General features: G+C 43.9%; 2 protein-coding genes across 4 annotated transcripts; one reads left to right on the forward strand and one right to left on the reverse strand.

Moving 5' to 3' along the window:
• Nucleotides 1-7,497: 7,497 nt before the first annotated feature.
• On the reverse strand, nucleotides 7,498-52,380 carry TTI1 (TELO2 interacting protein 1). Of its 3 annotated transcripts, none has more exons than XM_027621567.2 (8): nucleotides 52,259-52,380; nucleotides 33,926-36,258; nucleotides 29,044-29,253; nucleotides 25,978-26,126; nucleotides 23,187-23,327; nucleotides 21,038-21,242; nucleotides 20,655-20,742; nucleotides 7,498-8,693 (listed from the first exon to the last, which is right to left on the reverse strand). In XM_027621567.2, exons 2-8 carry the CDS (start codon nucleotides 36,225-36,227, stop codon nucleotides 8,510-8,512), a joined length of 3,279 nt encoding a protein of 1,092 aa, XP_027477368.1. In that variant the 5' UTR covers nucleotides 36,228-36,258; nucleotides 52,259-52,380; the 3' UTR covers nucleotides 7,498-8,509. The 3 variants fall into 3 exon arrangements, with proteins under 3 accessions (XP_027477368.1, XP_027477367.1, XP_027477370.1); XM_027621566.2 differs by having other exon boundaries at nucleotides 33,926-36,322; nucleotides 52,259-52,300; XM_027621569.2 differs by lacking the exon at nucleotides 7,498-8,693 and adding an exon at nucleotides 19,069-19,316 and having other exon boundaries at nucleotides 33,926-36,322; nucleotides 52,259-52,300.
• A 54-nt stretch (nucleotides 52,381-52,434) lies between these two features.
• Nucleotides 52,435-102,643, forward strand: RPRD1B (regulation of nuclear pre-mRNA domain containing 1B). The gene is made up of 7 exons (XM_027621570.2): nucleotides 52,435-52,947; nucleotides 57,611-57,740; nucleotides 64,999-65,132; nucleotides 73,023-73,135; nucleotides 74,937-75,063; nucleotides 80,469-80,644; nucleotides 99,957-102,643. The coding sequence occupies exons 1-7, from the start codon at nucleotides 52,797-52,799 to the stop codon at nucleotides 100,104-100,106; spliced, it is 981 nt and encodes a 326-aa protein (XP_027477371.1). The 5' UTR covers nucleotides 52,435-52,796; the 3' UTR covers nucleotides 100,107-102,643.
• The last annotated feature ends 27,772 nt before the right edge of the window (nucleotides 102,644-130,415 follow it).

The following is a 130,415-nucleotide window of genomic DNA, read 5'->3' on the forward strand; positions in this document are numbered from 1 at the left end:
TTTTAAGGAGAAAAGGGGTAAGCTGGGAAAGCTGTTATGAACTAAAAATCCACTGGAGTAAACTGGAAGTTTGAAGTGTAGTGGCTTCTCATTGGCTGAGCTGTTGCTGGGGGGATAAGAAAAACATCTCTTCCTCCACTGGCGTAGTGGAGTAGTATCCACGTGCAAGGTCAAGTCTGTCTCTTCCTGCTGGGTCTGCAATTGACTATGAGTGGTAGGGCATGAGAGCTCCCCCTGTGAAAACCTCCCCACTCCATTATAGTGACGTTTCCCATTACTAATTTTCACAGGGGTATTGAACATCAGACCAGCCTCCCTTCCCAAAGCTTCGTCCTTTTCTTCAGTCTCACTGTGTATAGTTCCCACCTCCCATTGACATGAGCAACACCCTGAATGTGCTGTGTGAGCCTCCGTATGTGCTGCTTCCTCTACCCAGAGGGGTCCTTCCCTTTGTTCTGACAGGCAAATACTGCAAGCTAGCTTGGCTGGCCTCTCCTCCACGCAGCCTCCCAGTTTCCTGTCAGTTCAACCTCTGCGATGCCATTTATACCTTTAAGGTACCAACACCTGCATCATGATGACCAGTTCCTAGAGCACATGGCCCAGGGGCCAGGCCCTGAGCCCTGAGTCCAGCACTTTACCAATTGATTTCTCATCATGCTCTCAGGAAGGTATTTTATATATATATATATATATGTCTTAATAAAGATTTTATTTACTTATTTATTTATTTGAGGGGGGTACATGAGCAGGGGAGGGGCAGAGGGAAAGGAAGAGGGAGAAGCAGACACCTCACTGAGTGCAGAGCCTGACGCGGGGCTCGATCCCAGGACCCTGATATCATGACCTGAGCTGAAGTCAGATGCTTAAGTGACTGAGCCACCCAGGGGCCCTGGGAGGTATTATTTTTATTCCTATTTCATCAAGGCTCAGAGTGATGAAGAGACTTGCCCAAAGCAGCAGGGTGAGGATTCAAAGCCGGGCTGTCCATCTCCAGAGACCATGCTCTTAACAGCTGCTCCTGACCTCCTCCTAACACAGATGATAGCTGCCTCCTCCTGACATGTCTTGTTTGGCTCTCCTTTGAGCCTAGTCCCTAGGAGGCAGCATTTATGTCTTTTTGTCTCTGGGCCTGGCCCATAGAAAGCCTTAAAAAAATGCTTGTTGAATTTAATTGGTTTCCAACCTGCAGATTTTGGATCCTGTTGCATAAATCTGATATAACTGATCATGTGATGTTAGCAGTCTCAGGTTCGAATCCTATCTTTGCCATTTACTTGATGCTTTGGGGCCCAGCACTGGAGAGCTCAGTCATCCTAATGTTGAGAGGACGGCAGCGCAAGCCCCAGCCCTGTCCAAGGTGCTGAAGATGCGGTAAGGAAGGTGACCCCTCCGTGGGGAAAAGGCAGCAAGCCCCAGACAGAGCTGTGGCAGGACAGAGGGCATCAGGCAATGCCTTGAGAGCACTGAGCATGAGCCCTAAATTCTGTCTGGGCAGTCACAAAAGGCTCTGAGTCTCGACCTGCTTCTCTTGGGGTTCTAAGGGACTCAAATGAGCTAGGGCTTAGAGGGGGAATGATTTTCCTACAGGCACACAGGAGCCATGGGGGTGGGGAGGGGGGCTGCCTGCACAGTGCCCAGCCATCCCCTCAAGAGATCCTCTCCAATATCCCTTTGCATTTTTGGATTAAACAATGCCTCCTCCCCCTCCAGCCCTGGTTCTACTTGAGAAATGCAAAGCACAGGAGAGGAAATCCTGATGATATTAGGCTCCTGTCACCAAAATGTGAGTTTATCATAGCATTATGGACTCACAAATGTCTTATATTTTAATAATAAAAAAATTTTGTAAGTTACACGTGTATGTCGTTTAAAGATGTGAAGAGTATAAAGGGTATCTTGTGAAAAGACTTCTTACCGCTGATCCTGTTACCCTTCCTAGAGGCTGCCACCTGGGTGTTCTTTAAGAGAAATTCCACACATAAAGTATCCTCATCCCCCATAAATAGTTGCATTGTTCTGCTTGCTTTTTTCTTTAATAATGTATCTCAGAGATAAACACAGAGAACTAGCTCTTTCTTTTTAAAGACCACATGGCAAACTACATGTTAGTAACAGACTTATTAAGCCCAGCCTCTCTGGATGGACCTTTAAGTTGTTTTGAACCTTTTGTTAATGCAAACAATGTTTCAACCAACACTTTGTTCGTTTTTGCACATGGACAAGGAAATTCCTAATAGCAGGATTGCTGAGTCAAAGGGTTTGTGCATTTTAGATTCTGATAGCTATTTATTCATTTTGTTACTGGGTTGAACCTAGGTTATTTAACCAGTCCATCCCTCCCTCCCTAAGCTCTTCTCCTGCTTTCTTTTCAATTTCCATATTTACTTTAACGAAATGTTGACAGTAACATTTCATGACTTTTGATGAATCATCCTTCAGTATATATAGTTCACTAGAATTTGTGTTGTTAGGAGGTGTGGAACGGGGGTGTTTTGGCCTCTTTTGGATGGATGTTTATATCCTATGATTAGGTTATTTCCTATCTTTTGCACCCAGTCTCTCGAGATATTTATGCAAAACATTAGGCATAATGCCTGGCACATACCGGGCATCCGGTATTTGCGAGTTTCTGTAAATCACAATGTTGCAGTGAATTGCCTATGCACGTACATCTTTGTGCACATGTGTGAGCATTAAATTCTTAGAAGCAGAATTGCTGGTCAAAAGGTGCATGCATTCAAATTTGGTAATACTGCTAAATTGACCTCCAAAGAGCTTGTATCACCTTACACGCCCCTTTCCCCACATACTTGCCAACACTTTATTATTAAGTCACAGATGTTTTAGAGGGTGGAACAATGATTGGAGACCAACTGGTTCAAACCTTTTATGGAGCAGACAGGGACACTGAGGCCCAGGGATGGGGAGGGAGTGCCCAAGGTCACCTGTGAGCTATAGCACAGTTCAATTCGCATTTGGTGTCTCTCTGTCCCCTTCTAGGGAACTGGGGCGAAGGGGAGGTGGGTGTGCCGTCTATGTCTACTCCCCACCTCCGCCCTGGGGAATGCCACAGTTTTATCTCATTAAGAAACTTCGGACTCTTCTCCACTACTTCTCTCCGCCTCTCCCCCCACCAATGTCTTCTCCCTTGGAAACGGCCTCAGAGATTCTGAAAGGTGCTTTCCTTACTTCTGAGCCCGTCTGTGTGGGAGGAAGCTGAGGACGTGAGGGTACTGATTGAGAGAGCAGGTTGAGACCCGGGAGCTGTTGTGCAAAAAGAATGGTAAATTATATAAGGAAGGAAAGCGGAAGGGTGGGGGGGTGGGTGGAGGCAGCCATTCATCAGTGCTTTTTAACTCTTTCCTGCTGCAAAAGCAGGCAGCCCTGGACGGACGCTGGGAGATGGCTGCAGTGAGAGACATTTTCATAAATGGTTTGTGCTGAAGGCTTTGAAGGGAGGACAGCATCGCTCCCACCTCGCCCTTCGCAGATAGGCTTTGTACTCTGGGTAAAACTGTCAGAAAAGGTAGAACAGCTCCTAATCTAGGAGATGATTCCTGTGGGAAATCAGGCTGCTTTTCAAGCGTAATTTGAAAAGCCGCTGCCTACAAAACTTCAGTGGTGGGGGGGGCGGGGGGTGCAGAGAGAAGAATGCCATTTATAAAGCAATCAGCGCTTCGACAGAGTCAGCCATCATTCAGAATTATTTTCCGAAATTTGGCTTCTATTCCATACTCTGGAGGAAAGGCAGTATGGGCACTTTGCTTCCAATCAAGCCCAACACAGAGGCTGGGGTAAGTCACACAAAGGGAGAGGGGCCCCCGCGCTGTTCATCACGGCTGGAGCTGAGGAAAATCATTTCTAGGGCTTCTCAACTCTCCGGCACGAGCTGGAGGAAGCCTCATCAGAGGTTCCATTCATCTCACTTCTTACTTTTAAACTTTAAAGCGCATATTTATGTGCCTCAAGTTGCCCATGAACCACGGCATGTCAAACAGTTTGGGGTTGATGGAAGAGGTACATTTTCTCGTCCTGGGACTTTCAAAAACACAATTTCATCGCCAGTCTCTCCCCCTTCCGATGGCTCCTGGATGCTGCCACGGGATGAATATTCATAAAATGCTGCTTTCAATGCATTACTCACCTGTTCAAGAACCTTCCAAGGCCTCTTGATCTGTTAAGTCTGGAATGCCTAGGTTGGCATTCAACGCCCCTCATAAATGTGGCCTCAGCAAGCACAACCTGCTCACACATACCCTCCTGGGCTGCCGGGCCGCACTGGTCACCTGCCACAGACACGGGGTGGTGGTTGTCTGTCACTGTTGCCCACTGCCCACTCCGCATCTCTTTTCCTGGTAACCAAAAGCAGTGCTTCCTTTTGGGGGAAACCACTCCACCCCAGCTCTGTCTCCTGCTTGGATGCACAATGCTTGGTTTGGGGTGGGGTGAAGGACTGGCTGAGCCGAGAAGAGCTAATCCTAGGACTTGAGTTTGGAGCTGCCAGAAGGAGGTGCACACTCTCCTAGGCTTGTTCAACTCATACTCAGCCTGGAACTCCTGGCCTTCCTTGACACTTTATAGAGAGAGGCTGCTAAAACACGGGGCTTGGCTGTGGGATCTGGAGCCAGGGGGCCCTGCTGGTTACGTGAGCCCAGACATTTCTTCCTGCTCAAGCCAGTTTGAGTCAGGTTTCTGTCAGTTGCAACTGAAGGAGTTCTGATGAGTGCAGATATTGGCAGGGATGCCCGGCTGCCTCTGTCATTTCATTTTCCTTGTCTGGAATGCCCTTCATCCTCTATCTGCCAGTAGCCTGCCGGTCCTACCAGGATCTTACCCTCTTCCATAGGGGTCCTCTTTAGTTCCCAGGGTGGGGTGGGGTGTTATTCTGAGATTTAGCCATCTCCTTCCTCAGCGATAGCTGTCCAGAGGAGTATGTGTTGCATCCTGCCAAAGCCGTGAGCAGTGGGGTTGGATGGAGAGAAGGGATGCACAGCGTCGAAGCCCTGTGCACCGTAAACACAACAGCACTTACTCCTCCTGCTGTAGCCATTCAAAGAGGCAGAGGCAGCAGCAACTCCATTTTAGAGACGGGAAAATGAAGGAAAGTGACTCGCCCAAGGGTCACACAGGTACTAAGGGGTAGAGTCAGAAACCAAGCCCAGTGCTGATGAGCTCCAGATCATCCACGTTCTTTCCACAATCTGAACCTCCTGAGGACCACGCCCAACCCTTTGCAGGATCCCTGGTTCCATCTCTGTGCTTTCCTGAATCCTCCCAGGAGGCATCCACTGCCTGCAGATCAGAGCTTAATGTCTGAACCTGAAATTCGAGGCCTTCCAGTACCTACCTTAACTCTAGCCGAACCAACACACGGAAACCCTGAATGGAAGGAGAAATCCTCACTGCACCAGCCGGGTTTAACAGGGGAAAAGGATCACTTTGAGAAGCCCACGTAAAACAAGGACTAGAATGAGTCAGCTGGATGCGTTCAAATTAAAGTTGCCTGGATATAATGACTGGAGAGGCACTCGGTTTTTTTGTTTGTTTGTTTTTTTAAAATCAAGTGCAACAGTCTGCCTGCAGGAATCCAAAAGCAACTCAGGGTGTCTTTACTCTTTGAGGACGAGATGGGTTTTTGGAACACTGGGGCGAATCCTCCCACACGGATTATCTCCTGGAGAACCTCCCAAGGGCCCACGTTGCATCACAGCGCAGGATTTGTGTGCATGTTCCCCTGCCTCTTGGCACACCATTACAGCCTGCCATGCCCAGGCGCCCTGGGAAGGCAGACTACTTTAATCGCCCTGGAAGCTAGGTAATACTCGGTAAGTCCCACCACCTCTCTGACCTGTTTTCTCATTTGCCAGGACGTAGAGATTGAATTAGCCTCGCACTTTGTGTCCCCAGTGGAATTAGGAACAGTGCTGTGAATCTTTTTACAGTCCTCTCAACTAGAGGGCATTTTCCCCCTTTCCCAAAGGAAATCATCCAAGAATTTTAAAACTAGAAGAGAGTTAAGTGATTGTTTCTCTTTCAGGGGTTCATAACTTGGGGTCCCGGCAGGCTCATAGATGAAGTCTCTGGAATTGTACATAGAATTTGTGAGGTCAGCTAAGTAGACCCACCCAGCAGGAGATGAGATGGTGCATGACTGCAGTCTTGGAGGAGGTGGTGCTCTCCTGGGAAGGAGGGGGTAAGAGGAGGGACATTTCTGGGGGAGCGGGTCCTGAGATGTCGTCAGATTCCTGGAAGGACCCAGGATCCCCCCAATTAAGCTCTCTGGCCCATTCTCTCCACTTTACAGGGAGGAGAGCTGAGGCCCAAGGAGAGGGAGGGCCTCTGATGACTCACTGGCAGAGCCAGACCAGAAGCCAGGCTGCTGCCACCTAGACCCAAGCTGGACATCCTATGCCCTTGCAGAGAAGACCCTAACAGGAGATGAGTGGGCCTCTCTGGAACTGGCTGGGGGCCCTTACTCCAGTATGTCCCCACGCCAGCCGCCTTCTCGGTTTTATAGAGCTTGGGGATTATCTACATCACTGCAGGAGTTATCCGGATGGTGTCTCACCATGCATATGGTGAGGAAGCATTCATCATTCCTAAGATCCTTTAGCTCATTTGTGTGTGTGTGTGTGTGTGTGTGTGTGTCTGTGGCGGTGGACCCAAATTTACATTAGCTGTGTTTTAAATCCCTCAGCTGAAAAAAAAAATCAAGTATTTATCCTGCCTTTTCTACACAAACTCCCTCAAGGTTACTGCATGGTTGATGTAGGGAATGTTCCCTTTACACGAGTACTCTAGCTAAAGGCAAGCTGGCAGGTGGGACTGAACAGCACTACTCCGCATTCCCTGATGAGGGAGTGGATCCAGGTGAGGATCGCCAATGACTGCCGGTCTCGTAAGAGATCGGGTATTAGACACCTCCTGATGGAAGTAAATAATACCACTTATGGAGGAGTGTTGCCAAAAACAACAAAAAACCCCAAACCAGGTCACGCCTCCCCATTTACGGGAAATACAGGTGACCGGAGAAGCCCGTGAAATGACCCTCACAGGGATGTAATCAGTAGGTCCAGACTGTGGGAAATGCTGTAGCATAAATGACCTTGTTTCCTCAACAAAAATGTACAGGGAGAGGAAAAGAGAGGTGGAGAGGGAATCTATAAATTAAAAGAGATTTATTAAGGGACATACAGATAACAGCAATGTATATACCTTATTTGGATCCTGATTCAACGCGCTGGGGAAATTTAAACACTCACTGCATACAACATGAAAGGACAGCTGCTAATTTGTTTAGGTGTGATAATGCTATTGCGGTTGCACGTTTTATTGTTTAAAAAGATTTATTTGAGAGAGCGAGCGTGTGCATGAGCAGGGGGAGGAGGGGCAGAGAGAGAGAGAGAGAGAGAGAATTTCAAGCAGACGCCCCGCAGGGCATGGAGCCCAACACGGGGCTGGATCCAGGACCCTGAGATCATGACCCAAGCCGAAGGCAGACACTCAACAGCCTTGAGCCACCCAGGCGCCCTGTAGTTGTACATTTTTAAAAAAGATTTGGATAGGACATCTGGGATGTGCTTCAAAATACTCTGGGGACTGGGTGAGCTGGGGAGGTAACTGCATGAGGGTAGCTATGAAGCAAAGCTTGCCATGTGCTAATAACTGGTGCACTGGGTTACGGGTACATGTGGCCTGCTGTTTATTATTGTCCGAAATAAAAAGTAAAAAATAATCAATCTCCTACTTAACAGGTCTGCAAAAAATTGTCATGAGTGCTGTCTTTGGGGAGGGAAACCAGATGTCTGGGGAACAAGGTGGGGAGACTGACTTTTCACTGTTTCTGTTTTGTAGTGCTTGGATTTTATGCCATGGCTCGGTATTACCCATTCAAGAACATAAACTCGTTTCTTAAAAAGCACCCAATTTAAGTAACAAACTTTAAAGTGAGCTCTTGATCATAGTTTTTATCCAAGAAGTGCCTTTATTTCATTTTCTTCCAAATACGAGATTAGGTACGATGAGTTCGCTCCAGCTCATTGTTCCAGGAGAGGAGGTGTGCGTGTCTGTGACGCAGGGCTGCGCTCTGAAGACTCCTGGGTGCCTGGTACTTCCACATGGTCCTCAGGTGCTCAGGGGACACACTTGGTGCATAGTAGAGGCCCCTGTCCATGTGTCCGTAGGCTCTTCGGTGTGTGGGGGTGTGTGTGTGTGGTGGGGACGGCCTGTGGGGCAGCTGGGGCCGAGGAGATGGTAAGCAAAGGAGTTAAGCCCTTAGAGCTGCCAGACAATGTCATTTGAAAACACCAGGTATGAAATATAACAGTCAGCTACTTTCCTTCAATCCAATTTCTAAGCAGTTGTGTGATCGATCAATTTATAAAGCGAATGGCTGTCTAATCCGCCTTCTCCCGTCTTCTCAGCCACCACCTGGGGCCAGGGTGGGGTCAGCCCTGCCTGTTGGGGCGGGATACTGCGCTGCAGCATCCAGGTGTGTGTATGGGGGTCACTGCAGCTCCTGGAGCAGGCGGAGCACGTTGGCCGCGTAGGGGTTCTCCTGCCCAGTGGTTCCCCCAAGCTGCACAGGGTGGAGGCTGGGGTGGGGAGGTGTGAGCTGTTTGGGGCAGTGAAGTTCGTTCAGAAAAAACCAGGTGGAGTCCGGGTCCACCTTCATCAGGTGGAGGAAAACCCTGTGGAGAGACGGAAGGGAGGGTGGGCTGGGCTCTCAAGGGAGCAGAGAGAAGGGGGAACGGCTGCTGTCCTCCCGAAGAGGCTGCTTACTGGGTTATTTGGGGGGAGAACCTGATGATAACACCAAATCCCTTCAAAGAGCAGAGCAGACCCACTGCAGTTCGTAAGACAGAGCCATGAAGATGGTCCCACAGTGTATAGAGTTTCATGTCCACGGACACTGAGAAGAAAATTAGTCTGAGCAGAACAATACTGACATCAAACACGCTCTTTGCAAAGAAACCCGTTAAGTTCTGGGGTGTCAAGCAGGAGTTTTCAAAGAAAACTGACAGGGCCCACCCCTCATTCCAGGCTCACAGAGTAAGCTCACACTCCCAAGTCTCCAGGTCCTCATCCCTGGCCCGTCAGCTTACTGCTGAACTCTGTAGCTCAGCCCCTTCTGGCCACAAGAGCCCTGGGTTCCTGGTGGTCTGGACATGCTCACACAAGGATCAGACCCAGTTACTCTCCTGCAGCAGAAACCAACTGAGCCAGAGCACTGGTGTCCTACACACGACAGGGACAGAGCTGAAGGGCCCAGGCCACCCAACACCGTATGCCCCCTAAGGGTGAGGTTCTTTAACTTGGCCTGAACTTTGGGGTTGCCACCCTTGCCTCTCATCTGCTCGTATCCCATTTCTGAATGACCAACCATATGCCCAGGGCCACTGCACTGGGCAGTCCAAGTGTAAACTTCATACACCTGGCCGACTCAGTGATTCAGAGACTGGCTTTTCAGTCCCAGGAAGGATGAGGCCCTCCCCTAGATGGGCTGCTCCCTGTTGGCATGTATCACCTGCTCAGAGAGGCTGGCCTTCCTGGATCATTTTGCTTAGGTGGTTGCCCCCTATTTTTCTCTTTTAGGATACCCCTCCCAGCACTTACTGTCTATTGACCATCTGCCTTTCTCACAATACAGCTCCTGAGGGCTGCAACCACACCTTTTTGCTTCACTGCTGCACCCGGGATGGCACATGGTAAGCTTTCATCGAATACCTGACCCAACAGGTTCTTATATTTAATAAGTTATTTATGACACTGCATGATAATGGCTTAAGATGACATAACTGTGTGGAAAATTACATCCTATAAAAAGATCTAAAGGAGAGGTCAACCGTTCATCACCAAGGAAGGTCTAGGGAAGGCTACCAATAGGATTCATGTTCCTGTGGACATCGCTGCTCTGTGGCTGTGAGAGATTATTCAACTGGGCTTGGTCTCCATCTCCTCGTTCTAAAAATGGGGGATGTACTTCATTTGGGGTTTTGCTGAGGCTTAAATGAGGAAACACAGATCCAGCCCTACACAGCGTCTAGCCCATGCAATCCCTATCTACCAATAGGGTGGATAGTATTTATCTGGTGAATCACATTTTATTCTTGATGACCTAGGAGCCTCTCCTATATTGTTGGACAGCAAACAGGAATTTAAATGCTTGCTGAATGAAGCTAAATTCTGTTTTTAATCTTGTTAATCTGAAAACCCCATGCCCTCAGGGTATTTGGGTCTTGGGGGAGGGCAGTTTTGCTTTCTTCCTTGGGTTTAATAGACATCTGCTAAGGAGGCAAGAGAGGCAGGTGGGAAGGGGGCCCTTTGAAAATTTTTCTGGCCTGGTTTGCGCCTAAACAATTTAAGTTTTCTTTACTTAGGATAATCTTGTGCTTATAATCTCAGCGGTGGCTGCTGGAGAAGTGATTAGAATATTCTAATTCATCGTTTCCACTTCACCGCAGAAAGGAGATGGGGCCTGCGTGGGAGACAATTTTTGTTTAAAAACAAAAATATCTTTGATAATTAGAGTGGCAAGGGAAATTATGAAAAAACACACCAAAAATGGGAAGCTGATTTCTATTTACATGTGACACAGTTGACAGTTTTCCCTGGTGCCAAAGACGGTTAGAATGCAAATGGTTTCATTTGATTTTTTTTCCCTTTCCAGAACTGGAACAGTTTCTCAGGCTACAGCCTGGCGCACTAAAGAATATTTTGATCTGGGCGACACCCAGCAAAGTGAGGCCGTGGCCCACCTCAGTCACGGCTCTGCTCCGACTTAACACGGCACAAACACATTGCAATGTTCGCTCTGAGTCCTTTTTAACATGCTAAATGCAGATGTACTCGTTGGCAGGAAAGGGAAAGGAAAGAAGCCACTCTCCTTGCCCTGTGAGAACTCTAAATACAATGCTCACAGGGAGGCAAAGGAGGAACGTGTGTACAAAGTTCACCTTCTTTTATTAAGTGAGAGTTAAACTCTTTCAAGAATTATTTTGGGTCTAATTTCTTAGCTCTGAAAGGGGTAGACTCCCCAGAATGGCAGGCAGCCATACAAGTCCCCTCTCCTGCCTCTGGGGCTTGGAGCAAATTATCCTGCCTCTGCAAACCTGTTTCCTCTTTCTCCAAAGGAAGATGATCACACCAGCCCCACCCACCTCCCAAGTTCGTGGGGAGGCTCTAAGGAGATGAGGTGCAGGAAAACACTTTGAAGTGTATAATGAAAACACCGTTCCTTCCAGAAAGTATGTGTGTGTCTAAGGAATAATTATCACTACCAATCTCTGCAGCACCGCCACACCGCAGAAACTTCTCACTCTGAAAAGGGCAAAACATTTGTCTTTTGTTTCCCTCGCAATTTCCTTCATACTGACTTGGTGGGGGTCCCAGGGCTCAGCTGATGGCGCTGTCCTTTCACCTGTTATTTTTAGGAAGAAACAAATGCAATACTCTTCGCCCTCTGCGTGCCCGAGGCTGGGAGCGAATGCCGTGCTGGGCAACCAGGTGCTGGCAGGTGTAACTGTGTTCTTGCTCGGCGAAAAGCACGCAACCTGCTGAACTCCAAGCATGGACACACTCTGAACCTGAACCGTTGTTCACACTAAGCCCCTGGGAGCTGAATGGAGGCCCAGGACGTCTTGTCTGAGAGCTCAGGAGCCCAGCTTCGCTCCAAACTCTGCTACCACTTTGTCCTACGGCCGGTTCTTGCCCATCCTGAGCTGGGGAGAGGGGTTCCCAGAAAGTGAAGAGCCCAAAGCTGAAAACCTTAAAAGCCCTTTCACATAATCAAAAGCCAGAATACAAAGAGAGGACCTCTGCTTTGAAGTGACTGGGGTAACTGCTTGGAAAATGTTTCTAATACATTGTGAGACGTGGCAGAGATGGCTGTTGAACATGCCAAATGGCCAGCTCCATGTTTTTTCAAACCCAAAAGGAAACACTTAAAAAAAAAATATGTACACCATTTAAGTCCTGAACAAAAATTTCTTTCTCTTTCCCCCAGGCCCAAATCAGTGGCTCCGGGGAGCACAGTTATCAAGAGATTATCTGGTCCCCAGAGTTTCGGGAGGCACTCAGCTGTGCCTCATGCCTCCGAGTGTCCTGAGGCGAGTGATTATCTCTCAATAACCTGTAGGGCCGTGTAGCTTAAATGATAACTTGACTTTAAAAAATTTAGAACTCGCCGTTAGGCAGTTTCTAAGCAACCTCTGTTTCCATGGCAAAGAAGCCTGGTGTTTATACTGATTTTTCACTTAAAATGCGGTTTTATTGAATTTCGCTTCATGCAGGCAGCCATTTCCCTGCACTCCAGCCCTATCTACAATTGACGGGCATTGGCAAGTACCTAATAAACTCCAGACACCAAACCAACAGAAGCAGCTCATTCCTTTATGATCAACAGTGGCCTGCTCCGAGTGACAAAGCTGGGGGGGGGGGGGCGGGGGGGATGTGCTACTAGAATCCGGTCAGCAGGGCTTGGGTCCCACCTCTTTGTGGTTCGCCTGCTCCAGCCCAGCCCAGGCACTGAGCTGGGTGTGCGGGATACAAAGATGGAGGGACGAGGGCTCCGGCCTCGGGGCTCCGCCTCTGGTAGGGAGAACGGACGAAGCAGAGAGGCCCATGGTGCACTGTGGAGAGGGCCGCACATGTGTGGTGGAGCTGGGGAAGGACTCCTGAGGAGGGAACACGGCAAGCTCTTCTCTGTAAAGATCAGTTCTAAGGCCCCTTCCAGCATCAACAGTCCACAGTGGTTTTCAAGCACGGGCACTGGATTACAGCCCCTGAGTGCCCCAAAATGTGGCAACACCCCAAAGAAACCTCTCTGCTGCAGATGCAAATATCACAGAGTGTGTCCTCACCATCTCGATCTAGACAGCATCTGCTCAAAGGCAGCTCTAGAAAACCACCAGCCAATCCAGGCCTAGTGAAGCTAAATAAACTTTAAGTGAAATGCAGAGCTTCCAGCTCTCCTGGGTGACAGGCTATTCTTTCTCTGTCAATTACTTGCTTGAGGGATCTGCTGCTCCTTGGCTCTTTCTGGATTTATAAAACGCTCTCATGAGCTGTCTGCATAAGTGCCAGTGGTAAAGAACTTGTGGCTTTGTGATCTGTTTATTTATTTTGGGCTTCTAAAGAAGTTATGCAGGGATGTTTCCTTAGGAACATGATACAGGCTGGCTCTACATGGCCATGACTAAATGCAATCAGAAAATAAACTCACTTGTTGGAAAGAAGGCACACCCACAAAGTTATTCCAGTTTCCCTGCTATTCCCTTTCTGGCAGAACTTGTACACTCTCTTCTTCTCTGGCCATTTGTTTCTTTGTGACTCGGCGCACGCCAGTGCTACAAATGAGGCTGTGTGTTTCCTTTTAAACAAATGGATGCTTGGGGTGTCCACGTGTCCTAGCCAGCGAGCAGTGGGGTGATGTTTCTATCTTGGTAATTTACTCTAATGGGTCTCGGTTCATTGGTTAACCAGTATTTCAAGCCTGTCCTTTCTTGCTATTCAATTTAGCTATCTTCTCCTGCGAGGAGGTCGTTTTTTTGTTTCTAAATGTTGGAAATGGAGGATTATGACTTGGAGCAACGATTTACTCTCCAAATAAATACTACCAATTACCTCTGCGGCTATACATACTCGTTAGACTTAACTATATTTACCTGTTCAAAACCATTCATCTATCGATCTAACTCCCATCTCGCATACTCACACAGAGACCGATAATAAAAATATTTAAATGCACCAGGAACAGGATTTAAAACCATAAACACCAGTAGAAGCTTACGATGCTAATCGCACCCCTAAAGTACCACAAGACAAAGTATCATAAATGCAGTGGAATGACTCCATTGCTTTGTGCATATTTAAAAAGATATGGCACTGAGAGGACCAATCTGTTACAGACAATTCAAAAATAAGCCAGAACCTAGAAGGGTTTAAATCCCACTGGGGCAGGATTTAAAAGCAGCCCCTTCCATCTGGCAGCCTCTCCTGCCTCCAGGCCTCCCACAGGCCTAGAACCCACCCACCCCCAACCTCCCCAGCCAGGATGCTGCTAGGCGCAGATTTCAAAGCAGCCCTGTGCCAGAGCACCCGGGGAGGGGGGGCTGACTCAGGCCACATGCAGCGTTTCCTGCTCCACACCCACCCTCTAGCCAAAAAGGTGCATACCCTTGAAGATAAAGACATCTTTGTAGCAACCTACCTATTTGGTCCCCCTCCCCCCAGTCTGTTTTCCTGGAACCCACACTTTGGCACTAAGCCAGCAGCCTCTGCTGATGGATGCGGGGAAGCAGCAGCTCTAGAAAGCGTACTTGTGTATTCACTGCAAGGACATTAGAGACATTAGTCACAACAGTACCCAGTGTTCTTCTAAGATGACCCATGGAGAAATTTTCTTAGGGTTCGGAACCAAGGAAAGCTGTGCCCCTTTCTGCAAAGCTCTCTTTTCTTATTTCGGGGATGCTGGGAAGCTGCACCATAGATGCCTTTCTCTCTTTGCTCTGTCTGTGAGGAAGATGAGGGCCACACTGAAGGCTCATCTCCAGCAAGGGTGCAGAGCTCTAGGTGTGCACTTCATATGTTAACCTCAACCCTGGCTTCACCTTTTTTTCCCCTTATTATTTTGTTGTTGTTGTTGCATACACTTAATTGATAAGATGACCCAGGTCTTTTTTGGAAACAGGAGGAAGTTAATGATGCTAACAACCACTACTGACTTTTTCCTCTGTACTGACATTTTGTGCTGAAAAATAATATGCATGAGTTTACTGAATCCTGGCAATAATTTGATTAGGTGGAAGATAACAGATATGCTCACTCTAGTCTTGCAGATGAGGGAGCCAAGACTTGGAGAAGTAAACTGACTGGCCCAGGGTTATGCCGCCACCAAGCAGCCACACGAGGCCCACTCTAACTTGGTATTCATTTTTGCAATCTTTCAACTCTCAACACAGTACTTGGCTTCTTAATAAAAAAAAAAAAAAATCTTGTGAATAAACACACATATAATAAGATAATAAAGGCCATTTTCCTGGCTACCTTACTCGGTCCTGGGACCATGACATTCACACCGGTGAATGTCTCAGGTGCTCAGGACAGACCATTGACCCCGCAAAGTGATGAAACAGGTACCCTGTGGTCTGCCAAGGCTTTTGACATGTGAAATCTACTTTGTGCAGGTGGTCCTGCTCCCTGGAGCATCAAGCGCATCCTGGATCCCAACCCAGTGCGGAGTGCAGATGCGCAGGCACGCCCCACACTTGCCTTTCCTCTGGGTGGTAATATGGTTGACCCCGGTAGATTATCAATCACAGGACAGCACCAAGGAAGCAGGGGAAGGACAGGTAGCATTTGGCTTAAGTAGCACAGAGGTCCCTGCCTTCAGATCTGAAACCCAGCAACCCACTTTGTTTATAATCTGCATGGCAGATGTCTTATCTTTGACACCAGGAAATCATGCCTGTATATGCACAGTGAACAGCTTCAGATCTGAGTGTATTTTTAGAACAATGAGCCTGGAAAAGAAAAGCAGCAATGCCTGTCAAAAGATGGATAATAGGAAAGCTAACTACTTGGGTCTGGATTTGTCAACTATTAATCAAATGTCAAAAGGAAAAATATTAGGAGTGCCCTCATTTCCATGCTGGGTGTGATCCAAGGGGAAAACAGCTTTGCAGCCCAAGCTAAACAAAGTGCCCACAACATTTGAGGGGATGAGCTACCAATTTCAAGCTCCTCTGAACTAACAGATCACCTCTGTGGCTCCTGATCTGTTCAAATATAAAAGGCCCATGTATGGGTAAAGAGAGGAGCCGGGCTCTGACGGGGATGAAATGAATGAGCCCGTGCCACTCCGTGTTCGTCCAGGGTTTGAAGGCACCGGCTGGTTCTTTGATGGGCTGGGATCCTACTGCTATAAAGAAAGTGGGGAAGTCAGCCAGTAAATGAACCTCGAAACCTGGTCCCGACTTCTCATGCAGAGGGTGGTAGGGGGAGGTGGCACAATTAACATGAAAAGATCATTCCGGGGTGAAAAACTCTCTTCAGAGTTCAGTGAAAATGAAGCAGACTTCCAGTAAGACACACCATGCCCAAGTGCACAGATGTTCGTATGATATGTACATACTGCATCTCATATTTTACATACATCCCTCATAGGGGTGTGCACACACACAAATACCCCTCCAGAGCACAAGTCCTGTGAGGGCAGAGGACTCCTCTCATTTCAGTGCCTAGAACAGTGCCTGGTACATCGCAGCTCCTTGGCTGGTCAGGAGAACGATTGGACTCGCTGAGTGGCCTCCCTCAAAGAGAAATGCAATTCATTTACCACCACCCTTAGCTTACAGAGGAGGGACACAAGACACAAGGAAACGAAGTCATTTGCTCAAAGTCACAGAGCCAGTAAGGTCTGAACCTAGGTTTGTCCAAGGCTGGGTCCTCTGCCCTTGTATACAATGGCTAGGCAGAGGAAGCTGGGAGGGAGCCCCCGGCCATAGCACGCCCTCCCCAGCCACCACCACACTGAGGAGGACTGTAGCATTCAGTACCCGCACAACCAAAAGGGGCACCGGCCAGTCACTATCTGCTGGCACCCTGCGTCCCCACCTGGGTCATGGGGTTGGCAGGTGGAGGCAGGCCTAGGGGCGGAGACCAAGGGGCCTAAAAGCATTGTTCTTCCATCATGAGACCTGTGGAGCATGGACTTCTTTTTCAGAACAGGTATTGCCTCGTTTGTTCCCTTTAGCCCCAGGGTGAAAGGCTTATTGGATGATTTAAGACCTCCCTGCAAAAGACAGGGAGCCTCAGAGGCTGCTCAGAGATAGGCCCAAGGAGTGTGGTTTCAACGGAGTTGAGTTGAATCAAGCTGACAGCATTTACTGGCTTTAAGGAAAAACACAGAAACTTGGGGTATGTGCTCTCATCTCAGATTCCTTTCATGTGTGAGAAGGAAGAGCTCCATGGTCAGAAATGCACAGAACTGTGGAGGCCCACTGCATGCTGGGAGAGATCTCAGAGGCGTCCAGGGCTACTCGGGAATTTCAATCAGTTGAGTGGGCCTCTGCCATGGTTGAGGTGGGGGCATGGCTGACCTGTTCTTTGTAATCTAATGCTTACCCTCAGGGACCCTGCCTGGTTTACAACCTTGTGGTATGTTGACCCCTCCTCCCACACCCCAAATAGGATTTTCTTGTTTGTTATCCATTGAAGTTATTTAACTAGATGGACTTTGGGGGAGCTGGTATTTTTCTTGCATAGCCAGTTAACAGTGACACCTAGTGGTAACATACAGCGAGGTTCTATCCTACCCCTACCCCCCGCCCCTCCCCCAAGTTGCAAGATTTATGCCCCTCCTAACAAGGCACATTCGCTAGATAAAAGCATTAAACTGGAATGGCATTTCTCTTCTTAGCATTTACAGCCTTGGTTATATCAACCACCCCCTGATCAATTTCCATTTCTAGAGTTTACAGCCTGAATGTAAAAGCCTGCCACAAAGGCTCTATTTAATATGACAAATTAAAAAAGCAAACACAGGCTTGGTCATTCTTTGGAGCCAGGAGAAGCAAACAGGAAGGAGGTAATGCACACAAAGAGGAACTTTCATGGAGCTGCTGAGTTTGTCTCCCTGCCAACGCCAGGGAGGCCGCCCCTCAGAGGTTCCAGCCCCCACCTGCCAGACCCACAGACACGTGAAGGGGAGCAGAGTAGACTGCCCCCAAAAATGCCATTTTGGCGTGTGGACTGACTTGAGCTGGAGGCAATCAAGACTCAGCAGATTCAAGAAAAACTCTTACTCCTCCATTAACTACCTGGAAGAATTTGAATAGGGGGCCTGCTCCAAAAAGAGAGCTATTACCAGAGATAACTTTTCATCTGAATAACCTATGCGTATGGCAGGGCAAACATCGAATTACCAAACACCTGCTTTTTGTAGGTCCTGTGAATCACCCTCCTCCCCCTGTGAAGCCCCAGGCCCCTATGCCATTCCTTTGCCATTCCAGGATGGCAAAGAAGCCTCAACTGCCCCACCTGACCTTGGGTCTCATGTTTTTATAAGGTGCCCTTAGGTATGAAATAAAAAAAAAACGCGGTTTTCTCCCGCTAATCTATCTTACGTCAATTATTAGACCAGCCAAAGAACCTAGAAGGGTACAGTAGAAGGAAACTTCGTCCACCCCTCACACGGCTGCTCACCCATCTCCTTTCAGAGCAGACACCGGCCCTCACTGCTCCCTCACCAGCCCTGTCAGACGGAGGGCCCTGTCAGACAGAGGGCCCTGTCAGATGGAGGGGGCGTCCACCTCGCATCGGCAACTCACTAGCTCTGAGGAAGTTGGGGCATCTGTGGACAGCTCTGGCTCTCACTGGTTCTTCGGAACGCTTAGCTACAGGGCTCCCTCTTGGGCCCTGGCAACAAACACAACAGGCTTCCCTTCTCCCATGTGTGTGTGGCGGGTGTCAGTGCCTGCTGAGTGGAGAATACACAGGGACAGGAGTGGGGGAAGGGGGCCGGCGAGGAGATGCGGATAGTCTGAAGAAATTCTGTAAGTCAGGTAGACCGGCTTCCCTTCTGGAATGGATGTGGGGCATGAGGGAAAGAGGAAAGTGAAGGACAAACAACTGCTGGAAGGTGCAGCCACTCCCTGAGCCAGGGGACCTGGTGATGAGGGAGCAGAAGGCGACATCACCCGTAGGCTTTCAGTACGCACCCCCCTCCCTCTCTTCCTTCAGTAATGAGGCTCACAAAGAGACCAGGTTTCCTATTGTCTCAGGCTTCTTTTCCCATTTACGGAGCTTATTAATTTCTGAATCAAGATGCCAAATCGGCTCCTGATCAAGGACAACGCTGGTTTTTTTCCCTTGACTTCAAAATAAGTTTGCAGATGATGTGCTTGTGAACCAATCAACCTTGCACTTCCTCCCCTCCCAGCCTGGCGAGAGGGAGGTCATCTGACTCAACCCCGAATGGAATGCGCAAGAGCAAACAAAGGCGCTGCAGTCAAGTGGTCTGGCTGCATTTTCCTCCTCCAGAGGCACCCTGAATACCAACTCAAGACTCAGCAAGGTCCAATTCCAGGTTTAATTGCTTTTAGCGGCACAAAAGAAAATTAGAAATGAAAAGATAATGAATGGCGAATATTAGCTTGTTCGATGGGTCTAAACCTGAAGGACGGGTATGTGGTGGCTGCAGGAAAAGTAGAATAGGACAGAAAATGCGAAAGTCAGATCTTTGTGACTCTTGGTTGTAACAGGCACACAGAGAATTTACTTCAAGATGAATTCATTACCTTCTCGAGTTGTACCTGAAATCAGCATGAGAGCAGCTTCAGGAACGCTGCCCGGGGGAGGACTATTTTCACCCTAAGTTGGTTCTTTAAGGAACAAGAATGTCTGAGGATAAGAAGCTGGTTGGGATGCGCCCCTGTGCTCGAGAAACCATGACTGATTCTAGGCCTAGGGGAAGTGACGGGAAAGTGACAGAAAGAAAAAAGGGAACTGGGGAAATCAAGAGCAAAAAAATTGCAAAGGACAATAAATCAATTCAAAAGGATATTTCCATCACTCCCAGAGAGTGCAAGGTTTATAAGGGAGCAAGTAGCTTCCTCATCTCATAGTCTGAGCGGCCTTGCGGGCCTCCAGGGAATGAGAGGACTCCTACCCCACCAAGGAAGATCAGGGACTCATTTCTAGAAGACTAAGAAGTGGGAGGGATTGCTGATTTGCTCTGGGCCATGGAGCCGCAGCGCCCAGGGCAGTACAAAGTGCCAGGCCAGGGAAGCTAACTTTTGTTCCAGGAGTAGACCCCTGGGGGGATGGCAGGTCCACTCTGGCCCCCTTGCCCCAGCTCTCCATCCAGCTGGGGCAAGGGGGCCACAGTGCATTTTTGGTCTCAAGTCTGGGGAATGCTGGTGTGCTCAGAGTTTTAGCTTTTGAGAAAAATCCTTTGGAGCTCAAGGAACCAGACATAGCTTCTTCCATGAGCGGTGGCACAGCTATTTGAGAATAAGCAAAACTCTTGGAAGTTACAATCACCTAACTTCCAAGTTGGAAAAGGCCCTTTAGGCCATTAGTCCAGCGATTCTATATGTTTCTCGATTCACCGACGCCTACTATAATCAGATGAATGCTGTGGACTCTATCTAGAAAAAGGAATTTAAGTGTCCGCTTGTACACACCCAATTTTGTGTACAATGTGTGAGGGTTTAGAACACCTGATGTCCATTGAGATGCTCTGTGGAGTCAAGGTGTGCCAGATCAGCAACCCAATGCTTATGCTTTGCAGACGAAGGAGCTGCAGTCCAGACAGGTGCCAGAGTCACCTGGTCACTAGAGTAGGGCCTAGAAGCAGATCTCCCTTCTCCCAGGAGGGTGCTTTGTCCCCTTCGGCACGCCATCTTTCTGCTTTTTGCCCCTCTGGAATTGCTGCTGACACTGCAGCAGAGGAAAAGGTTACTTGCAAAGAGAAATGCCTCTAGTAAAAATACCATCTCTAGAGTTGGCTCAGTTAAAGAAACCATCTTAACCCGCCAAGAAGAGCAAAGAGAGAAAAGAACAGAGATGCCTTGACTCTGCTCGCCATTAGCAAATCATCTATAATTTAGAGCAAACGTAAAGAGATGCGGGTGATCAAGCAGACGTACCTCCTGGCAGCCTCTTGTAATTTCACGGGCTGTTTGGCGCTGAGGTAAATCAAGCAGGCATCAGCCACTTTATTCAGGTCACCCTCACCTGCGGAGAGGAAAAACAAAACAAGCATCGGCCCTCAGACTTCATTTGGGACAAGCAGGAAGCAACTGCTGTCTGGTGAGCCTAGAACAGCTAGGCGAGAGGCCCTGGGCTCTTGACTCCACCCCGCAAGTCAGAAAAACACATCAAGATGGGTGGGAAAATGAGGCCAAAGTAAGACTGAAGGACGTACACACGAAGGGAGAGGAGGGAGCATGACTGGGGGCGCCAGGCGTCACGGTGGTGGCGAGACCGCGCGCAGGGTGCATGTCACCAGGGGAGGGTGGCCGGTACCTACCGAGGTCCAGTCTCTCACAGAGGGGGCCCAGGCCCTGCAGAATGGCCAGCTGCAGCTTGCAGGCCAGCGTGTGCGAGTACACTGGTCCAGCCCGGGCACTGACGGGAGCCTGGGTGACTAAGGAGCCAGCCAGCTTGGGCAGGATGTCTTTGCAGAAGCGGCTCCTCAGAAAGTCACCACACTTGCTGCCCAGGGTACGCAAGACCTGCAGAAACAGCCCCGGGTCTGGTGACTGCACATCACCAAGGCAGCACAGAGCTAAGGAATGTCTGGTAATTCAATTTCTTCTTAGGAGAAAAAAAAACCAGAATTACTGCTGTTAATTCCTTGCCCATGGTTTGTGATTCTGACAGTTATGAATTCGGAGGTCTCTGCTCCCAAGGCATGGCTGCTTCTATCCATAAATACAGATTACACGGGGAATAATTCAAAGGAATCTTGGGTTGGATGAATAATATGATTAATACCTTGATTTTCCTCCCTTTTTTGGTTAAAAAAAAAGAGAGAGAGAGCTTAAAGCAGTTCACATAGATCATCTCTTGACTCTTCCTAACATCCCTTGAGAAAAGACTTGTGCTTTGAACTCTAGCAAGCTGAACAAACACAAACAGTGAGGCCCAGCTGCTGCTGCGTGAAGGCCCTGGGAGGGCAGTGGCTGCCCCTGGCCCCTCGACCGAGGACCCGGTGGTCAGGGCCCTGGCAGAGCCCTTCCTGTCCCATGGCACCATCCCCACATACGCCACCCTTGTCCCATCTTCCACTACAGGCAGTTTCTTGGCATGTCTCGTTTTTAAACTTTCTCTAGCAGAACATATTGAAATGTTTTGCCCCGCTGCACGAGACTGAATATACAGGATAATAGGAATTTCTTTAAAAATTGGTAAGCAAGGCATAACCAGCACGGGGAGTTTGCCGGCTTTGTAGAGAATGAGGCCCTTACTGCAGAGCCCTCAGCTGGCTTGCACAAGGCCTTCCAGGCCTCGGATGTCACCAGGGTGTCTGGGGGTGGAAAAGCAGCCTCAGTTACAGTGCACACGTCTTTCTATTTTTTCCTTTTTCTAAGCCTGCTGTCATTTCAGATTACCTGTTAATTTCCATAAAGGAAGGCAGCACATCTGAGTAAGATTTAGCAAGAGCCCCTTCCTTCTCCCCTTCCCCCAGCCTCCCTCCTCCCCTTGGTGTAGGTGTGTGTGATTTTGTATATTTTGCTTTGGAAAAAAATATTAACAATTTTATATTTTAAATGTAGGCTCCTATTTTGGTCCAGTATATGCTGAAGAATCTTATAGAAAACCAAAATAGTGTTGCCAAGTATACCAGCTGCATTCCTGGCTTCATTTTATGTCCCTACACATCTTTTTTCTTTGCTTCATCGTGCTTGCCTACTCCTAATTTATGTTAGCTTGCCCTGGGAAACATATCTCCATAAGTTGCCATAAGTGCTTTTCAGAAAAAGGAAGAATATAAATAAATAAGCCAAAATGCATGTGCCGATATAAGCCAAACTAAGTCGGGGAGAATACCTGACATATATATATATATATATATGGTTTTTAACTTTTCAAAGCATTTCACCAAACAGTCCCATTTTATCCTTGTCAGCAATACTATGAGGAAGGTGGAACACATGTTCCTAAGGCCAACTTGAAAATGGGTGGTCATGGGCTTTGCCCAAAGTCACTTGGATGCGCAGAGGATGCCCACTGCTAGAACCTGGGCCCCTTCACCTTGACTCCTGTGTAGTGCAAAGAACATAGGCACAAACTCACAGATTTGGGTTCTATCACTTACTAGCTGTGTGATCTTGAGAAAATCCCTGAACTTCTCTGAGCCTATTTCCACCCCTGTCAAAAATGGGGAGAACAGTAGCTCCCTTGCAAAGCTGTTGGGAGGAGATGAGTTCACGTGTGAGGAAGTGCCAAGCACACAGTGGGTGCCTGATAAATACCGGCAGTCCTTTTCACCTGCTAGCTCCTTTTGCTTCTAACTCAAGAGGAGACTGACTCCTACTTTCTCCTTTGTGCCTTTCTGATTTTGCTATGCTTTCTTCAAGGATCAGCTGAAACGAGCACGAATCCCCAGAGACACGGCCGCCCTCGGTGTCAGCTGCGCCCACCCATGCGGCAGTGGTGGGGCGTCAGCACAGTACCTTGAAGGCTCTGAGCACCACCCGGGGGTCATCATTGGTGAGTCGGTGCACGAGTGAGGGCCAGGCCCGATGAGCCAAGGGAAGGAGCTGGTTCTCGTGGGATTGCAGAACAACGACACACAAATCCAGCACGTCCAAGACCTGAAAGAAGAGAGGATGTGCTTTCAGCAGAGTAGGAGGTGGTCACGGGAAGCGTGGAAGAGTGTTCCTGGAAGTTCCTAGAGGTGGAAACGGCAGCCAGGCCTCAGAGGAGGGGGCGGCTTGTAGGCTTAGGGAACTGAAGCAGGGCGGCATGCAGTGTGACACAGGAGGGGGAAGAGGGGCTAGACCGTGACGGTGTCACGTTAGAATTTTTTATTTTGTACTAAGTGCAATGGGGAGCCATCAGAATGGTTTAAGCAGGAAAGTGCCATGATACAATTCATGTTGGGGAAAAAGGTCATTCTGGCTGCTGAGTGGGGGAGGGGCCTGCAGCAGGAGAGAGATATGAGCAGGTCCCTTAGGAAGCAGGCACGTGCCCGCAGGAGGGGACAGGGATGCAGCCACAGGGTGGTGGGAGAGTGGTGAAGGGGTCTGAGGTCTGTCCTGGGAGTGTGTATATACTGGAATGCGTATATGAGGTGTGTAGATGCTGACGGCCCCCCGATGTCGGGGCAATAAAGAGAGGTATCCAAAGGGGCTGTCTGGGGTCAGGCTTAGCCACGGAACAGATGCAGGCGCCACCGGCTGAGACAGGAGGTAGGGAGGGGAGGACGCTGAGAGGCCGGGTGAGATCACGTTCTCTTTCTTCTACATGGAGAAGCCAAGCAGCCGAGCTACAGGTCCACCTCGGAAGAAAGGTTTGGAGTGGCCTAGATGTAAACTGGATTTTTCACCCTCCGCAAGAATACGTGTCCTGATCTGCGGTTCAGAGGGAGACTACTGGCCTGCCTCGGTGTCCCTGGCAGGGGTCACGACGATGACCAGTGGGCCTTTCCTCCCAGAGACGGGCTGGCCTTCACAGACCAGGGGAGGGTACACGGCTGAGTCAGATAGGGTGAGGTCTGCTCATCGAGCAGTAAACCCTGCTGGACATCTACTATGTGCTGGTCACACTGAGACCGGAAGAGCAACAAAGACCCAAAGAGGGCCCACCTGTGAGGGGAACAGGCAGGCAGGAGAGGAAGAGAAACCTCGGCACATAGCGGACAGCAGAGCCACCCACCGGAAACGGCGCTGTTATCACTGGCTTGGCGTGTGAGTTCTGTCACCACTTGGGCAAGTTATGTCAGATGCCACTGATTTCAAGACAGACATTTCCTCCTTCTGCCTAAGACGTCCTCTCCTTGCCTTTGCCCCTTCGTATGGCTCACTCCTTCTCAGCCTTTAAGTCTTGGCTCGAGTATCACCACCTTGGGAGAGGCCTCCCCCAGCGACCTAGCCGAAATCAGGGCATAAGCTCTGTCTTCTTCAACGGAGTTTGGTATAGCGTAGGCTCCTAATGCACGTTCACTGGATGGGTGAATTATGATTATCTATCACAGAACCTGCTTATTATCTTCAGAGATTTCTTCACTTTCTAGGTGTGTGTTTGTCTATCTCCCCACGAGAGAGAGGAAGTTCCATGAAGACAGGGATGCCTGCTTCACTTCCTTCTGCACACCCTCTGCCTGACCTACAGCAGTCCACAATAAACACTGGGTGAACGAACGAGTGAATGTGTGTGCGCCATACCTGATGCTAACTGTTTCATATTTATAATCATGAACCCAGCGAGGTAGGTACCATCACATCCATCTTACAGAAGCAGCAGAAGCTTCAAAAGGTGAAGTAACTTGCTCAAGGTCAGAGAGGAAGAGCCAGGATGTGAATTCAGGTAGGTAGGTCTGACTCCCACGCTGGTGATCTCAGTGACTACGGTGTGGACACAGCTGCTACAGAGCCTCCATAAAAGGGAAGACACTCGGCTCATGTATCACCCAGATATCTACAATCAAGCCTTGCAAATAGCAGGCACTCAGAGAGTACTTGCTGAATGGAACAAGAGATGAATGCTAAGAAGTGTCTCTGGGGAAACGAAACAAGTTCCACAAAGCACAGACCCTGAGATCTGAGACAATCCTGGATTGGGGTTTCTTAGCCCACCACCCCGAGCAGGGCAGCGTGCTCTCATCGCTAGCAGTAACTCACCGAGGCAGCTGTGTTCCTCACACCTGCTTGGGAGTGGGAAGGACCAGGCCCTTCCCTGTGAGAGCTTCTCCTAGGTGATGCTGAAAGCCCTGTCCCCATGCCCGGCCGCCCCGCTGCCCAGTTTCACTATCACGGTTTAAGTCCTTGCTGATGGGGATGCTCTTGGGAAACTGCCAGCAAATGGGGAAGTACAATTAAGAACTGTGGGTGTTTTTCTGGGGATGAACATGTAAAGAGAAACAGAGATGGGGGCCGGAGTCAGGCTTGGAAGAATGACGGCTTCCAAGGATTAAAACCTGCCTCCCACATTAAGTCGCTTCAGGAAATGATATCCTGTCCAAAGCATGGGACTTTCTTTCCCTTGGAGAGTCAATGGATGTCCAAAACTTTGTGGTTTTTTAAATCCAAAAAGGGGACTTGGCTCCTTTTTGGCATCTGAGCTGATACAGAAGGACATAATGCTGTCATCCCACAGATAACTTCTTCCCGATGCTTTCTCTTGGCCACCCCACATGGACCAGGAGATAAGGGCAGCCTCTTGCTCATCCGTGCAGGTACCGCCAGCCAGAGCGACCCGGAGTCCTGCTGCCATGCAAATGCAGGGAAAGGGCTGCACACTGACCTTCAAGCGGATTTTCAGATCTTTATCTGACGACAAGTGGATGCAACGCTCCATCACATCTGTGGCTATCTGGATCTGCACTGGCAGTGGCGGCTCCACATCGGGACCAGTATCACTATCGTCTACCTTCAGAGGGTCTGACTGCTCCTCTGGAAAAAAAGCATAACTGGGGACAGTGTTTTATGAGAGATGCCCCCACTTCGACGTGATCTCCCAACCTCAGACACAGGAATAGCATTTACAAGGGAAAATGTCTAGGAACTGATCCTAAGGAAACCATATAAAATTTGGGTCAAGCTATGAGTCAAGATATTCACCAGAGCATTAACTATAACAGCTAAAAACTGGGGGTGGGGGGTGGGGGGAGAACCCCTCCATGGCCACTATGGTCACTCAAGGGGAAATAATTATGACATATCATGAGGGCCCCCAAATTTGTGTTTACTGAGGGCTTTAACAAGGGAAAACGTTTATGAAAGAATATTGTGTTAAAAGGAGAAAAGCAGTATATAGTAAAATTGCATACACAGTGGGAGCACTATTATGTATATTTTTTGCATAGCAGCAAGGACAACGAAATACTAACAGAGATGGGGTCATGAGATCATATGGGATTTTGATTTTTTTCCTATACCTTTGGTCTTTTCTAAATTTCCATTAATAAATATTTCAAATAAAAATGTAAGAGGGCAACATTCTAATTTGGAGCCCTGAGGCTGAGCAGCTCCCTGGCTGGCCTCTGCTCTGACCTTTACCCTTTCTTTCTTCTTGGTTCATTCTTTGACTAAAAGGCTCATGTGTCTCCTCCACCAGCCTGTGAGATCTTTCGATGGCCAAGATTAGGCCTTAAGGATGTCTGCATGAGAGATACCAGTGGGGCAGCTTGGCGCAATACACAGGGATGGGTTTGGTCAAAGGAGGTCAGTTCAAGTCCTGCCTGCACACCTATTAGCAACCCTCTCATCCTACATTACTTCATTTGGAAAAAAGGTATAAAGCACGCATACCTCATTTGCTTGTTGAGAGTCAAATAAGATGGATGTCACCAGCTATTAGCATTCTTTCACTGCCTAGAGTGCTGTATTGCACATGATAGGCATAAATTTGTAAATTAAAACAACAAAAAGACCTGAGAGTTGCCTGAAACCCAGGCCAAAACCCCTACCCTGAAAATTATCCTCTATATAGGTACTTACAGCCCCCAGGTCCATACCATACCCCTCACCAAGCCGCCATTATTAGCTATGCTCATTTCCACTGAGCTGAACGTTGTTCACTTCACTTTTTCCCATTTCTGTTTCCTCTGCTGGAAAAAAACAGAATCTTATAGCAGAGGCCACACCTGTCTCTACCAGATGCTGAAAAGATAAATGAAAATGCATTTGTAGAATGCTTGGATTTGTTGGAGAAAGGGACCTCAGATACACGAGGTACTTTCATCATGGCTAAAACAAAAAACACATATCAAGCCAAACATTCTTTATAATGCCAAGTGTATGGTGTGTACTTGATGAATGATAATTATAAGAATGATAAGGCTGTGCTTTTCTTCCCAGAGGATTTGTTGTTTGAAATTCACCTATTGCACAATGTTATTTGAGGGATGTGGATTCTTCCATTACTGGGAGAAAGGCTGATTCATTCAGTCTGCTCCTAGCCAACATCAACTAGAACCAGAAGATCCTAATCGTGAAAGAATGGATTCACAGACAATGCTAGAATTTCAAACAAGAATGGCAAATCCGGATTACGAGGGATCATGATGCCTCCCCTCCCTCTGGGTTTCCGGGTTTTGGTGTGGGATGCAGGTCAGGAAAAGAAAGATTGGGTTGGCTTAAGAAATAAAACTGAGAAGAAAAGGCCTGATAATAGACTTCTGATCAGAAAACTGTCCTCGGGGAGGGCAACGACTCCGTTCCGCATAAATCATTACCCGGGCTCTGTGATAATTCCCTGACACACCACAGGAACTGGCGGTAGTTAGTTGCATCGAACCACTATTTCCTGTTATCCTGGAAGTACTGGTTTCACTTCACTGGAGTCTTGGAGTGGAGACCACCAAAAAAGAAAAAGAACCCTGCTCAATTCCAACCTAACAAACTAATTTGGGACTCGGTGCGATTTAGGATAGTTCTGAGACCACCAAGCTCATTATGACTTGGCATTTTATATTTGCAGAGGAGATTCTAACAATTTATTAATCGTTCCGTGACCTGAAGCTCCAGATTGAGCTTGTGAATAAAACAACAGGCTGGAGCTTCAACCAGCCTGAACTCCCTTCTCCTTTATCATATAAATAGGTAAGAAAAACATTGAAATCTCCTCCCACCAATAAATAAATGGACAAAGCATATGAATAGACAATGGGAACAAGAAAAAAATTGTCAGGAAAGGAACATATAGGAAAATGTTCGACCTTGCCTATAATCAAAGAAATGCAAAGTCAAATATCAAGCACCATTTTTCACCTATTAATTTAGCAAGAAGTGAAACTCAAATGGCCAATGTTGGCAAGGTTGTGGCACAACCAGTGTTAATCCCGCGCTGCTGAAGGGAAGGTATAAATTGACACAACCTTTCTGGAAGACAATTTGGCAAGCATAAAATAATGTTCATATCCTTGACCCAGAAATCCCACTTCTGGGATTTATTAAAGAAATATGCAAAAAAAAAGGGAAAAGGTCACGTGCCCAGAATCATCCACTGCCGCACTGTTTATCAGAGTGAAAAGCTAGAAGCAATCCGAACTTCCCACAGGGGAATGGATACTTAGTAGCAGCTATTAAAACATTAATTATGAAAACTCTATAGCAACGTGGAGAGTTGCTGATTATATAACCAAGTGCAAAAAGGGCATAATGCATTTAAACTGTGGCTGTGACCATATATAAATCGGTCTGCAACAGAAAAGAACGGGATAAGATGGCACAAAAATATGAAGATGCTTCTGTTGAGCATGGGAGGGTTATGACTGACTTTTCTGATTTCCAAACTTTATGTAATGAGATCTCATTCTCATAATAATCTGCTTCAAAAAGAAAAAACTGGCTAAGCCAAAATAGTTACCTTCTTCATTATCAAAATCTGAGACATTTCCATCTGCCACATCCTTTTCTTTGAGGTAGTTCAGCAAAAATTGTTCAATGTCTTCTGCTGTGGTGGTATTCTCAAGTCCCTTCTCAGGAGCTGCTCGTCTTTGGTTCAAATGACTTCCCTCCTCCCCTGCATTCTGCTCTTGGGGTTGCCCGAGATCACCTGTGTCTGGGAACCACTGGGCTGAAAATAAAGTGTTATAATGATCACCACGGTCATCGACAATAGGCATTAGTACTCTAGAGGCAGAATAAGCTCTCTGCCATGGCCTGCATAGCCCCACACAATTTGGTCCCTCCGTCTCTCCAACCTCATCTTCCATCTCCTCCCAGTTGCCGTGAACTGGGCATCTTCCCATTCCTCCAATGTGGCAGGTGTTTTCTGACCCCAGAATGTTTTGCATATGCTGTTCTTGTTGTCTGGAGTACCTTCCTCATGACATCACATCTGGCTAATTCCAATTCACCTTTCATGTCTCAGTACACATAGAACTTGCCTGGTAAAGCCATCCCTTGACTTCCCAATCCAATTTAGGTCCCTATAGGCTTTCTTATATAGTAGTATCTTCTTTCCTTTCATATCAACTCATCATGATTTATAATTACATTTATCTTGAGTGTACTGTTTAGTGTCTGAGTCTCCCACTAGACTCTGCTCCACTGATCACCACTGGAATCCAACAGGCCCAGCATGGAGTAGGTGCTCAAATATATGCTGAATGAGAAAATATGCAAGAGAATACATACAAGTGACAAAATTCTGAGTACAGGATGCACTCTTCATCAGAAGACAGACTCTATAGAGTCTCAGAATGGACACAGACCCTCACATCTGTATTTCTGGTAGAAAAGGCTGACATACTCTCTCCAAAGCTTTTCCTTCTTCAGGATGCTCCAATACTTCTGATGTGTCATCACAGAATAAGCCTTAAACATCACTGAACCAGTGGCTTTCAAACTGTGCCTTGAGGAACCCTAACGGTTCTGCAGGAATGTCTCGGGGCCACAATAGGCCCCAAGAGACAGCATGCTAAAGGGGTGGGCCCAGGGCGTCTAACTCCTCTCTAACCCAGCAGCTCTGATTTCAGCTATTTTTGTATACTGGGTTTCCCCTAGGGCTTCATTTCAAAAAAGGCTCTTAACACTTAAACAACAACAAAAAAATCCCAGAAAACCCCAGTGTGAATTTTCATCCTTCTACAGACAGCAGGAAAAATGCCTCCGATAACCTTTAGCACCTGCTAATCTCCTTTCTATCAAGGAGCACGTGCACAGAGCCGGAGCAACAGCAGATGGGAGATGCCAGGGCCAGGCCAATGGGACCCGCAGAGAGCAAATGCTGGGTGAGAGTCTTCATTCCAGAACCTAGAGGTTCTACACGTAGGGGATCAATTATGCCATCTCCTTAATGCCCCATCCCCACACATAAGTCAGGCCCTAGTATACTCCAAGGGATTGCATTCCCAACGAGTTAACATCAGGACTTAGCATTTACAATGCTCAAAGAAGATACGTGATTTCTACATTTCTACATTTAGGCTAGTACCAGACACTAAAGTCCTTGCTTACAAATGGCTTTTAAACATGAAAAGAAGCTCAGCCTCACTCTTAATGTAAATTAAACTATAATAAGTTGCTATTTTTCTCCTATCGGATAGGAAAGATTAGCAAAAAGCTCGGGAATATAGTGGAGTGAGGGTGTGGCAAAATCAGCACTCTGTTACACCGCTGATAGTAGTTTAAATTGGTGCAACCTCTTTGGAGAGCAGTTTGAAACTCTCCATCCAAAACTTAAATGTGGGGTGAGCCTGGCTGGCTCACTCAGTGGAACATGTGACTCTTGATCTGGGGGTTGTGAGTTCGAGCCCCACACTGGGTATAGAGATTACTTAAAACACACACACACACACACACACACAAATAAAAAACCCCCAGATTAAATGTACTGTCCTCTAAGCCAATACTCCTCCCTAGGAATTTACCCTATTGATATACTCAGACATGTTCAAAATGACCTATAAAGATACTCATCGCAGCAATTTTTTTTTTTTTTTGTGGTGGTGGCAAAAGAATGGAAACCACCAAAATCTCCACCAAGAAAGGACCATTTAAGTAAATTGTGTGCAGCCAAACAACAGAATCCTACGCAGCCATGAAAACGAGGTGGCAGCCCTTCACGTATGGATGTAGCACAGCCTCTCAGTGCTAAGGTGCATGGCATGGACTCTTTCTTACTTTTAAAGCTACCCTATCTTGTTGCTATGGGTCATCGGCCAACTGGTAGGTGGTGCTCAGCAGTAACTGAACTGATAGTTCTTGCCCTCACTGTGGCACCTAATGCTTTTCAGCCAATGGCTGTAAAACACTGGTATTTAACACGTGCTGGGTCCTTTGAAGACTTTTTAGAGGTTCTCTGAGACCACAGTTCCATTCCCATCTTAAAAGAGTGGCCATCAGTCAAGTCAAGATCTCAGGATCGTGAGATCGAACATCTGTGGGGAGTCTGCCCTCTCCCTCTGCCCCTCCCCCTTCTCTCTCTCTCTCTCTCTCTCAAAATAAAATAAAAAATGAGAGTGGCCATCAGTTAGACAACTCAAAGACAAACAAACGGCAGCACGTAGTGCTACTCTGATTTGTGAACGACTGACCAACTCTGCTTCAGTGTGGCTCACCATTTCAAATGCAAACATATTTGGGGTGATTTCAACACTTTCAGGAAAGCCATCTCCCATCTTGCTTCTTTCTGTAGGATGCCCTCAAGTCAATGTTAATCATCTTCGTTTTTCTCTCTACAGTGGAGACCCTTCCTCTTCTGCTTCAATTAAAAAAAGTAAAGATGAAGCGCTACACAGGGTTTCTCCTTTCAAGGGGACCAAAGACATCAGCAACCCAAGACAATTCACTTTCCAAGGCCCCAACTGAGATATCTCCTGAGAGGATATATTTAATAGGCCTTTTCTCAATACAGTTTTAAAATCTCAAACTGACAACGTAGTCTAGTTCTCCAAAGCACTAAAGGGAGAAGTCTGGGCTAGCTTCAGACCATGGAAGCCATCAGCCAGGCTCAGCAGTGCTGCTGCGAGGGCAGGGGTCCAGTCCTTCTTGGTCACTGCTGACATCCCAGCAACCAGCCCAGTCCAGAGACTTCCGAGTGGTTGCAAAATAAAATCCAAACTCCCTCCCTTGGTCTACAAGACCATGCGGGGTTTATCCTCGCCGCACCTACCAGCTTTATCTCATATTACTCTCTCCACAATGGCCTCTCTCCCAGGCTCTGCACCTGTTTCTTTTGCCCGAAGGTTCTTAAAAAAACATAAAAAAGATAGGACAGCTCCACTCATACCGAGGGGCCCTTCTCAGCCTTCAGGTCTCAGCTCTGGTGTCTCAGCTCTAGTGTTGCTTCCTCAGAGAGGCCCTCCCTGACCACTCTACTTAAAGTATCCTACCCTGTTCCTCTCTTGCATCAGGTTGTCTAATTTCTTCCGAGTGCTTAGTAGACTCTAAAATGAACTTGTTTAATGATTTACTTGTCATCTCCTTTGCAGGAGCAAGAAAGTTGCATGAGTTTATTCATCTTGCTCACTGCTATATCCTGATTACTAAGCACAGTGTCTGACACATGGCAGCTCCTCTTTATTAAATAAATGAATAAAAGAACATTTAGATTGCATGTGAATGTTCATGAACGAATGAATGAACACTGGAAATGGTATCAGGTACAGGGCAGACAAGGGTCTCTGTTCCAGCCACCCTCCTTGCTGTGATAAACTTTCTTACATGATCCTGGATTTCTGGGCTGACAAAATGAGGTCAGTGACATTTTCACCTACCATGGAGACTATTGGGCTGAGATAAATACTAGAGATATGGTCTTTGGATAAAAGGGACTCAAGTATACAGCTTGTTATTTTTTCATTCAAAGACTATCTAATTGAGAGATTCTTTTTCTTCTTGTCCAAAACTTTGCCATTTTAATGGTTATTAACACCTCCAACAGACACCCAACAGGATCAAAAGGAAGGAGAGAAACTCAAACCACCTCATACAATTCAAAGATTAAAAGAAAGTTTCTAGACCTCTGTCCAGTATGGTAGTCACTAGCTACATGTGGCTATTTAAATTAAAATAAAGAATTCAGTGCCTCAGCTACACTAGCCACATCTAGCTAGTGGCTACTGTAATGGACAGAACATATATAGAGTATTTCCATCATCACAGAAAGTTCTAGTGGACAGTAATACTCTAGCTCATCTGTGGACTGAGTAATTCCTGTTATTCCTGTTCTCCATTAGCACAGATACTGCTAACCCCACGTATTGTCAGAAACAGTTTGGTATACTGAAAAGAACAAAACTGTCATAAATCCTGACTTTACTCTTTATTGCCTGTGTGACCGTGGCTAAGTCGATCTCACTGAGCCTTAGTTCTTCTTTTCTGTAAAATAAAAATGATGTTTACATTTAGTCTGCAGGGTTTATGTCCCTGACACAGAGCAGGAGCTCAATATATGGTAGAGGTTATTAAGAGTGTGTATGTGTGTGTGTATATATATGTGTGTTATTAAGAGTACATATTAGAATATATTATATATTAACACATATTAACATATACATTAATAACATCTGATATATATACAATATATATGTGTGTTTACATATATATATACACGTATGTGTATATGTATATGTATACATATATATAAAAAGCAGTGGAACCCTGGCATAACATGTAGGACTGGACTGACAACTATTCAAATAATGTCCTCCAAAGCATAACCACAAACAAAAAATAAGATTAGGCAAACAAGGATACTAGGCCTTCCCCGAAATTAGCATTAAAAAGGGCTCTGTATATACCTAATGCTGCCAGCAGGGCATGCAGGACACCGACAAAGGAAGTCACTCTCTTATCATAAAATTGATCCAGAGTGGCCAAGACATCCTGAACCACATCTGCCACCAAAGGAAGCAGGCTAGCGTCCGAGTTCCACAGCATGACTTCCAAGACCTTTGGGGTATGGGGGTGCAGAGACAGATGACGCAGATTTAAAGAGATCCCATTCACTAAATAGTCCGAATTTTGATTGATCAGGTGCTGCACAGAGTCGTAGCCACAAGCATGGCAAATGTCCATCATGGCGCTGGTAGCTGCCTGACTAATGAGCAGGGTTTGGTCCCCGGCCTTCTCCAGTACTGGATAGAGGGCTGACATCAAGAGCAAACGAAAGTCTTTTCCTAGTGCGTATGCAAAGCGGCCAATCCCCTCCAACTGGATGCATATTTGCCAGATGTTGCTGTTCATGGAGCAGATAGTGGGACTTGGCTTTGAGAAGGCTGGAAAAGATGTAACTTGGCAGGTGTGTGCACCACATGTGATGGCCTGGAGGCCTGACCACTTCATTGTTAGCTCCTCTTCCACTTCTTCAGATTCGATACAAGTGATCAAATACCAGTTTTCTTGGCTTGTGTATTCTTCCAGTAGAGATGTCACGATCTCCCTCATTTCCTCGGGGCTTGTCTTAATATGGTTTTCATGAAGATTCTCCACCTCCAGCCCAGCAGCCCCCACAACCAGCTCATTCAGGATCATGGCGGCTTGCTTCCGGTAAACCACAGATTCGTGGTATAGCTCCATAAAGTGATCTACGAGCAAATAGAGGTCCCCATAAAAACCGAGAAGCTGACACACCTGCTGCAAGAGCAGGAAAAGCCTCTCATCAGTGAAGAAGCGGAAATATCTCCTCTGCATTGGGCTCCACGGCAGCGGAGCTGCAGTCTCTGGAGAAGTGCTCAGGTGACCAGAATTCCAGCGCCGCTCTTCGACAACTTTGATGTCAGTCACATCTAATTCTAGCACTTGGATGAGCGCTTTGGAAAGGCGCTGAAGATGGGCCACAGAGTGGAGGACAAAGTTCACTTTGGGGCCCAAGAGTTTCAGATAACCAAGTAACAGGGAGAGAGTAGAGAATTTGCCCTGATCGTCCTGGGAGTTCATGAAGCGGGGAAGAGACGTGGCGAGGGAATGCAGGTTTTCTGACAAGATGTCAGCAAAGGCTCTGTTGCCAACCACTACTTTCTGATCTGCAAAATGTCTCAGGACTTTATTGCACTGGGCTTGGACTTCAGGACTCTCATCATTTACTAGACCCACCAAAGCCTTCAGAAGGGGTCCAGCCGATCCAACCAGGGATTGACCGCACTTCAAAAGAAGGGCCTCGACGAGTTCTATCAGTGCCAGCCTGACCTTCCAGTGTGGGTGGACTGAAACACACTCAACGATCTTTTTAAGAAGGAGAGTCAGTTTGTCACTGGTGTTTTTTACCCACTTGGCTTCCCTGTGAACCATCAGCTCTGCGACTCTATGCTCCACTGTAGGCTTTGGTTGGACCTCTGAGATCCTTTCGAGCTGCTCATCAGCCATAATGAAACTCACTGTCTCGTAAAAGATCTTTAGGGAAGACACGACAATGCTGTGCCCTTGTTTAAAGTCTCCTGTGATCACCCTGGTCAGTGCCATTGAGATTCCAGGTAAAAAAGAAGCAAACAAATCCCCCAGCTGCTTCTGCTCAAGCTCACCCAAGGACCTCGGATGGTCCTGACAGTCACACTGGAAGAGTAGAACCTGTAAACATTTTAAGGCAGCAATTTTAATTTGCTTTGATTTCTCCTGTTCTGCTAGGTCCAACAGTAAAGATACAGCAAATCCTAAACGAGGCAGGATGGAGGGCTCATAAAAAGCCAGGATGATGTCCCCATAAGCCGAGTGCATTAATGTGCTGAGGCCCCGGATCACGGCCAATTTCAGCTCCTCAGACACAGCTGCGGGTTTTTGGGAGTTGGGCGAATACAGACAGGCAGAGAGTTCCGAAAAGAGCTCCTGGAGAAGTTCTTGTTCCTTCACACATGTTGAAGAGAGGACAAACGTGAGGCATTCCACCACGCTCTGGATCAAGCGCTCTCTCTTGGGACCCGGCGTCTTCAGCGTAAATCGCAAAGGGAAGAGGATGTACTGCTGAAGCTCCTGAAGGGCGGAGTCACTCACAGCTCGTAGCCTTGCCTGCAGGTGCTCCACGGTCTCCACCGTCTGGGTCTTCGTGAGCTGAACACAGACTGGGCGTAAGGCACCGAAGGCCTCCTCAGGAGTATCGAACACTGCCATTGTGCGGTAGCCTTCTCACTGAGGAAGCATCCTGCAGGCCAGGGGAAGAGCACTTTTCAGTGAAGGTCAAGGCTCAAAGCCAATCCAAAGTGGACCTGCAGTCATTCAATCAACAGACATTTTAGTGGGGGCCTATGTGCCAGTCACTGCACAAGGTGCTAGGGGAGAAACGGAACCGAGGAGACGTGGCTGCTCTTCTGAGGGGGCCCCGGTCTAGTGAGGGAAACAGCCGGTCAGTTCCAACACAGGCTGCTAAGAATGGGGACAGGCCTGTGCTCACGGTCCTGAGTGAGCGTGGGAGACCCATGCGTCAGAAGCCTGGGAAAGCCAGGCTAGGTTTCACAGGAGGAAGATGCTTGAGCCAGACTTGAGGGAGGACTAATAGGAATCTGTGGGCTATGCTAACGAGTTTGGATCTTGACCTGTGGTAGTAATGGAGAGCCACTGAAGGTTTTGCCTTTTTCTTTTTCTTTTAAGATTTTATTTATTTTTGAGAGAGAGAGAGAGAGAGAGCACATGCATACGCAAGAGTGGGGGGAGGGGCAGAGGCAGAGGGAGAAGCAGACCCCCCAGTGAGCAGGGAGCCTGACTCGGGACTCAATCCCAGGACCCTGGGATCATGACCTGAGCCGAAGGCAGACGTTTAACTGACTGAGCCACCCAGGCGCCCCAGTTTTATTTTTTTCAAGTTGAGGTATAACATTTATAGAGTAAAATACACTAGTCTTAATGTACAGCTCACTGGGTTTTTGTGACGTAGAGATCTATATAACCACCACCCAAAACAAGACAGAGAATATTTCCAGCACCCTAGAAGGCTCCCTCAAGCCACTTTACAGTTGATTCCTACTGCCTAGTGGTAACCTCTATTCTGACTTCTATCACCTGTTCCTGTCATGGAGAGGTTTTAAGTGGAAGTTATAGGATCAACTTTATGCACTGAGAAGACCCCCTGGCAACCAGTGATATGGAAGAAGAGTCAGAGCTGGGTGAGATGGAGAGCAGAACAAAACAGAAGGGAGTAGCCAGAGAAAGGGGAAAACCAGGAGCACATCACAGAACTCATGGGAGAAGAGAGAGTCCAGCAGGATGGAAAGATGGACAGCAGGCAGGCAGTGAAAGGAGATAGGTTCATAGGTGAGCGAACGAGCTGAGCAACTTAATACCAGAGAGTCTCTTTTCTCTGTGAGGAGAAATTCAAAGTCATAGGCTGACAGTGAACAAGAAGAGGGAGGGTGGAGTAAACAGAGGGCTTGAGGAGAGAAATAAAAGTCTCAAATATTCCCTTTCGGGAAGCAGAGCATGCTGGGAAGACATAAAAGTGTGGCCCAAGGGTACTGAGGACTGAGCTGAAGCTGGAGACCATAAATGCGTACAACCATAAAATGTTGGCACTGGAGAGAGGTTAGAGATTGTCTAGGCCGGTGGGGTCTGTCAGTCTGTCTGTCTCTCCCAATCTCTCTCTCTCTTTTGGCTCAACTTACTGGGAGCTTCTGAACAGATGATGCCCCTTCCTGTCCCCAATCCAGTGAACCCTCCAGAGCCCCACTGACTACAGGGGTGGCAGGCAAGTGGTGCCTGGTGAGTGTGGGCAAGATCTGCTCAGCCCAGAGAGAGAAAGACAGTCAATGCCGGATTTTCCTCCTGGGTCAGGAGAGGGCTCCAGGGCAACAATCAAGCTCTAAAACCCTGGAGAGAGTCTGGTCCACAGAGCCCCATGGTTGTCTGCAAGGAAGGGCAATACTGGTCACTGTGAGGCTTGTTGAGGGGATAGCTCTTGGTCTCTGTGACCCCCCCTCCCCAGAAGCTATGAAAGGAAGAAAGCTCAAATCTGCCCTTTCTCAAGCTACTGACGCCAGAAGGCTCGGCCAGGGATTACTGCTATCCTACTGGCACCGGCTCACACACGCATGACCCGGAGGCTGCTGTGCTGTCCCCTGCCTGAGGTACTGTAGTTGGAATAACAGAAGGGAAGGAAGATAGCCACTTAATGGGACCGAGCAGTCTGAGGTGGTGAGTCTTAGACTAACAGAACCACTAAGGGAGACAGACGAGAATTTGAAAAATAGTAAGAGCAATAAAAAAGTTTGATCACAAGGCGAATGATATCTCTTTTAGAATTTTAAAAACATGATTTTCCACACTGAAAAAGCTCAATTGATGGGTTTTTTTTTTTTTTTTAAAAGATGGTTAATTACTGAGATCCAATCAGTGGCCTGGAAGATCAAGTAGAGCTACTTTAAAACTCAGAGCAGAACTACAAAGAGATGGACCTCGTGAGACTTGGAGAAGCAACATGTAAATAGCTGGGAATTCTGGAAGGAGAGAAAGGACCAGATGGAGGAGCCAGAGCAAATAAACAACTGAAACATTTCCCTGAGCTGCAGAAAGATTTATCTGGAGACTGAAAAGACAGAAGGACACATACCTAGTCACACTCCGGTAAAATTCCTGTATGCTAAAAGAGACAGAGGAAGATTATACATGCTTTCAGGAAGAAACAAACAACTTAGAAGAAGACTGGCTCTGGCTCTCTCATCTGCAACAAGGGACACCAGAAGACAATGGAATAGCATCTACAGACTGCAAAGAAAGGACTGTGGCCCCCAAACCCTATATACAGGCAAGACAGTCACCAGTCAGACTGCGAGAACAAGAGCAAGAATTCAGAGAGGGCATTACCCACACACCCTCCCAAGGAAGATACTTCAGAAAGGATTCCATTCAAATGAACAACTAAAGAGAGACCTAAAATGGGCAGATGAATGAGGAAGAAAAAACGGTTAGTAAATTGTTTTTTCTTCTTTTAGTGTGGAAAACTTCTTTCAAATAAAATGTTTAAGTGGAAGCCCAGCACACAAGGTAGAATAAATCAGAGGGTCTGGTTGAAGCTGGAGTGAAGGCAATGGCCTGGGGCTCTACATCTCTCTTATTCATCTCAGGAGTTTCAAGAAGACGACCTGGGGCCCCCCTGAACTATGCTCTCAGATTGTATGACACCAACTGCAATAGAGCTAATGAAATGGGAACACACAATCCATCCCAAACTGAACTCTGCTGGCTTGTCGGTGCCCCCTTGGTGATTTACGGCCTTCACCTGAGCTAGAAACCTTAGCCTCTCTTTCTCCCACCTCCTTCTTAATGCCACCATTCTCTTAAATTTCATCAATTCTACCCCTTCAACATCTTTCAAATCTGTTGGTGATGATAACCATCTATTTATTGTCGGACTGACTGTAATTGTTTCCTCGAGGGCCCCTGGCCTCGCGTGCTTGCCCTTCTTGGATCCACATTCCACAATGACATGTAAGTAATCTTTCTAAAACAAAAATCTGATCACTCTTTGCCGCTTAAAATTCTTCAACTGCACTCCCTAGCCCACCTATTCACCATGGCACGGGGGGCCCTTGGCCATCAGGCTCCTGCCTATCTCAGCAACCTCAGCTCTCAGGGCTTCACTCCTTCCACCTGAAACTACCACGTAAAATGACAAAACTTGCAATTTCCCAAGCAGGTGGCGCTCCTTCACATTCACCTCCTTTGTCCTGTTTCACATTCACCACTGTGCACACCGCTACTATGGAACTTCGTAAGCTGCATGATTTTGTATCCGTCTGTCTTAAGTTACTTTAGACTGGGCAATCCTACACCTTGAACCTAGAAGGGCATCTGGCACATGACAAGCACTCAAAAACATCGGGCCCCTTCTGCCTTGAAGTTGGATATGGTAGGGTATTGGCAGGCTAATACTCCTGCTGACAACTAGGAAAAGGCAGATAAATTACAAAAATGATTCCCTAAAGCATAAGTAGTTGTGGAAGTAATGAGGACTAGGTGGATGAATACTCTAGCCAGGGGTGAATGTTCAGTGAGTCAACAGTCGATAGCTGTTTCTTTTCTTTTTTTTAAATTTTACTATTTATTTTATTTTATTGCCCTTGCTGCATCTGCTGACCCTCGACATGAGCTCAGGATTACAGTGTGGCACGGGCCGAGGGCTGTCACTGAGGAAAGAGAAACCACAATGCTTTTAAAATGTGGTTATGGTGGGACAAACCTGCAGTTTTTAGAGATCTCAAACTACATGGCTTCTGGGAGAAGGCTGCTGTTGGGGGACAAACGGCTGAGAAATGTCCAAACACATGAAAGAGATCAACCCCACAGATTCAAGAAGCTCAGCAAACCCAGGTTGGCAGTACAAAGACAAAAACACAGACATATCACAGTCGAACTGTTATAAACTGAAACTAAGAAGAAAAATCTTAAAAGTAACGGAGCAGTAAGACTGACAGATACTTCTCCACAGAAATGATGAAATCCAGAAGACAGTAGAAGTAGAAGGACATCTTTAAAGCGCTAACAGGAAGTAACTATCAGGCTTGCATTTTATACCCTATGAAGCCAACTTTCAAAACTGAATGTGGAATAAAGATGTTTTTGGATTAAAAACTAAGTGAATTCATTGCTATCAGGTCTGCACTAAAGGAAAAAAATAAAGGGAAAAATGAACCTACATAGAAGCATGACTATTTAGGAGGCAATGAAGAACAATGGAATATACCAATATAAAATAATACTAACTGTACAAAATAGTAATTATGTCTTTTGCAGTTTAAGTATAGATATAAAACCAAAATGCAAGACAATAATGCACAAAGGTGCATGGCAGGGGATGTAAAAGGAGTTATGTGTATTAAAAGTTTAGTAGTATCAGGAGGTGGTACAATAATTTGAAATTTGTAGGGTAAGCACCAAAAGAACTGTAAAAGAACAGATACTTAGTTCAGACAGCGGTAAAAATGCGATAATATTTTTTGAATTATCCAAAAAAAGGTAAAAAATGAGGAAAAGAGAAGCAAAACCACTGGGTCATATAGAAAATAATAAAATGGTAGAAAGCTCACTGAAACAATGATTACATTAATCCAGACTTTCTCAACAGTGGCACCTTTGACATTTTGGGTTTGATAATTATTTGTTAGTGGTAGGCTGTCCTATGCATTGTAAGATACTTACCAGCATCTTTTGGCCTCTGTCCCCCAGATGCCAGTGGCATTCCCCCAGGTGCAACCAAAAATTTCTCCAGACACTGTCAAATGCCCCACGGAAGCAAAAACGGCTTTGAAAATCATTGGTATAGTCATCAAAATCCCAACAGGACTTTTGTAGAAAGTAACAAGATGACTCTAAAATTGATATGGGAATGCAAAGTGCCTCAAATAGCAAAGACAATCTTTTTTTTTTTTTTTAAGATTTTATTTATTTGAGAGAGAGAGCACAAGTGGGGTGAGGGGCACAGGGAGAAGCAGGCTCCCCGCTGTTCAGGGAGCCTGATGTGGGGCTCGATCTTGGGACTCTGGGAACGTGACCTGAGCCAACGGCGCTTAACTGACTGAGCCATTCAGGCGCTTCAGCAAAGACAATCTTGAAGAAGAGAAATTAGGTTGGTAAGTTGTGGTAAGTGTAAGTTCTTTCACTATCTGATTTCAAGATTTACTGTACAGGTACTGATAAGTCAAGTCAGTGCATTAGTCGCATAAAGAATGACAGACTAATGGAACAGAATAGCTCCCTCATATGCAACAGATCCACATACCTCACAAAGGCAAAGCTGAAATGACCTGGTCTTTTTAATAGAAGTGCTATGTCATTTGGCTATCCATAGGAAAAAATATCTATGTCTTGGTTCCATCTGACACTGGATTTAAATGTGAAATGTAAAGAAAATGTTAAGAAAACAGAGAAGAGCATCTTCATGATCTTGGGGTAGGCAAAGATTTCTTAAACAGGATACAGAAAAGGGCTAACCATAAAAAAAAAAAAGGAGGATAAATTGGATTACATTAGAATTAAGAAATTCTGTTCCTCAAAAGACAGCATTAAGACAGGGAAAGGACAACCCATAAAGGGAGGAAAGATGTTTACTATATACCCGACAAAACACTCAGATTGATAATATAAGATTTTTCATAAATCATTAAGAAGACAACCCAGCAAAAACATGGAAAAGGACTTGAGCAGACATATCAAAAAAAAAGGATGTCCAAATGGCTAATCAACATATGAAAAAAGACACTCAACTTCAGTCAGGAAAATGCAATTTAAAACCTTAATAAAATATCATTACACACCCACCAGAAGGCCCGAGCTGAAAAAAAGAAAAAAAAAAAAAAAAGAAAATACTAGGTATTAGCAAGGAAGTGAAGCAACAAGAACTCTCATCAATGCTGGTAGGACTGTAAATTGGTACAACTACTTTGGAAAACTCTTTGGCAGGATCTATGATTCTAAAGGTAAACATACGCATGCTCTATGACCTAGTAATTCCACTTTGATAAATACCCAACAGAAATGCATACACAAATATACCAAAAGGTGTGTTCAAGAATACACTATCCACAGCTGCCCCTGAACAGAAAGCACCTGAATGCCCATCTCCAGTAGAATGGATAAATTGTGGTATATTCTCTCAATGGAGTATTATACAGATGAAGACTTACCACAATTGGAGATCTTCAAAAGAATAGGTTATAGACTCAGAAATATATAAACCAGCTTTTTGTAAGGAAGAAAGTATACCAAATTGCTACTCTGACACGACTATAAAAGGCAATCATATACCTTTATGGGATGGCCATGAAATCACACTTGTGTGACAATATGTCAATTACAAAAGGAATTGTTTAGACTTAGGAATCCCAGATTCTAGCCCTATAAAATGCAACCCTGATTATACTTAAAGTGGTGCTGCAAAGTTTGATGTTTCTATAACTGATGGCACCAGGGGCATTCTGGCCCACTGGGATGAGGCACTCAGAAAGAGCGGATTCTCTGGCTGAGTAGAAAAAACCGCCCAGAGTTCAACTGCGGCAGACAGTGACTGAATAAACATAAGCCTGAATAACCAGTTCTTGATTGCTGATGGCCAACCACACCTTTCCTAGCTCAGTATACCCAGACTGTGGTCACGGAAAGCAGTCACTGGAGAGGCAAGGGAAGAGATCTGCAATCACAGTACATGGGTGAGCCCGTCCCCCCCACAGCCTCTCCCCGGCCTCCCCTTCTCTCTCTGCCTCGTCACAGGAACGGGCTAGGGACCATCCCTAGGCCTTGGTGTATAGATGGTGAAGACAAATGGGGCAATTTGCACAGGATAAGGTGCTATACCTTACAGACACTTAAAGGATAAGATAGTAGATCACAAGGCACTTACTATATTATACAATCAAGAAGTGAACAAGGGAGAAAAAAAGAAGTACAAAAGACATTTGGAAAAAGAATGAACTTCAACAGTGCAGTGTTCATGGAGGGAGGAGGATTTGTGTTGGAGTTCGGGGAATACATGTTTAGGGCTATGCAGGAAAGCTGCTCAAGGTAAAACAGCTGTTACAAGCAAAGGCCAGGAGGAAGAGAAGTCAAAGCATCTTATAAATGTAGAGACAAGATAGAGATGCCATCACAGCAAGTGAGCCACACTTCACCCAGGGCTGACATTCTCATCATTAGGCCTTTGCACTTGCTGTTCCACCGTATTTCCTCATGACTTGCTCTCTCATTGCTTTTAGGGCTTTGCTCAAACATGAATTCTGAGTGAGCCTTCTCTGATCACTCCTGTTTAAAACTGTAATCCATTCTCCCTCTTCCCCACCCTGGCACTCCCTATCTCCTCTCCAAGACTGTAAAGTTTTCCTCCATAGCACTTAGCACCATCCATCAAACCAGATTATCTACCTGTTTATTTGTCTCTCTCCTCTCACTAGAATATAGGCTCTAGAAGAGTGATAATTGACAGGTTTGTTTATTGCTTCCGGCACACAGCAGGTATTCAATAAATGCCTGTTGAGTCAACAGCCATATTCTAAGGTCTGGTTCTCTCGTTGGTAGAGCTTTAATATCAGCTATGCCTGAACTGGATTCTGGGTAAAAACTGCCATCCTCTTCTTCTCTTGGGGTGCTTCCTACAGGTAGCTGACATCATCCTTTATAGGAGGATCTTGTTAGATTCATTCTTAAGGGGCAATCACAGCTCTAGATTATGGCTAGGCTACTTTTAGGTTGTTTCTAGGACAGGGACAGAATAAGAACCCAGAGGTGACTACCTGGATTTAAGTCCTCGCTCTACACCTGGCTGTGTGAGTTCCATGAATTTCAATTTCTTCAATATAACATAAACTTGGTACATAAGACTTTTCTCCAGAAGTTCTAACTCTGAATAACCAGCATATGGATAAAAAGACTGGGTTTAGATTCCAAAGACAAGAGTTCAGACATATGAATTGCCAATACACATTTTTCAAGAGAAGGAAGAGAATTAATATTTGTTGAAAAAAACTTCACTAAGTGCCAGGCATATACTAGATATTTTATGTACATAAAAATTCCTCATCCACCAGCTGAATAACACAAAGCTCAGAGAGGTGAAGTGATGCCTCGTCACACAGCAAGCGATATCAGACCTGGAATTCACCTCAAGCCCGTGGGACTCCAAAGGCTGTGTGCACACTTTCCACTATACCAGAGGCTCCCCCAGTCTGCTTATCAGAATTAAGAGGGAACAATGTAAGCACAGATTCCTGGGCCCCACAACAGAGCTAATGAATCAGAATCTATATTGGGGTGGGGGGAATGGTAGGTTCGTTTGTGAATTTTAAGTTTGCAAGGTCAGTCTGATAACCAGCCAGGCATGTGACTCCCACACTGTACACATTCTACACAAACTCTGTCTTCTGAAAAATAAGAACCAGGTGATGAAAGGAGTACTTGCTCAGGATCCATCTGGCAGTAGTATGCAGAGTGTGCTGGAGGACTACCGCCTGGGGTTAAAGTGAATGGTTTAGGGGCGCCTGGGTGGCTCAGTCGTTAAGCGTCCACCATTGGTTCAGGTCATGATCCCAGGGTCCTGGGATCGAGCCCCACATCGGGCTCCCTGCTCAGCAGGAAGCCTGCTTCTCCCTCTCCCACTCCCCCTGCTTGTGTTCTCTCTGACAAATAGATAAAATCTTAAAAAAAAAAAAAATAAAGTGGCTGGTTTATTTGTGCACCTCTCCAACCGAACAGTATACTTTTCTAGTCTTACAGCTTTACTTGTGACTTTTCCCAGCATCTGGTACAGTGTCTGCCAAGCACTGTTTGTTTAATAAATGAGTAAAAGAAGCTGGATAAACATTAAACCTCCAGTATACCTGAAATTTTGTAGCTTCCTACTTGTTCTTTTTTCTACCTCAAATGTTTCCTTAGCACATACTATGTGCCATGCAGTGTGCTTAGGTCTTGACAAGGAAAGGGCGCCTGGGTGGCTCAGTTATTAAGCGTCCGCCTTCGGCTCACGTCATGATCCCAGGGTCCTGGGATCGAGCCCCGCATCGGGCTCCCTGCTCGGCGGGAAGCCTGCTTCTCCCTCTCCCGCTCCCCCTGCTTGTGTTCCCTCTCTCGCTGTGTCTCTCTCTGTCAAATAAATAAATAAAATCTTAAAAAAAAAAAGTTAAAAACAAACAAACGAAGTTAACTGGAGGGTCTAGCCCTATAAGGAAGGAGTATACAACAGAATACTAAGGAGTATACAAAATAGAGGTGGAGGAGGGGAATCAAGGAGACGTCCCATAAATCCTTCCTGAAATTACTTTAGGCTCATTTCATTTACAGCTGTCCTCTACAGAGTATTTGTGAAACCGTGCTTTGTACTACACTAATAATACATGCCTATACCTTCTACTAGACAAGAAGTTTTTTGGTAGGCAGTACATTCTAGAAAAGTGGTTCTTAGCTTAGAGAAGGGTGTACATCAAGAATATACACTCCTTTCCCTCACCATCGGGGTAGTGTCAAAGGAGGCCTAGTGGACAGTTAGGACTTTTGCTCCTGTCCTATGATAATGAGGCCACCCTTAGTGTGATACCAAGTAGGGAGCTGGGACTCTCACTTCTACTGGGAAGTAATGAGGAGCCCTTCCCCTTGGGTGTCAAAGGAGGCTGAAGGAGGAGTCTGGACTTCTACCTACACTTGGTTCTCCTGCCAGAGTGGTGTCAGAGAAAGCCAGCTAAAACAGAAGGCTCAGGTAAGATCCAGAGTGTCAGAACATAATGCAAAAATGTCCAATCAAAAATCATTCATCATACCAAGAACCAGGAAGATCTCAAACTAAAAGAAAAAAGACAATCAATACATCAAACACTGAGATCGCAGAGATGTGAGAATTATCTGAGAAAGTTATCAAAGCACCCATGATTAAAAGGAGCAATTATGAACTTGCTTGAGGCAAATGAAAGAATAGAAAGCCTCAGCAAAGAAACAGGAGATATGAAGAAAAAAATGGAAATTTTAGAACTGAAAAATTCGATAACAAATAAAAAGGTCAGTAGATGAGCTCAAAGGCAGAATGGAGAGGACAGAGGAAAGAATCTATGAGCTGCAAAACTGAATAACAGAAATTACCTAATCTGAACAACTGAAAGAAAATAGACTGAAAAGAGCCTCAGGGACCCATAGGACTGTAACAAAAGAGCTAAGAGTTTCAGAAGAAAAGGAAAAAAAGGGTGGGTCTGAAAAAGTACTCAAAGAAATAATGGCTGAAAATCCCCCAATCTGGCAAGAAATATAAATTTATATACTCAAGAAGCTCAGTGACCCCCAAACAGGATAAACCCAAAGAAATTTGCACCAATTATAATGATATCATAATTAAATTTCTGAAAACGAATGAAGAAAAAATCTTGAAAGCAGCTAGAGAAAAATGATACCTTGCTTATAGGGAAAAACAATTAGAATGAAAATGAATTTCTCATCAGAAGCCATGTATGCCAGAAGGAAGTGGCATAGGAACTTTCAGGTGCTGGGGGGGTGGTGGGAAGAACTGTTAAGACAGAATCCTACACCCAGCAAAAATGTTCATCAGGAATGAAGTGGAAATCGAGACATTTTCAGATAAAGGAAACTTAAGAGAATTTAACACCAGCAGGCCTGCTCTAAAAATATGGCTAAAGGAAATTCTTTAAACAGAAAGGACACATTAAAAAAAGGAATACTGGAATGTCAAGGAGGAAAAAAGAACATGGTAAGTTATGTATAAATACAATAGGCTTTTCTAATTCTTTTCAGTTTTCTAAATTGTATTTGACAGTTGAAGCAAAAATTATATCACTGTCTGATTTGGATCTAAATGTATATGTAGAAAAAATATTTAAGACTATTACCTTATAAATAGGGGAGGGTAAGGAGACATAAAGGGAAGTAAGGTTGTTATACTTCATTAGTAGTGGTAAAGATAAATTATGTACAAATAATGTAATACCTAGAAGAATCATTAAAATGGTTCCAAAGAGATACATTCAGAAACACTATACATAAATAAAATGGAATTCTAAAAAATGTTCAAGTAACTTATAAGAAAGCTGGAAAAAAAAATAGAAAAACAAAAACAGAACAAACAGATAACAAAAAATAAAATGGAAGATTAAGCTCTACATATCAATAATTATATTAAACATAGAAGGTCTAAGTATACCAATGAAAAAATAGAAATTTTCAGAGTGGATTACAAAATATGACCTAACTCGGGCACCTGGGTGGCTCAGTCAGTTAAGTGTCTGCTTTCGGCTCAGGTCATGATCCCAGGGTCCTAGGATCGAGTCCCGCATCGGGCTCCTTAATCAGAGAGGAGTCTGCTTCTCCTTCTGCCTGCCGCTCCCCCTGCTTGTGCTCTCTCTCTCTCTCTCTCAAATAAATAAATAAAATCCTTTAAAAAAAAATGACCTAACTCTATGCTGTCTACAAGAAACTCACTTCAAATATACTGATATAGGTAGGTTAAAAGTAAAAGGACAGACAGAAGATAGTATCATGCAAACATTAATCAAACGCAAGCAAGAGTGACTATATTAACATGAGATAGATTTCAGAGCAAAGAAAATTACCAGAGATAGAAAAGGACATTTAATAACCATTAAAAGGGTAAACCCATCAAGAAGACATAGCAATACTAAATGGATTATGTCAAGACACAAATCCTAAATACAAAACAACCACAAAATGTGTGAAGCAAAAATGCATTAAAACTGAAAAGAGAAATATGGGTGATCACCACAAGTATAGGTGGTGACTTCAACATTCTTCTCTCAACAATGGGTAAAACAAGTAGAAAATCAGCAAGGACAACAGAAGGACTCAACAACACCATCAACCAACAGGATCTAATCAACATTTAAAGAACACTCCAACCCACAACAGAAGAATACCCTTTCAGATGCCCACAGAACATATACCAAGATAAATCATATCCTGGGCCATGACACAGAGAATACAGTACCTTCCCCAACCACAATGGAATCAAACTAGAAATCTCCAAACAGCTGGAAACTAAGCAATACATTTCTAAATAATCCATGGATCAAAGAGGAAATCTCAAGGAAAATTTTAAAAGATACATAGAAATGAATGAAAGTATAATACAATGTATCAAAATTTGTGGGACACAGCTACAGCCATGCTGAGAGGAAAATTTATAGTAGTTAATATGTATGTTAGAAAAGGGGAAAGGTCTCAAATCAATAATCCCAACTCCCACCTTAAGAACCTAGAAAAAGAGGAGCAAAATAAAACCAAAGCAAGCAGAAGGAAGGAAATACAGAGTAGAAATCAATGAGATTGAAAACAGAAAATAGAGAAAAATCAATGAAACAAAGCACTGGTTCTTTGAAAAGATCAATAAAATCAACAAACTTCTAGCAAGACTGATGAGGCTGAAAGACAGACAGATATCAAAGGATAATACAGGAATACCACAAATAACTTCACACACATATAGTTTACAACTTAGATGAAATGGTGAGTTCCTCAAAAACTACTACAGCTCAAGTAATACAAAAAGATTATTTGACCAGCCTTATAACTTTTAAGAACATTGAATTTGTCATTTAAAAACTCAAAAAAGAAAAAGAAAACAAATCCCCAGGCCCTGATGGTTTCACTGGGAACTTCTACCAACCATTTAAGGAATTAACACCAATTCTACACAGTCTTCTAGAAAAAGGAAGAAATCTTTTCAATCTATTTTATGAAGCTAGCATTACCCTGATACCAAAACCCAACAAAGACAATATGTAAATTTAAAAAAACCTACAGACCAATTTCCTTCATGAACATAGATGCAAAAATCCTAAACAAAATATTATAAAATATAATTTGGCAGCATGGAAAAAGAATTATACACCATGACAAAGTAGAGTTTATGCTAGGGATGGAAGGTCGACTCAATATTTGAAAATCAATCAGTGTAATTAATAGGCTAAAGAAGAAAAATCACTTGATTGTGTCATCTCATCTTTCAGACTTCTAAATGTTGAAGTGTTGAGGACTCAGTCATTGGGCCTCTCTTCTTTCCTTTTATTTACTTATTTGAGAGAGAGAGAGAGTACACACGCAAACGTGCATGAGCTGAGGAGGGGCAGAGGAGGAGGGAGAAGCAGGCTCCCTGCGGAGCAGGAAGCCCGATGTGGTGGTGGGGGGACTCGATCCCAGGACTCGGGGATTTTTACGACCTGAGCCTGAGGCAGACGCTTAACTGACTGAGCCACCCAGGCACCCCAACCTCTCTTCTTTCTACACCTATTCCCCCTTATGACTCCCACATTTATATCTCTAACTCTATCAGATCTCTTCTTTGAACTCCACACCCATAAATCCAACTGCTTATGAGAGAAGCTCTACCTGGATAAGGCATTTCCACCTGGACATGTACAAATCTAAACTCTTGCTTTTACTCCCCAAGCCAGCTCTTTCTGCAATTCAGTAAATGCAAACTCCCATTTTTATGGTTGCTTAGGCTGAAATCTAAGCAGCCACACAGACTCATCTTTGTTTTACAGATCTAATTTGTCAGCAAATCCTGTTCTACCTCTAAAAGACAGAATCCTCAGAATCCGACCCTCTCTCACCACCTCCACCCTGGTCTGAGTCATCCTTTCACCTGGGTTATTACAATAGCTGCTCAACTGCTCTTCCTGCTTCTACCCATGCAGCCTTGCTGTTCTCTGCTTAACAGCCACAATGCTCCTCTTTTGCTCAAAAGCAGTGAGCGAACTCTCATTTCATTCAGAGTATTATCCAAAATCCTTCCTATTGCTTACAAGTCCCCACGTGATATGGTCCATCTCATGTGGTCCCTGGCTACTTTTCTGAGCTCATTTCCAGCCTTTTGGTTCATATCATTCCAGCCTTACCATCCTTCTTGCTGTTCCTCAAAAATGCCAACAATGGTCGAACAATTGCACTTGGTTTTCCGTCTGCCTGGAACAACATTCCACCATACAGCAAGTGACTTGTTCTCTTGTTTCTTTCAGGGCTCTGATCAAATGTCACCCTATCAGTGAGGACTTTTCTGACCAGCATATATAATAGACTCCTATCCTCCCACAAATGCATTCCTCATCTTCCTTATCCTCCTTGATTTTTATTCAAGGTAGGTATCATTTTCTGACTTGTTTTATACTTGCATGTTTTTTTAGCCGATCTTCTCTTGTAGAAGGTAAGCTTCTGGGGACATAGATTCTTTTTGCTTAAAATAGTGCTTGAGACATAGTGCTCAAAAATTATTTGCCGAAAGAATCAGTGGCTCAGGAGTGAAGACTTTAGGATCAGACATCAGATAACCTTGATTTAACTCCTAGCTCTGTCATTTTCTATGTCCAAGTGATATTGGACAGATTACTCACCCATGTTTTACGTTTTCTCATCTTTCAAATAGTGATAATAATCCTCATCCCACAAAACTGTTGTGGGGATTAAATAAAACAAAGTATGTAATGTGCTTAGTACAAAGTGACTTGGTGTTAAGTGTTCAGTATATGACAGTGCTACTTAATATAGAAACATGGTCTAGATTTGGACTCAAAGGCCCTAGATTACAATTATGACTAGATATTGACTGTGTAATTTTAGGGCATTCACCTTTTTTATATTAATTCACGTAATCAGCTATGAATAAGGTGGCAGGATGAGGAAAATAGATAAGATGCAGTCTTTTCCCTTTAATCTTAGTTATGTGATCTTGGGTAGTTCGCCTAACTTCTCTGTCCCATTTCCTCATTTGCCAAATGAGAATAACATAATAACTGCCTTACAGCTTTGTCATGAGGATTAAATGCGTTACTATGTGAAAACAATGTCTAGCCCATAGCAATTGCTCCCTATGTTGGCTATGATTATGATGATTATGATGATTCTAGCCTGGAAGAGGATCGAAAGCATCTAAGCAAAGAACTACAATACGGTGCAGTGAGAGAAAGAAGTCATCAACTAGAATGTCTCTTAACTGGAGTTTGCCCATAACTGGTAAGTTCCACGATAATCAGGAAATTTTAAAACTGTTATATGTCTACAATAACCTAACTCCCTACTACCAACCCAATAGCAGTTGGAAAGACAAATGTCTCTGATTTGATAACTGGAATTTAAAACTTAAAAAAAAAATAGGTAAAGAGGTCACAGTCTCAAATAGTGTTTTAAAGGAGGTCAATGGAACCATTGACTTCCCTGCCCCCACCCTCAAAAAAGTTAACATATTGCTTAAATTTCAGAAACATTCAAATGGACCCCCCAGAGGGCAAGGACAGCATGTAATTCCCTGAACGAAGCAACCAAATTAAGGGCACAAAGGTGTGTTTTATGGCGGTGCTGTCACAGACTAAACGTCAGAACAGGACATTAAAGGGTGCTCCTTGAGGTTGAGTGGGAGCACACGAGGTGAGAAGGTGGGGGGGGGGAGGCGTCACCTCTGGAGAAAGAACAGCAAGAGCCAAGGCGTGAAAAGTGCACGTGAGTGGCTTGGCACAACCAAAGCTTTGGGGTGGGGGGTAGGTGGACAGCCAGAGAGCAGGACGTGTACGGAGAAGAGTGCGGCCTGGGGCTTACCAGATGCGGGAGAGAGTCCCCCCTCCCGTACCCTGTCCTGATCACTCAGCATCAGTGTCCCCTCGGGATTCCCCTCTAGGAGCTCCCGGTTGTTCGGTTACCTCTCGCTCCCACCACTCTTCCCTTACCTCGTCTTCCAGCCTTTCCCTCACTCTCCCGCCTCCTCCGCCCCGCCGGAAGTGACGTGTTAACTAGCGCGCCGTACAGCGCCAGAAAGGTTCTGCCAGAGCGGGAGAAAGGGTTCCGGTGAGTCTCACTGCGCCTGCGTGCGGGCGCGAGCGGTCAAAGCGCCTTCCGGAGGCCGCCGAACTGTTCTTTCCTCCCAGTCTGTCGCTTTCGAAGTGCCCTGAGCGAGGTTCAGGGAGGCCGCCGCCACTGGAGGGGCATTTTTTTGTGGCTCTGACGCCTCCCTGTGCGCGGCTACTCCGGCCCTTGCCCTTTGACCCTGCTTGCGGTGGGGTGAGAGGTCGGTGGCCATCTTGTGGCGGCGGCGCGGGCGGCTGTTACTGCGGAGACCCATCCCCTCCCCCTCCTTACCCCCTGGCAGTCTGTCAGTCAGTAAAGAGCCCCGCAGGCAGTCAGGTGAGGCCTCGGCCTCGTGCCGTCACTCTTCCCGCCGCACTGGGCGGCCCAGGCCGCTCCCTGCAGGGCCCCGCCGCCGCCACCATGTCCTCCTTCTCCGAGTCGGCGTTGGAGAAGAAGCTCTCGGAGCTGAGCAACTCTCAACAGAGCGTACAGACCCTGTCCCTGTGGCTCATCCACCACCGCAAGCACGCGGGACCCATCGTGTCTGTGTGGCACCGCGAGCTCCGCAAAGGTAAACACCCCCTGCGCAGCCCCTTGGGCCCTCCCCCGGATTGACCTCTCCCCAGCCCACTCCCGAGGCTCCTCTAGCGTCTTAGTTGAGGCTTGCTTTCCAAGCCTGAGCCTCTGATTACGCTTCTGAGGTTGGAGACAATGTTATCCCCATTTCTCGGAGAAGGAAACTGAGGCCCGGGAAGGTTTAAGATACTTGTCTGAAGTTCCCAGACTCCCAGTTCATCCAGCCCTTTTCCCCGCAGGCTACTCCTGACACTTGTGACGATTATTATCTCGACAGCCTTGTAGAGGGCACTGGCCCTAGACTGTTGTGTGCCAGGCGCTTTGCTGGGCATTTGGAATAAGAGCCAGAGGACTCTGGAGAAAGACTGCCTAGGTCGAGTCCTGGCTTAGCTACTTATTAGCTGAGTGATGTTGGGCTAGTTTCTTCATCTCTCTGTGCTTCTGTTTTCTCATCTGTAAAACGAGGACAAGGATGGCTGCCACTTACAGAGCCTTTATTCTATGCCAGTCACTATGCTAAGACTTTTACGAATATCCTCACTTAGTCCTCAGAACGGCTCTGTGAAGTGGGTACAGTTACCCCCATTATGGAGCCGTTAAGGGGCCGCACTACCTAGACCTTATCTCTCAGGCTCCTCTTCTCCATGCATCTTTTCTTGATTCTAGACCCTGCTCAGGATCTGACAGGCATTCATTGAGCTCAGCCTGTTATGTGCCAGGCACTGGGTTGGATGCTTGATAACATGTTGACTCCAGAGGCCATCTGCCTGGAATTTAAGCCTGATTTTGCCATTCACTGACCCCAGCAGCCTAGCCTCTCTGACCCTCAGTTTCCTTACCTATAAAATGGAGGTGATGAAAACTGATATTTACTGTGCCTTTAATTATGTGCCAGGTGCAGTACTGATATCTTTACATACATTGTCATTTTTTAAATTCTCAGAGTTCTCTGGAGTAGGAACTTTGCAGATGAGGAAAAACTGAGGCTCAAACAACTTGCTGTGGTAAGGAGTAAACAGGATAATCCAAATGAACATCTAGCATGGTGTCAAGCACAGTATAGGCATTTCATAAATAATGGTGAAATGTGACTACTGATTACTCAATGTGAAGCATGGTTTTTGCCTTCAAGTTGCTTACAGTCTGGTGGGGAAGGATAGGCACCTTCACAGCTGTTACCCTAATGATTCCATAGCAGAAAGCTGAGGAAATGGAGCTTAGAACAACTTTGGGCAGCCTCTGTGCAGTAGGCCCTTTATAGTATAGGAAGTAACTTTACATGTGTTTTCCACTATCTGTGAGATGGAGATCCCACCTAAGTGGTTAAGTGGTATTTTCAATTCCTTAGAACTCGTGAGGCTAGACTACATCAGACACCAAAATCCAAGATTCTTTCAGGAGACCCGGTTCTAGCCTTCGAGCAGACTCCCCTCTCCACAAATACATGCTGTACTGAGATAGGGGTCCCCTCTGGGCAGTTGGGGGCTAGAGCCTGGAGCCCCCAGATCCTCCTCCTTGTAACCTATTTGAGTTATGGAAAATAACAGTTTAGAGAGTGCATTCATCTGTGAAGCTCCTTTAACCCTAATCTCATGATCCTAATTTCATGGAATGTTATGTTTTAAGGAGACCAGCATTATTATCTCCCATATTATAGATGAGAATGTAAAGATGCGGAGAGATTGAGTGCTTTGTTTAGGGGCATGTAGCTGGAGCCCAGCGCCCTCTGATGCCAAAATTTGTGCTTTCAAGTACCCAGTGCCTCAGTGCCCTTTAATAAGTGAAGGTGAGCATCTGACTCCAACCAAACCTATAGCACTTTTGTTGATTAGAATTAGTCACTGTATCCCACCCCATCCCATAATAATTTAGCATTTATTTCATTCTTACTAGTTCTGTCTTTTTCACTAGATTTGTGTTTTGAGGGAGAAACTAGGGCTTCTTGTTTCTTTGTAATACCCATAGCATTTAGCATGGTGCCTTTTAACACAGTTTAAAAATAGGTTAGAAGTTCAATTGTGGTCTCCAACGTCATTTTCATGGTTGAGTAGAGGATCCAAACAGCACTACCTAATGCAGCTTTCTGTGAGATGTCTTATATCCATAATGCCCAGCAAGGTATGCCCTTGCCACATGCAGCTCTTGAGCACTTGAAATGTGTGACTAAGGAACTAAAGTTTTAAATAATTGTGCTAGTTACAATTCAAGTGTTCAATGGCCATATGTGGCTACTGGCTACCATATTGGATAGTGCCAAGGTAGAGGATGCTCTTCCAAGCATCAGGATACAGCTTCCTAATACCCAGGCTTCCTTCATGAATAGAGAATGCCCCCACACTGAAGTGGAAAAAGATTTTGTGCCCTTATGCTCAAATTGACTAGCCCCTTAGATTCTGGCCCACCCTGAGTCTTTAAAAGTAGACATTTCTATCTGTGGTCAAGTCATTTTCCCTAAGATGTTTACAGACTATCTCTGAGTCGCCTTCAAAATATTTACAGGGTTTAAAGAAATTATTATTATTATTTGCTTAAATACTACTTTTATTCTTAATGGGTTATTGTCTTTCCACCTTCTAGGAATAATTCTTAAATTTATCCCTTTGGGCTCTGTCCTAGGTAGAACTTCCCTTCTTTATGGAGAAGTTTGATGTAAAATGCTCTTAAATGAATATTTTTTAGTAATGTTTTTATTTGTTGACCTGAATGCAGATAAATAAGCTTTTTTTCCCCCCAACTCTTTTAGATGTCAAAACCAGCTAAACAAATTGAATTTTTTGGTCAGCTAGTTATATAAATTTTGCCTAATAACTACTCCATCCCATTTGGATTGGGCATAGATAGGGGATGAAAGGATCTATTATATCATATTGGAAAGACATCTGAATAAGTGAGTTGTCACTTGGGACTAGAGTAGAGGGTGTGAGTATTCAAGTGCTCTGGGCTTTGTCATATCACCTTTACACACATGGTATTTATGTTGGCTGCTGGATGCTGGATGTAGAGGGATAAAGTTTGACTAAATAAATCCCATTGCAAAGTTTGAGGATGATGAAAATTAATTGGCATCATAAATAGTGAAAACTTTGGCTTTCTGGCCTCTTGGCTATCATGTTTGCAGCACTGAAAAAAATGTATCATGTCTTAATTGTCCAAATTGGCATTTTATACAATGGATTCTGGGTTTTTAAACATAAAATATATGGCATTTGTAAAGCTTTGCTTGATCAAATTACCTTTGTTGAAGTTCTTTTGTACTTTTGAATCCGCTAACTTTTGGCATTATAGACTTGGTAGTTTTATTTGTTGCAACATCCCAGGACAAGGTTTACTTTAAAAAAAGAAAAGCCTTTGCCATAATGATACCTTTGTAGCAACAGTAGAATATTGTAACTATTGACACTTTTGATCTGCTTTTGAATAATAATTAGAACAGTTGAAGATTATCATCAGTTAGCCATGTAAACTAGGTTATTGACAGAAGGCTGATAAAACTCAGGATAGCCATATTTAATTTTATGAATACTTTGTCATCACTTTAAACTATTACATGCTTTTAAAATCTTGTTTTTAACTTGGGTTATTCTTCTGTAGCTACCTTTAAAAATGTCACATCTTATGCCTGCTGTGTCAGAATTTATACATGCTGTGTGCATTTCAAAAGAAACAAGTGGTTTCTGAGAGGAATAGAGTAAGGACTAGTTTTTCAGGTATGTAAAGGTTGATATAAGGCTTGCTTGAGTTTTTCAGGTATTTTACATTGGAGAAAATGTAGTGTTTTGGACTGTCTGATTATATTCTTATTTATTTCTTTTAAAAGAAAACTGGGACCAAAAATGATAGTGATGTAACTTTACGGTTGAGAAGTTATGTGCATAGAAGCCAGGAAATTCAGTAATGTTCCCCTAAGCAACTGTAACTCAGACATAGTGCATGAGGTTTTTATTGTTTAATATATGATGCCATATAGAGTAATAGGAAATACTACATTTTGTATGTATAAGAGAGAAGAATTATGGTTTCTGTGGGAGCCATAATTTTGCATATCCAGAATTCAGACACCTTTAAATTTGCATTAATAATGTAGCATTAATATATATTTATATTTGAGATAAATATGCATTGGTGCATTTAGAGATTTCTATGGATTGTAGAATTGATATCATTGATGATTGTTATTGGAATGTTCAAAGAGAAATTATCAGTGTAGGAACATAAATTATAAGAATCTATTTTAAAACTGAAACCTGGCTCAGTCTTTTCATTCTGCAGTATTTGGTAATTAAGAGTGAATTAAAAATGCTCATCTTTACAATAGAATAAATGAAAACCTTGGTTTTAATATGTCTTCTTGAGGATATTGACTGCTTATCCTTTAGGAATTTTCTTTGGATTATCTTTATTTTTACCATCAATTATTCTGGTTAAAATATCACAGAAATGAAGACGGCCCATTCTTGTTTTGTTTTTCAAACTTGTATTCTCAAACCTGTTTTGTTAGTGATGTCAGTAAGTTATTTAAGTTGTTGTTTCAAACATAAAGGAACCCTGATCTCAAGTAAATAATGCTTAATATTCTTTAGGAGTAGCTTAGAGCAGAAGAATTGTGGATTGAGAATTTCCTTGGTGTAAATTAAATTATCTTTTTTTCTTTTTTCCAGCCAAATCAAATAGAAAGCTTACTTTTCTGTACTTAGCCAATGATGTCATCCAAAACAGTAAAAGGAAAGGACCTGAATTCACTAGAGAATTTGAATCTGTCCTTGTGGATGCTTTTTCTCATGTTGCCAGGTATGTTGTCTGGTTTTTTTGTTTGGTTTGGTATTTAAATGCATTATCCTTTCCTCTTTACTGTTCTTTCCTTCTCTGGGAGAGCCTTTGCAAATTGACAACTTCATATTTTACAGGGTTGTGCTTTACAGTGTTGTAGAGGCCAAATTACATTACAGTGTTGTAGAGGCCAAATTACAGTTTTATGTTTTGTTGGGCCCTTAAGTACTGTCTCAGACGTGTAAACATTTTGATGCATTGAAAGGATTGAGTCTAGCACTTGTAGAACATCTTTTTCCCTAGATGTATTCATTTATTTGAATTCATTTCTTGACTATGGTGTTTTCCTTGGCTTGGCTGAGTTGTCTCATTAGCTTATGGTCAGAAAACAAATTTAAATAGTACCAGGAAACATTCCAGTAACAAAACCTTAATAGCAAGATATTAGTTGGTTATGCCTCATTTTTACTTCTTTCCTTCTAAATGTCTAGATGTCTCATTTACTAAAAATAGTGGTCATTACTGTAACTGCAAAGGTAATAATTATCAGTGTGAAAAGTAGATACTTGCCCTGGCTATATCATATTAAATCTCTGCCACTCTTATGTTTTGTGAACAAGAAGACTAGAGCATAGAGCACACATGTAGCTAATATCACCTGAAATTCATTTGATTAAAACTTCTATAAATCACTTTTATTTATTTAAAAATAAACTGCTTTTCTGTAGACACAAGTTAGTTGTCCAGGAGGAGCAAACAAAAACTATTTTTCACTAGAATATTACTTAGTAAACATATAAGAAACATCTTTGCAAAAGGAAATTGGGAAGGGCAAAAAAAGAAGGAGACCAGTTGGTTAAAATTGTACTAGGGTGTGAAGTATAAGTGAAAGGCCTCAAATGTGTAAATGAGTCCAGCATTCCACGAAAGATTTGAGAATTTTGAAGGAATAAAATGGAAAATCCAAAAGAAATGATATCTAGTTTTCTAGAGATGAGAAAAGATTTTTGTCAACTACGTAGCTGGCCCCTACTTTTGATGAACATGGGCACTGAAGCAGCAGAATGCATTATGATCTTGAAACAATCCTGAATTCTTATAGCAGAGTAAGCTTAGAACAGACTGCTAGAATAGCTGTCTCAAATTGGAGCCCTGGCATTTTCTTGTTTTGAGGAAATGTAGTTAAGTTTCTTTGGCTGTAGCTCTGCCTCCAGTACTGTCTCAGGGACCTTGGCTGTGTTACTTCGCTTTTACTAACACCTCAGTTACAAGTTTTCTAACTAATTAGAGGGGGATGACATCACCTCCCTCACTGAAGTTGTGGGGTGGAAGTACACCAGTCTGTTTGAAAACACGAAGTACAGTGCCCAGTCCCCGGTCTTTGCTCAGTTATGGAAATACGCTAAATTGTAAACTTTGTGGCAAGAAAGACCATTTCTTTTTTGTTCTTCACTGTGTCCCAGGCACCTAGTAACGTGTCTGCCTGGCACAGAGCTGTCAGGTTACATGGCTTTAGGGAATACCATTTATGTAGCCTTGGTGTGATTGGTGTGCCAGGAGTTGGGCAACATTGTGGTCTGCCCTGGCATAGTAAGGATTCAGTAAATATTTGTTGAATGAATTAATTTGGGTGTAGGGAATTGACTAAAATAATTTCCTGTAGGGATAGTACACATAACATTTTTATTTAAAAACTGAACAATAATCATAAACTGCCCCCCAAACCAGGAAAGGGTAAGTAGAAAGGAGTAGGAGAAGGGGAATGGGCAATACTGGGATTGAAGATTCCTTTTCTACTTGGTATAACATCTTAAAGCCTATCTAGGAGGTGCTGTAAAAATGTCTTGGCAGATTTCTATGGCATTATGGGGAAAGTAAATCTGGTCCTTTTCAATGAAAAAAAAAAGCTCTAATTCCTTTTTTTTTTTTTTTAATTCTTATTTTTTTAAGGTCCTTTTTGGGTATTAGGTTCAGGATCCCCATGTTTGTAAGGCCTTTCCTCCCACTATTGTTAGAACAGAAAAGCCAGCAACTCCACTTTAATCCTGATGTACCTTATCCAGGGTAAGAAGTACTCTGTGTGACTTTCTGTGCCCAGTTGAGGAACAAAGATAGTGGACCCATTAATATTGAGCCAAATTGATTAGGAATCTTTTTATGGTAATTTCCTACCTCCTCCCTGACCTCCCCCCCCACCAAAAAAAACCCCAAACCAAACCTCTGAAGTCAGAGGAAGTGGCCAAGTTCATAGGTTAGATTTAATTTGAATAGCAGTTTAATTAACTGGACTTTGAACTTTTTCCCCCACACAAATGCCTTCTTATTTTCTTCTGAGTTTGGAGATAGTTGTGCACTTTGTTTTTCATTCCGCATATATTTGAGTGCCTTCTATGTCCCAAGTACTGATGCAGACACTAGAGGAGTAGCAGTGAGCAAGTCAGGCAAGGACAAATAAACAAGCAAGATACTTTCAGAGGGTGATAATATGGACGTGATGAAATAGAATGACATTCTGGAGTGGGATCTCTTCTAGTGTGGTTAAGGAAGGCCTCTCTAAGGAAATGACATTTGAGATAATCATACGAAGTAGGAACAAACAGCTATTAAAAAGAACCTAAGGTAGAAATAATCTTGGCGTGTTAGGAGGATCAGAATGAAGGCCAGTGTGGTTAAAACAGTTGTGTTGAGCAAAGAGAAAAGCGGCATCTGGATAAGATCAGAGAGGTAGGCAGGTGCCAGTCACTCATGTCTTATAAGCTTTGGGAGAGAGGATTTTATTCTGATGGGATGTCAGTGATGGGTATTAAGCAGGGGAAAGATACATTCCATCACATGTTTAAGAGGTCCCTGTGGCTTGGTGTGGAGAATGGATTATAAAGGCCAAGGACATGCGTATGAAGGGTATTGCTTTACTACAGTCTAGAGATGACATTGGCTAGGACTCAGAGCAGTGAGAAGATAGTAAGCTTCCAGATTATCGAATGTTTACTTTGTGAATGGATTTGCCTCACCTCCCCCACGTAAAACTGATAGGATTTGTGGGAGTTGAGTGGGAACTGGTAGTGAAGGAAAAGAGAAATCAGATTATTTCTAGGTTTTTGACATGACTAAGGAGATGGCTGCTAGTGCTATTTGCTGAGATGAAGTTTGGGGAAAAGATGTGGTAGAGGAAGTCGGGAGTTTTGTTTTGGCCATGCTAAGTTTGAGATGGCTAGTAGATATTCCCAGGGGGTGATGCCAGATAGGTAGAGGGATGAAATCGTCTGAAGCTCAGTAGGAAATTAATTTCTGGAGACATAAATTTGGAGTTATCACCAAAAACATACTTATTTACTATTGTGTCATGGATTCCCCAGGCCACTTCCAGGTTTGGTGACTTGCTAGGAGGACTCACAAGACTCACAGTATAGTTGTCCCTATGGCTATGATTTATTAGTGAAAGGATACAAAGCAAAATCAGCAAAGGAAAAGTTGTATGGGCTGCAGTCCAGAGGAAACCACGTATAAGCTTCCAAGAGTCCTCTCATAGTGGAGTCACACAAAACATACTAAATTCCTCCGTTTTTGAGTTGTGACAACATGTGTGAAGTGTTATGTACCTGGGAAGCTCATTAGAGACTCAGTGCCCAGGGTTTTTATTAGCGCTGGCCACAGGTACCCTCTGCCAAAATTCCCAGCTTTCAGAAAGAAAACAGGTATTCAGCATAAATTACATTGTTTGCACAAACACTTTAGGCACAGTAAACCATGATTATCAATTAGGAAATTCAGGAACACTCCTTCCAGATGCCAGCTAAGAGCCAGCATGGTGAGCAGGCCTTTCTAAGGGTGGCAGTCTCAGGCTTGCTCTTTTCTGCATGATTGGCAATGGAACATTTCTGCTCCAGTTTCACGGGAGGCTCTTTTGAAAGTGCTGGGGATATTTAGAAAGAATTCCTACCTTTAGTAGGCTTATCACGGGGCTACTGTGCAGGGGATAAGACAGAAACACACAAATTATAGTGGGTATACCAAGGATGTGCCATTAGACCTACAGAGGAAGAGAAGGTCCCCAAGTTAGCTTGGTGAGGCCTCAGCTGACACTTCAATTCTGTGTGTATAATACACAGTTTATACTTTTCAGATCGAATTTATAATTAGAATTAAAAATGCATACTAAGTTGTGTTTCATATAAGTTATACTTAATCATTTTCTGCTTATTCATTGATTAATGGCAAGGACTTTTTGGTGTTTTTTCACTTAAAGATTTCTCAGTTTAGAATGGAGTTAATGCAACCTGTAAAGATAGTTCTGTCTGTTATGAAACTACTTTATTGCTTTAGTTGTACCCACTTCCAAGTGCTAATGGGACTTCAGTTCATTGGAGCTACTTGGGGCAAAACCTCGTGAGTAAAAAAGATTTCTTGACTATTTTATCTGTAGCTTTGAAACTTACTTGGCAAAACTTTGATTTACTATATTGCTCCAGAAATTAGCCTATCCTGGCTAATTACGTTCACCAGTTAAACTAGAGCTCCTTTTTTTTTTTTTGCCTTTAGTGGTAAAAGCCTTATGAAAATGACTTGGATTTTACAGGTTTGTGTATCAGTTTCCATTGCATATAGTAATGTGGCTGAATCTGTACCCCAAATCAGTCTTAATCTAAATTGAGTCCCAAATATTTAGTCTGCATTGTATCCCCCCCTTAACTAAATCCTTGATAAGAATTTGTTGTCATGATAGGTTTCTCTTTCTATTAAGTGAACAGAGAATTTGCAGAGAACAGGTTATATGTTAAAAGCATCAACCAGTTAAGTTCTGATTAGTTGTGATTTGGTTATACTAATTATTTTATTTTCTAAGTCATTCATTTGATGTCATCAGAGACTTCCCATTGCCTTCAGGATAAAGGCCACGTACTTAATATGGTATTCAGGGCCCTCATGATCTAATTCCACTCTGTCCTTCCAGATTCTTCTGCTATTTCCACATACTCCTTATATACTTAAGCCACCTGCATTACTTCCAACTTCTCCCTCTTCACCTTGTTCTCCTTTGGGGGTTCCATTCAAAGGAGAGGAGATAACATGGGCAGAGGCACATGCGTGATGAGAGGGAGCAAGTTCTGAGCAGAAGATACATGTGGTTAAAGTGCCCTGGTTGGGATGTGGAAAGGGAATGGGCTACTGGGTCAGGCCCTAGAGGTCAGTCCCTAGGCCTTGTTCTTTGTATTACAAACACAGTATTTCATAAACCTCACTGAATGATCAGGTAAGTGTTTAGCCAATGTCTGATAGGAGTGGCTTTGTTGTGGGAAGATGATTGTTGAAAGGTAACTAATTGTATGGCCTATTGAAATCTAACTAAAAATTTTCGAGAAAGATTAAAATGAGGCCAGTATTGTGCTTGTTCTAGGGTGGGTAGCAGGGGGCGGGGGAGAGGACAAATCGCTGCCCTTGTGGAAGTTGCATTCAAATGGACAGTTTTTTATGGGAAATCAAATAAATAAAAAAAATGAGATCAAATAAATGATGAGTAAACTAAATAGCATAGCAGAAGCAAGTTGTGTGGAGAAAAATTAAATAGGGGTAGGGAGTGTAATTTTAAATAGGGAGATTAGAAAGGGATGCCTGAGCCATGCCACCAAGTAAGGAAATGTGGTTCCAGGCAAAGGCCCTGAGGCAAGAGGGCCAGGGTAGCTGTTGGGGAGCGAAAGAAGGGAGAGGCTAGCTGAGGCCAGAGAAATAATGAGCTGTGTTGAGAACGGCTTTGTAGGCTTTATGAGAACTTTCACTTTTATTCTGGGGGAGAATGGGAAGAACCATTGGAAGTTTTGAGCAAAAGAGTGACATAATCTGCCTTCACGCAACAGAATTTTTAAAGCTTGAGATTAGCTTGTAGGAGGCTAAGGGTGGAAGCAGGGAGACCAGTAATCAGGCAAGAGGTAATAGTGGCTTGGACCAGCTTGACAGCAGAGGAAGAGGTGAGAAGCAGTTTGTTTCTAGATATATTTTGTAGGTGGAGTAAAAGTGTTTTTATCACCAATATCAAATAATTCAGTCATAGCTTTAAGTTTTATAAACTACCATTGAAATTTTTTTTCCTTTTTTCCCCCTCACCTCTGACTAAAAAAAAGTTTGACCAAAAGAAAAAAAAAATGTATGTACCCTGATTTAGTCCTTTGACCCCAATGCAGGAAAATTTCCCACTAATATTTCATAAATGATGCAGTCTGACTAGATCAAGCTGGACCCTCACGTTACCTTCAGTGTTAGCACAAGTTTTAGAAAAGTGCCATGAGGGCATACTTCCTTTGTACCTCTTTCTTCTTGGAAGTTCCTGTTAAAGATCTTGGCTTACAAACTAAGGTGTCAGGGTATCCCTTCTTGTTGGAAGTCACTCAGGGTAAGATCATTGACACCCAGGCCGCTTTACAAACCAGAACAAGTCATAGAACACCATGGATGGTGAGGGAATTTGTTTTCCTTTCAGAAAGTCTTCCCACACTCTTCCACTTGCTGTCTGACATTTTCTGGTAAGCAGCTGTTGCACACTGAGTGCTAGTTATCTCACTGAAAATACTGTTTCCGGTGTACAATATGTCAGGAAAAAAATGGTGTAGCTTCTCTCAGATATAAATTACAAAGGGCCATATTCTGCTTGGTGTGTTCTAAGATTACCCATTAGACACCTTTGTGAGAATGGGTACTACATACCTAACCCAGAATTAAAATAATGATGAAGTAGTTAATTTAAGTTGAGATCAGACTTGGTATATGTGTATGATTGTATTTATAAGGCATGTAGAAGTGTTGGTGTGTTAGCATTGATGGGTTGTGGTGAATATATTCCCCATTTTTAAACATTTGTTTTTTTTTTTTTAATCATTTTTTTTTCCTACCCTTAAAGGTTTTGGCCCCCTTTAATTTCCAGCAGAATGTCTGGCACTACATTTCGATTAATGTCTTCTTAAGAAGCAAGCTGTCACATTTGAAATGATCAGTTTTTGATAATTCTCTAACAATCAGCGATTGGCTTTTTGCCCTATTTGCCCCATCTTTCAAAGGAGATAAAGACAGATTACTTCTATAACGTGCTCCGTCTTCCCTATGCACCACAGGAAGAATGTAGTTTCTGGTCAAATTTTGGGTATCTGTTTATCACAATGTGTATCTTATTCTTCCTTCTGTGTTTAAATATGTAAATCATTTAGTCAGTTGTTATTTTTAAAGTAGGTCTGTCCTAATTAAACACAAAAAATCTTAAGCTTATATCTATCTTTTCGTCTTTTCTGGGCAGAGAGGCAGATGAAGGCTGTAAAAAACCTTTAGAAAGATTGCTGAACATCTGGCAAGAAAGAAGTGTGTATGGCGGCGAGTTCATACAGCAGCTGAAGCTGTCTATGGAGGACTCCAAGAGCCCTCCCCCCAAAGGTAGAAACATCACCACATGTTTACAGCTCTTGGTCTTTGCCTACTTTCGAATCACATATGAAAAGCTGCAGTGGGGGTTGCTGTGAACCACCAGCGATTATATGATTCTTCAGAGAGATGAACATAAATGATGGTGAGAATTTATGTAGTGCTCGCAGCGTGTAAGCCTGGTTCTAGTATTCATGCTATTCATCATCTCACACCCTTAACTTTTGCTGTGTATTCTCCTTGGCTCTCTTCTGCCTTGCAGAGAGTTTCCTTGCACAAGGGAAAGGAACAACGTTGTTTAGTTGTGGGGAACAAGGAGGCACCTTGGACTAAGATTTTGTCCTAGCCCTGCCACTGACTACTATGGGGTCTTGAATATGTCTGTTAGCTCTTTTAGAGCTTGGTTTCATTAAATATTGATGTGGTTTTGGAACATATTTTGATGTTTGTCAGCTTGCTGTCTATAATTGATTTTGGTCTTTACTGAACCCAGGATATCCTCCAGAAGCGTGTACATGTATGTGTGTGAACCTCACCAACTCCTCTTAAGAGCTTATGTTCTTTTTTTCTTTAAAGAGGAGTAAGATCAAACATTATTTGGTTCGTGGGTTTGTGGTTAGTTGCGGTTTAATTCTAGTTGGTACAACGTGTTTCTGAGCTACAGATCTGATCTGACTGCACACAAACTCATTGCCTGGAGGAACAAGTCTTAAGTACTAACATAGTACTTAGGACCCTTTATAATGTGAACTAGTTTACTTTTCCAGATTCTTCTGCCATTCCTTCGCATACACCTTGGTCTTTGGCCATACCCAACAGTTTCCCTTCTGGATGCTCTCAGGGTACCTCTTCCGTTGCATCTGGTGTTACCCTCTGCCTGAAATGTCCTCTGCCCCTTTCACTGGGTGGTGAACTCATTCTTTAAGAATGCTCTTCTCATTTTGACATTTTCCCTACGTTGTCTGGGCACATGTAGCCCTTCCTTCCATGTTCCTCTGGTACTTTATACATGCCTCTGCTATAGCATTCAACCATGATTAGTTTACCTGATAATATCATTCATTCAGCAGCCCTTCATTGTGTACCTTTCATGATCTCTTCCAGGTCTGAGTTTACATGCAATTTAAGATGGGGCAACTTTCCCATAAAACTATAAATTAGAGGCTTTGTAAGAATGACATAAGTGCTTTCAGACTGCAGGACTGCAGGTCATTGTTTTACTTAGAGTTGATGGGAAACAATTTTGAGGTCACTCTGGTGGTAGCTTCTTAAAAGCAAGGTGTTCCCTACTTTGGATTCTGGTAGTCTTTGTATTGTATCTTTTGGAGGTGTTCTGCACAGTGTTAGAGAATTATTCAGCATTTTTTTTTCTCTACTCTTAGACGTCATTGGTAAATAGTGCTGATTTTTTAAAACATCTTTGGGCAAGTAGGGGAGCTCTGAAAGACAATGTTGGAAGCCAAGTGTTGAATTTCAATTCGACAAGCATTTGCCAGACATGTGCTTTGAGTAAATGGCTATGCTAGATGCTATAGGACTGAGCAGAGGGTGGGGAAATAGTTTTGCCCTTAGGGAGCAGTCAGGCAAATTGGGGAGTTTGTGGCAGTGGTAGATTTGAAAATAGCTCTGTTGGGTTTCTGATTTTTTTGAGCATGTAGACATTAACAGCCGTTGAGGCAGTATTCCTCCGTGTGGGGGATAATGCTGATCTGAAGGTGATTTCTCTTTCTCTGTGCTGTAAAGATGGAAACGCATACCAAAGGTTCCAACATGTGTATTAGTTTCAGCTAACTCAGTCTGTCTCCTCACCATCTTCTTTGGACCTGAGTTATCAAAATATTTTACCTCAGTTCTTTCAAAATAATGATGAGTTCTCCAGAAGTTTATTTCCAAAATTAAATAGTCCTTTTATATTTCAGCTTTGATTCATGGATATTTCTTTGTCTTGAGACAACTCTAGAATTTACCTTTGAAATAAAAATTTTCCTGTGGAACTTTGACAGTAGAGAATAAATAAGCTTAGGAATTTTGTTTTAGAGAATTGGAACTTGGGTTTATATACCCGTTTCCCCACGTGTAAGACCCAGGTGTTCTAAAGTTGCCTCTCTATTCTTGGGCATACTCAAGCTGTCACTGGACTGAATGGAATTTCATTATTTACTTAAGTCACACATGAGTCACACGGTATCCTACAGTTGTAGGAGGATTTAGAAAAGAAAGGTAGATACAAAGGAAATAGCATTTATTGAGCATCTGTTATGTTCCAGCCTCTCTGTTCGCTGCTTTTCATGTTAATTTATTTTAGATTCTTACAACTCCTCTATGAATTTGGTATTATTTTCTTATTTCAGATGAGGATACTAAGGCTCAAAAGGGTATAGTGATTTTGTCCAGATATAATTAATAAGTGGAGAATTCATGTTCTGGCCTGTATGACTTTAAAGCCTGTGTTCTTCACACCATACTTTTTGCTGGAAGCACATGTATTCAGTAGATTTGAATTAGGATATGAATTCATGAGCAGGTCACCCAACTTTCCTGGACCTTAGTTTAGGTAGTTTAGCTATTCCAAGCAAGGGTTTAAAACCAGGCTTCCAGAGTATGAATCCCCGCTCTGTCACTTCCATGCTGTGTGACCTAGGGCATAGCATTAGACCTCTCTGAGCTTCAGGTTCTTCACTGTACCAGATGGCTGTTAGTAGTAACACCACACAGCACTGTCCTAAAGATTACTTGAGATGACATAGGTAAGATGTTATTAATGAAGGGACAATATGACTTTTATCTGAGCCGCGCTCCCTGTTTCTAATATCTAATATTCTGAGTTTCTCAATATGATCCAGTGGCAAACATAGGAGGAGAATTGTTAGTATTTTTAGTTCCCCAGATTTTGTGCAAGATTAGAAGGCATAGTGGTTGAGAGCACAAGCTCTAGGCCCAGCTTCCCCAGGTTTAAGTCTGGAGCTGGCCACTCAGCTGGAGACGGTACTGGTGAAGTGCTTTCAGGATAGTAGGTCCAGCGTCAGACTTTGGCTGCAGAGCTTTCTCTTTCCGTGAGTAAAGTTTAATGTGTTCCTTTTAAAAGTTGCCTTTATTTTGCAGGGAGAGAACAAAGAATGCAGGAGCTGTTACAAACAATATTTCCGGATTCTTTTCTCTTTATAAAAGTAATATAAAATCTGTGGGTATTGGGGTTTTTTCCGTTTGTTTTTTATTTTTATTTGTTTTGTTTTGTTTGTTTTTTAGTCCCAGAAAATTTCAAGTGGATTCTTTGGAAGACCTAGCTTTACAAGTAGATGGCTGCATTTTATAAAGTGTTTGGGAGACTTCAGGCTAACTTTTTGTCTTAAAATTAGTTTTGTAGTCTGCTGTAGTGTCTAAAATTCTACCACAGTCAGGTCTCCAAGAGATGTATTATAAATGCTTAGGGAACCAGGATTGCTTGAATGTTAGCCAAGTACAAGACCCCTAGAGACACAGGGACAGGTTGGGGGATAGAGTAGAGAGTGTATAATATGAGGACAGGCAGATTGGGGCCACCTGTAGTGTTTGCCCTGCCTGTAAACAGAGTGGTTGAGTGAGTCAAAAAGCAAATGTAAATGCTATGGTCAGAAGCTGAATTGATAGTGGGAGGGTGCCTTGTTTTAAATTCAGTAATAGGAGTGGGACTGACAGATTTCCTAGGCTATTTTTAATAGCTGCCTGACTAGATTGAGAATGCTGGGCATTATAATTGCTAACTTTGTACAGATGAGTCAGGGGACAGTTAACAGAGCAGGCTGTCCTGTTTGTGTAAACGGAGGCATATGGTCGTCTTTGGTTCAGCGCTGGCGTCTTCCAAGCTCTGTGCCACCTTTTCTTTCAAGAAGTTTCCAACTCAGGTCTGGTGACACATTTCTAGGTATTATAGGGATATAAAGAAATAAGATACTTAATGTTTCTGTCAGAGAGGTAAGACCTGTGCCTGCCGGTGGCCGTACAGCACAGCAAGGGCCGGGTGCTGCGGGAGTAGAGGAAGATGATGGCTCAAGATGCTGCTGCCTTTACCATGGGTAGGCTTTGAGCATAGGTAGAAACTGTAATATCGTTAGAGGCCATTCCGGGTTTTTGAGTAGAGGCACAGTGGGCCGTTCATTTCCTGAGAGTGTAGTCTAAGTTGGAAAAGGAGTGACTAGCAGCAGGGAGACCAGTTGGGACGGTGGTCTGCACAAGGCAGGGAAAAGGGCACACTTCTGATAAGAGGCGATAGGAAGAAACAGAACGGAAAGATCTGTAAGATAAATCTCAGAAGTGTAGAGTCGGCTGGAAGTTGGGACTTTAGGAGAGATTCTGGTGGTCTCCAAGGCATTGTACTTAGAAGATGGGGCCAGTGGAAGTGTTCCCTAGTATGAGCAGGTTGCTCAGGAAAGGAGGAACCTTATGAAGAAAATGATGAATAATTCATTTCCAGTAGGTTCTCCAAGTGCAAAGAGGAGAGAACTGAAGTAGGATGACAGTGGGTTATCTCTTATTACACCCTCTTCCATCAGGATGGCCAAGGACAGAAATGGGCCTGCAATTATTTTCATAAGTTTGATTTCAGTCTTGAAATGCTATGAGTGAGTGCCAGTATGAAGTGGTAAAAAGTTACTCCAGTTTAGGGGGCAGGTGACTTGGGCTATAGAGCCCAGACTTACACTAATGAGCTCCTCGACTGTGGACAAACCACAGCCTGTGGGCCTGGATATATGCTCATGAAAAACAAGGTGGGGAAAGCAAAGATGTAGGTCTATCTAAGGCCTTCCAGTGCCCAAATTCAGTGATTCTGAGGGTCCTAAGGTATAAAGTGGTATGTGGTTTTTATATATAATAACTTCTGTATGAGAGTTTGAAACTGAAGGATTCAAGTTTTGTAATTTTTCTACCTTCTTTAGTGTATTTAACAGTTATTTCATTGAGCACTGCTCTAGATGCTTGGAAGTGAACAAAAAAATATTAAAAAATTTTTTTCACTTATGTGCTTATATTTTAGTGGCAACTCCTAACGCATGGCCACTTTGATGCTTTGTGGTGACTAAGTGTCTATGAGGGTCATACCACCCTGCACATTAATTAGGCAGCTAGTGTGTGCTAAGTACTGTTAGATATCTCATATGCAAATTATATACTGTTAGATTTTCTGTTTTACAAATATAGCAGTCCTTGTTTTGCATAGCGCAGGACTGTAAAAATGACTATGTAAGCCAAAACCATGCAAAATGATCTTAATAATCAATGGGAAAAGTTTTGATTTTTCTATGACTTTTAAAATTTTTTTATCAAAGAATTGAAAACTCACTGTTGATTACAGATCTATAGGGAACAAAAAAGATAGTAACACTAATAGTTACCTAGCATGCTAGAACATAAAACACTAGGAACATTGAGAATTAAAGTGCTTTATTTCTTTGTAATGAGCTTCACAAGAGGGATTTGACCAGAGAGAGCTTGCCTTGTGTACTCCATGGTACAGAGCAAGCATCCTCCAAGTTTGGGTTGGCTTTCAGCAGTTTACCCTGTGTTCTCCGGGTCATGACATATGTTGGAGAGTTCCTATAATGTGAAGAGTTTTGTCAGCATCACTTCCTCTGGGACATGGTCGTCCTTGTCATCACAACTGATTTCTTCACTTATTTTGATAAATTGGCTTTCACCAGGTGATTGTGGCTGCAGACCTAGAGTTTCTGGAAGGATGTGGCCGTGCCAGCGTCCCCGTGGCCAGCTGTGTCTTCTGCCAGCTCCCTTTACGTTCCATTTGCTTCTAGCATGAGCTTTAGTTTTAATTTCGGGGCTGCTCTTTCATCTTTGTCATTTTCAGTCAGTTCCTGTTTTGATTATTCATTTTTATGAAATGTCATGTGAATTTGATCCCTGGGAGACAACACAACCAAACACTGCTGTTTGTGTGTGAACTGAAATAATAACGGTGCAGTGACCAACCAGTGACCTGAAAGAAGTGATGTGGTCACTGATCATGATGCGTTTCTATTACTTACGCAGTGATTTGTGGATTGAAGTTAGCAGCAAAGTTTGTTCTTTATGCAGTTACTCTGAGTGAATATGCCGCAGTAACAAATTTGAACCGTGGTGTGGTGTCGGGGGACTGGTGTTGAAACCTTGGTAACAAATCCGCGCATAATAGAATCTTGCAAAGTGAGGGCTGTCTTGATGCAAATGTTGCTGTTTTCCTTTATTTAGTAGAACAGAGGAACAAACCCATGATATTGACTTGGCTTTCACGTCAAGCATAGTTTGGTCAGTTAATGTGTAAGGTAGGACCAGGAACTACATCCTTGTTTCCAGGAAAAAATGTTTAATGAAGCAAGATGTGTACGTTATTCTGTTTATAACTCACAGAGTTCAGAGGCAGGTGCATGGTGACCCCTCCTTTGGCAGATGAGAGAGTGTGTGCTGCTGAGGAATTTGACTGCAGTGGGAAGCGCACAGATTTTGAAAGTCCCATCTTTAGACCAGTATTGAACTTCTCGGGGCCTCCATTTTCTCCCCTGCAAGCTGGAGATAGTACATCTCAGAGTTGCCGGAAGGACTCAGTGTACAGAAGCTGTTGCCGTGCCTGCCACATGTTACCAGCGTTTCTTTACTTTCCAAGCCTGAGCGTGTCATTTAGACTTACGTCCCACAGATGTTTGGCATTTATTTTGTATTGTCCAATTTGATACAAAAGTAATGATTTTGGAATGGGCACATCTATCCTAGCCATTTAAAAGCATACAATACAAATAATAAGAAATGTAATGTACCCTGTTTGCCTCAAAAGTGGTTAACTTTAAAATAGTGACTTAAGTAACTTCTCTCAGTTCTTTCAGTCGTATTTCGCAGCAACGGTTATTTTTAATTTTAAGGTAAAATAAGGTTTGTTTTGTTTCTAAAGGGAGAGTTTAAAGAGCATGATGTGTAGAATTTCTGACACGATTTTATTGATAGGTTTCTCTCTACTACAGGTTTTCCCTGCTGTCTGAAATTAGACCATTCCTATGAAACATCTCCTAAGCCGAAATGGCATAAAGAGAAGGAGCAGTTACCATTAATTTATATGGAAAACTTTTTGAGCATTCCCAGACCCCAAAAATAACTTCTCTCAGGCTTTTCTGATACCTCAGGCCACATCTTGCTAACAGATGCACAGAATAGATCGAGATAAAGCACAGATGCTCACAGCTCTGGTGGCTTGATGCTGAGATGCCAAGTGTAGTGGCTGGGAAGGAGCTTGGCGGGGCCGCTCTGGCTGCTTGGGGTGCATGCTGCCTCTATAATAATCGCTCCCTGCAACACACACGCTGACCACTATTTTCACTTTGTGTCTTTCTTTGTGAAAGTGAAAATCCTCTTTGAATTTCTTTTGGTTAGTGAAAACAGGTACTATTACTGTAGGTCTTTCATAAAAGCAAGCTTTAGAAAAGTGAGGAGTACCTGTTTTTATTTTCTGAATTATCTTGCAAAGTGAATAGTGTTTCATTTTATATGCAATGTATTTTCTACAAACCCTGCCTTACATTGGCTTCCTTCCTTGTATTGTCTCATGGGTTTCTTAACCACTTTGCTTCTCTTGTTAACTTTTATTTTTAAGAGATAAGCTTTTTAATTAAATGTATTAAGTTTGGTAAGTTTCATTTTCAGATGCTTGTTTTGGTAGTCTTTTTCCAGTGAGTCCAAGATGACAGACCTGAGGCCATTTTTGACTCCAGTAATGTAGGGAACTACCACCAATTTAAAATAACTAGCATATAGGCTAACGTTAAGCCATCCTTGGAAATGTACACCCCTTTTGCCATTTTTTTTCATGTAGCCCATTGTGCATAGCGTTTGACTCTTACCTGCACAGGCTCTCATGACCCAAATTTGTGCCCTTTTTCTTTCCTCTAGCAACAGAGGAGAAGAAATCTCTGAAGCGAACTTTTCAGCAGATACAAGAGGAGGAGGATGATGACTACCCTGGAAGCTACTCTCCCCAAGATCCTTCTGCAGGACCCCTCTTGGTATGTCAGGACTCCCAGAGAGTAGGACACAGTGGCTTAGTGGAGGGACTGCTAGTTGGAGATTATGGCCACAGGGTGGCGCCAGGGACCAATAGTACGGAATCACCAGAGGGCAGCTCTCAGGGCACTGGGTGCAAGATCCCTACCCAGTAAAGCTTGCCAGATAGCAGGCTTGCCTTTGTCTTTGCATGCCATGGATGGCATGGATTTATGTGTTATACGGTATTTGGACTTGGCTTTGTTTCACTCCTAGGACTTGAAAATATTCTCAAAAAGTAGATTTTGTTTTTGAAAGGGTAGATAATGCTACAAAGACATTTGAATGTCCTCTGCCATGGCTTTTCTCCTATACATGGTTATGTTATATAAGTAAACAACTCATTAGTTTTTAGGGTAGTCTGTGTGGCAATAGCAAATTTGCTACTTAAATATTAAAATGGAGCTGAGTTTTTAATTATATATTTGCATTGTTTAACCCTTCATATAAATTAGCTGATGAGCTCTGTGTGATTGGTTAATTTTTGCTGTTTATTTCTTTACTTACTAATTTACTTTACTTACTTTACTTACCATCAAAGAAAGTGAGGCTCAACGAGAGATTAACTTGCCCAGTGTCTTACTTTGAATCTGGGTCTGACTGACCTCAGAGACCATGATCTTTACTGAGTTACATGGCCTCTCATTTTGCCTAAAACAGTTTTACTTTATTACACATGGGTGTGGCTAAGGTCCATGTAAATAGGAAGCATGTCGGGTCTGTGTTACGTTAAAATGTTGAATTAGATGGTGGGTTAAGTGAAAACAGTGTTAGGCCGTGTAGCTTTGCGTTTAAAAACTTCCATGGGGGCCAGCCTGAATTACTAACTTTCAGGATAACTGGACTACTGTCTACATGGCCAGTTTCTTACTCCTGGGTCATGATGGACTGGCGAACCTGTCAGCATTCATTGTTTTCTGATGATTTTTTTTTTTTAAATATTTAATGTATTTATTTGTCATAGAGAGAGAGTGAGTGAGCACAAGTAGGGGGAGCAGCAGGCAGAGGGCAAGGGAGAAGCAAACTCCCTGCTGAGCAGGGAGCCCGATGCGGGACTCAATACCAGGATCCTGGGATCATGACCTGAGCCGAAGGCAGAGGCTTAGCCGACTGAGCCACCCAGGCATTCTGTTTTCTGATGATTTAAAATTACCCTTTTTAGTGTATAAAGTATGTGTTCTTGGTTTGCTCTTTTCTTAGTCTTTTTCTCCTCTGTTTGTAATTAATGAGTTGACACATTTAATTTGGGGAGTGGCTGCCAAAATGGAAACTGTCATCTTTGTGACACTCATTTTGTAAAGCAAATTCAAGAAAGAATTGAAGTAGGCAGTGTCATTTCATTTAATCAGTCAGCACACAGTTGTTCAACATCTGGTACGTACGCCTTTATGCTATACTGGAGACCAGACCATTCTGTATTAGAAATCATACATTATTTGAAACTAAGCAATTTGAACCAGGCTCCTTTTTTTTAAGTTGCCAAAAACATGCTCTTTTTAAAAAGATTTTTTTTTCAGGTTATGTAGAATTTGTTCATGTTCTGCTATCGACTTAGAAAAATTAACTTTGCACATTCTCTTAGAATCCATCATCCAATCCAATCACTGCCCTCAGTATAGGATCTGGTACTAAGGACAATGTTTTTGTAAATGTTAGGAGCGTGATCATTTTTAGAATTTTCCTGCACCTCATTTAATTCTGGCTAACTTTCTTTAAATCCCATATGTCTTAATGGACAGTGTTGTTTGTGCTTTCATTCTACAGACTGAGGAACTGATCAAAGCTTTGCAGGACCTGGAAAATGCTGCATCAGGGGATGCTACTGTCCGGCAGAAGATTGCTTCTTTGCCCCAGGAAGTGCAAGATGTTTCTCTGTTGGAAAAAATAACAGGTGAGAAGGTAGAGTTTGGATGAAAGGTGAGGGAAGAGGGACATTTCTCTAATTTATCAAACCCTAAGACATGCTTACGTTTGCAGATACAGACGACTTCTATGTGGTACTGGGTTTTGCAAACAGCGAAGCTGTTGAAACAGTCCATGCTTGAAAAGTGATTCTAGGAACTGGAGAAATGCTGGCATGCCATGATGTTGGGGGTACAGGATAGAAGACATTAAATTCATGATCCTCTTACTAAAAAAAAATTATGATTCAGTGCTCTGTGATTTATACCCTGCACACAGACACACCCCATAGATGATAGTGCCTTTAATGCCAGGAACGCAAGGTGTATATTGTTAGTCATGTCATTTTGCCCTCTTGATGCTCACCCCCAGTTAAACAGGGAGGGACATGTAATATTATTCCCGCTTTATCCATGGGAAGTTGAAAGGAAGGAGTGAAGCACGAACTAATACTTAGAATGCTCTGTGCCAGATACTTCTACTCTTCGTGATAACCTTTTGAGGTCACTGACTATATATCCCCATATTGCATAGAAGGAAATTGAGGCTTTGAGAGGTTAGGTGTCTTCGGGCAAGAATGTCAGTTCCATTTTCCTAACAGCATTTGCTCACTTCATGTCTGTGTCCCATTTTGGTAATTCTTGCAATATTTCAAACTTTTCTATTATTCGTTACGATGATCTGTGATCAGTGATTAGGACTCACTGAAAGTTCAGATGATAGAATTTTTTACAACAAGGTATTTTTTGATTACAGCGTATACATTTTTTTTAGACATAATGCTCTCACACACTTAGTAGAACAGTATAGTGTAACCATAACTTCTGTATGCATTGGGAAACCAAAAAACTCATTTGACTCCTTTATTGCGACATTTGTTTCATTTCAGTGGTCTGGAACTGAACCTGCAGTATCTCTGAGGCACACCTGTATTTTAAAGGTGGTTGGGGAAAACCTTTCTGATGAGATGACCTTTGATCAGAGGCCCCCCCAAGATTAGGAAGCAAGCCATAAGGATATCTGAGGGAAGGAAGTGCTACACAGGCAGAAGGTACAGTCTGAGTAAAGACTTCAGGTCAGAAGCATGCTTAGCTGCAGGACACAACATGGAGGCTCTCTAAATCCTACAGGCAGCATTTGGGCTCACTCCTACTTCCCCAGCTCCAGCAACTGGACCCTACTAGATCTAACAGTCTGTTAATCCTTCCACCTTTTCTCAGCCTCCACTCCCCTCCAGCCTTACTTTCTTCTCTACTTAGCGCGGAGTCTTTATAATCGCTTCCTTACATACACCCTCAGTCTCTGTTTTTCTCTTTCCTCTTCACTGTAGTCTTCTGGCAAAACCCCAGCTTTTCTCTTGGCTAAGTCCAACTTTTGAGGTTATTATTATAATGATCAACTCACTTATTCTTAATATCAGAATCATAGTCTGTAAAAATTGGTAGCAAATTAACATAAAGCTAGCAATGTATGTGATTTTATTTATCTGTTTTCCCTGACCTAAAGGTCTCATGTCTCATGGCCCTTTTTTTTTTTTTTTAAAGATCTATTTATTTATTTGTGTGAGAGAGATTGAGTGTAGGGGGAAGGCTGGGGGTGGGGGACAGAGGAAGAGGGAGAGAGAACTTCAAGCAGATTCCCTGCTGAGCCCGATGTAAGGCTTGATCCCATGATCTTGAGGTCATGACCTAAATCAAGAGTCGGACCTTAACCAACTGAGCCACACAAGCGCCCCACTTTTTTTAAATGAATAAAAAATTCATTTTGATTTTTAATTGCAATAAAGTACACCTAGTTTACATTCTTAACCATTTTTAAGTGTACACTTCAGAAGCACTAAGTACATTCACATTGCACAACCAATTTCCAGAACTCTTAACTAAAACTTTATACTCATTTAATAACAACTCATTTCCCCCTCTCAGCCACCATTTCTAAATCCAACTTTTCCTTTGTTCTTTCCTGGACCTGCACAGCTGAGTGTGGCTGGGAAAAACAAATAACACATATAAGCTGACTTTTCTTCCTACTTCTGTGGGTGAATATGTCATTTTCTTTTTTTTTTTTAATTTTATTTATTTACTTGACAGAAAGAGATCACAAGTAGGCAGACAGGCAGGCAGAGGGAGAGGGAGAAGCAGGTTCCCTGCTCGAGATGTGGGCTTGATCCCAGGACCCTGGGATCATGACCCGAGCCAAAGGCAGACGCTTAACCGACTGAGCCAGCCAGGCGCCCCGAACATGCTGTTTTCTAAACCAGCCCCCTACCTGTTTGTTAGTCCTGTTCCTTCTCACTACTCAAGGACATTGCTCCAATAATTGTCCATTTTTTCCCCTCTACTGGCTCGTTCTGCACAGCATAAAAACATGTACTTTTTTCCTACGTGGGAAAAACTTTTTTTCTTGACCCATATACTGCCTTATTTCTCTGTTCTTTGTAATACAGCATTCTAAATAAATTGCCTGTGCTCATTTGTCTCCCTTTCCCCTCTTCCCATTCTCTTTTGGTTCCACTTTACTGAAGCTGCTCTTATCATTGTTGTTGATGACTTCCATGTTGCTAATTCAGTGGTGAATTTTTGCCCAATCTTTACTTGTGGTCATCGTAACTTGATCTTAGTAACATTTGGCCCAGTTGGGCATTTCGTCTGATTTCGTGCAGTAGACAGAATAATAATACCCCTGGCCCACCCAGACATCTGTGTCCTAATCCCAGAACCTGTGAATACACGATCTTACATGGCAGAAGAGACCTCACAGACGGATGAAGTTGAGGATCTTGAGGTGGGGAGGAGTATCCTGGATGATTCAGGTGGGCCCCATCTAGTCACAGGGTCCTTCTGAGAGGGAGGCCGGAGGGCAGTAGTCAGAGGAGATAGGACCCTGGAAACAGTCTTTGGAGAGATACATTTTGAAGATGGAGGAAGAGGCCATGATAATAAATACTAAGATAATACGTTTGTGTTATTTTCAGCCACTGAATTGGTGGTAAATTTGTTGCAGCAGCAACAGGAAAGTAGGACTCTATCCTAGCTTTTCTCTCCTTCCTCTGGCTCTGGCTCTTTAGTTTCCTTCGCTGGTTTCTTCACCCCTCTGTTACCTCTTAATGTTGAGTATTTAGCGCTCTTTTCTAGTTAGTTTCACTAACAGTTCCTCTTATCCAATTTGATGACTTTAAATAATTTTTAGACTAATAATTCCCTAAATTACGTCTCTAGTGTTGACTTGTCACTTGAACTTGAGACCCGTACATCCAGCCTTCTGCTTAGTGTTACTAGTTGTCTGTCTCAAAAACCATTTCAAACTTGACCTATCTCAAACCAGACTTGTCATCTTCTCTCCAAAATTCAGTGCTCTCACAGTCTTCCCCTTATCAGTAAATGACCCCCTCATCATTCCTGTTGATCAGACCAAAACCAGTGTCTGACCCCAGTATCTGATATTGTCACCACTTCCACTGCTACTACCTGGTGCAAGTCACCAACATCTTCACTGGGATTATTGCAAGCGTTTCCTCTTTGGTCTCCCTGCTTCCTCCTTATCTCCCACCCCCAGCCATCGCTCTGTTCTCCACATAATTAGAGTAACCGGAGTGATCTGTTCAGATGTAAGTTAGACCATGTCCCCTCTGCTCAGAGCACTCCAGTTATATGGGCTCCTTGCCAGGCACTTTCCTCTTCTAGGACTTTGTACTTGCTGTTCCCTCTGCTTGGGATGATCTTCCCCGGATAGTTAAATTCACGTGGCTTGTTCTCCCACATTTTCCAGGCCTTGGTTTACATACCACCTCAGTGAAGCTTACCCTGACCACCACATTTAAAAGCGTTATTTCTCCTTCTGAATGCCCCATGCTTTCTCCTCTGCCTTTTTTTCTCTAGAATTCTGATCTTCAGCTGATAAGTAAAATGTGGTATATTGTTTCTCTTCTTACCTGAGAATGTAAACTCCTTGGGGCAGAGAGTTTTTGTCCTTTGTGTTCCCTGTTGCTCTGAGAGCCTGTTACAGTGTTGGGCATAATAGGAGCCCACATATTTGTTCAGTTAATTGGAAGGTTTGGGGCCTAACAGTCTGATTGAGGTGGGTTAAGTGACAGTGGTAGGAGAGGAGGTGGGTATGAGGAGAATGATCAGCTCTCCTGAGGAGTTCTGTAAAGGAGGCAGGGAAATGGGGCAGTAGCTAGAGTGACATGTGGACAGAAGGTAGAACAGCATGTTCGTATGCTGATGATAGTGCTGGCGGAGGAAGAGAAAGAAGTTGAAAGGTGTGGGGAACAGTCACAAGGGACAGTCACAGCAGCAGAATCTTGGCGTGAGCAAGAGGGAATGGGGATGCCCTTGCTCTTGGTTTCAAGGCAGTGATCTATTCTTTTGACCCTTAAAGGCCTTTTTAAAAATGCTGTGTACATATTAGAGCTCCAATTTCACCAGACCCACATGAAATTAATTTTATCAGTTCTTTTCTAATACAGCTCATCCTTTTGTCACTCCCTCTCATTTCCTAATGTTGAGCCTCCTTCACCTCCTCTTTCCAAGGATATCGTTTCTTATACTTTGATACTTCAGCACAGTTTTTTCTCAAACAGTGAGTTACAGCCCATTGGATGTGAAATCACTCTGGTAGGTAATGACCAAAATTTAAAAAAAAAGCAAAGAATAGAAGATGGAACACTTTGCACATAGTGGGGATAAGTATTGCTTTATGAAATTTTCATTTCTTTCTATGTGTTTGCATAAAATGTTTTTCTTACTCTGGGTCACGTTTAAAGAATTAGAAAGAACGTCTGTTCTTATCAGACCCTGTATTTTGCTGAATGGAAGAAGAGAGCTCCTGCCCAGGTTCAAGGCTTGTATGGTATACAAGGGGTAGAATCCTATTAGGTCCATTTTAGAGAAATGGTTTTGAGTCCCAACTCTCTGCTAACCACGTGGTATCAAACCAGCCTTACAGCTTTTATTTGGTCTTAGTTTCCACACCCAAGAAATGAATGTTTGCTTTTGTATTTCAGAAGAACGTGCAAAAAATACTTAACAAAATAATATGAAAGCGCTTTCGCAGTTATCAGAGGCAAGGAAAAATTATTTCATGTATGACCTTAAATATCTCTGTTTGTTTTATTTGTAGAGCTTTTGCAGGAATAGGCATTTAGAAAACCTTTGCAGATTCCCCTCCTTGTACAGTTGCCACGTCAGGTAATTCAGAGATGTCCTGTCTTGTTAACAGGAGTGCGTCCTTTGGATTTCTCTGTCAGCCAGTCCATTGTTTGTCTACAGGTTCTGGCTTATTCTTGGACTCTGTACATTGGGGGAGAAACTGTTAACCTCCCCCAGAAATGTTTGCAGTCATGGCTGTGTGATTTCTGTATTATCTCTGTTTTTTGGTCTCATTTGTATATAGACAAAGAGGCAGCTGAACGTCTTTCAAAAACAGTAGATGAAGCATGTCTGTTACTAGCAGAATATAACGGGCGCCTGGCGGCAGAACTGGAAGACCGACGCCAGCTGGCTCGGATGCTGGTGGAGTACACCCAGAACCAGAAAGATGTTTTGTCAGAAAAGGAGAAAAAACTAGAAGTGAGTACCTCACAAGGCAGACCCAGACTGCCCGTTTCCTTTCCTATAGTCCACAGTAGGAGGTTTCTTTATGCTTTCCTTAACATATTTTTTTGTCTTTTAAAAAACTAATGAGATGCGAGCATCCATCAGATACTGTAATCATTTGAACTGATTTCAAAATTGAAGTCATGTTTTTGTGTGTCCAAGAAAGAACAAACCAGAATGCAAGAAACAATGAAACTTTAAAGCATTTAGGAGCTTAATATTACTTCAGTTTGAACTCACAAAAAAAAAAAAATTGTAGATTGAGGTACAAAAAGAACAGGTGGTTGACAGAACTGAAGGATGTGTATTTGGTAGTATTTGGAAAAGACTTAAAATTGCCTTTCTTTTAGATTATGTTGAGATTTATTTCTGACTTATATCCATGCTTAAGACCAATAAGTAGTTGCCTCTAAGCTCTGTCTGCAATCAGTTCTTTTTTTTTTTAATTCTTTTAATTCTTTTTTTTTAAGATTTTATTTATTTGAAAGAGAGAGTGAGCAAGAGCAGGGTGAAGAGCAGAGGGAGAAGCAGACTCCCCACTGAGTAAGGAGCCCAATGTGGGACTTGATCCCGAGACTCTAGGATTATGACCTGAGCCGAAGGCAGTCGCTTAACTGACTGAGCCACCCAGGCGCCCAGTCTGCAATCAGTTCTAAAATGTCACAGTAATGTTTTATGGAGTCCAGTTCTCAAACTGTTGAGAAGGAACTACTTTCTACCCTGAGTTGGCATTAGCCTGAATGCCCTTGGGGAGGGTCTTCAGGACTAGTTCCTTGCCATGCATTTTTCTGGCTTCCTCAATAAGTACATGGTGGTTTAACATCAGTGCCTGCATAACACAGCCAGCGGTGTGGTGTGGACATTTGGGAACCTTGGCTTGCCCTAAGCTGCTAGCAGTTTCAGGGGTGAAGACAGTTTTGAGTTGGAGAATCAGTCGAATATCACAGGAAGCACCGGAGTAGGTAAGGGAGGGAGGGGATAGTCCCCCTCCCCAGCCCAGCACTCAAGAAACATGTTCTCTGATGCAGAGGAAGGGGAAACGGCGAGCTAGCCCTGAGGCTGAGATTGTCATGTTTGCCTTTCCACACAGTCGCTGACTTGAGGAGGGCAATGAGTGATGGGCACTTCTGATCCTATCCTTACCTTCAGGGATGACGGGAGCAGGGCTGGGTAGTGGTTGGGGGAACTTCATAAGCCGTCCTGGAAGTAGAAGATGGGAAACGGTTGTGAGAGTAGTATGGCTTGGATTTAGAAATCGACACTGACCAGAAATCCTAAAGGGAGTTTCGCAGGCGGTACCAGACGGTCATTTATCTGAAATGCTCATCTTTCACTGAGGAAGCATTTTCAGCACTGTGCCCCGGGACTAATAAGAGAGTGTAATTAATGATTCTGGTTGTAAGTCACCATGCCATCTGTTGAACTGCCCCTTGGCGACACATTAAGGGCTTTCTCTGATCTGTCAGACATTGATTATCATGAGCAGCTGTTGTTGGGTGGAACGTGGCAAGCTACCATAGAGGACAGAGTCTTTGAGAAGGAGATTGGGTTGGTAGAGTGGATTAACTCTTTGTTTATTTCCCTTCCTCACAGTTGCACTTGGCTCCCTATGTTTCTTGGGGGATCATTCTGGTTTCTTTAGAACCAGTGGTTTGTGAGATGCCATGAAAGGTCATTAAGCAGAGAGATGGATCAGAGATTTGGGTCTGTTCTGTAGCTTTCCAGCCCAAATTCCTCTGCTCATTTGGACACTGGGGTTCCATTGCTTAAGAATCAGAACAGGAGACTCCCATTGCTGGAAAGTACAGATTCTGAGCTAAAGCTCCTTTCTTTTCTCAAACCATGTCGCTTAGCCACTTGAACGAAACCATTCACTGTAAAAATGAAGCTAAATTTGCTTATTTAAAAAATCAAAAGACTACATACAATGTAAGATGTTGAGAGCTGGTTTTAGTTTTTTCTTTATCCATGTTTGCTAAAAAATGTCTGCTTTCTAGAGTTCATGATTTTTCTCTGACGTTCCGGAACAGACTGGTCTTACTCCACCATACTCTTAATGGTGATGGCAAAACTTGGAAAGTATATGCCACTTGAAAGATGATGCGTTACCAACATGAATTATTCTAAATCCTCACAGTTGTTCATTGATGAGGGCTGTGCATCAAGTATACTTACTTTTTTAACATTCACTTATTTAACACTGGTAGTCCTTGTTTTTAAAATTGCCATATCAGAATGTAAATGAAATCTTTTATTTTTTAATCCTTTCATTACCTTTAATGTATGAACATGGAATTCTTAGAACTCTGGAAATGTCATGATTTGCTGGAGAGCCTGTTTTCTTCCCAAAGTTCAAATTTGTTAACGCATGAGTCCCACCTGCCCCCTTTTTTTAAGTTCACCTTTTCCTACATGTAACAAGCATACCTTTTTGTCTTTCACTTAAGAATCTTATGTTAGATTTCTGGGTGGCTCCTAAGCTTTGGGGTAGGGAATGTGATGATTCAGAGCCAAGGATGATTCAGATGCTGGCATATAGAAGGGGGCAGTTATGGCCCACAGAGGGAGATTGTGTTTCTGCCCTCAAGGAAGTCATTGTGGCATAAACAGCATCGGTGAACATAAAACCAAACCGGGGGATTGTACATAATGTAGATTAAGGAGGCAGTTGGCCACTCTGATTGTGGTTTAAGGTCAAACCCAAACTTCCTGGAAGGCAGTAAAGGCTTTTTGTAAAAGGAAATCACAATTGAAGAAGAGAAACAGGTTGATAAATGGGAAAGCCAGACTGGAGCAGACAAATGTGTGAAGAAAGACAAAAAAACAGAACGGGTGGGAGGGAAGTGCTACAGTCCTCCAGTGGGAACCAGGCTCTGTACTCTCTAAGGAGCTGCTTATTTATTCATGAATAAAGTCAGCACAGCCTGTGCCAGTCAGAATTATGTCCAAAATGAATAAGATGTGCTGTCTTCCCTCAGGAGCTTACATTCTGTTGGGGGAGAAACAGCAGGAACCGGAGAGTTAGAAGTAAAGGGAACACCCTAGCTCACTGTGTCTGAGTTGAAATAGACGAGAAGATTAACGTGTTGATAAGAACACTAATTTGGCTAGAAGTTTGTTTTTATTAAACACATGGGCAGTTTCTGAACCCTGTAATACCCTTCAGCAGGTCTTCTGAAGTCTGCTAGCCTAGGTGGTCTTGGGCTCTTGCAGTGCCAGGAACATAATTGTTTCTCAATAAACATTTGTTCTGTGCATGAAATTTCATCAATTTTCTATAAAGAAGACTTTTTTTTTTAGGTTGCATGAAAAGTGGTTTGACAAATCTGATTTAATTTGTGGTAAAAAACGTGACTTTTTGATAGAAACTCCTATGGGTTTCTCATTTGTGCTTTTTTCCCCTTTAAGTAGAATCATGATTCATTTTGAGATGATAGGGTTTTGTTTTTTACCTGTTCTTTTGTTTTTTGCTTCTGTTTCTGGATGTTATGGTGACATTGGCCTACCACCTTTCCTTTAAACTCCAGGCAGGGTTAGAAGGGGGCTGCTTCAAATCTATTTGCAATGCTTTTGTCACGAACATGAGAAAACCTAGAAACGGGAAAGAGGGCATGTGGAGGGAAGCATAAATGGTAGCCTGGAGGTGGTTAAGAAGTGTGGAGGGTACAGAAGAAGGTTAATTCAAAAAGGTGAGGCCAAAGGTACCAGAAAAGCCTCCAAACTGCAGTTCTTAGAGCAAAGGGAAAGTTTGTTTCTGGTAGACAGAGGTGACTGTTACCCCAGTTGTCTATTAGAAGCTCACAAGCCATGTCAGAATGGGTCGGATAGAGTTCCTGTCTTGCCAGTTTGGAGAAAGCATGATGTGGGTACGTTCATCTGAGTGATCAGGGCGTGTGGGGGGGAAGGGGAAGGGGTGGAGGGAGGGAATACAGATCTATTTGTACGAACATCGGAAAAAAAAAATAAAGGAACAGGTACTCGCTGTTTTACGACCATAACATATCAGTTATTTTCATTCACATCATGGTGTTTGGTTGTCATTTCTGCAAAAAAAAAAAAAAAGGTCATTAGAACTTTCATAGGAGTTGCACTGAATCTCTAGATTGCTTTGGGAACTATGGCCATTTTAACAGTCTTAAGTCTTCCAGTCCATGAACACAAGACTTCTTTCTATTTATGTAGATCTTTTAAAATTTCTGCTGCAGAATTTAAAAAAGTATGCTAGAGGCCCGCTTACTGGTGCATTTGACATTGCAAAGGCCCTGTTTAGGTGCCACGCGTGTCAGGGACTACAGGAGAGGGCAGTGGTGTGTGCCGCCTTTTAGTAGGTGTGCGTACCCCCATGTTTACAAGACGCGCATACAGATGCGTGTGCGCTCAGCCAAGCCACCAAGGCGCAACCATGATAGCCAGCTTCACTCTTCCTCAAAATGAAGTGGCATGTCGAGGCCTGGGTATCTGTGTAAGTCGTTAACAGGACTGTTGAGCTGGATGGAACCTTAGACATCATGGAATCTGACTCCTGAATTGGTGAAGAAACCAGACCCAGAGAAGGGAGTTTGCCACAGACCAGGAATAGAATCCAAGGCAGACATCTGGTAATTTTCCGCCAGGTTTGTGTTTTCCTTTGTTGTTGTTTTGTTTATTTTAAATTTGATTCCATCAGGTCAACAGCCGGAAGACATCCTACACAGCAGAGTAGCCAAAGTTGAATCATTTTAACAATCCCCAAGAACCTTGTTTTAGAAAAATGCCATCTATGTAGGGGGATTAAAATAGTTGCATGAAGCATTTCAGAGTGGCCTCTGAGAAGACCTTTCTAAGGTTTGAGAGAGCCGACTCTGCCCCCAAGGTTCTAAATACCCTCTTGGCTATGACTGTGCATGCTCTAGGGGGCGTGGGGGTGATTGGATCATTGAACTTGGGGCTGCTGCTGTTTCTCCCCAGCTTGGCACCTCCCCCTTGGCCATAATGAATACTCAGGAGTAGAGCCTTCTACTTCAGACAGCTGGGAAGGGGTAAATGGCCCAGAATCCAACATTGCCTGGTGACTCTTCATATTCCTGTTTGCGGTTTGGTTATAACAACTTGAGAAATTCTTTGGCTGTAGCTGAGAAGGTACTAAACCAAACTGATGGCCATCTGTTGTTTTTGGCAGCATCAGCCCCCTCCCTGCAGGGTGCAGATGGTTAAAAGCATTATTTCAATAATGGGATAGGCAATAGGTGGAGATAGCTCCATTTTTTGTCAACTTTGGAGTAAATTCTTCTTTTTCCCATGATGTTCAAAGTCAGTATCTCATTGTCCATTCCAATAAGGACAGATGGGAGCAGGTGATCTAATCCTCATTTTAGATGAGAAATCAAAGCTCAGAGTGTCTATGAGCAGTCAAGGTTGAGGAGGAAGTCAGTGAGAACCAGAACCCTAATCTCCTGACTCTAGTCATCTGCATTGTTTCCCTGGGAGCTTAGGGACCCTGCCTAGACTGCCTCTCACAGCCCTGCCTGGCCTGGCCCCACCTGCTCACAGTCCTCTATACTCACTGCCCTTCCTTAGCCAGATAATTCTTTTCCTCCCTAGAGTAGCAGTGCTATCAGCACCATGGGCTGATCAAGCCATTGTTGAAAAGGTCAGTCTGCTTAACACTGCTCAAGTGACCCCATGGAGGGTTTGCCCTCACATCCTTCCCCACACAGCAGCTCATGCCTTGCCCCCTGCTTTTTCACCCTCGCTTTGATATGGGAGCCTCCCCCTGCAAAGTTTCCTTCCAGTAAGTGGGGACTTTTCTTGAACTGTGTGGTTCTGCAAGTAATTTGGAGTTTAGAGACTGTGTCCTTGAAGTCCTTTCATTCTTTTCAGTTGCTGCCAACCCTTACACTCAGGTTAGATTTGTAGCCAGAGCTTTTATCTGTGAGTGAGTGAGTGAGTGAGTGAGTGAGTGAGTGAGTGTGTGTGTGTGTGTGTGTGTGCGTGCGTGCGCGCGCATATGTGTGTGGGGGGGTGCTTGTGTGTATTTTTTTAATGTTACCATGTAAAAACTTTGGTATTTATCTCTTTTCATCCCAGGGGGAAAAATGCCACATTATTATCATTATAATGTATTTCACATACTTGGTGACCTCAGGGCATGGTTTGCCATCATTTGAGACTTCACATTAAAGAAGTGACATGATTTCAAAGCTCTCCCGGCTAGAATTCCATACATTCAGTCATAGCATCATTTCCATATTTTTATATCCCAACTTTTGGAGATTCTTCCTGTTTTCCAGAATAGCTCCACTGAGTTTTAGCTGGTGTGTGTAGCACTAATTTTTCATATTTATAAAGTACATATACGTGTGAAGTCAAAACAGCATCTGGGCCCCTTGTCACTGCTTGCCTGCCAAAACATTCATTCTTAATTCAACTAATAGTCTTTATTTCTGTTTTAATGATTACAGACACATCACAGGGAAACTTAGAAAATAAGTATAAAAAATTATAATCTCATTACCCAGAAAACTTTTGATTTTGGTATGTTTCCTTTATTTTTTCTTCAGTTTTACTTATTAAAAAAAAAGATTGTATTTATTTATATGAGAGACGAAAAGAGAGTGAGCCAGGGGAAGAGCAGAGGGAGAAGGCCAAGCAGACTCCGAGTCAAGTGTGGAGCCCAACACAGGGCCCAGTCCCACAGCCCTGACACCATGACCCAAGCCATGACCAAGAGCCGGATGCTCAACCAACTGAGCCATCCCGGCGTCCTTTCTCCTACAATTTTAAAATTAAAGTGATCATAATATGTAGACAATTTTCTGTCCTGCTTTTTTTTTTTAACTTTATGTGTCGTTTTCTCTTATTAACAGAAACCTATGTAAACATTTTAAATGGTTGCTTGAACACCTATAGTTGGATAATCAATGATGATTTTTATTGAGTATGTTTTATTTTTTGGGTGTTTTTTTTTTTTTTTTTTTTTTTTACTTTGGGCTAACTTCCAGGATTGCATTATTTCCTTCCTGTAAGTTTAGAAAAATGGATTCTCTGTGTATGTGTAGATGCCTGCTTGTCTTTAAGTATGTTGAAGTTTATATACATTTCAGTGTCTTTGCCACTTAGTGTGCATTCCTGACTTAGGAGTTCCTGCTCTTCCAAAGCATCTTCAGCAGTTTGGTGCTTCATAGAGCTTTAGAGATAGACAGATAGGACATAGAGAATATCTATCCCCACGTTAAGGATTAATCATTGTTATGTGAGGAAATGAGCATTGAATAGTTTAATTAGACAAATGGGGCTCTCTTCTGGGTTTTAAGCTATGTTTACATTTGAAACGGCTGTGGGAAATAGCTACTTATAACACTGACTTGAGTGAACATCGTTTTGAGAGCAGGTTCAGATTACAGAAATTTGAGCTCTAGTGTCTAAATGTCTGACCCAATGGATACATGTCATTTTGAGCAAAGATCTATTTTAGTATTTAGGAATGTTCCTGCTACTGGTAAGGTAGGTCTTCACCCACTTCAAGTTGCAATTTTTGTAGAAAGTAAAATTGGATTATGTCATACTTTGCAATCTTGGAAGTTCCATTTCTGACTTTTGTTTTTATCTCTATAAGATAATAGGGCTTGAATTAAGATTAGAAAGTCTTTTCTTATGATTACAGCAAAAAGTGTTTGTGGTTGTAATCAGGAGTTAGAATGAAACCTTTGCAAACGAAGCCCATGAGCTCCCAAAGGTGTAGCGTGCTTCCTGTGAAGAGGTGAAGGTACCGGCTGTCATTATGACTTTGCAAGCCTCCTTAATTTGTTTTCTCCCTTATTCAGATTCTTTAAACATCTTTAGGAAAAAGTGTGGACAACTCTCTTGCTTAATCCGTTCATTAGGTACTTGGAGAACTTAGAGTAACTTTGCAATTTTAAACTCAACAAAAATTTACCAGCAGCCTTCTGAGCATTTGGGGTTTGGGTAGTGATTAATGGACTCAGTCCACTTTTTCTTCAAAGTGTCTGGTATGATGTATTTGGTGCTTTTCTGGTTCCTTTTATTTTGCCCATCGTGTTTCTGTTCTGTGAGGCATAGACTTTCTAGGAGTTATTCCCATGGATATCATTTACCCAGTTACGATTCAGTGATGAGGATCTGTAGTCCCCATTCCAGGCTTTCTCTGTTGAGGCCAGTGGTCCTTGCAGGCTTTTATCTTTGGTGTGGTTTGTCATTTATAAAATAGCAATGTTACCCTCACCTGGGGCAAACGGGCTCGAACACTTGTCTAACCCGAAGCTATTAGAGTCTGCCTTTCCTTATCACATGGGGCCTTCAGGGGCACTTTATTTTCCTTTCTGTGGAAGAATTCTCCAGTGGACTGGCTACAGGTGCCCTTCTCCGCAGGTGGCATGCTCTGCCTCTCTAATATTAAACAGAACAACAACATTCACATGAGCACACTCCCACTGTCCCTTTTAACTACCCCATTTTCCATTGCTGCCTTTACTTCTGAACCCACTGCAGCTTGGCATGCATATCTACATTCTACTGAAGTGGCTGTCTTCAGAATCCCCCACTACTGGTCCAGACTCAAACGTCAAGATACATATCCGCTCCCCCCCGCCCCCCCCCCCACCCCGTCTTTTGTTTCCTTTGCTCTTTTTGGCCCTCTCTGTAGTGCTTAATACTATTCATTACCCTTTATGTGTTCTCCTTCTCTGGTTTCTGTTCCAGTCTTATTTTTGTGTGTGTTCCTAGTAAGCTTTTCTCCATCCCCACCCTGTAAATGTTGGGATTCCTTTAGCCTTTTTCTCATTCTGTCCTTTTGTGACACACTCAGAGTGGCTTCAGCTACCACTTGTGTGCTGGTGGCTTAAATCTAGATCTTTAGCGCAGACCCTTCAGACCCATATACCTTGTTCCCGCAGACACCTCACATGTCACACGGCCAACACAGACGTCCTCTTCTAACCTTCCCTTCCCCATCTCCTTCCCTGTCTGGGAGAACGGCATTGCCATTTGTCAGGAGTGTACACTGGAGCTGATCTACTATTACTCCCTGTTCGTCCCACCTCCCAGATGGGTCAGTTCAGCCTCCTCTTGTCTCAGCCTACCCCTCAGCCCCTGTACTGCACCTCTGCCCGACAGCCTCTCATTGCCCGACCTCAGCAAGCCCTTGTGGTTGTCATCTCAGTTTTTCTTGAATCTGTTCCCCTTCTCTTCCTCTCTTCTCTGTCTCCATACCCACCACCTCAGCCCCCACTGCCACCACTCCTCCCCTGCTCACCTGTGGTAGCCTCTTTGCAGACCCACCTGCATTTGTTCCTGTGTCCTGTAACTCATCCTTCACATGGCAGCCCTGTGATTTTTTTTCAAAAGGTAGCTCTGAGCAGGTCATTCCCCTGTATAAACATTTAAATGGCTTCCCCGGGCTCCTAGAATATAATCCCAAATCCTTGCATGTTCCCAACACATGTTCCGTGCCCCACTCCATGGCTGGCCCCTGCTGACCATCAGCCATATCTCTTAACACATTCCATTGCACTTTGTCTGTGCTGGCCTTTTCTGTCTCTGGCTCTACATATGCTGCTCCCCCTGAGCACACTCTCCCCCCTTTCCTTCCCACTGGTTAACTCTTCCCTTGTTGATTCCTGTTTCATCATTTATATTCCATGTCAAACGGTATTTCCCTGAGACCCCACCTCCATCTCCACCCCACAAAACCAGCTTTCTCCTCTCCTCCCCCCATAAATACTGTCCTATCTCCCTGTCTTTTTGCTTCAGAGCACCACATGGTTTGTTATTCTGTTTATGGATGATTTTGTTATGTCCTTGAGCAGACCATAAAATGCTATCTGGATTGTCACTCTGTCATCCCCAGCCCTGTCCTAATGCTTGGCACAGTGTCTTGATCTCAGGTGGTAGGTACGGTTGCAGCTCAGTTCCTCTCTAGGCTAGGTCAGACTATATCTTTGATGGGGGATTCCTTTCACATTGGTGATGCTCCCATGAGGTCTAGGCTTCACTGCTTAGACACATTTTTTTCCAGTCTCTTGGCCTTTAGATTGATGGAACTGGACTGTGGTATTACCTAGTTACAAAAATCTGTGACTTCCACCATCTTGAAGGTTGGAGGCTCCTTTTATTTATTTATTTTTTTAAAGATTTTATTTATCTTTAGGGAGAGAGAGCACAGGGAGGAGGAGAGGGAGAAGCGGACTCCCTGCTGAGCGTGGAGCAGCCCAGTGCAGGGCTCGATCCCAGGACCCCCAAGGTCATGACCTGAGCCAAAGTCAGATGCTTAACCAACTGAGCCACCCAGGCGCCCCCGGAGGCTCTTTCATTTGCTCAAACCAGCTTCTAGTAAAGGTGCTAAGTTTTCGGGACATACTCAGATGGCTTGTAGGAGGATGGATCTTTATATCCCACTAACACTTTTTCTTGAGTTCTGCATGCCGTTTCTTAACATGCAGGTCAGGAGGGTAAGGACTGCCTAGGACACAATAAACATGGGAGTGGTGGTGGTTCTTCTCCTGCCTCAGATCTGCCGATTCACATTGAACAGTTTAGCACGTGCCTCTCATTCGGATCTGCCATCACCCCCCGGCGCGGGCATGGTTTCCATTCCCATCCTAAATGTAAGGACGCCTAGCTCAGCAAGGTGAAGTCATATGGTGCACCACAGGCAAGTGGTAGAGTAGGATTTGAACTTAGATTTTCTGACTCCTTATTTTCTATCACAGCAACCTCCTTCTGGTGGGAGAGATGTGATATACCCTTAGTCTTCTGGAGGAGCCAGGAAATGTTATTTCCCTCCTCTTTTTTTTTTGCTTATGGAAAGAAATTGGTCTTTTTGTTGCTTCTAGAGAAAACTGTATCCAGATGCAGTGCAGTAACCTACAGGCTGCCTTACCCCAGGCCAACCTATTAGCGCTTAAAATTATAATAAATATCACCTAAAATTATTCCGTGTGGAAACTACCTTTGCCTTTCTACCCTTTGCTTCTTAGCTGCCCTCCAGGGAGGCTTGACTCAGTCAGCATTTGGCTCAGAAGAAGAAACCATTGGAAGGCTTGCACTCTCATGTTTGTCTGCACATCAGTAACCTGGTTTTCCATGAAAATGGTTGTTAAGGAGGCCATTATGTGGGGGGGCTTTGTTATTTGCATAAAACTTAGATTTTTGACATTTGACTTAAAAAAACAAACCCAGACACTTAATTATTTATTTTTTAGAGAGAGGGCATGAATGGAGGGGAGGGGCAGAGGGAGAAGAAAGAATCCTAAGCAAGCTCCACGCTCCGCTTGGAGCCAGATGTGGGGCTCAGTCTCACAACCCTGAGATCATGACCTGAGCTGAAATCAAAAGTCCAAAGCTTAACTGACTGAGCCACCCAGGTGCCCCTAAGAAAAATACTTAACTATAAATAGCAAATAGTTCTTGTACTAGTATCATGGTTTTATGTGGTTTTCTATGATGAGGGGACCCAGGTGCATTTTTAAAATAGATCTCTCTCTCTTTTTTTTCTTTTAAGTGGAGCCCAATGCAGGGCTCAAACTCACGACTATGAGATCAAGACCTGAGCCAAGATTAAGAGTCGGACACTAAACCGACTGAGCCTCCTAGGTGCCCCAAAATAAATCTTTTTTTTTAAAGCATTTTATGGACATCTGTTAAATTGTGAATATTTAGCTTTATGATTACATTAAAGTTGGAAAATATGCCCAGTCCTAAAATTGACTATTTTTTGTTTCATTTTTATTAAAATAATTATATGTAGACACTGTCTTTTTATTCTTCTCTTGCTTCTGCAAATCCCTGTCAGAAGGGAGTTTTTGCTGCAGCAGCAGAAGCTCCCTTAAACCTTTTGTGTAGAGGGTTTGCTGGGGAGAAAGAAATATCCTGAAGATTCTTGGTGGTACAATTCCAAGCATACGAAGCTCCTTCCCATTTGACTCCTACAGCGGATGGGTGGGATCGCTCTGAGAACATTCCTCTAATTGGAGCCATTTTGTCATTTTCCTTTCTGGGAAATAGCTTGTGTTTACCTTTCTTACCGGTTTAGTAATGGAGCCGAGAGGCCCTGAGCACTGGGGCTGGAGCACAACTTCCTCCTTTTCCTCCGTCTTCCCCAGCATCTTACTCAGCAGCTCCAGCCCTGCTGTGACACCCTAGAATGTATCATTTTGAACTGTTGCAGCTGCCACTGAGTCACATGGGAGCACAGAGCTGGCTGGGGGAGAGGTGTAGATCAGTTACGGTTTTTTGTTCCCGCATAGATTCTTGAAGGGAAGTTAAAAGTGGCATTCTTCTTTTCAGTTGGAAGATTTATATATTTTCCCTAAAAAACAAAAGAAAGAAAGAGAAGTGAATTAATTGTAGTTTAAGTAGAGGCTGTGATTTCTAAGTGTAGCTCCTCTGAGCTTTAGTGGCAAGAAGTAATAAGCCTCCTGGCAGGATGAAGGGGGCTGACTGGATGTGTTAAATAATTTTAGGGTGAGGGTCAGCTTCCCCTTTCTGCTTGGCTCTCAGGCTTCATGAGATTAAGTTCTTTGACTTAAATTCAGTTTAGCAGGCCACCTTTAAAACAGGGCCCTTCATAAACTGCTTCGTGCATAATAACCCTTTACGACTCTTAATTGGGAGTAGCTGAGCAGTGGGTGATTTTTATATACCATATGTCCTATAGCACAACAGGGCATGATAAAGGGAAACATGGGTCTTGATACTGGAAATCTTGTCTCATCAAATCAAGCCTCTGCCTATGATGTTCTTTCTAACATAATTTTTCTTACATAAATACTTCCTAGCCAGAAAAAAATAGATTTGACAATGTTTACATTTTGATCAGTATTTCTTATAGGAGTTGGTTAGAGGAGAAGCTTATAAATTTGTTTGTTTTGAAAATGAAATTCCTGCAGAAAGGTCACCGCAATGTCAGTCCCTGTCATTTCTAACCCTCTTATCTCAGAGCTCATCTGCAGCATGTCAGGCCTGGCCTACTGCTCTTAACCAAAAAAGGCAAAGAATGTGGAAGCCTTGCTCCCTTCAGCGGGTTGTCTTAGTGCTCCATGATGGTCTGTGTTCACACAGTGTCAGCTGGATCCACAGGAAGCACGGGATGTTGGACACATTTTCTGTGGCAAGTTCAGAGAGCCTATGAGGCAGGATTCCAGAGCTTTGCCAGGAGCATAAATCCTAGGCATTATCTTAGAACTGCACACTGGGCCTCACCCTCTGTGTTTTAAACATTTCTTGGCAGTCAAATAAACCTAGGCAGTTTATCACAGGTGCCCACTTCCCCCTCCCCTTGAGGATCCTGACTCAGAGGGTAGTAGCAGCAAGTCTGATGGAACCTTCACCTGTTTCACGGCTCCCCGCAGTCTCTCGTGGGAGAGGTAGGGTTTGCTGCAGTAGGTGCATGCAGCCGAATGGTAGCTCAGCCCCTCACCCCTGCCACCACCCCGGTACAAATTATGCATGAGCAGGAAAGGAAGAGCCACAGGACCACTTGGATTTGCCTTGTCTTCTCTTGCTAAAGATAGGTAGTGGGGGAACAGCAAGTGTCGGAAGACAAGAGTACAGAAACGAGCCACAGTGAATTGTGATCATCAAGAGGAAGAAAGAGGGAGAAGGCCGATGAGCAGGAGCACTGCAGCCTGTCAGCCTACTGATAGAAATTGTGCAGGTCCCAATCTTGCGCATTCCTGTTGTAGGCAGGGTAGCGTGAGTATTAGAGTAAAGGCTTAGTCCTGTATTGCACACAAGTGTCAGGTATTTTAAACAAGGAGCACATCATTTCTCTAGCTGAGTGGTGCTTGTACTAAAGAGGTTGTGGGATGTAGTGTACTTAAATGAGTCAGAAGACTTTGAATGGGTCTCACCTCGTTGATTTTAGTGATACCATGAAAAGAAGCTCAATTTCTGCTGAGGGCACAGTTTGTAACCTTGTAGCAGCAGAGCTTGTGGACCAGACTTTTGTTAGAAGACAGACTGGTAGGTTGAGAAGAAAGATTCTTGGGTTTTCGTGGTCTGTCTCCTCTACCTTTCCAGAACCAAGGAGAAAAACTGTGGAAAGGCAGCTAGTCAGGAGGTGCCACCGCCCAACCAGGGGAGCCTGGGAGCAGGAGAAGTGGAAGGCAAGTGAGAGCTGGAGTTGAGTGGGGGGAATAGTTTTGTTTGGATTCAGTCGTAATTTTTTTGTTCATCCATGGTGACGTTTATAGATGACTTTGTTTGGGAAAAGACAATCTATTAAAAAAAAAAAGGAAGGGTGGGAGATCAGAGTTTGTTACTACCTGATCTATTTAGGGGACTAAAAAATTACTGTTACTATTCAGTTTGACCTAATCAGAGTTTGCCATGAATTCTTACCTTCTCCTTTCTCCTCAAAGCATTAAGCTAGGTCATTCAGATGTCTCAGCTAAGCCAGCTGCATGTTTTAACAGTTTTCATGGCAATCTCCACCTATATTTGGATATTCAGAGTCACCCTTGCTGATGCATTTAGACCTCTTGGCTTATTTTTTTTTTTTTAAGATTTTATTTATTTATTTGACAGAGACAGCAAGAGAGGGAACACAAGCAAGGGGAGTGGGAGAGGGAGAAGCAGGCTTCCCGCCGAGCAGGGAGCCCCATGCAGGGCTCGATCCCAGGACCCTGGAATCATGACCTGAGCCAAAGGCAGACGCTTAACGACTGAGCCACCCAGGTGCCCCTCTTGGCTTATTTTTTGAGGCAGTTTTAGGCTCACAGCAAAATAAGAGGAAGGTACAGAGATTTCCCATATACTCCTTGCTCCCCCACTGCCAACTTCCCCCACCAGTGTGGTGCATTTGTTAACCATTGATGAACCTACATTGACACGTCCTAATCATCCAGTGTCCATACTGTAGGGCTCACTCTTGGTGTTGTACATTCTGTGGGTTTAGACAAATGTATGACGGCATGTGTCCATCATTATAGTATTTTCACTACCCTAAAAATTCTCTGTGCTCTGCCTGTTCATCCCCGCAACCCCTGTCTCCATAGTTTTGCCTTCTCCATAATGTCGTATAGTTGGGCGCATACAATATGTGGACTTCTCAGATTAGCTTCTTTCACTTAGTAATAGGCATTTAACATTTCTCCATGTCTTTTCATGACTTGATAGATCCTCCCTTTTAATGCTGCATAATTGTTTGGATGTACCAAAGTTTATTAATCCATTCACCTACTAAAGGGCTTCTTGGTTGCTTCCAAGTTTTTGGCGATTAGGAATAATGTTGCTATAAACATTTAAGTGTAGGTTTTAGTGTGGCATAAGTTTTTAACTCCTTTGGATAAATACCAGTGAGCATGATTTCTGGGTCCTATGGTAGGATGTTTATGTTTAGTTTTGTAAGAAACCACCAAACTGTCTTACAGAATACTTGTACCGTTTTGCATTCCCACCAGAATGTATGAGAGTTCCTCTTGTGCCACATCCTTGTCGGCCTTTGGTGGTGTCAGTGTTCCGGATTTTGGTCATTCTAATAGATGTGTGGTGGTATCTCGTTTTGACCTGCATTTCTCTGATAACATAATGTTGTCTTACATTCTCTCCCAGTCTGTGTCTTGTCTTTTCATTCTCTTGACAGTCAGGGTCTTTTGCAAAGCAGAAAATTTTTCATTTTAGCGCCATCTAGCTTAGCTTCATGGGTCAGGCCTTTGGTATTGTATCCTAAAAGTCATCACCAAACCAAAGATCATCTAGATTTACTTCTGCTGTCCTCTAGGAGTTTTATAGTCTTGTGTTTTCCATTTAGGTCTGTGATTCACTTGAGTTAATTGTTTGTAAAGGGTGTAAGATCTGTGTCTAGATTTGTTTTTTTGCATGTGGATGTCCACTTGTTCCAACTTTTTTTTGTTGAAAATACTCCACTGTATTGCCTTTGCTCCTTTGTCGGAGATCAGTTGACTGTATTTATGTGGGTGCATTTCTTGACTCTGTTCTGTTGCATTGATGTTTGTCTATTCTCTGGGCAGTATCACATTGTCCTGATTGCTGTAGCTTCATAGTAAGTCTTGGAATCAAATAGTGTCAGAACTTTGTTCTTCTTCTCTTTCAATATTACGTTGACAGTTTGGGAGTCTTGCCACCATACAGATTTTAGAAGCACTTTGTCTATATTCACAAAATAATTTGCTGTGCTTTTTTTTTTTTTTAAGATCTTATTTATTTGACAGAGACACGGCAAGAGAGGGAACATAAGCAGGGGGAGTGGGAGAGGGAGAAGCAGACTTCCTGCTGAGCGGGGAGCCTGATACGGGGCTCAATCCCAGGACCCTGGGATTGTGACCTGAGCCGAAGGCAGATGCTTAACGACTGAGCCACCCGGGCGCCCCTCTGCTGTGCTTTTGATTGGGACTGCATTGAATCTATAGATCAAGTTGGGAAGAACTGACATCTTTACAATATTGAGCCTTCCTATTCATGAACATGGAATATCTCCCATTTATTTAGTTCTTATTTGTATCAGAGTCTTACAGTTTTCCTCATACGGGTCTTGTACATATGTTGTTAGATTTATACCTAAGTAGTATTTCATTGTTTTGGCTGCTAATGTAAACTCTCTGCTTTTTAATCTTTTTCATTGACAGTCCTACTTTCGTCCTTTCTGTAGTGATGCCCCTCCTCCTAGGCTCATGCACCTGCTCTGAAAGTAGAGACCCCTATGGAAAGAGTAACCCAGTGGCATGAGGAGGTGTGTACGGGATCTATCAGCTTTCAGAGTGGCCCAAAGAGAGGACTTTAATGGGGAACATGTTTCCTCTAATTAAAATGAAGTTTCTTTGATGATATTTAGAATATAATAGCCTAAGCATGTTGAGATACCTCCTCCCAACCTCCCTACCTTCAAACAGGAACAAATGTTTTTTGTTTGTTTGTTTAAAGATTGCCTAGGAGAGGATTATTTGAACTTAAGGTCGTGTCTAATGAGATCACCTGTCTTCCCTTTTAAACTCAGACGGACTTGCTGAGTTCATGTGAGGGTTACTCAAGTGCAGTCTTGGATTCTGACCCCAGATCTGCTCATTAGAGACTTCATGATCTTCAGACTGTTCTTAAGGAATTCCTTCACTTGAAGTCCTCTGTAGCTGCAGGAGTGATGGCTCCAAGTCAGGGTGGCTTTCATCAGTCAGCTTTGGTCAGAGGATTTGGGCAGGGAGCAAGGGGTAACTGTTTAGTGACTATTCTATCCTTTTTGTACATAGAATTCAGGAGAAGCTTATTAAACGAATTCATGTTCAGTAATAGAGAATTGGTCTTCTCTGTTAATTTCCCTTGAAGTATATAAGACCAAAGAAGAAAAAATGTTTGCAGAGGGAAGGGCAGGCAACCTTGACATTTTAGATCCTCAGATCTGAAATTAGTTTTCAGTTTCAAGAATGAAAGCTGATTACTTAATGTGGTGTGCTTGTAATGTTATATTTGATGTATTGTTAATTTATTGTGCAACTTTTGGACATCTATTGTTTCCAGGGCACTGCTGGTCGGGGTGGATGATGGGTAAAGCATATGGGTTCAGTCTTAGCCTCCTGAAGCTCACTAATCTGATGGGGGAGTCATTATTTATAATTTACGTAAGTCATTATTTTAGTTGTGTTAAGTCTACAAAGGAAAGAAATGGGATGCCAGGAAAGCTTACTTTCTTCCCCTGACTCTTCATCCGATGGCTTGTGTGAGCAGCTCTCATTTCAGGTGGAAGCCTTGACTGCCCACAGTAATATGGGCACAGAGCCTCCCTGCCCATACTTCCATATCTCTTCTCCCCCTCCTTTCTTGGACTTTGTCTTTACAAGTGTTCTTCATTTAACCTGTTTCCTGTCTTACCACTCTTCCCAGGAGTGCTTAAGCATATGCCTTCAAACTCTCTGTCTCTCTAAGTATGTAGAAGGTATCTGGTACAAAGGAATCTAGAACCTGAAGAACAATCTTATGAGTGGGCCAGTTCCTTCATTTTCAGATAAGGAAGGTGAGGACAAAGGAAGGGAGGGACCACACCCACAGTCACATAGCAAGTTAGAGCCAGAGCCAAAACTAACCCAGGTCTTTGACTCAATAGCCCAGTGCTTTCTGTTATATTCCTGCAGGAGAGGCTTTAGTCAGCAGGGATCCATCCTCAGGAACTTTCTGTCTTTGCAAAAAGACTGAGGAGGGTGACACACCCAGAGGAAAAAAAAACCAGCCCGCAGGGAGGGGCGGGGGAGTCTATAAACAGACCTCATAAGGCCCAGGGTTGTTACTCCATACAGATTTACCAAGGGTGCCTTTTGCTGGGAGGACAGAAAATAGTATACCAAGTTTCTGTCATCAGGGAAGTCCTATTTTAGAGGAGCATAGAAGTCTAACATGTATGAAGAGAGCACCTCAGAGCAGCCTGTTAGGGGCTCAGATGCATCTCAGTGCACAGGAGGGCTCCAGAACGGGTGGAGGTGGGGACCAGTCTTCTGGATGAGGAGAAAGGCTTTTCCTGGAGAGACAGGGAGGCAGAACTTCACCGAGACCAGGAGAAGAAAGATCCCCCTCCAGGCTTGAGGGGAATCCCAAACCAATGGCACACACAGGCAGTGGCCTGTGCATTGGGGCTTGGGAAGCTGTGGTAAATACATTTGGGCAGGAGCTAATCTTAGCAGATTTGGAGCTCTGAGCAGTCACGGAGAGAGTGTGGGGCCACGCTTCACTTTCTCAAGGAAGTAGCTTGATGAAAGCTGGGCTTCCGGAAGATAAGCCTGGCGTGTTTTGGGGAGCCTCCCGGAAGGCCTCCTCGGGGCCTCGCTGCAGTTGCTCAGGTGTGAAATGAGGAAGTCCTGGACGCAGGTAGTGGCAGTGGGGATTTCAAGCTTCTGTGGTGCTTGTTGGTGATAGGTGATCTGGATTACTCTCTCAGTTTAACACAAAGTATAGCTTTATAGTGATTTTTCTAGGCATGTCTAGGTGGAGCCCTCAAGGTAACTGGAAAGCCTGAGCGTCTGTATTTTATTTTGTAAGGTGTTTTGAAATAGATAAGAACCAATTAAGAGAACGCAAATACAAAGTGTCATTGCTTTTACTTCCAAATCTCAAGTGCAAAGTTAAATACCATTTAATTCACTGTTGCCAGTATTGAACTCTGCTTTCCTTTTTTATGTCAAGTGTTTTTCCTTTTGAGAACCCAAACATTGTAGTTTAGCTGAAGGAGGGGAGGGGCGGTCTGGTGGGAGAATTAGAGCAAGAAGCTGAGAGTATCTGTATTGGCTCCTTAAGCCTGACCATCAGCACACACAGACTTAACTGCATTGTCTTCTCTTTGTCTCCTCAGGAATATAAACAGAAGCTTGCTCGGGTAACCCAGGTCCGCAAGGAACTGAAGTCCCATATTCAGAGCTTGCCAGACCTCTCATTGCTGCCCAACGTCACAGGAGGCTTGGCCCCCCTGCCCTCTGCTGGTGACCTGTTTTCAACTGACTAGGACAGATGTCATGCCCCAGATTCCCATCTCTACCAGCAGAAAGAAGAGGGCAAGTCATGGTTGGAAATAACCTTGTGGCCCCTGGTTCGGTCCCTCCTTCATCCCGGTCCCGCAGCCTCAAGAAAGAACCACAGACTCTGATTCTCCTCTCCGTCCTCTCTTGTTGAGCACAATTCAGAACAGTGGCGAGTGGAGTCCAGTTTAGATTCATATGTGGAAGGAATACAAACTCTCCCACTTCACGTTTTCGTGCCCCTGTCGGTTTTCCATTCTTAGCTCTTTCTTTACACCCAAGAAGTTATGAAAATCATGTGTACTTCTGGAAGCTTTCAGAAGAATCTTGTCGCTTATGACAGCATTGTGTCATGAAAGCAGCTTCTCTTTTTGAGCTGGGCTTGTTCAAGTTCAGTACAGGCCTCCACTGAAGGACTCGCTCTGGAGTCTTTGACTTTCCTGGCTACCATCCACCCTGAAGGTTGGAGGCACAACTGTCAACGCAGCTTTGCCATCAAGAGTTTGCCAAATCTCATCCTTCCTTTCCCTTCTAGTGGTGTATAGTCAAAGGTGAGGTGAGGTGCGTTTGTTTTATAAGCAGACTAGGGAATCTAGCAATAAGATTCAACGCTGATCTGGAACATAAAGTCACAGTTCAGAAACAAGAGTAACAGGGATCACAAACATGAGTTAAAAATAAGTTATTTGCTTCAGGTTCCTACAAACAGCCTTCCCAGGCACCCACTGTCAGAGAAAACGTTCCTAAAAACCTGGATCTTTTGGCCCTAATCGGTTGTGAAGGCAATTGTTAGAAATGGCACTGGCGGACCCCAAAAGCTAAAGGCTTACTAAGAGTCTGGGCTCTGCACAGGTGTTGCTTTTTCGACCCATGTCTTTTGGGGAGCAGGGCTCACACTAACATTTACTTCACTGGGCGCATGTCTACAGTATGGTGAGTAGACTTGAATATCTCCCTTGCGATCACGACACTCTGTGCATGTTTGTCCGTTTACGCCACTGGCCCCTGCACATGTCTTTGTGCCCGGAGGAGGAGGAGTACTCGGATGGGCTGTTACTGAATAGCTCATCTCGGGCAGAGGAAGGGGGGGAAGTCAGGGATTTTAATTTTGGGTTTTAATTCCATTATCATGCCAGCTGACATTATGACTATATAATGTACTTAAGAAAGGATTTTTACCTTGCTTTTAGTGAAAGTTAGGCCTGCTAACTGTAAATCATTCTGATTTGGCAGGCTTATTTTTGACATTGGAAAGGGCAGAAAAAAATTTGCCCCAATAGTATAATAGGAGTCAGAGCCCAGAGGCTGAAATCCAGAAGCTATAAAAAGGAATTCAGTGCGGGGGGGGCGGGGGGGGGGCGGGCTTCAGAATCTCCATTATTTTGAGTTGTTATTTTCAGGATTACCAAAAAGCCAATTACTTGTAATTTTACATGTTAAACATGTTGAAACATAGCCTGTGTTTTAAACGTGTGGCAGGCTTTCCTTTAAGAAGCTGTCCGGCCTGCCATGAAGTGAGAACGATGAAGTCTAGCAGGTGTTCAGTTTAACTCTGTGTAGAACATAGTAGCATTTAAGGTGTTTTTCGGATTTGAATATGGACCGTGTGTTGTTTGCTTATTGACACTGCCTGTTGTCCTGTCATTATTAAATTAATGAGTCTCTAACTATAAAGTTTTTCTTCCCAGAGGCCATAGGGCACTAGGTGACTTTACTAAAATTGCAAGATCAATTCTAGTCTTCGCTGTTTCTTCACATGTGCCCCCTCCTCATATGGTGTGCTGCTTTAGTCCTACGTGTGAGCTTGCTTTGGAACAGACCCATCTTGGACATTCTCTGTGCTTTCACCGAAGAAGCAAAATTTTACTAGCCATGAATCAAAAGGGTTTAGTAGATGTTTGCTCTGATCAGCTAGATGAAAATGTTATAACATGATGGATTTCACCCACTGCTATGTTTTATCTGATTGAGTTTGACCAGCACTTGGTGCATAATTATTACAGCAAGAGCAAAAAATGAAACTGTAGCAATTATGTAAATGAATGTGTTGGCCTCCTAACACCTGTTACTAGTGGACTTCCTATGAGGAAGTTAGTTTTGGGTTTTTTATTTTGTTTTGTTTTTTTAATGAAATGCTTCTGTTTTTTAAATCTTAATTCTCCCGTATCCTCCCCAAGTGTGCTTATTACTTCATTTGTTTAATTTAAATGAACCTTTCTTCTCCTTGTATGTATGAGGTGATCTGGTGGGGTGGGGCGGGTGGGTTTTTTTTTGTGTGTGTGTGTTTTTTTCTTTATTTAGGGCATCCATAGGCCTCAAAGGACCTTTCCTTTTAGGTCATATTCCTCAGAAAGTCTTCATTCTTCTTTGTTTTGTTTTTTTCTTAAAGAATATTTTTAAAGCTTAAATTTGTATATTAATTTAGGACTTTATTTAGAAGTATAGGCTGTCATTGACGGCAGCAGTATATTCTGAAATGTCTCATAGATATATATTTTTGAATAAAGATGGTGTTGTTGAATGACATTGTGTGATATTTCTTTTCCCTGCCTTGTTACAGGACACCCGATGCTTTCTTTGTAAGCAGTGGGTAATTAGTAATCATCAACAGAGATTGTGCTGTCTGCACAGAATCTTGTCGCTTAGGAGTTTTGTGACTGTTAGTGGCCTATAAATACTTGGCACTTACATAGTATTTTCTAGTTCTTTCTAGGGGCTTAATTAGCTTTAATTAGCCAGTCCACACAGTGCCCTGGAGAGGTACTTCCATAGTTTTATCCTCATTGTACAGAAGTGGGAACCGATGGAGAGAGGTTAAATGACTTTTTCCCCAGTACCACAGTCTCTGACAGTTTCAGACTTGGAAGTTCTTTGATTTCAGCGCTTTTGTTAACACTGCTGGGCCTCCAGAGAGAGATTTGATTTTGGCAATCCAGTGAAAGCCATTCTGAACAGTTAAAAAGAAGAAAAATGTGAGATAATCATAAATCCAAGTGGCGCGTCTTCTAAAAACATTTTTGTGGGTTTCCTTTCTCTTTTCCTTTCACTCTCAGTGAAAGCATATTGGCTGAGCATTGTTGGTGAGTACTTGAAATAATAGAAAACAGTTTGAAATACTCTACAGTAACTGGTTTGGAAGGCTGATTTTAACCTTTCCACTGGATAGTGGCAATATTTGCCAGAAAAACCCCATCTCAGAATGCAAGAAGGCTGCAGTAGCTGTGGTCTTTCAAGACTAAAGTGCAGCTCAAGGCCAAGTCCAGAATCAGAGGAGTTGAAGCTATGCATTGCTGGAGTTCTGCCTTAAAATATAAAGGTTGAATGAGATATGTGAATCTCAGGAGACAGAACCTCCCGTGTCCCCAGGTTTCATGGCCTACTTAATGCCTCCACTCCTACCTATAAATAGTAAGTCCATAATTCCTTGGGTTTAATTAGCACTTCAGGCTACAAAATATGACTGCAAGGTTCTGAAAGCTGAAGATGGAACTGCCTAAGAGTTCATGAATCTGTCAAAATGCTTAACTTTTGTGATTAGAGTCGTTAACTCTCTGTGACCTTCCTGGGCCAGGTACTCCCTCTCTGCCTCCGTTTTCTTACCTCTGAAACGTGGCATTGGACTAAATTATTTCTGGGTTCTCTGCCAGCCCTAAAAGCTTACGGTGGTTTTGTTGGCGGGAGAAAAACTGCAGAACTGAAGTCTGAGAACGCTGAATGGCAAATCCTAGGTTCCTAGGAACATTTGTTAGATAAGTTAATAATACCACCATTGTGCTCTTTAAAAAAAAAAAAAGGAGGGGAGCATATTTGGAACCCTGGAGATTGTAGTCTACAAGGATCAGAACACAAGACACAGGGCCAGGACTAGGAAGATGGGAGTAAACACTGTTCACTGGGCACAAATTAATCTGCATTTGGTGTATTTGAGATCTTTAAGAAAAAGCTATTTTCCAACCTGGCTTGCTGTCTTACTTTCTGCCAGAATCACTCATCTGGCTAAACTCATTTCTCATCACCACCTCCGTGGGGTTTTTCATTTAAAAATCATTCTTCCACTCTAAGGCACAGATTCAATTAAGAATCCATTATTCTCCTGTACAGTAGATTGGGATTCACATAGCTTCATGTAGTGTTGAAAGCCCAGTTGGTTCAATTTTTTAGACTCTGAAATAGTTATTTTTCATTAAAATTTCATTTCTACCACTGGTTGGATAAACATTAAAATTAGCAGTACAAATCAGAATTTAAATAGGCAGCTGTGGCAAGTGATGACCTGCATCTGATCTCAATGTGATGACCTTGGTTAAGTCCCTTAGCCTTTAGAGACCTTAGCTGCTGCTTAAAGGGAACGAATGGGGGTGGGGGGGTTGACCCAGTAACCTCAGAAGTCCTTTCCAGATCCAAAGTTCAATACGCCCAGGTTTTCAGAGGATTTCCTCCTACTGAGAATCTTACTTCAAGTGCCCACACAATGAATGAACTCCATAGATTTTTGAATGCCAGTTATCTGGATGAATTCTTAGTTATAGAATTGTAAAGTGGTTACAAACATACCTATTAATAACTTTAAATGAGTTTTTAAAAAGGGCCTAGTGCCATGTCTGGGTTAAATTAGGGGTTCGACAGTAGCTATACGATATTCAATAATGAATGTAGGTATTTAAATGGTCATACAACAAGATGTTAAAGTAAATGTTTTTTGGAAGGCAGTGATAGATCCCACATGCCTGTACCATATGCTGTGTTTACAATGGAGATGGTAAAACACCTGTAGCCCACTTAAACTTACTCACTCACATGGAGGGTAGAAAGAAGTCAAGAGTTAGAGCTGAAGGAGGGGGACTTGGGGTGCGGATTTCTCGGAAGAGAGCATTGATGTTTTGAGTCCCCAAAGGGAGAGGAGTGGATACCAGCTTCCCCTTACCTTCAGGCTAGGGAAGAGGGCTTCAGCGGAACTTAATATGTATCTCTTGTAGGGTGACAATCCAGTGCACAGGACAGACCCCTGCCTGGAAAAAACCTAAAGGTTGGGATGCCAGTAGCAAGGTGCTTTGATGATGGAGCAAGGGAGAGGTTGGCTGGGTTGGGTGCAGCCTCTTCTAGAGTTTGTCAGGCAAGGGATGCTTGCCTGTCTCCCAAGGACTAGGTGTGGGCTGTATGCAAGAGAACTGGCATGGAGTCATCTCAGATCCTAACCAAGAAGGCGAGGGCCCTCTTCAAGGTGTAGTGCTGAGGAGGAGAAAGCTAAGAGCTGGAGGTGTGCATAGAGAGAGAAAGAAATGTTAAGGAATGGGTACATGCAGTTGTGGGGGACTTGGTAAGTCCAAAATCTGTAGGGTAGGCCAGCAGCTGGAGACCCAAGAGAGATTTGCCTATGAGTCCACAGGCAGTCTGCTGGCAGCATTTCTTGCTCAATCTGTTTTAGCTTGTAAGTCCTTCGACTTATTGGATGAGGCCCACCCAGGTAGAGGGTCATCTGTCCTTCAATTTAAATGTTATTCTCTAGCTAAAAGCACCCTCACAGAAATATCCAGAGTAATGCTTGACCAAAGAGCTGGGCTTTGTGGCCTAGCCCAGTGGATACATAACCATCACACTTGCCGACACTTTATTTTCCATTTTAAAGATTATAGCTATATTTGTGTCCTGGAGCTCCACAAGAAAGTACCAGAAACCAGGTGGCTTAAAACAACAAATTTATTGTCTCACATTTGTGAGATGTTTGCAGGCCCATGGTCCTTCCATATCCTCTAGGAGAGGCTCCTTCCTTGCTTCTTCCAGCTTCTGGTGGCTCAGGCATTCCTTGGCTTGTGGCAACATAACTCTTATCTCTGCCTCTGTCTTCACATGGCCACATTCCCCCTATGTCTTTGTCCAAATTTACCTCTTTTTAGGGCCAACCCTGATGACCTCAACTTGATTAAACCTGCAAAGACTTTATTTTTAAATAAGGTCAGAGTCACAGATACTGGGACTTAGGCTTTTAACCTCTCTTTTTTAGGAGGGGACACAATTCAACCCATAATAGTAGCCATCCTGGTGGGTATGAGGTGATTTGCATTTTCCTACTGGCTAATGGCAGTGAGCATCTTTCTATGTGCTTGTTGCCTTCTTTGGAGAAGTGTCTATTCAAGTCCTTTGCCCACTTTTTAAAAAAGATTTTATATATTTGAGAGAGAGAGAGAGAGAGAGTGAGCACATGCAGGGGGAGGGGCAGAGAGACAAGCAGACTCCCTGCTGAGCAGGCAGCCCTGACTCGGGGCTCAATCCCAGGATCCCTGAGATCATGACCTAAGCTGAAGGCAGATGCTTAACCGACTGAGTCACCCAGGTGCCCCTTTTGCCCATTTTTGAATTGGGTTGTCTCTGTTGTTGGGTTCTAAGAGTTCTTTATATACTCTAGACATTAGACCCTTATCAGGTACATGATTCCAATTTTTTTCTCCCATCTTGTAGGTGTCTTTCCACTGTCTGAGTAGAGTCCTTTAATATACATAAGTTTGTAGTTTTGATGCATTCCATTATCTTTTCTTTTGCATCTTGTGCTTTTGATGTCATATCTAAGTAAACATTGCTAAATCTAAGGTCATGAAGAATTACTGCTATAGTTCCTTCTGGAATTTTATACTTTTAGCTCTTATATATAGGTCTTCGATCCATTTTGAGTTAACTTAAGTAATGGGCTGTATCTTGATCAATAACCTTGAAGATCTCTTGCCAGCTCAGCTTTTCATAAAATCTTGACAGAGCCTGGCTTCCTGATAGAGTTGTAAAACTCAAGAATATTCATGAATTAACTCCAAACACAATTTTCTTAAACGTCTCTAGCAACCTTCAGTGAAGTCACCATCTATTAGTTAAATGATATTTTGAAATTGAACCCCAAATGAAAACAACTAGGGTAAGAGATTTTCAGTTCCACCTATGAAGGAGTAAGTGCTATGGGAATTGCCCTCCACCATAAACTACTGGAAAAACATTCAAATATGTAAAACAAATGTTTTCAGACATTGGACATCAGGAAGCACAGAACTGTGAGTTCCCGAGAGAAGGGAAACATAAGGAGAGGTGATTGCCCCATCTTACTGACTGAGGGTGTTCCCAATTTGCTGGGAGCCACAGACAGCCCATATCACTGAATTGAGGAGGCAGACATCAGAGTTCAGGAAGGTTGCGGTGGCTGGAATTTGCGGGGAGAAGTAACAGGAGGTAGCTACACAGAGACTGCACTCCGAAAATCCGCAGAGGGCTCCCTTGACCCCTTAGGTGAGTTCTGAGCAGGATGAGTGGGATGAAAGTCGGTGTGACCAAGGGAAGAACAAACGGAAAGCAATGGCCCCGACAGTGCCCATCACTCACAAGGGTCTGGTAATAGCTGGAAGTTTCTGCTAACCAGAGCAGAGAGCCCTCATCATAACACAGAGCATTGGACAGAGTCCTCAGAAAGGCCATGCCTTTGTAGTTGGACTAAATTTGTACTAGAGGAAAGGGCTGCTTTCAGCCAGCCATAAATAAAGCTTGATAGTAAGCCTCAAGCTGGTCTGTAACTGAACTGCTTGGCAAAACAAAGTCCAGCTCTGTTTAAAGAAATACAACAAAACCTAGCAATCAACAGTGTGAAATTTATTCTTTGGCATCCAAAAAAAAAAAAAAAAAATCACACATGCATAGAAGCAGTAAAAATACGATCGGAGTCAGAAGAAAAATAAACCAATAGATCCAGAATGGCACAGATGATGGAATTGGTTGACAAAGATCTGAAACAGCTGTTGTTGACATGATAAATGCTCAAGGATATAAAGGAGAATATGAACATAATGAGGAAAGACATAGGACATATATTTTTTTAAAATCCAAGTCAAATTTCCAGAGATGAAAATGCAGTATTTGAAACTAAACTAAGCAGGGTGGGATTAACCACAGATTGGACACTGCAGAAGAAAAGTGTGAGTGAAATTAAAGGCACAGAAATGGAAATTATTCAGAATGAAGCACAGAGAGGAAATACCAGAAAAGAAAGAAACAGAGCGGCCTGTGGGACAACACCGACTGCCAAAAATATGTATCAGAAGGAAAGGAAAGAGGGAAGAGAAAACATATCTGAAGGAATAAGGGCCATTCCCCAACTATGATGAAAATTATAAAGCCATTGATCCAAGAAGCTCAGCACCTCAAGAAAAACAACCGTGAAGAAGCTGCACGGGCTAACACACATCATAGTCAAGGTGCTGGGCCAGTGATTAAAAAAAAGGAAACACACAGAGTAACGAAGATCAGAGTGACAGCAACTTATCCTCAGACTCTGCAAGAGCCAGAAGAGAACACCCATGATATCCCACAGGTGTTAAAGGGGTGTGGGGGGAGATCTGTCAACCTAGCAAAAACGTCTTTGAAAATAAGTAAACAATAAATAAATAAAAATAAAAGCAAAATAAAAATGTTTTCAGTGCAACAAAACCTGAAAGAATTCACCACCACTAGACCTCGGCAACGTCAGACAGAAGACAAATGATATCCGATGGAAATCTGGATCTCCAGAAAGGAGGGCAGAACACTGAAAACTGCATGGGGAAGTATATCATGTTTTCTTTTTATTTAAATACCTTTAAAAGAGAATTGTTGCGACAGAGATAATAATGTATTTGGGGTTTATAACATACAACAAAGCAACAGTGTAAGACAATAGTGAGCATCAGTCCCTCACGGCCCAAGGTTCTCATCCCGCAGCCAAAACAGGGACGGTCTATATGTACCCCTCTGTGCTGCAGGCCGAGGACCCTGTTCCCTCCCACTGGGAGCAGATAGCAGCCAGGTGCCTGCCATATGATGCGCATGCTTATGCAGAACAAACAAGTATACATCAAGCCCACTGGAAGGGGAAAGATTCTTCCAGACAAGGTGACCTGCCCAGCACCGGCTATGAGGGTTCTTTATGCCATCTCTGGATTGATGTAATGTGCGCGTGAGCCCAGCATGGAGCGTGATGACTTTCCAGATTGTTGGGTTATGAATTAATGAGGTATCCATGTAGTTCCTAAAATGTACTCTTTCAAAATATCAGTTGCCTATGTTGGGTATTCCTCCTGTCCCTGGCCCAGGGGCTCACTGGGTTACTGTGGCCTCTCGGAGATGTATGTGGACTTGAAGCCAGGTTAGAATGCATTTCACTTTCCTCGACAGGTTCCTTGTGGGATTGTTACCTTGGAGAATTCCACTTCAGCTAAACCTGATTAGTCCACTCAGCGTGCTCTAGGCTGGAGCAAGGAGCCCTGACTTTGGAACCTGGTTGAAACCCCAACTTCATCACTGCAGAACGGAGTGACTTGAGACAAGTCACTTCACATCTCGGGCTGAGTCTGACTTAACAGGAAGACGGTATTTGCAGTTCTCCCCAGAGGCCTTCATCTCCATGTTCAACATGACAGCCCCATGGAAGGAAGGCAGCACGGAATAGCCGTGCTCACCAGCTCCCGGCTCCAGTGCTCTGAGTTCGAGGCCGTCTCCTCACCTCACTGGCATCCTGACCGAGTGACTTCACTTCCCTGCATCTTGATATCTTGATTTCATCATCTGTATCCTCTGGACGATAATAGACTCTATGTCAGATGTTTATGGCGGTTTAATTAATTGATATTGCAAAAGTCAGCCAAGCGAGATGAGTATGTGTTAAATAAATAAAAGCTGTGTGCTGATATGAAACAGTCTGTACAAACTCTGGGCCTGCGAGGCTGGGATGTGGCACAGCTGGACTCAGCATTTCTTCTTTCTGGAGGTCCTAGAGCAAGAACTGCACCCTCTTAAAGCCCCAGCTGTTGTGAAAAGATGCCAAGGGGGGACGCTGGTCAACTGCAGGAGGGCGGGGCAGGCCTCAACCTCCCAGGGAGGAGTGGATGACCTAGGACGATTTAGCTTGCAGACGGGGCGGGGAGGGCAAGCGTGGTGGTCCTCAAGGGACTGTAGATAAATACAGGCATAAAAATGGTTCTTACTTTGAGGATAAAACCGGCGACAAGAGATGGACGTTTCAGTGAAGAGAACCTCTGACCCATCATCAGGAAGACTGGTTGTCCCGCCAAGGCTGGCTGACCCTTCTTGTCTGGGGTTCTGTCGGGAGCTTCTCAATGAAGGTAAAGAGTCGTTGGAGATGAGACATACACGGCCCCTTCCGGATCTAATAGTCCCAGACTCTAGTATTTCTGTTGGCTTTGAGATTTGACTACTGATAAGTGTGCTATTCTAAAGTTCCAAAATTTGAAGCTTGCCAAGGACTCTATAAAGAGCATCTGCCCAGATTCCCTGGGCTACCTCCTAATGAAGTGCTCAGTGGCCTGACATTGCTGTAAGAAGCCCCCCTCCTCCATGGATTATGAAACATGGGGGTGGTAGTTTCAGCTCCTGGCAAGGTCATGGAAAGGCACTTTGTCTGAGAGCTGTCATTGCTCAAGAACCCAAAGATGGATCTTCAAACCCTCTTTTGATATTGCCAGTGGCTGCCCTTGAAATTTCAAAAGGGACATTTAGACCTGGCCCCACGTTTGTCCATAATCCAGTGGCATCTGGACTTCATTTCAATGGCCTGGAAGTCTATGAAGTCATTCCGAAGCATGGCTTTCGTATGTGCCTCCACCAAAACAAGCACGGAGAATCCTGGTCGTGAGCACTTAAAAGTTTATTAGGCTCTGGTATTAAATTATAGCATGACCTGTTAAACATGGATTCAAATAAGCCATGGTTCAAGTCAAGCTCTCGCTCCCACTAGGGCTTTCCGATGAGCCGTGCAACAGACTGGTAGTGACCCCTCTGTCCCCGGAGGCATCAAACAGTGCCTATGTGACCACTTATGTGGGCCATGCTCACAGAGGGGGTTCTCGAACCCAGCAGAAGAAAGGCGGTAAACTTGAATGCATTCAAGCCCTGGAAGGGCAGTGGAAGGGAAAAAGTGTGGCCAGCCGTGGACAGGGACGTGTGTGATCACCTCTAGGCAGCAGGGCCGGGTGTCAGCAGGCTGAGAGGCAGTGCCACCACGATGGCCAGATTGTCTGGTTTTTCTAAGAGAAGGTGGAAACCTGGATTTGTCTGTAAAAATCTCTCCATTTTTAAATGATGGCAATTCATTTGAATAACAGTTGGAGATTTTTTTTTTTAATGCCAGTGTGTTTCGTTTTTGCCATACCAGTTTGTTTGCAATATCATTTTGTTTTAGAATGTTGGTTTGTTTTAGAATGCCAGTGTGTTTGCCACTTTTGCGAATAGAGAGCTATTCTTGCTACAGAGCGGTGATAGGAGTCTGCAGGGCCGACCGCAGGCCGAGAAAGAATCTTTGTTCTAAGAGGCGTCTGTAGGTGTGAGGTCAGAGCCTGCCGGTGCCTTCAGGTTGATCCCGCTGTGGAGACAGGAGCGCTGGTCTGAGAGTGAGGAGGCCCGAGTACTGGTCCCAGCCCTGCTGCTGCTGCCCTGTGTGACCTTGGGAAAGTCTTGGGCCTTCTCTGGTCTCATTTTCCCCTTCTGGAATTGGCCCAGAACATCTCAGGTCCCTCATAGTTCAAATGGTCTCGGGTTCCTGGAAGGAACCCAGAAGGAGAATCTTCAAAAGTAGGGCTTGCGGTTCATTCGGGGTGAAATGGCTATCCTCGGGACTGGTTGTGCATCTTGAAGGAGTTCCAAAGCTAAGAAAAGAATTTACCAGAGAGGAGGCTTTGCCAGTGCCTTCCAGAGTCTTTGTGCCAAGGGCTTAGGGCTGTTGGATGTGAGGGGTCGGCACTCGTGAAGCACCAGTGTTGAGTTTAGGTGGTGATAGAAGGCAAGTGGGGCTTCCATGACAGATGGAGAACGGCAGGTGTAGGGTCACACCAGAGGCCTGGCTTCTGCTCTCTGCTCTCACTCACTCTGACCTGGGGAGACCTTCCCTGTCTCTGAGCCTCAGTTTCCTCTTTCAAAATGAGGAGGTTGGCTGGCCGGTTTCTGAGCCCCCTTTGAGCTCCAGGTTTCTACGATTCTAACCAATTATGTCGAAATGTCATAGTTTTATCATCTGCACAAAGACTTCAATTTTTTTTTTTTTTTAAATCCAAGAGCTCTTTCTTTAGCACCCACTGGTGACAGGCACAATGGATGCAGCCAGCACAATCTGCCCTCATGCTGCCTACTGTCTTGGGGGCCAGATAATTACCAGTCCGGTAAGGGATCAGCATGCCTGGCAGAGTACCATAAGAACACAAGTTTTCAACGGGAGACTGGAACCTAATCGGGGCAGGATGGGGACAGCTGCTTCGAGGAAGTGACTCGAGCCGAGATCCAAAGGATGCTGAGGGGTGAACAAGGTGAAGGGGACGAGAGAAAGCACTGCTAGAAGAGCAACAGCATGTGCAAAGCCTGCGACCAGAGGCACTGAAAGGAGCCAGCACTGTGTGAGCTGAGGCTGTCAAGGTCTGGGCTGAGCCAGACCCTGCAGAGTCTTGTCATCCTTAGAGAAACTTGGATCCTGGTGCTGAGCATGTGGGGAAGCCTCTGGAGGATTTCCAGCAAGGAAAGACAGGGTCCAATCTGCGTTTTGAAAAGGCTTCTCTGAGTACTGTTGGGAAGAGACAGGGAATGGTGGAAGGGACAAGTGGGGACCTAGGGGAGCAGAAGAGATTCAAGGGACCAGTGAGGAGGTGGTGACAGAGTGACAACATCCTGGGGAGACATGACAGGGGCCCTCCTGGAACCATGACAGCTAAGAGAGAGGGAGAGGTCAGACTTGAGGGTGCTTTAGGATTTTGAGTTCTCGGGGCTTGGTGAAAGATGGAAGGAGGAGTTGGGGCCGACTCCCAGTGGTCTGAGCAGGGGCACCTGAAGGCAAGCGGGCCTCGGGTCTACGGGCATTTCCCAGCAGCAGCCCCTGACAGCTGTCAGGGAGTCCCCGCTTCTGATTTTTCACAACTCTGTGCTTTTCCCTCTCGATTGTGGGCTGCACTTAGTGATGTGCTGCTGAAAGACTATGTCAGAGGTGACGGGTGAAGAGGTTGGGTTATAAAAGGACGGTGACCTCTGTTTGGCTCTCTCTCTCGGTCTCTCCATGGCTCGCGCTGGGGGGAGGCCCACTCGAGTGCACGTGGAAGTGGATCTTTGGAGGCCCGCCAACAGCTGCCTAAGTGAGTTTGGAATCTGATCACCCCCAGTCAAGTCTTGAGATGACCGCCACCAAGGCTGACACCTCAATGGCTGCCTCATGGAAAATCTTGAGTCAGAACCACCCTGTTCAGCCACTTGCAGATTCCTGACCCACAGAAACTGAGAGTTAATAATCAGGTGTTATTTCCCGCTGCTGAATTTCGGGGTCATTTGTTAGGCAGCCGTAGGTAATCAATACAGCTCTCCCTGATATAGGCTGCACCCTCAGCTTCCCTAAGGCTGGGAAGAGAAGGGTTAACCGCAGAGCCCAGGCCTCCAGGCCAGCAGCAAGGTTAATGCCTCCAGCCTGAGGGACAGTTCATTACAGAGTTATCTAGTGGCTCAGCCAACATTTGGGTCTGTAGCCAGCTGGGATGTAGCCCTCCTGCCGTGCCTGTCAGAGCAGGGGCCCTAGAGGGGAGGCATCCTGGAAACGGACAGATTTATCAACAGCCTCACTTCCCTGCATCTGCCCATGACAGGCCAGATGCAAGTAGAGCCAGTGGGGCCTTATGGCCGTGTCCCCAGCAGGGGGACACGGCCTCCACTCCTGCACCACACTGCCTCCTGGAGCTCATGGCCCCAGGTCTGCGATGTTGGGTCCAGAGAGAGGTGCTGAGGGGCTTCCCCAAGCCCCAGAGACTGCCAATAACCACACGGGTGTATGGAGCACCTCCTGGGTGACGAGCCTTCTACTCATTGCCCCATTTCACCCTCGCAGCAGTAAACCTGCCAAAGTGGGAATGCCTATGAGCTCCGCCCCTTTGCAGGTGAGAGAACCAAGGTCTAAGGTCACGTAGCTGAAAAGCACAAGACCATCTGACTCCAAAGCGTGTGCTTACACATTGTGTGTCCTTGGTGGCTCTGTGGTAAGGAGGCATTTGGTGCCTCAGTGGTTGAGGGAGCTGGTTCAGGGAATAAGAGGGGAGAGCCAAGGAGGCAGGGCCCCATCCAACTCCGCCAAAAGCAGCTCTCCTCCCCCGGGTTGTGCCATCAGGGGACCATGTAAGATTCCATTTCACAAACCAGGTAGCGTGGTGTTTCAGAATGTGTGCTCTGATCTGAGAACTTGAAGTAGGAAGATAAGTCTGGTGCAGTAGGGGCAGAGGGAAGAGGAGGAGAAATAACTGTTGTGGGTTTTCTCTGAAAGCAGAGCCTAGGAAGGGGGGAGTGGACAGCGATAAGATTAGAAACTTCTTCACATATTTCCCGGGGCCATAAAACCTGGCTCATTTTACCCAATTTACCAAAGGGATTAAGCTGACATAGAGAGGAGCCAAAAGAAAGAAGATAGGCCGCCTTCCGGGACTGACTGTTTATAGAGAGCTGAGGCCCAGCCTGGCAAGGGAGAAACCTCTCACCCTGAGCCCAGGTTCTTTCCCAGCACCCCTGGACACAGCCCATCGTGTTCCTGTTTAAACCCTTCCGGGAAGGGGGTGCTCACATGCCCATACGGAGTTGCCTGTTCAGCTCTTGGTGCTCAGAAGAGCTCGCCCTGCAAATACAAACCTTCCCCCAACAGCTTCATTCAATAATTCAGTGGGTTGTTATATAAAAGCATACTTTTTAAAATATACTTTTATATTTATTTTGAATCCAATAAAAATGCTAAATTTTCTTGCCAATTTAAACGACATAGTTGCCTATTTTGAGGTTTCTCCATACATAATTACTTTGGAAAGATGACGGTTTTGTTTTTTCTCCAAATCTTACTTCTTTCATTTCTTTTTCTTGCCTTACTGCCCTGGCTAAGACCACCAGTAAGTGAGTAAATGGGTGCAGTGGGCATCCTTGACTTGTCTCTGATCTCCAAAGGGAAAACTTGCAATATTTTACCATGTTAGCTGCCGACATATCTTTATCAAATTATGGAAATTCCCTTCTGTTCATAATTTCCTAGATTATTTTTTATTAGTTTTAGATCATGAATAAGTGTTAAATTTTTATCAAATGGTTTTCTGCATGTAGGTTTTGTCCTTTAATCAGTTTATGTGCTGAATTAACCTGAATTTCATTTCACTTAATGGATTTTCTTGTTCTTGTTCTTTTTTTTTTTTCTTTTTTTAGAGAGAGAGCACAAGTGGGGAATAGGGGGGCAGAGGGAGAGGAAGAGAGAATCTCATCACTCTGAGATTCATGACCTGAGCTGAAATCAAGAGTCAGCCACTTAACCGACTGAGCCACCCAGGTACCCCAATCTTAATGGATTTCCTAAAGTTAAACTGACCTTGTGTTCCTGGGATTAGCCCATTTCGGTTGTGGTATCCTTTTGCATTACTGATGGATTTTTGTGGCTAATACTTTATCCGTGATTTTTCATTTCTATTTACGAGTAAAATTGGCCTGTAATTTTCTTTTCTTGCCATATCTTTGTCCTGTTTTGATATGCAGGTTATGTTAGCCTCATAAAGTGAATTGGAGATTACTCACTCTTTTTCTACTCTCTGGGAGAGATTGTCAAAGACAAAAGTAGCTTCTTCTTTGAATGTTGGGTAGAAATTGTCAGTGAACCCATCTAGAGCTGAAGTTTTCTGTATGGGAAAGGGTTTTAACAACTGATTCAATATCCTTAATTGTTAGAGGATTATGTAGGCTTCTTATTTTGTCTCAAGTCAAAATTTGTATATTATGCCTTTCTAGGATGTTGTCCATTTCATTTAAGTTTTCAAACATATTGACTCAAAGTTGCTCAAAACATTCTCTTTTTTCCTTTAATGGTGACAGTATCTGTAGTGATGTCTCACTTTTTATTCCTAATATTGGGGTTTTGGGGGGTCATTTATGTTTTTCTCTAGACCAGTTTCATTCAGGGGTTTGTCAATTCGTCTTTTCAAAGAACCAACTTTGGCTTTGTTGGAGTAGCTCTGTTTTAATTTTTGCTTTCTTATTTTATTAATTTCTGTTCTTGCCTTTATCATTTACTTTTTCCTACTTTTATTAGATTTGTTTTAATATTCTTTTTCCAATATCTTGGCATGAATTTTGATCAGTTTTCAGCTTCTTCTCTGACACATGCCCTTAAGACTATAAATTTCCCTCTACATACTGATTTACCCACACCTACAAATTTTGATATGAATTTTCTTCATTATCAATTGATTAAAAATATTTTCTACCCTCCTTTATCAGTTCTTCTTTTAACCCATGGGTTATTTAGAAGTGTATTTTTAAATTTCCTAGCCTATGGAAAATTTCTAATTATCTCATTATTGATTTATACCTTCATTATAAGGAATAGCATTTTAGATAATATGCTCTGTGCGGTTTTGATTCTTTGAAATTTGGTGAGACTGGCTTTATAACTCAGGTCATAGTCAAATTTTGTAAATTGTCTTATGTGTTTGAAAATAAGGTGTTGGATGCAGTTTTCTGTACATGTCATTTATTTAAGTCCTTTGAGTAAAGACTATTAATGCTCATTCCTACCTGATTCTTCTCTTTTGAGGGTGGATATAGGCAGACTACACTTTTCCATACCCTTGGAGACAAGAGAGGCCATGTGACCAGTTCTAGCTAAAGAGATGTGAATGGAAGTGATATGTTTACCTTCTGGGCCAAGGCACCCAAGAATGTGTGCTACCTCCACGTTTTTTCTTCTTTAGAAGCACACTGAGATGATAGAGGCATGTGGTGAGAGATGCCTGGATCTCTAGGTCACTGCGTGGAGGAGAACTGCCCTAAGAATTGCCTGACCACTGCACTTTGTGTGAGTAAGAAATTTGTTGTATTAAGCCACCAAGACTTTGGGTTTTGTGTGTGTGTGTGTGTGTGTGTGTGTGTGTGTGTGTGTGTGTGTCACCATTGCATAACCTATCCCTATACTGACTTTTTGCCTCCATGTCTGGCCAAATTCTGAGAGAGATATATTGAATCTTCCATTCCGATTTGGATTTGAATATTTCTAATAGTTCTGTCAATTTCTCTTTTGTCCATTTTGAACTATGTCCTTAGGTGTTTATAAAATTAAAATAGTTGGGGGGGCGGGGCAAGATGGTGGAGGAGTAGGAGACTTGGATTTTGTCTGGTCTCAGGAATTCAGCTGAATGGGGATCAAACCATTCTGAACACCTACGAACTCAAAAGGAGATCGAAGAAGAGAGTAGCAACAACTCTGAACAGAGAAGTGACCACTTACTGGAAGGTAGGACGTGCGGAGAAGTGAATCCGAGGTGATATTCGGGAGGATTAGGCGGGGGAGGGGGACCTCCGTCGGCCGCTTCTGGCGAGTGATAGAGCCGCAGAGCACAAAATCAGAACTTTTAGAAGTCGGCTCCACTGAGGGACATTGCTCCAGTGGCTAAGCGGGAGGTGGAACCCTCGCGGGACAGTGTGGTCTCAGGACCCTCGGGGTCACAGAAAGACCGGGGGTGCCTGAGTGCGGCAGAGCTCCCAGGGAAGGGAGCGGGGAAGCCGGCCACAGAGACGGAGCCGAGGCGCGGGCTCTCAGCTCGGGGTTGCCATAAACTGTGATCCGCGGCCCAGTCGGGCCCCTGCTCCTCCAGCAGGGACCCAACAAGCAGCAGAGCCAGGGAGACTCACCTTCCTCCCCTGGGAGGAGCGGCGCGGGAGCACACCACAGGGATCTGCTGGGTTTAGAGACTCCACACGGGGTCGGGTGCCAGAGATAGAAACACTCGGTCACAGGCCGGGTGAGCACGGAGTGCGGCTGGAGACCGGGGAGACGGGAGTGACTGCTTTTCTCTGGGGGCGCACTGAGGAGCGGGGGCCCCGAGTTCTCGGCTCCTCCGGGTGGAGATTGGGAGGCCACCATTTTCACTCTCATCCTCCAAAGCTGTACCGAGAGCTTGCAGGGAACAAAAGCTCCCGAGAGCAAACACGAGCAGATTGCTTAGCCCGGACCGAAAAGGGCGGAGCAATTCCGCCTCCAGCAAAGACATTTGGGAACCACGGCAACAGGCCCCTCCCCCAGAAGATCAGCACGAACAGCCAGCAAGCCAAGACCAAGTTTACCCATCAAGGAGAACGGGAGAACTCCAGCGCTAGGGGAATACTGCACATAGAATTCATGGCTTTTTTACCATGATTCATTAGTTTTTCAAAGTTAATTTTTTTAACTGTTTTTTTTATTTTTCTTTTTCCCTTTTTCAACCAACATCTTATCAATCCCTTTTTTAAAAAAAAAACATTTTTATTTTTCATTTTTAGAGTCATATTCTATCCCTTCATAGTAGTTACCCTTATTTTTGGCATATATATATAAGTTGTTCTCTCTTTAAAATTTTGAGATACAGTTTCTTCTAACAGATCAAAATATACCCTAAATCACTAGTGTATGGCTTTGTTCTAGTCTCCTGCCTGATCACATTGTCTCCCTTTTTTTTTTAAATCTTCTTTCTTTTTTCAAACAACTTCTTATCAATTCCTTTTCTAAAATCTTTTATACTTTTCATCTTTACAGTCATCTTCCATCCCTTCATTGTATCAACCCTTATTTTGTACATATATAAGTCTTTCTTTCTTTACAGTTTTAGGAGGCACTATCTTCTAACAGACCAAAATACACCCAAAATCTAGTGTGTGGCACTGATCTATGCACCAGCCTGATCATATTTGATCATATTCTGTTTTTTTGTTTTGTTTTGTTCTGTTTTTTGTTTTGTTTTGTTCTGTCTTTGTTTGTTTTTATCTTTTTCTTTTTCTTTTTTTTTCTTTCCTTCTCTTTCTTTTCCCCTGGTTTCAGGTCTTTTCTGATTTGTTTAGAGTATATTTGCTGGGACCATTGTTAACCTGATAGCATTTTGTTCTCTCATTCATCTATTCTCCTCTGGACAAAATGACAAGACGAAAAGAATCACCTCAGCAAAAAGAACAAGAGGTAGTACTGTCTGCCAGGGACCTACTCAATACGGACATTAGTACGATGTCAGACCTAGAGTTCAGAATCATGATTTTAAAGATACCAGCTGGGCTTGAAAAAAGCATGGAAGTTATTAGAGAAACCCTTCCTGGAGAAATAAAAGAACTAAAATCTAACCAAATCGAAATCAAAAAGGCTATTAATGAGATGCAATAAAAAATGGGGGCACTAACTGCTAGGATAAATGAGGCAGAAGAGAGAATCAGAGGTATAGAAGACCAAATGATGGAAAATAAAGAGGCTGAGAAAAAGAGAGACAAACAACTACTGGATCACGAGGCCCAAATTCGAGAGATAAGCGATATGATAAGATGAAACAACATTAGAATAACTGGGATCCCAGAAGAAGAGAAAGAGAGAGAGGGGCAGAAGGTCTATTGGAGCAAATAATAGCAGAGAACTTCCCTAATGTGGGGAAGGAAACAGGCATCAAAATCCAGGAGGCACAGAGAACCCCCTCAAAATCAATAAAAATAGGTCAACACCCCGACATCTAATAGTAAAACTTACGAGTCTCAGAGACAAAGAGAAAATCTTGAAAGCAGCTCGGGAGAAGAGATATGTAACCTATAATGGTAGAAACATTAGATTGGCAACAGACCTATCCACAGAGACCTGACAGGCCAGAAAGGACTGGCACGATATCTTCAGAACACTAAACAAGAAAAATATGCAGCCAAGAATACTATATCCAGCTAGGCTGTCATTGAAAATAGAAGGAGAGATAAAAAGCTTCCAGGACACACAAAAACTGAAGGAATTTGCAAACACAAAACCAGCCCTCCAAGAAATATTGAAAGAGGTCCTCTAAGCAAAGAGAGAGCCTAAAAGCAGCATAGACCAGAAAGGAACACAGAAAATATACAGTAACAGTCACCTTACAGGCAATACAATGCACTAAATTCATATCTTTCAACAGTTACCCTGAATGTAAATGGGCTCAATGCCCCAATCAAAAGACACAGGCTATCAGATTGGATTAAAAAAGAAGACCCATCAATATGCTGTCTTCAAGAGACTCCTTTTAGACCCAAAGACACCCCCACATTGAAAGTGAGGGGGTGGAAAACAATTTACCATGCTAATGGACACCAAAAGAAAGCTGGGGTGGCAATCCTTATATCAGACAAATTAGATTTTAAAACAAAGACTGTAATAAGAGATGAGGAAGGACACTATATCCTACTTAAAGGGTCTATCCAACAAGAAGATCTAACAATTGTAAATATCTATGCCCCTAACATGGGAGCAGCCAATTATATAAGGCAATTAATAACAAAAGCAAAGAAACACATTGACAACAATACAATATTAGTGGGGGACTTTAACACCCCCCTGACTGAAATGGACAGATCATCTAAGCAAAAGATCAACAAGGAAATAAAGACATTAAATGACACACTGGACCAAATGGACTTCACAGACATATTCAGAACATTCCATCCCAAAGCAACGGAGTACACATTCTTCTCTAGTGCCCATGGAACATTCTCCAGAATAGATCACATCCTAGGTCACAAATCAGGTCTCAACGGGTACCAAAAGATTGGGATTATTCCCTGCATATTTTCAGACCACAGTGCTTTGAAACTAGAACTCAATCACAAGAGGAAAGTCGGAAAGAACTCAAATACATGGAGGCTAAAGAGCATCCTACTAAAGAATGAATGGGTCAACCAGGAAATTAAAGAAGAATTAAAAAAATTCATGGAAACCAATGAAAATGAAAATACAACTGTTCAAAATCTTTGGGATACAGCAAAGGCAGTCCTAAGAGGAAAGTATATAGCAATACAAGCCTTTCTCAAGAAACAAGAAAGGTCTCAAATACACAACCTAACCCTACACCTAAAGGAGCTGGAGAAAGAACAGCAAAGAAAGCCTAAACCCAGCAGGAGAAGAGAAATCATAAAGATCAGAGCAGAAATCAATGAAATAGAAACCAAAAGAACAGTAGAACAGATCAACGAAACTAGGAGCTGGTTCTTTGAAAGAATTAACAAGATTGATAAACCCCTGGCCAGACTTGTCAAAAAGAAAAATGACCCAAATCAACAAAATCATGAATGAAAGAGGGGAGATCACAACCAACACCAAAGAAATACAAACAATTATAAGAACACATTATGAGCAACTATATGCCAGCAAATTAGATAACCTGCAAGAAATGGATGCATTCCTAGAGATGTATCAACTACCAAAATTGAACCAGGAAGAAATAGAAAACCTGAACAGACCTATAACCACTAAGGAAATTGATGCAGTCATCAAAAATCTCCCAACAAACAAAAGCCCAGGGCCAGATGGCTTCCCAGGGGAATTCTACCAAACATTTCAAGAAGAATTAATACCTATTCTCCTGAAACTGTTCCAAAAAATAGAAATGGAAGGAAAACTTCCAAACTCATTTTATGAGGCCAGCATTACCTTGATTCCAAAACCAGACAAAGACCCCATCAAAAAGGAGAATTACAGACCAATATCCTTGATGAACATGGATGCAAAAATTCTCACCAAAATCCTAGCCAATAGGATCCAACAGTACATTAAAAGGATTATCCACCATGACCAAGTGGGATTTATCCCTGGGCTGCAAGTTTGGTTCAACATCCGCAAATCAATCAACGTGATACAATACATTAACAAAAGAAAGAACAAGAATCATATGATCCTCTCAATAGATGCAGAAAAAGCATTTGACAAAGTACAACATCCTTTCTTGATCAAAACTCTTCAGAGTATAGGGATGGAGGGTACATACCTCAATATCATAAAAGCCATCTATGAAAAACCTACAGCAAATATCATTCTCAATGGGGAAAAGCTGAGAGCTTTCCCCCTAAGGTCTGGAATGCAGCAGGGATGTCCACTGTCACCACTGCTGTTCAACATAGTATTAGAAGTCCTAGCCACAGCAATCAGACAACAAAAAGAAATCAAAGGCATCCAAATCGGCAAAGAGGAAGTCAAACTCTCACTCTTTGCAGATGATATGATACTTACTGTGGAAAACCCAAAAGACTCCACCCCAAAACTGCTAGAACTCATACAGGAATTCAGTAAAGAGGCAGGATATAAAATCAATGCACAGAAATCAGTGGCATTCCTATACACCAACAACAAGACAGAAGAGAGACAAATTAAGGAGTCGATCCCATTTACAATTGCACTCAAAACCATAAGATACCTAGGAATAAATTTAACCAAAGAGGCAAAGGATCTGTACTCAGAAAACTATAAGACACTCATGAAAGAAATTGAGGAAGACACAAAGAAATGGAAAAATGTTCCATGCTCATGGATTGGAAGAACAAACATTGTGAAGATGTCAATGTTACCTAGAGCAATCTACACATTCAATGCAATCCCCATCAAAATACCATCCACTTTTTTCAAAGAAATGGAACAAATAATCCTAAAATTTGTATGGAACCAGAAGAGACCCCGAATAGCCAGAGGAATGTTGAAAAAGAAAAGCAAAGCTGGCGGCATCACAATTCCAGACTTCCAGCTCTATTACAAAGGTGTCATCATCAAGACAGTATGGTACTGGCACAAAAACAGACACATAGATCAATGGAACAGAATCAAGAGCCCAGAAATGGACCCTCAACTCTATGGTCAACTAATCTTTGACAAAGGAGGAAAGAATGTCCAGTGGAAAAAAGACAGTCTCTTCAACAAATGGTGTTGGGAAAATTGGACAGCCACATGCAGAAGAATGAAACTGGACCATTTCCTTACACCACACACAAAAATAGACTCCAAATGGTTGAAAGACCTAAACGTGAGACAGGAGACCATCAAAATCCTAAAGGAGAACACAGGCAGCAACCTCTTCGACCTCAGCCACAGCAACTTCTTCCTAGAAACATCGCCAAAGGCAAGGGAAGCAAGGGCAAAAATGAACTCTTGGGATTTCATCAAGATAAAAAGCTTTTGCACAGCAAAAGAAACAGTCCACAAAACCAAAAGACAACCGACAGAATGGAAGAAAATATTTGCAAATGATATATCAGATAAAGGGCTAGTATCCAAAATCTATAAAGAACTTATCAAACTCAACACCCAAAGAACAAATAATCCAATCAAGAAATGGGCAGAAGACATGAACAGACATTTTTCCAAAGAAGACATCCAAATGGCCAACAGACCCATGAAAAAGTGCTCAACATCGCCTGGCATCAGGGAAATCCAAATCAAAACCTCAGTGAGATACCACCTCACACCAGTCAGAATGGCTAAAATTAACAAGTCAGGAAACGACAGATGTTGGCGGGGCTGCGGCGAAAGGGGAACCCTCCTACACTGTTGGTGGGAATGCAAGCTGGTGCAACCCCTCTGGAAAACAGTATGGAGGTTCCTCAAACAGTTGAAAATAGAGCTACCCTACGATCCAGCAATTGCACTACTGGGTATTTACCCCAAAGAGACAAATGTAGGAATCCGAAGGGGTACATGCACCCTAGTGTTTATAGCAGCAATGTCCACAATAGGGAAACTGTGGAAAGAGCCAAGATGTCCATCGACAGATGAATGGATAAAAAAGAAGTGGTATATATACACGATGGAATATTATGCAGCCATCAAAAGGAATGAGATCTTGCCATTTGCAACGACGTGGATGAAACTGGAGGGTGTTATGCTGAGTGAAATAAGTCAATCAGAGAAAGCCATGTATCATATGACCTCACTGATATGAGGAATTCTTAATCTCAGGAAACAAACTGAGGGTTGCTGAGTGGTGGGGGGTGGGAGGGATGGGGTGGCTGGGTGATAGACATTGGGGAGGGTATGTGCTATGGTGAGCTCTGTGAATTGTGCAAGACTGTTGAATCACAGATCTGTACCTCTGAAACAAATAATGCCATATATGTTAAAAAAAAAAAAGAAGAAGAAGAAGAAGATAGCAGGAGGGGAAGAATGAAGGGGAGTAAATTGGAGGGGGAGACGAACCATTAGAGATGATGGACTCTGAAAAACAAACTGAGGGTTCTAGAGGGGAGGGGGTTGGGGGAGGGGCTAGCCTGGTGATGGGTATTGAGGAGGGCACGTTCTGCATGGAGCACTGGGTGTTATGCACAAACAATGAATCATGGAACACTATATCAAGAACTAATGATGTAATGTATGGTGATTAACATAACAATAAAAAATAAAAATAAATTAAAATAGTTTACTAAAACATTTTTTATCATATGGTACCCTTGTTATCTCTGGTAATACTTTCAATGAGAAAGCTTCTTTTATTTTATATTAATATAGTCACACCACAGGTCTTTTGCAAGCTGTATTTTATTCCATCCTTTTACTTTCCACCATTTTATATCCTTGTATTTCCTAGTGGGAGGGGTGATGGGAGGAAAGGGAAATTTAGAATGAATTGCACATAACTTCCATGTGTGCCAGTCACTTAGCTGGGTTCTGAGTTCATAGAAGAGAACAAGATACAGTCTCCTCTCTCCAAAAGTTTACAGTATAGTAGCAGAGATGACTTGGGTACTTCAAAAATCACGTGGAATGTAATAAGTGCCAGACACCTGATACGTGCCTTTATAAATCATCGTTGAGTGAATGATGTGAATTGCCACAAGAGTTCCGAGGAGAGAGAAATTATGTCTGATGGGAATGGATCCAGGCAGTCTTTGGAATGGCATTTGAATTGGGCCTTGGAAACCAGTTATTTTTGGATATTCAGAGAAATAGAAGAAGGTAAGAACAATTCGGGCATGGGAGCAGCATGAGGGCATGAAATATCTTTTTATGTTTATGGAGATATAATTTATATACCAGAAAGTTCATCCACTTAAAATATACAATTCAGTGGTTTTAAAGTATATCTAAGAGTTATGCAACCATCACCATAACCTAATTTCAGAACATTTTCATCATCTCCAAAAAGAAAGTACTCATTAGCAGTCACTCCCTACCCTCTTGACTCCACCCTGGCCCTGGCCCACCCCGTGGCCCTAGACAACCACTGATCTACTTTCTGTCTACTTGTCTATTCTGGACATTTCGTATAAATGGAATCATCCAATATATAATCTCTTATGACTGGCTTCTTTCATGTAGGCCTAAAGTTTACCAGGTTCATCCATGTTGCAGCATGTATCAGCACCACATTCTCTTTCGTTGCTGAATAATATTCCATTATATGAATGCCCCACATTTTATTATCCATTTGTGAGTTGATGGACATTTAGGTTATTTCCACTTTTTAGCTACTGTGAATAATGCCACCCTGAGTATCTGTGTTCAACTTTTGTGTGCAGGTATGTTTTTATTTTCTGATTCCACTAGGAGTGGAATGGATGAGTCAAATGGTAACTATGTTTAACCTTTTGAGGAACTGTCAAACGGCTTTCCAAGGTAGCTGCACCACCTCATTTCCAGCAGGCACCTATGAGAACTCCAATTTCTCTACATCACCTCTCACATCTGTCTTGTTGATCACAGCCATCTGGTGGGTGTGAAGTGGCAGCTTGTGATTTCGATTTTCGATTCCCAGTGGCTAATGATGTCGAGCCTCTCTTCATGTGCTTATTGGCCATTTGTAGATCTTCTGAGACATGCTTATTTAAATCCTTTGCCTAGTCTTAAATTGGGTTCTTTGACATTTTATTGTTGAGTTCCAAGAGTTCTTTATATATTCTGGCTACTAGACTCTCATGAGTTACATGATTTCAAATATTTTCCCCAACTTACATGTTGTCTTTTCACCTTCTTGCTGGTATCCTTTGAAACACCAAAGTATTAAGTGTTTATGAAGTCCAGTTTATCAGTTTTCTCTTTTAGCACTTGTGTTTTGGGTGTGGTATCAGTCGTTCTATTTTGTTCACCTAAGTGCTGGTCCCCTAGGTGGTTCAGTGTGTGGAAACCCATCGGGCTATTACAATTTGTGCACTTTTCTGCACATATATGCAAGATTTCCATAAACAAGTTTTTTTAAGGGGCTGATCATAATTGCCGCTTCCTCCACTGTGTCATTGTGGGGACTGGATGAGTGAATGCATGCACGGTGCTTGGCATAGGTCTGGCCCCACTTAGTGCTAAGAGATGGCAACTGCTGTTGGCATCATTGTAAATTCTAGCTCTGCTCCTTATTGGGTGGGTGATCTTGGCCCCAAGTCACTTCACCTCATCAAACCTCACTATCCTCATCCATAAAATGGGTTAGTGCCACCCACTTCACCAGGGCCAGCAGGGACCTCGATGACATGAGATAAAATATTGTCAAGCTTGAGGTCTGCCCCAAGGAGGCCCTCATGAAGGCTTGGATCAATAAAACAGGAAAAAAAAAAAGAGAAAGAAAAAGAAAAACCAGAGTCATGACTGAAGAGAGACAAACTGTCAGGGCTGTGAAGGTGTGAGTGGCTGCCAAGAGCTGGCTGTGGGCCCCTTAGGGCTTGTGTGAGCTGGGCTGGCCAGGCCTGGGAAGGGATGAAGGGGGAGTTGGCTTCCAGGTAAAGCCTGGCCTGGTGGTGCCAGGGTACCTGGTTATTTGTGAAGTCATCAGAAACCAGACCTCCTTCTATCCCTCAACCTCCCACCCCGGTTGTCTGGGTTCAAATCCTGTTTCTTCTTTGCCCAAACGCTCCCTCCACCTCCCCAATGCCTGTCTTGCCCTTGAGGTCCCACCAAGGAAGACTCATCTGCCCATTCCCCTGCCCTGGGCCACTCCACATCCCCCACTCCGTCTTCACCCTGGTGCTCCGACTCCCTCCCAGGCAGCTGGAGGGAGCTTCCTAAAGCATCCAGGAGGTCATTATCACCCGCTGCTCACAACCCTCCAGTGGCAGTGGCTGCCAGAGGATAAATTCCTTCTCTGGTCTCAAGGGCAAGTGCAAGTTTTCTTTTACCATTGTGTGTGCATGGGCGGGGGGGGGGTGTCATTAAATATGACATACATATAGAGAAGTTCCACATACTGAGTGTACGACTCGATGAATTCCACCAAACTGAACACATCTGTGTAAACCGACACCGCAGTCAAGAATCAGACCGTTACAGGCGCCCAGACACCTGCCCCCCGGGGCCCCTCCTAGTTTATCAGCCATCACCTAAGGGCAACCACTTCTTACATTACAGAGGAGTTTTGCCTGGCGTTGCACTTCACATGAATGAAATCATTCGGTGTGTACCTTGTGTCTGGCATCTTTTGCTTAACACGTCTGTGAGAGTCAGGCAAACTGTTGCCTGGAGGCAGACATTGTCTTTTCTCATCCCTGTGCGGGTGCTTAGAGCCCCTGCACTGCCCTTTAGACGCCTTTCCCACTCTAGGTTGTTTTCAGCTCTGGCATATGACGAAGAAAAGCCATCCTTGCCCATGTCTTTTGGAGGATCCATGGACTCATTTCTGTTGGGTAAACATCCATGAGAAGAATTGCCACCCCATCGGGACAAATGAACGTTCGGCTTTAGGAGATACCACAAATCATTTTCCAAAGTGGTCCTGCCAATTTACACTCCTCTCCCGGCCACATAGGAAAGTTCTTGTTCCAGATCTTCATGGGCACTTTGTGTGTGTGTGTGTGTGTGTGTGTGTGTGTGTGTGTGTGTGTGTGTGTGTGTGATATAGACAGAAAGAGAGATTATATATATGCAGCCTCTTTCATTTTAGCCATTCTGGTGAGTAGGCTGTGTTATCACATTGTGGTCTTAATTTTTATTTTAGGGGACTATCTTTTTTTAATATTTTTATTTATTTATTGAGAGAGAGCAGGAGAGTGAGAGAGAGCATGAGCAGAGCGGAGCGAGAGGGAGAAACAGACTCTCTGCTGAGCAGGAAGCCCGACATGGGGCTCAATCCCAGGACCCTGGGATCATGACCTGAGCCGAAGGTGGACACCCAGTGGACTGAGCCACCCAGGTGCCCCAGGGGACTATCTTTAAGAGAAAAAATATAAAATAGAATTTTGGATATAACATTGGGTACAAAAGTGAGTATTTATTAAGAATGTGAAAAGAAATCATAACAAATTTCTGGAGACTCAAGCTTCAGATTCCTTTCTTGTGAGATTTTTGTGAGGCTGTTTCCCAGAAATGCTTACATGGGAGTTCTTCCTGATAGCGACCTGGCTCCCCTCCCTGCCTGCAGTGCTCAACAGCTGCTTTTGGTGAACAGGCCCCTGTGAGCGAGGCGCCCAGAGCTCAGGCGTCACCAGCTTCCCGGGAAAGGACCTCTGGCCCCTGCCCATCTCCTACTCTTTAGGGTCTCAGCTTCCACGTCAGCTTCTCAGAAGGCCTTTTCTGCCCTCATTTTGTAAGGCCACATCCTGAGACAGATGATGACAGAGCAGGAGCTTAGGAGCAGTCACTGTGGACCCAGCCTGCCTGGGTTGACCTCTTGACTCCACCATCTTCTAGCTGTGTGACTTTGGACATGTCACACAACCTCTCTGGGCTTCAGTCTCTTCACCGGTAGAGTGAAGTAGGCCGTGCTAGCTCCCACATGGTGGGGTGTTGTGAGGACCCAGCCAGTTAATGCACATAACGCAGTTGAAAGGGTGCTTGGCACCCTTGTCTGTAAGATTGTCACGATGGCCCCCATCATCATGAGCCTTGGTTCTCTCCTGGCACATCTCATCTCACACTGATGATCTGCTTGAGTGCTCCACAGGACACGTCTGCCATGGTGCCCGCTGTATCCCCAGGCCGAATGTGGCCCCTGGCACATAGCAGGAGCAAAGAAGATGTTGAGTGACTGTCTTCAACGGATCTCACATCCGTCCAGGTGTGTCCAAGCCACAGCCATACCCTGGTCTGTCTTCATCATTCCATGCAGGCAGCGGCCCCCTTGCTCACCTGGAGCAGGGACTGACTGAATACATGAGCCTTGGCCACCTACCTGATCTCACCTTTCTCAGATTGGGGCCAGAATTTCTGTTGGCTTCTGTGTCCCCCAGGCCTTTACAGTTTACAAGGCCTGTTCCCTTCCATAACCACGTCTCTGGGTTCGGTAATAGGGCTGCGATTGGGAGCCCCAGTGCAACAGAGGTCAGGAAGGGGTAAGTGGCTCCTCAAAGTCACACAGCATGAGAAAGCGGGGGGATGGGACACATGCCCAGGACTCCTGGGTGGGCTGCCCACCCTTGGTCCCAGGGCACCTCTCATCCCTTCTGATGAGCACCAGAGGCTGAGCACATAGTAGGCACTTAGGCTTGTTCAGAAAGAGTGGAAAGAGGACAGGCTGGGCTTTAGTCGTTGGCTCTGGGACTGTGGGCATGGTCTTGACCCACCTGTGCCTCAGTTTTCCCATCTGTAAGAGGGGTTCACTTACCAAGTGAAAGCAGATTTATCTCAACTGGCCTAGGTGGTATTTCTCCTCGGTCCTTCTGTCTGTCTGTCTGTCTGTCTGCTCCATGATGACTTTGGAAGGAGCTGGCGTGTAGTCGGGACTGACTAATGGCATGGAGAGAACCTGGGATTTCCCTCCAAGCCTCTGGTGTCCGTCCTGACCCAGAGCAGTGGCCAGGAGCCATGTTTGGAGAAGCAGCTCCTCTGCCATCTTTAAAGGATACTGACAGATATTGATGAAACGTGGCCTGCCTCTGGCGAGCCCAGATGATCTGCAAAGATCTTGGTGAACGGTTAGGGGGTTCCAGTCCCTGGAATACACCCCCCCACCCACCGCTGCCACCTCACAGGGTGGGCAATGAGCAGACATGATCTTGAACAGTTGTTGTGAACAGTGTGATAACATGTCCAGATCAATGGCACTTCATGACTCCTCTGCTCCAACTCTCTCCTCTCCCAGATGGCACAGGGGCAACTAAGGCCCAGAGAGGGAAGAGATTTACCCAACGTCGCCCGGCACATCCAGGCAGACCTCCTGAATCAGAATCAAGTCTGTGATTCCAGGTCTCAGCCTTCTTTCCCCGCCCCCCACATTATTAATTATTTTTAAAAATAGCTTTGTTAAGATATAATTCATGTATGTTACAATTCACTTTTTTTTTTAAAGTAGATAATTCAGTGGCTTTTAGAACAGAGTTGTGCATCCATCACAATTATTTTGAGAACATTTAACCACTCCAAAAAGAAACCCCATACCCTTTAGGTGTCAACCCCCTTCCCCTCCCCCAGCCCCCACGAGCCCTCCATCCCCTCAGCCCCGGGCAACCACCCATCCATTTTCTGTCTCCCTATGTTTGTCTATTCTGCACATTTCACATACGACATGTGGTCTTTTGTGCCTGGCTTCTTGCACTGAGCATGGTGTTTTCAAGTTTTATCCATGATGTAGCCTGTATCAGTACTTCAT

This window comes from Zalophus californianus, chromosome 8 (genome assembly GCF_009762305.2).
Source record: "Zalophus californianus isolate mZalCal1 chromosome 8, mZalCal1.pri.v2, whole genome shotgun sequence".
Taxonomy (NCBI): domain Eukaryota; kingdom Metazoa; phylum Chordata; class Mammalia; order Carnivora; family Otariidae; genus Zalophus; species Zalophus californianus.

Bases quoted from the DNA above. Each gene is read 5' to 3' on its own strand.
- TTI1 (XM_027621567.2), bottom strand. From the start codon at position 36,227: ATGGCAGTGTTCGATACTCCTGAGGAGGCCTTCGGTGCCTTACGCCCA. The intron at 29,254-33,925 runs GTATATACAGAG...CTTTATTTTCAG, and splicing joins TGCCCTGCTGGCAGCATTAG to CCCAGTGGTTCCCAGACACA. The intron at 21,243-23,186 runs GTACTGTGCTGA...CTGTTTCTGCAG, and splicing joins TGGTGCTCAGAGCCTTCAAG to GTCTTGCGTACCCTGGGCAG.
- RPRD1B (XM_027621570.2), top strand. From the start codon at position 52,797: ATGTCCTCCTTCTCCGAGTCGGCGTTGGAGAAGAAGCTCTCGGAGCTG. The intron at 57,741-64,998 runs GTATGTTGTCTG...TTTTCTGGGCAG, and splicing joins GCTTTTTCTCATGTTGCCAG to AGAGGCAGATGAAGGCTGTA. The intron at 80,645-99,956 runs GTGAGTACCTCA...TTGTCTCCTCAG, and splicing joins AAAAGGAGAAAAAACTAGAA to GAATATAAACAGAAGCTTGC.